This window comes from Schistocerca piceifrons, chromosome 2 (genome assembly GCF_021461385.2).
Source record: "Schistocerca piceifrons isolate TAMUIC-IGC-003096 chromosome 2, iqSchPice1.1, whole genome shotgun sequence".
Lineage (NCBI taxonomy): Eukaryota > Metazoa > Arthropoda > Insecta > Orthoptera > Acrididae > Schistocerca > Schistocerca piceifrons.
The window spans coordinates 219996828-220141006 of NC_060139.1; the positions used below are offsets into that span (position 1 = coordinate 219996828).

The 144179-nt window shown below is 42.1% G+C and overlaps 1 protein-coding gene, 2 non-coding genes and 1 pseudogene across 3 annotated transcripts; 1 reads left to right on the forward strand and 3 right to left on the reverse strand.

Moving 5' to 3' along the window:
• Window positions 1-14426: 14426 nt before the first annotated feature.
• Window positions 14427-115968, reverse strand: LOC124776438. The gene is made up of 4 exons (XM_047251437.1): window positions 115862-115968; window positions 32015-32067; window positions 24660-24818; window positions 14427-15944 (listed from the first exon to the last, which is right to left on the reverse strand). The coding sequence occupies exons 2-4, from the start codon at window positions 32057-32059 to the stop codon at window positions 15762-15764; spliced, it is 387 nt and encodes a 128-aa protein (XP_047107393.1). The 5' UTR covers window positions 32060-32067; window positions 115862-115968; the 3' UTR covers window positions 14427-15761.
• Window positions 115969-116531: 563 nt separating this feature from the next.
• On the reverse strand, window positions 116532-116649 carry LOC124778825 (annotated as a pseudogene).
• A 23451-nt stretch (window positions 116650-140100) lies between these two features.
• Trnai-uau lies at window positions 140101-140174 on the reverse strand. The gene has a single exon. It is a non-coding gene; the product is annotated as a tRNA-Ile (tRNA).
• A 151-nt stretch (window positions 140175-140325) lies between these two features.
• On the forward strand, window positions 140326-140399 carry Trnat-ugu. The gene has a single exon. It is a non-coding gene; the product is annotated as a tRNA-Thr (tRNA).
• The last annotated feature ends 3780 nt before the right edge of the window (window positions 140400-144179 follow it).

Genomic DNA, 144179 nt, shown 5'->3' on the forward strand with positions numbered 1-144179 from the left:
TTAGAAAATGTAGACTCAGCTATGAAAGCAAACAATAAATTGTTAAAGTTAGAACTGCCAGGTGACATGGACTCGTCTATAAAAGCCAACAGTGACCTTTTAAGAGGTGAAATGAAAAACATCAACAAACTTTTACAATTGACTATAAAATACAATAATGATCTTTTGAAAACAGAAACCTTACAATTAAAAAATCATTTAGTAGAAGGTATAAAACATGTGAATCCCAGAATAGATGTAATCGAGAATAACTTCATACTTTTGGAAAATGTGTTCACCAAAGAAGTTCATAGTAAGGAAAGGACATTGAAGAATTAAAATGTATATGAAAAGCAGTGGAGGAGAAAGTCAATAACTTAAGTTCTGAAACAGAGGGAAAAATCGTTAAGTTATATTCAATAGTAAATGGGGTACATGAAACTGTAACAAACAGAGCAAATGTATTAGACAAAAATATTAATGAAATTCAGTTAAATTTAACATAAAAAAACCTATGTATGAGTAGTGGCACTGTATAGTCTAGTGTACCTGTGAAAAACTTTCCTCATAACATTTTACACCCTGCAACACTGTAAAGATAACTTTGTGTCTGGTATGTAAGATCATTTAAGGATTGAATTTGTCAAAATGTTTCTTAGAGGAGAGGCATTGTCTTGAGCTAATCAACATTTTAATCAGTGGCAAACCATTAAAAATTTTAAGGAAGGTTTCTTGAATAAGTTTTGGTCTGAGTTTGAGAAAGCTAGAATCACGAATGATTATTTAAGTTGACCTTTTTTCAGAGGTTAGAATAGAATGCTGAAAGATTTTCATAGGGACCATTTAAAAAAATTAGTACTTTTAGACAAACCCGTTGATGAAATGACTCAGATAGATGCACTCAAAAGAAGGTTCCCAGCAAGATTACAGTGAGGTTTAGTTCGTGGGCCAGACAATTCAACTGATCAGTTTCTCAAATATGTAGACAAATTAGATAAGACTATGGAGAGGAAACTTTCATATAACTTTGCTATTGAGAACTATCACAATGGGGGTTGCAATCCATATAACAACGGGCAGAGTTTTAGAAGACGGGATAATGGGAACTTTAGGTATGAAAACCAGAATAATAAGGCAAGAGAGTATAATGCTAATGTAAGAGGTGGAGGCTGGAAACAAAATGGTGATAACAGAAATGGAAAATGGGATGGGGGAAACATAATGCAAAAAAATTAGAGTTGGGATCACTGCAAAAACCGTTCAGAAAGCACAGGAACATCTCAGTGAGAGTCTGCAGTTTTGGGGCAAACAGGTCAGATTATAATAGGACCTATAACTTTTGCTGGAATTCAAATAAGCAGAATAATTGTGTCAAACAAAGTCAGATTGAGCATAGGGAGCATCAGAGGAATCATATAAGTTTTGATACAAAGATTTGGGATAGTATGAGGAACTGTGATCCACTACAAAGCAAGTTGTGACATTCGCCTGCTTTATTTCTTCGTTGATGATCCTCGGTTTGTTTTTTTTTTTTTTTTTTTTTGCTTTGGGTGATGGTCTCAATGTACTGCGTTGTTATACTGGCTGAAAAATGTGGGGTGGAAGTTCAGCACTGACTACTATAAATGAAGTAGCCAACAGGTGCACAGTTGTGTTTCACAGTTCTTTACTTTAATTGTTCACAACCCCCCAATATACACAGTTGATATGGCCGGTTAACTATTGGAAAATTTTGATAAGCCTTATGAATAGGCTGCAGGCAAACTTCAGCATACTACTACGGCAGTTTACTGTTGAATATCTATGAGCAGTAAAAACTTAACCGCACAGTTCTTGCAGCATAATACAGTACGTATTGTTTTAAAACAGCCTATATATTTCACAGTTAAGTTGATAGCATTGTTGTTGATGTAACCAATACGCATTCCTTGTCTGAAAATCGGCCGTGGACTGACTGTCGGTCCTTAAATATCATCACAGTAATAGGTACTGAAACTACACATTGTTTGATGTTTAATTTACAGAAATTATAATTAAAACTTGACTCATTAAATCAACTGAATGCATCGAAAACTTCCATCTTTTATATGTTTCTCCTAGTACAAGGGTTTAGCCGAATTATTTGTTTAAATCATGAAATTAAAATATATAGTTATGCAAACAATACTTTTGACAAAACTTTAATACTTTGGAATTAATTTAGGGCTGGCTTTGCTAACGTGTTTTCGAATAGAGCCAAATAGATCCTTTAAGAATACTATTAGTTATTCCTTAAAATTTTTGTAATTAGTGCAGAATTTATATTTGTTTGTAAGTCAACAATATAATTTAAGTTACGAAAAAATTACTGATTTCACTCTATAACAAAAGATATTAACTAGGGATAATCAAAATAAATTAGAAAATCAAGTACCTACATAAAACTAAGCATGAAATTAGATCTGGTATTATATTCTTTAAAACTGAGGGCCAACCTTTTTCTTTTAAGAAAATGCAGATTATATTCATGTATGTTAATGGTAATTAGTCAAAATGAAAAAACGAATTTTAAGGAGGCAGATAGCAAAACAAGATGGGAAGTAAAAATATCCGAGCTCACTTCATCACAAAGTGTGTTAAAAACAACAAGTAGAAAATCCAGATTTGGGTGTGGAGGCTCAAACTGATTTTTGCAACTGAGCGGAAAGTGAGGTTCAAAATAACAATGAGGAGAGTGGTAATTGTTTGTTTCAAAATTGGGGTGGGGGGTTGGGAAGAGAGCATGATGATGACTTTGTGAATGTTGCTACTGGACCACAAGAAGCTGTAAAGGTGATGCAGGGGAGGGGGGAGACGAGGTGAAAGCAACAATGTTGAAAGTAACTTTTGTGAAGGTAATAATGTTGTAAATACCATTGTAGAGGAGATAGGTGTTGAGGATTCTGAAGGTGAGTGCAAAATATATACTGAAATATATGATGATGAAATGTTGAAGATAAGTGATGATAGTGTTGTTAGTGAAATCAGGGAAACTGTAGTGCTTGATGAAGCTGCTTCTGAATACAGTTTTTGATTATCCATGCTAATCAGTCAACAGTCACTGGAGAATGTTGTGATAAAGATAAAAATAATATGTGTCATTTGAATTTGTCTGTTAGTTTTGAATGTAAAGTGGAGAAGATTTTAAGATTTTTATCAGATCAGTTTGGAAATAATGTTGACAGAGAATTATTTTGGAACCAATTAGCAAAGAGCAGTAGACCTATATACTCAAACTGGTGGAAGGAAATTAAAAAGGGACTGAGTTAAAAATATATAACTAAGTGTGATTTAAATGATAATTAAATGAAGACCCTAAGCTGTCAACAGGTATTGATATACATCAACGAGGACAGTTGAAAATGTGTGCCCTGACTAGGACTCGAACCTGGGATCTCCTGCTTATATGGAAGACACTCTATCCATCTGAGCCACCGAGGGCACAGAGGATAGTGCGACTGCAGGGATTTATCCCTTGCATGCTCCCCATGAGACCCACAGTCCCAACTTAATGTCCATATACTACATTCATAGTACCCCTGTCCATTACGCTCATTACTCGCGACAAGACAATCTTACTGAGTCCTGTAAGAGTTCGGGCAATGCATGTGCATCTAGCACAGAAGAAGAAGGTCAATGGCCGGTTAGCCTTATGTCCCAAAGAACGAATACCATCTTCATATAATTAAGGCTAACCGGCCATTGACCTTCTTGTTCTGTGCTGGATGCACACGCATTGCCCGAACTCTTATGGGACTCGGTAAGATTGTTTGCTGCAAGTAAAGAGCGTAATGGACAGGGGCACTATAAATGTAGTGTGTGGACATTAAGTTTGGGATGTGGGTCTCACGGGGAGCGTGCAAGGGATAAATCCCTGCAGTGACACTATTCTCTGTGCTCTTGGTGGCTCAGATGGACAGAACGTCTGCCATGTAAGCAGGAGATCCCGGGTTCGAGTCCCAGTCAGGGCGCACATTTTCAACTGTCCCCGTTGATGTATATCAATGCCTGTTGACAGCTGAGTGTCTTGATTTAATTATCATTTCATTACAAGAGAGCTGCAAGGCCACCAATGGTATCTGTTCTTTCGGACATGTCTGAAAGAACAGATACCATCTTCATATAAGTGTGATTTGTTTTCTGTTCAGCCAATGCTCAAAATTACTGTATATTCTGATCCCTCTATGGGTGCAGGTGGCTTTCTTAGCGAAGTAACATCCTGAACACCACTTTAAATGAATAATGCTTCATTGCAAGTAACACCTTTACATAAGTCAACCCCACAGTTCAATAGTCAACTGGAGACTGCCTGACTCCTTGGCAGGCACCAGAGACCTGTGTACAGATATTTCATATTCCTCAATGTATTGATCTGCCACGCCTTTATTAATTTTGTGGAAACTGAAAGGGATGAAATTGAGGGAAATTTTAAAAATGTTGAAAATGATTTTTTGTATGAAGTTTGTGAAGGGAAGGGAGTTGATAAAGAGCTAGGTTGTCCTTACATTAAAGCTGAAGTAGATCAATGGGAAAATAAATGCTTAATTGACACAAGAAATCTTATTTGTAGAATTTCAGTGAAATTTATGGATAAAATAAGAAATAGGAAAGACTTTGCAGCAATGCCAATAATTAACTGGAGTGAAAAATTCGAGGATCGACTGGGAAATAAAGCAAGTTGGCATAGAATCAAGTGTTGTTAACTTTCAGAATTGAAAATTTAATTCTTGTACAAGGATGTCTGGTGATACCAAATTTGTATGAAAATTTTATTCTTGCAATGGATTGGGTGCTAAAAGTTGGTGCAAGCTTTAGTTGTGATGAAAATCAAATGTTAATTACACAACCTAAGACTAATGTGGCTTTGAAAACTGATCTCTATATTCTGAATTGTGGCAATAATTGAAGCCATATCAGAGGTATAGAGAGCTATGGTGCAAATCAATTTCTTTGTAAGGACAGTAGTCATATCAGTAGTATAGTGAGCTATGATGAAAATCAATTGCTTTGTAAGGACATGTCTTTAGATTACACAAGTGAACAAGATTTTGTATAACTGGTAAACTGCAAGGTAAGTGAAGCCATAAATATAAAGGTTAAATCAGAAAAACCAGCAAAGGGATATGTTATGCAATTTCAAGGCGTGTTTAATGAAAAACCTGGCAAAGTTAAGAACTATCAGTATAAACTTTATCTCAAAAAGCATCAACCATTCTGTTTGAAACTGTATGGTATTCCTTTGCCGAAGAAAAAAAGATGTGGTGATGGAAATACAGAAAATGGAAATATTTGCACTAATAGAAAGAAGTAGAAGTGAATAGCAACCTGCTAGTTGTTGTTTCAAAAAAGAATGGAGGCATTAGACTTGTACTTGATTCCAGATATCTTAATAAATTTTCACTAAGAGACAATGATTGACCTGAAAGCATGGATGAGCTTCTGCATAAATTTAATTGTGCAAAGGTTATGAGTAGTCTGGATTTAACTTCCAGCTATCATCAATTTCCTCTTGAATCTGATCCTAGAACATATACTGTATTTTCCTATGGGTTGAAGTTATCATTACTGTGTTGTTCCTTTTGGGCTGAATGTGTCAGTACCACAATTTGTTGGAGCATTGGACTTTGTATTGGCAGATGAAGATTCTTCTAATTTAATTGTATATGTAGATGACATTTAGGTTACTGGTAGAACATGGGAGGAACATTTTGATCTATTAAGGGAAGTTTCTTTAGGATCAAGGGAAGGGGCATGACTGCAAAATTAGAAAAGTGTAATTTTGAGGTTAATGAACTGAATTTCTGGGACACGTTATTTATGAAAAGGGGATAATATTTATTACTGTCTGTGTCCAGGAACCTTTGGAGAATAAATCATATTTACTGTGTTTTGAAGATTTTTGTTATGAATGAAGTTAGTGGAAGAATTTTTATTTTTTTCTTAAACATAATATATTTTTGATATGCTTTACTTACTCAAAATTATGCTATGTTGTATTTTTGCTAACTTGAAATAATAGAAGATGAACACCTACGAAATACTGGTATTTTGAGAGTGGGAAGTCAGATTGTCGTATTGCAGTTATTGTCATATTGTAGTTATAGTCAGTAGCTATTTTTGATTATATTAAAGTATAGGCCTACAAACTTCCAGTGGGTTGAAAATGATGATATGAAATGAAAATATTGGATCTAGTGTCACAAACTATGTCAAATGTGTATTTATACTTGTTGTTGAGAGAAAAATCTCACTAGAGGAAGATGGTTGTCAAATCAAAATGAATATGAATACAGTGGGATCTTTGAAAAAAATCAGTTGCACTGTAATGTGTTTCTTAGTTCAAAGTAGGGCCTATATGCTGTGTGGTCATGAGTGAGATATATGACTTATATCCAGAGCATTATTCTACTGGAAGAAATGTAATGATGTTTACGGCACTACGGAAATATTATGGTGTAATGAAGAGTATTTGTTGCGGTATATATGACGTTAGGGGATGAGATTTATAAGGGTTATAGGAGATGCTGAGATTAAGTTAGTGATGTATTCTGCAATGATAATAGCAAGTACTATAATGCTAGGTTGAGAATGTGTTAAGGACTTGTTAATGGTCTGTTTTGTAATTTACATATTGTTGTTTATGTTAGTATGCTGTACATGGTTTTGAGAAGTGAGTAAGGTGAGTTTATGGCATTTTTTAAAGTAAAGTTTTGGTCTATGAATGTGTTGATGAGTTATTGAAATGCTAGCTTGTGGGGTCTGACATATTTGTGGTGTGTAATTTTGATTGGAAATATTGTAGTGATGGCACAGTAATGAAATGAATGAAACAACTGGGATGATACAGATGAAATGATGATTATAGTGATGTATCTGATTATAATTAATTATCACCAAAGTATACACCTTAGGAACTGTGTGACTCATCAATTACACAAAATAAATGAAAATAAGGAATTGTTACTGTAGGAAAAATACTAATAATAATTGATCGTTACAAAATAATTAATAAGAACACTATGAACCTGGTACTTACATACTGTAGAACATGGTGAGACTATTCAAGATTTTAGTTTAGTATAAGCACATTTTATGGTTTGTCAGCTGGTCCATTTGGTATAGGTTAAAACCTGAAGCTAGCTACTTTGACTTTCAGATTTGTGGGAGTAACTAATATACTGAAAATCAGTTATATTCATGAGAAACTTGAGTATTTTTTGTTACTCTCTTATTAAAACTCCAGGTATCATAAGTGTAACTGATGCATAAATGTATTTTGAAAGAAATTGGAGAGAAAGAAGATTGTTCTCATTCCATATTTTTTACTTTGTTTCAAACAACTTTCTGCCTCATTGGTCAGAAGTCAGAAAGTCAAAGGTTGGTAAAGAGGTACACTGGAATGAGAAGCAGAAGGTTATATATAATCGAATTTTCTTATGTTTTTCATATGTACTCGTTTAGCTTGTAACATGTGTTTTTGAAGTAGAAAATGAAATCAGTACTGAGCAACCGTGGTGGGGATAGGCACAATATATGTTTCGTACAGATTTTGGAAACATGTGACATTCTGTTTATGGAGATGGTGATTGACTTATTGTAAGGTATTTTTATTTATTTATTATTTTTGACACAACAAGAACGATCACTGTGTCAAAAATTTACAAATAACAATCACTGAATGCTGGTCCTTATTTTGACTGGACCAGAGACAGGATTCTTCCTACATGCCCATCAAGAAGTCTGAAGATGGTGTAATGTAGTGCCGAAACTGGCTACACAAATACAATAAGTTGAAATTTAGAAAGCTGAAGGTGTTCTGATTCAACATTTTACATTAAACAGCTGAGGTCCCATAGCCATCTATATAAAGATGGACTTACAGAGAAGCTATCTCTGCTGCAGTAGAGCTGTTGAACATATGACTGCAATTTGTACATAGTGCACACTTACATCAAGAAATTCCATCACCTGCTTGAAGGTCAACAGTTTCCATCAGAGACCAGACAAAGCATTGCCCCATCAACTGTGTCACTTGGGCTACAGTAGACAATTCAAGAGTCACATAGACCACATCAATGGAGAAGTGAATATACGAGCAGATGCCCTCTCTCATGTAGATGCTATTACAGGCACAGTTGACTAAGAAACACTTGCCTCAGCACAGCACTTTGACAATGAGCTGCGAAATTTTCTGGTACAGCCATCTGGTCTACAGTTCTGTCATGACCAGGTTACACCACCAAATGTATTGTTGTATTGTGATGTTTCTACATCTAGGGCGTGACCGTTTGTGACAACTAACTTTTTACAGCAGTCAATTGCATCATTGCATGACTTATCTTATCCTGGGATTTGTAGTGTGATGAGCCTGGTTAAGTGATTTTTTATGTGGCTGAATACAGACTAAGACTACAAAGTATTTGTGCACCAGCATGTGGGCTGTCAACAAAATAAGGTCACTTGTCATGTCAGTGCGCCTCTTGGCACATCTGTCCCACTAAACCAACAATTCTACCATGTACACTTTGACATTGTTGGATGTTTAAACTGCCTTTGCTTCACTTGTTGATCTGAAGTTTTTCCCACGGTTGACATCACCGTCACAATAGTTGCAACCACATTCTTTGATGGATGGACTGTTCATTTCAGAGTACCACTCTGTACTATCACTGATCAAGGCAAGCAATTTGAATCTTACCTGTTTAAAGCACTCGGCATCTTGTTAGGCATGAAGTACATCTGAACTACAATGCATCACCCGGCAGCAAACAGATTAGTGGAACAGCTGCACAATTCAGAGTATCTCTTCGGTTCCATGAATTACAATGTTGGACAAAAAAGCTGCCAGATGTCATCTACAGTCAACTGATTCAACTGCACAGTGAATTCAGCAACATACTGAGTGATCTCATCGAGGTATCACACTTTGTCCCCAAATTGCACTTGCAAATCCAGCAGCTACATCCTGATGCACAAAGAATCAACAGACTTGCCACCCTTTTACCTTCACTCACCTTTGGAAATGTGACCAAGTCTTTGTTCGGCAAGCCTCTGCAGCCACCGTGCAATGGACTGTATCCAGTCTGCAGCAGGGATGAGAAAATGTTTAAGGTTGATGCTATGGGACTCCAATGACAATCTCCGTTGATTACCTTGGACCCACCTTCTGCATTTCCTATGCTGGTATACACAAATCACCTGATCGAGTTACCATGGTTACGACAGAATCGCCCGACACTCCACCACCAACAGACATCGGACATCAAGTCTGATGACAACAGCAGACTTGGCAAAAGCTGTTGTCGCACAATGTGGACATCACATCCACTTCAGTAGAAGATATTATTAGCACTCAGTGGAGGAATGATGAAGTAATTGTGTAGTGCAAAGTCAAATGTGCTTAAGACACAAAGTTTTTATGCTCCACAACATGGGCACTGACATAAGTTTATCCTTTGTTTTATGTAGTTATTCTTTGGTGTTGTCTTCCATTGTTTCTTGGGCTGCCGTGTGTGTCCTTGTACTTTATATTATTAAATGTTGCCAATAAAGTAAACATATTTAAACCACAAAGAAGAAAGTCTTTCATCCATGTCTGACATTTCCTTTCTCTTACACTTCTGCAGATGTCAGTAGATTTCATACCTTTGGCATCATTATCACTTGATATGGAGTCATTTCAGTAGTCATTCATATTTTCTTCATGAATGACAACCTCACTGTTTGTGTCTTCTTTGGAAAGAGAACCAATCTTCATTATTAAAATTAAAATGACTTTCAACAAACTTGATGTCTCCTCCTTGAAACACTTCTGTATTCCAGAAGAGAACTCTCTGGAAATCACTTCTCCAGGAAGTCTAATATACAGGGTGTTTCAGAAATGACCGGTATATTTGAAACGGCAATAAAAACTAAACGAGCAGCGATAGAAATACACCGTTTGTTGCAATATGCTTGGGACAACAGTACATTTTCAGGCAGACAAACTTTCGAAATTACAGTAGTTACAATTTTCAACAACAGATGGCGCTGCGGTCTGGGAAACTCTATAGTACAATATTTTCCACATATCCACCATGCGTAGCAATAATATGGCGTAGTCTCTGAATGAAATTACCCGAAACCTTTGACAACGTGTCTGGCGGAATGGCTTCACATGCAGATGAGATGTACTGCTTCAGCTGTTCAATTGTTTCTGGATTCTGGCGGTACACCTGGTCTTTCAAGTGTCCCCACAGAAAGAAGTCACAGGGGTTCATGTCTGGCGAATAGGGAGGCCAATCCATGCCGCCTCCTGTATGTTTCGGATAGCCCAAAGCAATCACACGATCATCGGAATATTCATTGAGGAAATTAAAGACGTCGGCCGTGCGATGTGGCCGGGCACCATCTTGCATAAACCAAGAGGTGTTCGCAATGTCGTCTAAGGCAGTTTGTACCGCCACAAATTCATGAAGAATGTCCAGATAGCGTGATGCAGTAATCGTTTCGGATCTGAAAAATGGGCCAATGATTCCTTTGGAAGAAATGGCGGCCCAGACCAGTACTTTTTGAGGATGCAGGGACGATGGGACTGCAACATGGGGCTTTTCGGTTCCCCATATGCGCCAGTTCTGTTTATTGACGAAGCCATCCAGGTAAAAATAAGCTTCATCAGTAAACCAAATGCTGCCCACATGCATATTGCCGTCATCAATCCTGTGCACTATATCGTTAGCGAATGTCTCTCTTGCAGCAATGGTAGCGGCGCTGAGGGGTTGCCGTGTTTGAATTTTGTATGGATAGAGGTGTAAACTCTGGCACATGAGACGATACGTGGACGTTGGCGTCATTTGGACCGCAGATGCAACACGGCGAACGGAAACACGAGGCCGCTGTTGGATCACCTGCTGCACTAGCTGCGCGTTGCCCTCTGTGGTTGCCGTACGCGGTCGCCCTACCTTTCCAGCACGTTCATCCGTCACGTTCCCAGTCCGTTGAAATTTTTCAAACAGATCCTTTATTGTATCGCTTTTCGGTCCTTTGGTTACATTAAACCTCCGTTGAAAACTTCGTATTGTTGCAACAACACTGTGTTCTAGGCGGTGGAATTCCAACACCAGAAAAATCCTCTGTTCTAAGGAATAAACCATGTTGTCTACAGCACACTTGCACGTTGTGAACAGCACATGCTTACAGCAGAAAGACGACGTACAGAATGGCACACCCACAGACGGCGTTGTCTTCTATATCTTTCACATCACTTGCAGCGCCATCTGTTGTTGAAAATTGTAACTACTGTAATTTCGAAAGTTTGTCCGCCTGAAAATGTACTGTTGTCCCAAGCATATTGCAACAAACGGTGTATTTCTATTGCTGCTCGTTTAGTTTTTATTGCCGTTTCAAATATACCGGTCATTTTTGAAACACCCTGTACTATTCAAGGAATAGCATATAGGGGGGAATAAAAACATAACAGGGGGAAAAGATCCACATGCTTTGTTACACAACCAGTGACTTGACTGAAATGTCAACAACTCACCACCCTCAGTACATTCATACAGTTGGGGGAGGGGGTAATGTGATAAAACTGGTTTTGGTTGCTTCTTAGGCACCCAGCTCTGTTGTGCATGCACACACCAATACAAATGGTGGTGTCTTGTGTGGGCCATGTAAGCTGCAGCTGCAGCACTGCATTCACATCTACCAGTCATTCCTCCATAAATTGATTGGCCTGTTACAGCTGTTTCCATTTTTATCTCATTTTCTACTTCTGAAATAATGGTTGTTTGTCAACACGGTCTTATCCACAGTTATGTCTCATCTTGATCTTGAATATGTAAATGATTAGTACCTATCCTGACATTTCACTTTCTGGTTCAGTTACTTTAGTCAAAGAATAGTAATACTCTTGGACAAGGAAGCATCCTTGATCCACTGTACATTATTATTATTATTATTGTTGGCGAATTTTCCCTAAAAGGAAATCATTAAGCTTATGACTTTGAAGGCTTGTTCTTCTTGTCCTTCCAGTACTCCTTCATTCTCTTGGAGAGGGCCTCTTTTCTCTCCTCAGACCATTCTTGTTTGGTCCGCTGTTTTAGCACTTCTGACTTTACTTCCCAATTGTCTATGTGTTTTCGGAAGGTGCTTCTGTCTGTGGTGTTTGTGGTGCCAATTGCTTGTAGGTCTTTTCGGACTCCTTCCATCCAGGGTGTCGAGACTTTAAGTGTCTTGATGTGTTCTAGAATTTTCTTGGTGAGTCTTGTTTCAGGGAGTCTATCTAAATGTCCGTAGAATTTAAGGCGCCTTTTTCTCATATCGTTCTCGATGTTCGAATATGCTTCTACTGTTGAGTTCTTCTGTAGTCTGTAGCCATCTGGTGTGGGTCTTCCTCCTAAAATTTTCCTCATGATTTTGCGTTCTTCTTTTTTGATTTCTTCAATTTTGATTTTCCTGTTGAGTGCTAGTGTTTCGCTGGCATACAGTATGGCGGGTTTGATCACTGTGTTATAGTGTCTGATCTTGGTGTTTCTGGAAATGCATTGTTTGTTGTAGACGTTTCGTACCATGCCTAGTGATTTCCGTGTCTTCTGTTGTCTGTCTTCGTAAGCCAGTTTCTCTGTTCCGGTCGGTTCGATGATTTCGCCTAGGTATCTGAAGTGTGTGACCCCTTTAATTTTGCCGTACTTGGTTGTGATGTCGTCGCCTTCTCTTGTTAGGACTTGCGTTTTTTCAAAAGAGATTTGTAGGCCGACTTTCTCGGCGCATTCTTTCAGGATTTCGATCTGTGTTTTTGCTGATGTTGGGTCATAGGTCAGTATCGCTAGGTCGTCTGCGAATGCTAGGTCAGGGATTTCCGGTCTTTTCCTTCCTAATGTGACTGGTCTCCAGGTGTTTTGTCTCCTGACTTCAGCTTCCCATTCGCTCATTACTTTGTCCAGGACGATGTTGAACAATAGCGGGGATAGTCCATCTCCTTGTCTTAGGCCAGTGTGGATTTCAAAGGGGTCCGAGATTTCGCCCATGAATTTGACTTTGGATTTTGTATTGGTTAGTGTCTGTTCGATTAGTCTTTGGGTCTTTTGGTCTAGGCCTTTTTCTCTGAGGATTTGGATGAGGGACTTTCTGTCGATCGAGTCGTAAGCCTTTTTGAAGTCGACGAAAGTGCAGATGATTTTTTTGGGGCTTGTCATGTGGGATTTTATGATTGATTTCAGGTTGAAGATTTGTTCGGGGCAGGCTCTGGTGGGTCTGAAACCCGCTTGGTATTCTGAGATGGCGGGTTCCAGTTGACCTTGCGTTCTGGTGAGAAGGCAGGTTGATAGAATTTTGTAGATGACCGGTGGCAGGGAAATTCCTCTATAATTGTTTGTGTCTGTCCTGTCACCTTTCTTGTGTAGCAGGTGAATGAGTGCGGTCTTCCAGTCGTCAGATATGATTTCGGTTGTCCAGGTGTTCTGTATGATTTGTGTGATTTCGTTTAGCTAGTTTGGTCCTAGGTTCTCCAGCAGTTCTGCCGTTATTCCGTCTTCACCGGCTGCCTTGTTGTTTTTCAGTTTCTTTATGCAGTGGAGGATTTCTTCTTTTGTTGGTGATGGTGAGTCTTCCGGTGCGTTGGCCGGTTCTCGGGGTTCGAAGGTTGAGTTAGGTTCCGGGCAATTTAGTAATTTTGAAAAGTACTTCGCGAGCTCTTCACAGTTTTCTTTGTTGGTGAGTGCCAGTTTTCCGTCTTCTTTTCTGAAGCAGAGGTTCTGTGGTGAGTATCCTTTGACTTGGTTGGCAAACGTCCTGTAGAAATCCCGTGTGTTGAAATTTCTGAAGTCCTCTTCGATGGAGTTTAGCTGATCGTTTATGTATTTGCGTTTCTCTTGTCTTATTGTTTTCGATGTTTGTCTTCGAATTTCATAGAAGTTGTCCTGTGTTTCTTGTGTTTTGTTGCTGTTGTAGTTTGTGAAAGCTGTTCGATTTTGTAGGGCGATTTCGCAGGTAGTGTTCCACCAAGGGTGCCTGGGTTTTCTAGTCAGCGGGATCAGTTCTTTGGCTGTGTTCACAATTTTTTGTTTAAAGCTGGTCCAATCTTTCGCCTCTTGTTTTTCCCAGTGTTCTGTGATGTTCGATTATTATTTAACATATTCTGCTTTTGTAGGTTATATTAAATTTTTGACAAAACACCTGAATTTGTGTTGCAACAATCATTTCAAATATTTTTAGAAAACACTGGAAGAAGGAAAATATGACAGTAATTCGCCACATCTTTTGAGGCATTTTTTAAATAGCAATTTCACTTCTGCATGTTTCAGTAGATAAATGGTGAGTGTTGAGAAGTAGGAGAATGCCATATGGGAGAATGCCAAATGAGGACAGAGATATGGAGGGGAAGAGGTAGAAAAATGTTTATTTTTTTAGGTGGTTAATCCTTTGAATAGCAACATGATTATCACAAAATCTTCTCTTTTAGACATTTAAAGCATTTATTTCATGAAATACAAAACAGTACAAATCGGCTGTCACATTAATATATAGTTACGGTTTCTGAAGTAGTATACAAGTTTCTAAAGCATGTCAAAAAATAAGTTTTGTGAAGAAAAAGAAATAGAAAATACTCTTTCTGAAGCTTTGTGCCCACATTTCTTTTTCATTTACATCAAAATAGTTTGCACTTATACTGGAAACTGTTACCAGTGAAGGAAGTGACATGTTGGTGTAGCAATCCTGGCAAAGATGAATTTTACTGTGGCTATTTTATAACACTATTGCTTTCTTATTCTGCCATTCAATTATACAAGTCATACAAATAGTTTACTATAATATCAGTACAAGAAATTTTTGATATAATGTGTGTCAGTAATTGAGACAGGCTAGTTAAATATGGTACATGTTATAATGCCCCAGGGCATACTAAACACCATTCAACTAATGTTTGTAATGTATGGTGGTATCCACAGGAATGTCAATAAATTCTTGCTTGTTACAAATCCATTTATCTCTTACAGTAATCATACCATGCAGCCATTTTGTTTTTTCAAACACAAGTTGAACACCTATATTTTCTTGGTTCCTTGATTTATTCAAGCACATGATGATATAAAAAATAGATTTCTTGGTCATGGTTATTGTGTTTTTCATTGATATCACTCATGTTCCTATGATAAATTATAAAAATTATTATACAGCTAACTAAAATAAAATAAATGGCCAAACAGAAGTATAAAAACTAAAAAAAAAAAAAAATAAAATAAAATAAAATGATTTGCACATGCCTTGACAAGAGCATTAATGCACTTTCAGATCTTACCAACATTAATGGATGTAATGATGTGTTATATGAAATAAGAAGAATGAATATCAGTGATAACAATGTGAGCCAGTAACTATACAAATATACACATGGTTAATAGTGTAAATGAAGTTTCATTTTGTACATGATATATACAATAGTAACAATTCATATATCTGTCGTAATAATGCAGTAAGCTAGCACTGATAAATGAGATTGTTGTGTGCCATTGTCTCAATTTAAGAAATATATTATAATGTAATGTATAATAATACATATAAAAATGTTTTTCTGGTGGGTAATTAAAGCCTATGTGCACTTACATTCTCAAGCTCAGAAGCTTTTGTTTTCATCAATGTCACTGCTCTGTGTAATGACATACAAAATTCATCCAATTTTGTTTACAGATCATTACATTTTAACATTAAAAGAATAGGTGCATTCAAAATTACACTTCAAAATAATTTCATTATATTCTGATTTTCATTCTTATGAGGTTCTTCGTTTATTCCCCACGGAAGCTAAACACCGCATCCAGAAGGAAACAAACACCATTAATGATCGCCAGTGCTCCCTTTGAGAGACCCTTGTCCCTCAGGTCCCCCTTATACATGTTTTCGTAATACTGAATGCTGAGGGCACCTGCTGCCACAAAGAGAGCACAACCAGCCAGGCTGTAGAAGATATCCTGAAAATAAATTTATAAATTAGGCTTGCTGGCTTTAGAGCATAAGTGTGAAGAAGAACCCCTGAATGATAGTACAGAGAAAAAAGACTTCTTTACCAATTCTCAAAATGTAAACAAGACAGAAATAAATGAGAGGATGATGAAAACAAAAGATTTGGTGTGTGTTTGTTTATTATTGGCCACAGTAATGGATGTGGGTTGCAAATGTTCTGGAGAAATGAAGAGGCTTGCACAGTATAAACTAGCAGCAGTTGCTGCAAGAGCCTAGTCTTTTGACTCAAGATTACAACACAACTTCTGATTTTTGCACGTTGTGATGGAATGCGCTGGGCCCACAGCAGCGGTCTTTTTCATTCAGGGGTGAAACATTTTCACCATGCATCTAATTTTATTTATTTACTGACCAGTTTCAGAGCATTATAGTTCAATTTCCAGAGTAAATACTTCAAATGCATAGAATGAACTGTTTACATTGAACATATAATTATAATGTTCTGAAACGAGTCTGCAAATAAATAAAATTTCATAATCATGTAGTGATATTTTTTCTTCATATACACCAACAACAACAAATGATAACAAGCAAACTGCCAGAGTAAATATATTACACAATGCTGGCTTTCATAGCTAGTATTTGCACCCTTGATGAATTTTGTTTTTCCAGTACCGTGTTTCTTTCAAGATAGAATCATTATTATGCTAATATGTACAGAGGGGCCATAGCAATTTTTAAGGGATCCACTGTTCCTTGCTCAAATATAATTGTACTCTGCTCACACAGGTCGAAGGTAGGTAAAGAATTGATAGTCGAGCACTGAGAGCGCTGAGCGACTGATATTGTTGTCAGTGTAAATGAGTACAGCTCCATGCAGTATATCAAATCCGACTTTCAAAGCAGTGCGTTCAATTAACAATATAATATTGCAAACTTTAGGGAAAGCCTACAGCAGCTAGACTGGGATGAAGTGTATAAGGAACCCGATGCAAACTTGAAATATAACTTATTTCACGATACATTTTTAAGGGTATTTGAAAATTGTTTTCCCAAGAAAATAGTTAAACATAATTCCAAGAAAACATATAAAAAACCTTGGCTAACTAAAGGCATAAGAATATCTTGCAACTGTGAAAGAGAACTGTATCTAACAGCAAGAGGGAGTACTGACCCCGAAATTGTTCAATATTATAAAAACTATTGTGCGCTACTAAGAAAAGTTATTAAAAGGTCCAGAAGCCTGTGTATCGTGTCTGAGATCAGTAACTATGATAATAAAATTAAAGCAATTTGGAATATTATTGAAAGGGAAACAGGGCAACCAAGAGCACAGGAAGACTTTAGTGCCATAAAACTGAATGACAAGTGTACTAACAAACACTCAGAAATTGAAAATATTTTCAATAATCATTTTTTAAATGTTGTGGAGAAAATAGGATCTAGATCTTCACTAGAAGAGGCAAGGCTACTAATAGAAGAGGCCATAACTGTGCAATTTGAAACAACTGTAATTCCACCAACCTCTCCCTCAGAAATCAGTAAAATAATAAACTCACTGAAAAGTAAAAGCTCTTACAGAATTGATGGCATTTCCAGCAAGGTACTTAAAGCTTGTTCCCCACAGATAAGTAGGATTCTCAGCCACGTACGTAATAGCTCTTTGGAGCAGGGTGTTTTCCCCGATAGACTGAAATATGCCATTGTAAAACCATTGCATAAAAAGGGGGATACGTCGGATGTCAAAAACTACCGCCCAGTCTCTCTTCTGACAGCTCTATCAAAATTTTTTGAGAAAGTAATGTATTCAAGAGTAGCCTGCCATATTTGTAAAAATAAAGTGCTAACAAAATGTCAGTTTGGTTTTCAGAAAGGTTTTTCAACAGAAAACGCTATATACGCTTTCACTGATCAAATATTAAATGCTCTGAATAACTGGACATCACCCATTGGTATTTTTTGTGATCTCTCAAAGGCCTTTGATTGTGTAAATCATGGATTTCTTTTAGATAAGCTAAATCATTATGGTTTGAGTGGGGCAGTGCACAAATGGTTTAATTCATAATTAACTGGAAGAATGCAGAAAGCTGAAATAAATGGTTCATGTAATGTTAAAACAACAGCTGATTCCTCAAACTGGGGGGCTATCAAGTACGGGGTCCCACAGGGTTCGGTGTTAGGTCCTTTAATGTTCTTGATATACATTAATGACTTATCATTCCACATTGATGAAGATGCAAAGTTAATTCTTTTTGCTGATGATACAAATATAGTAATAACATCCAAAAACCAAGAACTAAGTGATGTAATTGTAAATGATGTATTTTTTCACAAAATTATTAAGTGGTTCTCAGCAAACGGACTCGTTTAAATTTTGATAAAACACAGTATATGCAGTTCCGTACAGTAAATGGCACAACTCCAGTAATAAATATAGACTTTGAACAGAAGTCTGTAGCTAAGGTAGAATTTTCAAAACTTTTAGATGTGCCCATTGCTGAGAGGTTAAACTGGAAGCAACACATTGATGGTCTGCTGAAACGTCTGAGTTCAGCTTCGTATGCTATTAGGGTTATTTCAAATTTTGGTGATAAGAATCTTAGTAAATTAGCTTACTGTGCCTACTTTCATTAATTGCTTTCGTATGGCATCATATTCTGGGGTAATTCATCGTTGAGTAGAAAAGTATTCATTGCTCAAAAACGTGTAATCAGAATAATTGCTGGAGCCCACCCACGGTCATCCTGCAGACATCTATTTAAGGACCTAGGGATCCTCACAGTAACCTCACAGTATATATATTCACTTATGAAATTTGTTGTTAATAATCCAACCAGGTTCAAAAGTAATAGCAGTGTGCATAGCTATAACACCAGGAGAAAGGGTGATCTTCACTATGCAGGTTTAAATTATGCTGCCACAAAAGTCTTTGGTCACCTACCAAACAGCATCAAAAGCCTGACAGATAGCCAACTAACATTTAAAAATAAATTAAAAGAATTTCTAGATGGCAACTCCTCCTACTCATTGGCTGAATTTTTAAATATAAACTAAAGGGGGGGGGGGGGGGGGGGCACACAACAACAACAACTTAAACATTAGTGTCATGCAATATTTTGTGTAATGTAATATCTTGTACAGACATCTTTTATTAACCTGACACGTTCCATACCATTACGAAGTGTCGTATTCATGATCTATGGAACAAGTATTAATCTAATATAATCTCTAATCTAATCTAGTTAGTGGTTGTTGTAATGGCATATTGGGAGGAGACTTTTCGTACAGGCTGAGTGTTTCCCCATAGCCACGGGCTGACCCTCAGCAAACCTTAAGATGATACTGGAGGTGACAAAGTATTTGTTTTGGCCAAAAGTGATCATAAAAAAGTTACAGAGTGTCAATATTATGCATTTGCATCTACTGCACCAGCCAATGGACTGCAGTGTGGATCACGTGTGCAGATTACTATCCCAGCATGTGACAAAATTTCAATGTATCTGACTCATGTTGAGCTTATATGTGAATAGATGTGTACAACAAAGGTACTTACCAGGGGCAGTGGCAAGGGGAGGGGAGGTGCTATGGGAGCTATAGTAACCCCCACCCCCAGTGGAGTATCAAATTACCTTGGGATAAAATGACTTCAGAAATCAGCAAATATATTACTCCAACAGATTCAATCTTTTTTTAAAAAATAATTATGTAACAATATAGGTTACAATGTATTTCAAACACATCTTAACAAAAGAATAAGAGCAGCAAAAAGCTTACTATCCAAACCAATAAATATCATTTAATTTAAAATGGGCATCTTATTATTTATTAATACACATTTTTTACCATGAACTTCAAAACAGTTACCAAAAACTACTTTAAGCAAAACCAAATATTACCAATTTGTTGGTGTAGGACCCCAACTCTCCTTTTGTTAAGCGATATTACATTCCCCAGAACCTCGTCCCCCCTCCCCCCCCCCCCCCCCATTAGCCCCCCACCCTTGACCAACTTCAAGTATCACCCCTGGTAGTGATTGTCTCTTATTTCATCTGACACTAATATATTACCTTACTCATTGCAAACGTATGTGATCTTTGATTACTACAGAACCTCTGTTCCTCAAATACAGTGTTACTGAATAGCTAAAATCTGACAAACATCTCTCATATCAGTTAAAACCGATCAGCTCTTATCCATCAAGGAGTGGTCAGTAAAGTAAAATATCAAGCTGCTAGATTATTAAATCTCCAAGATAGCAACTTTAATAGGGGGTGTTTCATTTTGGTTACCATGCCTAGGACCTGTTCTTATGACTGATCAATAATGAATATTAAATCCTGCAGAGTGTGATGCAATGTAACTTAAAGTAAAATATTGTGCAAAGGAGAACTGTCATTTGGACTGTATAGTGCAATAATACCTTGCAATAATACCTTGTATATCACGAACAAACTTGTTTTCACTATATCAGGCAATAGAAGCTGTGCTAATCAAGTGCAGACATTAAAATTCGCATGTATAACTGTGAAATTAAGACATTAAAGGAAGACACACGTGGATATAGTTGCAATGGAATAGGTCAAATATTCATCAGAAAGTTAGTGGAGAAGCATTTTCCATTGCTTTTATGACTGAAATTGCTGTTTGAAGAGTTAAAATCAATTGCTTTCATATGGACCCATAAACTTTAATGCATATGTTAGATTCAACACATGATAATTGTTGAGTGATGTTACAGAGAGAAGCGAAGCTAAAAAGTAGGGTTTGCAAAGTGATGCTACATGCCACTGCAGCAAATACACACAAGGAGTCTCAATACAGCAGAGAAACCACATTGAACTGTGACTACAGCAACTTAAGTGTCAAAATAGGGAATATCAGGCACCAAGCTCGACATGGTGAAACCCCAAGCTATTTATCAGCTGCACCATCTGGCAGCTGAACTTGTGACTTCAAGCAACTACAGCCATACCGTGTGGTGAGTTATTCGACTGCAACAATGCCAGCACAAGAAGTGAGTACAAGCAGAACGAATGCATGACATGACCAGCCCTACACAAATAAAGGTACGCCAGCATCAGATATCAAACATCACAACTTGCTAGCTGCAGTGGGCGAGTGAAGACAATCTGCTAGTGCTATACTAAACCATATGACACAATCTTCAGAGGAATTACATCTATTTATCTTCACCCCAAATTCAGTGCTAAAACACATGTGATTTCAGTAAATAAAATTTAAGTCTTCATCAAGCCTGCTGTGAATGACTATGTCCACTGCATTTATTAACATTTCCAACAGTTTTATCACAATTTTATTTCTGTCCTGTAATTGTCTTTCATTTTGATCATTGTTTCTTTGAAGTACACAACAGTGCCAGAAACTGACCTCCACTCTATGCCCATCTTAACTTTTGAGTTTCTCTTACTTGGTTTGACACCAGTATTACAGGGTGTACATAAAGTTTGGTAACAGTTTCAATTATTTGCACAATAATTAAACATTGTACAGATGTCATACATATTACATTTTGAAGAGAAACTCTGAAAGATTTTTTTACAAACATTCGATATGCGAACCATGAGTGACCCGACAGATGTCAATACGGTAATCGAATTCTTGCCTTACCCATCCCAGAATGGCATCGTCAACTGTGGCAGTCGCTTCCCGTATTCTCTCCCTGAGCTCGGCTACATCATGTGGTAGAGGTGGTACGTACACCAGATCTTTAATGTGTCCCCACAGAAAAAAAAATCACACGGAGTGAGATCTGATGATCAGGGAGGCCATTTCATGAAACAGTGAAACCGCTGTCCCCTTGTGTAGCACAGCCAATCCATCGATGCCGCAGCTCCATGTTCAGGTACCCACGAACTTCATGATGAAATTGGGGTGGAGCTCCATTCTGCTGAAAGATGAACAGAGTGTCCAATTGCACTTGAAACATCAGCCATTGGTGCAACATGTCCAAGTAGGAATATCCAGTGACAGTGCTCACGGCGAAGAAGAATGGCTCGTACAGTTTTTGATGTGACAAGGCACAAAAAACATTTACCTTTTGGAAATCATGCTCAAATTCAATGCATTCGTGTGGATGCTTTGTACCCCAGATTAGACAATTATACCTGTTCACTTTCCCATTTGTGTGAAAAGTGGCTTCATCACTAAAAATTAAGTGATCAACAATGCCATCCCCATCCTCATTCAATTGGGCAACTGTGAACAAAACTCAAAATGCTCATCTTTGTCGTCATCGCTGAGCTTCAGCTCTAGCTCCAATTTGAATGGTTTCATAGACAGCTTCTGTCCACACTGTCATTGGAGCCATTTCGAGTTCACAGGATGCACAACGCACCGATTTCTTTGGACTCCTTATGACTGTCTCTAGTATGCGCACCACATTCACTTCACTCACACTGGGACATATGCTTCTCTTTGCCAGGCACAAGCGACCTGTCATAACAAATTTGTTGTGCCAGTGGTAAATGGCCTTTCTTGTTGGTGGCTTCTTACCATGCTTGGTTCTAAACATCCATTGAACAGCTGTAGCACACTTGTTTTTGTCAAACTCCAACACACAGAAAGCTCACTCAGCACCTGAACTCACCATGTTTGCAACTAGCGCTGACTATCGGCAAATTACCAAACTACACTGTGGCCATATACATGAAAAAAACTTTCAGGGCTTCTCTTCAAAATGACATATGTATGACATCTGTACAATGTTTGGTTCTTGTGCAATAAATAATTGATAGAATTCCTGGATTTCATGTACACCCTGTACTCCTACTTCTTTTCCTCTTTCATCTCTGGTCCTTATCTGCATTTCCATGATTTAAAACTTCTTATTTTATCTCAGATTTTTGAAGATTCTCTTCATCCGTAAATGTCATATTTTCTGATTCTTTTTTTATTCTGTCTTCCATTACTGACCTGAAAGTCATGATTTCTTCTCTAGCCCCCTCCTCTTCTATGCAGCCAGAACTGCTTATCACGCAGTGGCTCCCCAGTTTTTCCTTCTGTACATCTTCATGTATTATACACAGAATTTACAAGTATGAGGCATAAAACAGGCTTTGTATTACATCCCTTCCCATATAGGATTTCATTCTTTCATTGACTTCACAAGACACCCATTATCTTTACATTTTTGATGTGATAACCTCTCCAAACCTAAAAATTTATTCTTTTGTTAGTCTGCTGAATTCTCCTCAACACTTCCTATCACTAAGTTCAATGGCATCAGAGAATTTTCACTCTGTCTTGCTCTCTTTATTGATCAATATCAAGCTTCATTACACATTCCTTCTCCTTTATTGTTTTTCATTTCGTCCTACTACTCACCACTATCAAGTCATGATACAGATCCACAGCCACACAGTGGTATACTTTACAGTTCAGCATCTGATTCCACTATCTTTATCTAGTCATGATACAAACAATTCCTTTCTGATGGCGTTTTCGCAAGTCAATTGAAGTGTATCGCACACCTCTAGAAAGCTTTCTCCTTTCTCATTAGTTTCACCAAGCTCCTATTCTCTGCTAATTATACCTTCTTTCTGTCCCTAGGACAATGTTCCATTCTCCCATGACTATGCAGTTTTCTTTTCCCTGCACATACTTTTTCAATTACTTGATTTTCTTGCATATATGCTGTATTTTATCATTGTCTTTTTGACATATGGACAAGTAAAGTTGGAAAATTATTGTCACTGTTGGTTTCATTTCATTCTGGAGCATAATTTGACCATTAGAATGTAAACAATAACTTGTTGTGTTTCCTTCTTCTTGTCCATAACATAATATAAGAGGTAATGTAAGAGGAAGTCATTCAAGGTTCTTCGGTGTCATCTGAAACATTTTTTGCAATACCTGCTCTCAAAACAGGAATAATTATTAATGTAAACGAAGTACCCTAAATAAATTAATAGCGGAATGTTAGTATTTGGAAGAATGGACCCAGCAATAGGTAGATGTTAGACATTAATGATATGCATAAAGAGATATATAACATAAGTAGCAGCAACACAGATGGTGTCTAATGGAAATGAGATGGAAACAACTTTGAAGCCTCCAAAAATGTAGTTACAGGCAGACAAGTCAAGGAGCAGGGACAAACATAATATGAGACAGAACAGTGTTCTAAAGGGAAAATTACTGTCCACGAAGGAATACAGAAAATTTAAGATAGCCTCCAGTAAGTACCAGGTAAACATCAAGAATGATAACAGACGGTTATCTGGTAAGCTGCAGGGGTGAAAACAAATTACTTTGTTTTAATAAATTTAGTACAACAAACTATATGGATCCAGATAGGAGTGACATCATCAACAAATTGAAAGTAGACCAAGATAGACATTGGGGAGTCTTAAAAAACACACAGCAGACAAATACAACTGGAACTGTCCAAATATGGAGAAATTCCAAATTTCACAATTCATTTAATTTACACATGATCTTATTTTCTATTTCATATTTACTTTCTGCACCCATGCATGTATTTAAAATTTTGAAAACTATACTTGCTTCAAAAGAATTGATGCAGATAGTGTTGACCTCAATTTCTTAATTTATTTTTTTGAATTTTAATTGTAAAGAGACACCATAATTATTACTTGAACTCCAATGTTGAAATCTTTCCTTCAGAACATTAGACAATATAATCAAGAGTGAACTGAAAGACAAACGAAGTAACATGAAGATAAATATAAGGGAATTCTTACCACTCTTCTTCCAACAGGTTGTCCAGTAAACATTCCAACGAAAATACCAATCAGGATAACAAGGAAGCCACCAAATGTTCCACAGATGATAAGCTGTTCATTTGCATCTTTTGCAGCAAAGCTGTGTAGATGCAAACCTATACACGTGATTGTTAATGCCTGAAAGGTAAATATAATGTATTAACAATATGCAAATTTCAGTTTAAGTAACTATCTCCTTTAAGGGCACATTAGACTTCTCTCAGGTGCACTAGTACATTTTATATTACTACTTTTATGTTGAAACCCAAACATTATAAATCATTAACAAAAGTCAGTTTATCTCATGATACACAGTATTTGTATCTTCTGTGTATGTACTGGTAACATGTACTTATAAACTTTGACATACAAACTTAGATTGTTTCTACAGTCATCAGTCTTCTAACTGGTTCAGTACGGCCTGCCACGAAATCCTCCCTTGTGCCAACCTCATCATCTCAAAATAGCCTCACACTGAATGTCCTCAATTAGTTGTTAGATGAAATTATTTGCTTCATGTGAGGGTTGTACCAAAAGTAAGGTTCCCATATTTTTTACAAATAGAAGACATTGTTTATTGTTATTAATTTATGCATCGTTGAAAAGCTTACATTTTTGTCCATTTTTTTCGACACACTCTTGAAGACAGTGCTCCAGATTTTGTATCTCTAGGTCAAAGAAGTCTCCCATCAACCCATTGGGGAAGCGTGTGATATCTGATCGGACTTCATCATTGCTCTTCAAGCATTTGCCACCTAAGTGTTCCTTTACCTTGGGGAAGAGGTGATAATCGCCGGGGGCTAAGTCTGGTCTGTACAAGTAATGGGGCATAACAGTCGACGTGAAGAAGGACTACACCCTCCGTCAGTCGTCGTCTCCAGCGATTCTGGATTGATCACCAGATGGTCAATGTTTCACAATACCTGTCTGAGTTTATTGTCGTACCAGGTTGAATGAAATCGATGAGGAGTACCCCCTTCTGATCCCAAAACACAGTCACCATAAACTTTCCTACCGACTGTGTTTGTTTGAATTTCTTTGGTGGTGTTGAACTGGAGTGACACCACTGACGAGATTGTTGTTTTGTTTTGGGGGGTGTAACGAAACACCCACGTTTCATCTCCCGTGATGAACGAGTCCAACAACTTCTCCTTGTTGCCTCCCCCCTCAAACTGTTGAAGAAACTTGTGAGCACAGTCAAGGTGTTGCTCCTTGTGTCTATCAGTCAGCATCCAGGGCACCCAGCAAGCGCACACCTTGCGATAACCCAATGTTTCTTTTAAAGTTCTCCCAATTGTGCCGGGGGAAGCTTCAGGAATGCATTCAACAAGTTCATGGACAGTGACCCTCTGATCATTGAGCAGCTCACTGTTGATCTTCTGGACAGTCGCATTCAAAACCGGTGATCTTAAACTCTGTTCTTCATCATAAACTTCCATGCGACACTCAGCAAAAGCCCTGCACTATTTGTGGACTTGCTGAACAGACATGCACTCTTCACCATAAACCTGTCAGTTGCCAATGAATCTACACAGGCGGTAACTTCCTTATGTGGAGAAACCGGAGTAATGCTCAAATCTCACACTTCGCGGGAGCGGCGATCAACACTTCCATCTCTGATGGTTGCCAAGCCAACACTGAGCGACGTAGCAAATCACGGATGGGCAGGCTCGAGAGTGAGGGAACCATTGTGCACGGCACTGTTGTCGGATTTAGCCTACCACCTTCCCTCAAGGCTGTAGCTCATTGGGAACCTTACTTTTGGTACAACCCTTATACTACAGTCACACTTTCATTGTGACTACTGTCTATTGTTTCCAGTACCAAGTACCACCATCAGGCCACCTACTTGGGAAGCAAACTTGATGACTGTGCACAGGGGATGGCCTGATGATAATACATGGCACTTAAACCAGTAGACGGTAGGTTAAATAAAAGTGTGACTGTAGATAAAAGTAAATATGTTTCTCTCATATTGTTGTTCGCTGTTCAAACTTACAGTATGTTGGGAATACGTGTTTCTTAGATGTAATCCAATCTCTGCCTTCCCCTTCAGTTTTTACCTTCTACAGTTCCCTCTAGTACCATGGAAATTATTACCTGATGTCTTAACAGGTGTCCTATCATCCAGTCCCTTCTTCTAGAGAGTAATTTTCCGCAAGTTCATTTTTTTCTCCAATTTTATAGCAAAACATTTCACGTGCTTCATTTCTCCTCTTTTCTGGCTTTTCCACCATCTACGATTCACTATAATACAAGCTGTGAGCCAAATGCACAAGTTCAGAAATTTCTTTATCAAATAAATAAAGTCTATTGTCAGGTACTAGTGGACTCCTTGTGATTAAAGATGCTCCCTTTGCCTGTGGTAGTCTTCTTTTTATGTCCCACTTGATCTGACCATTATGCATTATTTTGCTTCCATGGTAGCAGAATTCCTTCACTTCATCTGCTTTGTAGACACTAATTTTGATGTTAAGTTCATCACTAATCTCATTTATGTCACTCCTCATTACATTTGTCTTTCTTCACTTTCCTCTCAATCTCTATTCTGTTCTCATTAGACTCTTAATTTCATTTGACAGGTCCTGTAATTCCTCTTAACTTTCATTGAGGATAACGTCTTTGAATCTTATCACTAACATCCATTTGCCCTGATTTTTAAACCCATTATTGAATCCTTCTTTCATTTTTGTCATTGCTTCTTTGATTTATAGATTGTACAGTTGGGGTAAGAAACTGCATATCTGTCTGACAGCCATCTGAGAACTTCATTCTTGCTTGATCTTTCATTCCTATCGTTCCCTCTTGTTCTTGTACATATTGCACATTAACCATCTTTCCCTGCAGCTAACACCTATTTTTCTGAGAATTTCAAATGTCTTACATCATTTTAAACTGTTGAATGCTTTTTATAGGCTGACAAATCCTCTGAAAGTAATCTTGATTTTTCTTTCATCTTGCTTCCTTTATCAAGCACATCAGAACAGCAGTTCTGGCCCCTTTACCTTTCCAGAAGCCAATCTGCTTGTCATCTGTCAGCTCTTTGTTTTCCATTCTTCTGTATATTATTCCTGTCAGGAACTTGTATGCATGAGCTGTTAAGCTGATTGTGTGATAATTCTCACACTTATCTGCCCTTGCTGTTTTTGTGGTTGTGAGGATGATATTTTTCCAAAAATCAGTTGGTATGTTTCCAGTCTCATAGATTCTACACACCAACTTAAATAGTCAATTGGTTGTCCACTCACCCAATTGGTTTTAGAATTTCTGAAGAAATGTTGTCCACCCCTTCTGCCTTATTGCATCACAAGTCTTCCAAAGCTCTGTTAAACATGAATTTCTAGACAAAGAGGCTCTAACTGTACTCAAGATGCAGCTCCCTTAACCCTTCCTCCTGTGTGGAGAATTTAATGCATAAAATATAATTTGGGGCTTCACAACCACATATCCCATGGGCAGAGCAATTCAGAGCCTTCTAATGTCATCACATACATGTCTGCTAAACAGGGGGGGGGGGGGGGGGGGGGGGCAGAGCATGCACTTCACCACTCCAACAGAATCATTCACTGCTATCTATTGCTCAGTCAGGCAATGTGGATGCTGCATCTTCATGTTTTCATGGCACAAAGACTGTTCCATAAAATTTCAGGCATGCAGCCACATAAATTCAGCTTCTTCTTCTAATATTTCAGCTGAATACTGTCCAGCCATCTTCAGAATAAGCCGATGTGACTAACGCTCCAGCACCTGCTCCGTCCTTTTAAACCCGAGAACCAAGCATGCAGTGGTTCGGTCCTTGGTTTAAAAGGACCATACAGTGGTTTGGTCATCGGGTTTAAAAGGATGGAGCAAGTGCTGGAGCATTAGTCACCTCGGCTCACTCTGAAGATGGCTGGATGGTATTCAGCTGAAATATTAGAAGAAGAACCTGAATATATGCGGCTGCACTCCTGAAATTTTATGGAACAATGTGGATGCTGCACAGCCAGCTTTCTGCATCTGAACAATGTGAAGCATCCAGAATTGGGTGCATCTTACTACCAAAATCATCCACCCCCATTGCTGCAACCATTGCACAGTCCTCAGGACAGCTACAAGGACAACCTGTCCATCAGCTTAACAACAAAATAATGCCTCTATGCAGCCAGAGACAAGTGGATGGCTCTGTCCAACTGCATTAGTGTAGGTGCCAGCAAACTGCTGCGAATCTAGCACCCTTTCACATAATGAGAGTAAAATGTTGCCAAGTTATTGGAGAGTGTAAGAAGAGATCATGGCTATAATTCATGAACATCATAAACCAAACCATTAAGGTTGTCTGGGAGACCATGCACAATGCTACAACAAAATTTTTTTGTTGCTTACCCAGTGATATAAAATGTTTGACAGACAACAAAGTAAAATTTGAAAACAAACTGAAAAAGTTTCTCCTTGACCACTCCTTCTATTCCATTGAAGAATTTCTATTATTGTAATGTGTAACAGATAGTGGGTAGGAATTAAAGTAACTCACATTGTATACACTGTCAGGAAAAAGTAGTACATCTGGAAAGACAGCATCGCTTTTGTCCTCGTGATGACATATGCCTCCTGGGGGATAGTAAATGTACTGATAATGGTTCCTTTCACAAAATTTCCATGCAAGTTGGTATCAGGGGTCACATAAACATTCTCACACTTGTAGAACAGGTTCCGGATGTCCGCACAGCACAGACATCTGTTGGGATTGTCAAACTGTTGAAAGGGCAGCAGTGGCAGATCATACAGCTACCAAAGCATTGATAAGAGGGCTTGTGAGCCCAGACGTGTCAACACGAATTGGTGTGGACAAGTTATTAACAGTGGGACTATGGGCATGCATTCCTCTATCCCATCTTCCACTCATGCCACAGCATCAATATGTACAGCATGTCTGGTGCCATCAGATGATCATTTGCAAGATGGAATAGCTCACCGTGGTCTTCAGCAATGAAAGCAGGTCCTGCCTGCATGCAAGTGATGGTCATTTGCATGAACGACACAGACCCGCTGAGCACTGTCTCATAGATTGCATTCATCCAAAACACACTTTATGGTCTGGGGTGTGATAAGCTACAACTCTCGTTCATCTTTGGTGTATGTGGAGGGGATGATACCAGCACTCATTAGACTCATTCTTTTGCCCTCCTTGCAACAGGGAGGTGATATGTTGTTCCAACAGGATAATGCTTGCCCACCCACTGCCTGTGAAACTCAATGTGCTTTGCAAGATGTGCAGCAAATTCCCTGGCCAGCATGATTTCTGGACTTGTCTCCAATTGAGCATATGTGAAATATGATGGGAGGAAAAATGGTTCACCAACCAACAACTCCTATAGAACTACACTCATGCTCATAAATTAAGGATAATGCTGATACATGGTGAAAGAACGCTCTGGTGGTCAGTTTGCGGGTTTAAATCACCTCAGGGCATGACCATGCAGTGCATTTGACCTGCGGTCGTCGCACATGGGCTCTGGCAGCAGTCCACATACGCAGAGGTGTGTTGGTGCATGTCAGAGTATGGTGCAGCGAGTAAGTGTGCAGATGTTTTCAGATGTGTTAATGGTGACTGTGTGTTGAAAATGGCTCAAAGAACACATATTGATGACATCGTAAGGGGTAGAATACAAGGGTGACTGGAGGCTGGTCAAACACAGCAGGTCGTAGCATGGGCCCTCCATGTGCCACAAAGTGTGATCTCAAGATTATGGCAACGATTCCAGCAGACAGGAAAGGTGTCCAGATGCTAAAGTACAGGATGTCCACAGTGTACAACACCACAAGAAGACCAATATCTCACCATCAGTGCCCGCAGACGGCCATTGGAGTACTGCAGGTAGCCTTACTCGGGACCTTACTGCAGCCACTGGAACAGTTGTCTCCAGACTCACAGTCTAAAGACGACTGAACAGACATGGTTTATTTGCCCGGAGACCTGCAAGGTGGATTCCACTGACCCCTGGTCACAGGAGAGCCTGTAAAGCCCAGTGTCAAAAACACAGCACATGGTCATTGGAACAGTCATCCCAGGTTATGTTCACAGACGAGTCCAGGTATAGTCTGAACAGTGAGTCTTTCCAGGTTTTCATATGGCATGAACCAGGAACCAGATACCAACCACTTAATGCCCTTGAAAGGGACCTGTATGGAGGTCGTGGTTTGATGGTGTTGGGTTGGATTATGATTGGTGCACGTACACCCCTGCATGTCTTTGACAGAGGAACTGTAGCAGGTCAGGTATATCAGGACATTATTTTGGACCAGTATGTCCACCTTCTCAGGGGTGCAGTGGGTCCCACCTTCCTCCTGATGGATGATAATGCATGGCCCCACCGAGCTGCCATCGTGGAGGAGTACTTTCAAACAGAAGATATCAGGCAAATGGAGTGCCCTGCCTTAGGCAAATGGAGTGGCCTGCCTGTTCTCTAGACCTAAACCCCATCGAACATGTCTGGGATGCTCTCGGTCGACATATCGCTGCATGTCTTCAAACCCCTATGACACTTCAGGAGCTCCAACAGGCACTGGTGCAAGAATGGGAGGCTATACCCCAGCAGCTGCTCGACCACCTGATCCAGAGTATGCCAACCCGTTGTGCGGCCTGTGTACATGTGCATGGTGATCATATCCCATATTGATGTCAGGGTACATGCACAGGAAAGAGTGGCGTTTTGTAGCACATGTGTTTCTGGACGGTTTTCTCAACTTATCACCAATACCGTGGACTTACATATCTGTGTCGTGGGTGTTATCTATGTGCCAGTTTTGTGTAGTGTCACATTGTGTGGCACCACATTCTGCAATTATCCTTAATTTATGAGCATGAGTGCACATAAGCATGTCAAGCAGGTGCGGAATAATGTATCCCAGGACAAAATCTGCAATCTGTACGATCAACTGGATGCCATATTCAGAGCCTTCATTGCCACCCTTGGAGGCTACAACACATTGGGTGTTTCAGCATGGGCAATACCTGGTACTTAAGAACTGCTTGTGCTATTGAGCTGCAAACGTAATCGGTTCATGTACTCAGTATGCACTGTTGCAACAATAAATCTTTAGTGATCTGGAAACCTCTAAAAGGGTGTACTAATTTTTTCTGGCAGTGTATTTAAAATAAGGAAATAAACAAATAAAAATAAAACAATCTATTAAATGTTAAGCATGTAGCCCATCTTTACAAATTAATTTGTGATGTGACTGTAAGATGACTCATTCCACATCATTATGACTTATCAGGCAAAATGATCCATGGAATGTGAAACTAAGTAATTAACTATGATAAATAAAGAACAGTGAAGTATTGTACTCACAATTTCCAGAAACTTCAGGATTGATACTTTGCTGACGTTAGCCATTGTTTATTCTGTAAGAATAAAATAAAGGAGTCATTTTAGTTTGAATGAACACTCAAAAAGCTTTAGATAGAAAATCTTATAACAGCACAGACATATTCACTTTGTACATCAAGTTTGTAAATAACATACATGTATATAAATGTTAACAATGAGGTAGCACAATACTGAAAAATTTAAGCATTCATCTCAGGACACTTGACAGAAGATGAATGTGGCATCACAGCTGTGACGTTTTACAAAAGATCACAGCACCCATACTATAGTTGGGAACCAGCCATTTTTATGTCTTCCCATTAGAAAGTGGAGATACATGTATTGACAAACTCTTAACAAGCAATCTGCTTTCACTCATTCATTCGTTGTGTTCCGTGGTTCCCATTACAAAGGAGAACCTTCAGGGACATGGAATGAGTCAAGGAATACCTTAACGAAAGACAAAGAAACCACAGAAACTTTATTTGTGTCAACAATATACTACCATCATAGTGCTTCATGTTATTTGTACTTATAGTAGCTAAATTCAGTCAAGCGAATTTGCATGATAAGCTTGCAGCTCATTTCTCTTGACATACTAAAATATAACATTCATTTATTTACTCATTCTTCACATTCCATAATCCATATAATGAATGATAACTTCCAGGGATCTGGTATGACTAACGTTGTATATTAACAGGCAGAATCAACCACTGCAGACTACTTCTATAACATATACTAACAACCAATACAACTAGCGATCTTAATTCACATAGTTAAAAAACTGAAATTGTGTGTGTGTTGTGGTGGGAACAGTGGATTTTAGTAAAAAAGCAGAAAAGTCTAGTCTTCATACACCACATGCTTATTTGCTGTTTCTATCTAACATTTGAAACTAATGTATTTATATATATGTAACTTTACACAGAATGCTGTCAGCTGACTATATGGTGGAAAGTTAAGAACCTGTCTAATGTGACCTTTACTGTAGACCAGAATTTACATACTCAAGTCCAAATATTCTCATAAATTACAGAATAAATTAACTAATAATGTACTGTTTTACTTTGTTTTAAAATATTTGGGGATCTTCAATTTCCAGAGTGATTTCTGCCAACAACCATTTAAAGACTTCTGCAACAGGATATAAATTCCAATACAAACTCTAGAAAGGGACACTATTCTGCATCAAAGTTATTTTTCCTTATAGTTTTGTGGCTGTGAATTTCAGTTTGTCTTAAATTCATTCTTATTATTAGCTTCAAATACCACTACAGAATAAATGTGTTGGGATGTCAGTGTAAGAAACCCAAGGTCTTGTTTCATTGTTGACTTCATGCAATAAATTTACTGCACACTACTGTAAGATAAATCCTTTTTTTTACCTAGCTGAATTGCCTCACAAAATAGTAATAAAAATGATAATGTATATCAGACCAAATAAAAACTTTTTATATGTTTTTTTTATAAAGGTGAAGGAATGGAAATGTGGGAAAAAGACTGAACAAGATAACAAGGAGTGAAGGAAATGTGAGAGAATGGAGTGAAGTGTGTGCTGTTATGAAACTTCCCAGCTGAGTAAAACTGTGTGCTGGACCAGGACTCGAATATGGAACTTCGCTTGCAAAAGACAAGATTTTAGGTTCGGGACTCAGAGGCAAAAGATTTAGTTGGAAACAAGAGAAAAGATTTGCATACAGTCAGTGCCAGTCTATACAGTTTTACAACTGTTGGTCTGTTCTATAAGGTGGCCTGCAAAACCTATATCAATGTGAACCAGTATTGTAAGAAATAAAGAAATTCTGTGATATAGGTCTATAAACAATGCTCTTGTTAAATTATGATAAGTTTGAAGTTATGTGACAAGTATCTCTGCAGGATCGCTGAGATACGTTTATTGTAAAAGTAAACATTAACGTAATTGCTTCTCTGGTCGACTACAGTTTGATTCGAGCGGTGGTGCTGTAATGCAAGACTATAAGACAAGCAGCGAACTGGAAAGAATTCTGGTATTCGTGACTGAAACGAGAAAGTGGGACTTGCGCTGAGGACAAGGTGCGGCGCTCTCTGAACCTCGAAAGTTCTTGGGCGACTCTGGCATCTGCCAGGAGCTGATTACGTCAGAGCCAAAGGGGGCCAAGGCCATCCCTTGCTCCCCCTCCACCCACCTTTCTCCTTCTTCACGATGCCGTACACTGCGTGCCCCTTCCTGTGGCAAGAGCGGACCGACGCAACGGCGCTGACCGCACCGCGGAAATGACGGTCTTAATGGTGACGTCATCGTTCTTCCCTGCAGGTAGCTGTCCCCACGCTGTTCTATATGGCACACTCCAGTTGTGATCGACTATGAGAGTATGTGTGGCGCGAAGCTTTACGAACAGCAGCAGTCGTGTCGCAATTCGCGGAGAACAACTTAAATTCCTGTGCACCTACAAGGAGATTTTTGGCCCATGACGCAATCAACGGTTTGCCTCTCCAGAGTTCCTCCAACAACTCCAAAAGCTGGTTAGACGTGCTTCGTGAGCGCCTTTTTGTTAACAGGCGCCATAGCCGAACTGAATCGGAAAAAAAAACCTGTTGAGTTGTTGATGATAATCGCAATATTTCACTCTACTATGAGTTAAGTGCATTCATCCATGACTCGCCAGTGCTCTCGGGCTGCGGTCACAGTGGCACCGATATCAGTGGATTTCGATTCCGACGACGACCGACATCGGCCGAAGACGATCGATCATTTCAAATCAGTATTACACTATTTTTTTGTTTTGTTTTCTTAGCGCGGTCGCACTGTAGCCGATTTCGTCGCTTGGACGTAGACACATCGGACGACAATCTGTTAAATTCGGATAAGTTTGTTTTCTTCGATCAAATCGACCGACGTACTCACACACTTCATTTGGACTGTGAGAATCTGACAAGTCTAACCCAAGAAAGAGAGATTCTGTGGCGTCCGGAGGATGAACAATATCATAACCGGTATATTGTTCGGAATCTATGTATTGAAATCTCAGGTTTATTGGAAACCACAAGCAGGCAAATTCTTATCAAAAATTTTGGGCGTGAATTACAAAGTAAAAAAATAATACTTTCGAGTGAGAAGGTTGGCGTCTTAAGCTTCTAATTACCGTGGTGGGTCTTCTTTGAGTTGTGATAGGTGAGCATTAGCTAGTCTACAAATTATTATTACTGCTTATTGGCGTTTTTATACCTGTAGAGTAATGATTCTGCTATATGAAGTGGTTTGCAATTGTGGTGTATGTGTTTTTATTTTTCAGTGCTTTGGGTGTTGAGAGTACCTTTTCTAAACTTAATGCTTAAGATCTTTCACACGTATGCTGAAGGTCAGTCACTGAGGTTAATTCACGTAAGGCTGCAAAATTTCAAACAATCTTGCTTTTCACTGTCACCAAGAATCGCTGCACAATTTCAAACAAATACAGCAAAACATCCTGTTTGTTATCTTTCTTTTCACTGTTACCAAGAATCATCTCGATTATGTTACAGAACGTCTCCCTTCATCTCATACATCCTTAAAATTTGTCTCTTTATTCTGGTAACTGACGACAGAGTGAAAACTAGTCATGTTGTATTCGAGACAGATTAGCTCACTTACATGCACTTGGCATCTTTTTAAGAACAAAAAACGGCAATTCAGCGCTCGTCTCCAAGCACAGAGGCTTCGTGGTATCCATCCTACATTTGGAGGTTAATGTCTAACGTACTTCATAGAGAGAATAGATTCAACCTAACCTAATCTCCTTAAAATCAGCCGGAGATAGTACACAGTGTTACCAACTACCGGCCGATGTTATCGGGCGACCTCTAGCGATGGAGTCCGACGAGCGTTTTCGGTGCCAGTGTGAACGCAGCCTTGAGAGTATCAATCCTGTAGATGCGCTCTGCGTATCGTGGGTGCGTCGTAAAGTTTACGCGAGCCGGCATCGTAAACAGAGCCCGTTGCGGAACCGGCTGTGAGTCATCAGCGACGACACACTTTCGTCTACCTCCAGGGCAGACGGCGCTCCGCCCATACTAACACAGCTGCAGCACCTGCTGGCGTAAGCCTTGAGCCTGCTAAGATCAAGTTGCCGTAACCAAGCAGTTACAGGATCTTCTGAAACGGACACTAAGGCGGCTATTTATGCTACTAAACGGGTAAACAAGGGCACGTTGCGGTCTCTAACGCCTTCCAGGTGCAACAAAAATTTTATTTTCATTATTTCATACAGTTACTGGCCAAATTTAAAACGTTGTCATAATCCACTCATTTAGAACTACAGTCGTTTGTTAACGGTTTGACACAGTATGTCAATTATTATAATTTTATTTTTGCGGAGGTCCACAGTCTCAACGTGCTTTGAGAATGAAAGCATGGTCAGCTGTACCTATGCTGTGGTACGGCAGATTTCTGTTTGTGTCGGCTAATGGTCGTAATCGTGTACACTACTGCACTGTTTCTGTGCCACTTATGCACAGAAATACGATCCATACCTGTCCATATGTACCAGCGGTGTGTTCAAACGCGAAAGGATGCGTCAAGCTTAAATATATGCTTGAAAATGATCCACGGTTGAAAGTGCCCAACTACACGATAATAAATCGAATACAGCCTTCTTAGACCATGTTTACAATCTCAAATCAACTATTATAGTTGGAATCTATGTACATTTCTTTAGGCAGCATAACCCACTGCACTCCAATCACCCAGGTTACATTCGTCCAATGTTTGAGAATGAGCGTACTTTGGCGACTTCCAACAAACTTCATACATAACTTCGAACCTTTACTAAACTTTTTGCCGCTCGCACCACCCACAAAATGATGAAAGGAAAAAAGTTTATCGCTTACTGCATTTTCGCTGCCCACGCAGTAAAACTGCAGCATCAGGCCTAACGTTTTATTACTTCTGTACTACAAACTCTATTCATTTCACATTTTGCAGACAGTATCCACATATACCAATGAATGTAGCTGCAAAATTATATCATTGTACGAAAAATAATTCGGTCGATATGGCGTTTCAGACAGTGGGAGTTATATTTTTAAAAAGAATCGGAGGTAGAGGTTTACTCGTTAACGCTAATTAATCATTCTTTACTATCATTTATACACGGTGTACCAGAAATATTTCTACAAACATTGGGTACGAAATCCTCGCGTCAAAAAAAGAAAACGACTTACGAACATATTTTTCAAAATCCCTCGGTTTGGGATAATTAACGAAAGAACATTTTTACAAAATTCTCAAGTCAGGAAAACGCCAGAAATGTTCTAAAAGTGTGCCGCTTGCTTCTAAGGACGCATGCACTCGCAAAGTAAATGATGTCGTAACCTTTCAGCTATCTCCGGGCAGTTGTGAATGTTTAAGTATGCTTTGATTACATGTTCACAAAGCGTCTTCGTGTAAAAAATGTCTTCTGGATAAGCTAATTGTTTCGGGTGCCCCCATGGAGAATCCAAAAGATTAAAATCGAAGGAACATACAGGCCATGAACATACAGGTCATGACTGAAATCACCCACTGTACCTCGAGCAATTGAATTGAAATGTCTAGTTGCCCAATACGCGTAAACGGCGAGGTCTTTCTTTGCATGAGTAGATCCTGCAAAAGTGTGGAACAGAGTACTGAACAAAATCGTTGTAGTTAGCACTAGTACAACGTCCTGTGGGAATAGAATCTACGAAGATCATTATAAAAGTAAAGCACGTTTCGACCTGACGAGCCGCCCTATCCATACCACATACCCCCCCCCCCCCCCCCCAACGCCCTGCACTCACACAAATACGCGTCGTCGCGTTGTAGAATTTCCTAGTCGTTGGCGTCAGTAAGATGCCAACAGTGGGCAGGAATAATCGATTACTGTTTATCTGTGCGATTTTAAAATGTCTGACAAAATTAATAAATAATCCAGCCAAGCGTGGTTCGTAGTGTGATAAGGTTTTAGAATGCAAGTTTCAGTTCAAAAATGGTGCATCATGTTTACTGACGGACGAACGGATACCCATGACGAACGATCAGGTCGACCTTTAGTTGTGACTGACATAGTCAAATCAAATACTTGAATAATGAAAACTGAAACTATCTGCAGTACTGTAATTCAAACGTCGTTTATTCAAAACATGCCACCAGTTTCGACGCGAATATGCGTTGTCTTCAGGCCCCATGAGTAATCCCATCCATGTACAACTACAATGACAAGGACCAGTGGGGTCTTTAAATGGGAACATTACAACTTATTAAGCATGTTACGCCAGCATGTGCAACCAACAAAGTCGATTGCAGCGGAGCAAAACAACTGGATTCGGTAACTTCCAGAACAAGCCCACCGATGGTCAGACGACAACTGAAACTCAAAACCATTGGTGGGGTTGTTACTGGAGGTTACGGAATATTATGAATTCGCGTTTTCTAAGTAGAGAACTTTGTTCTAGATCTGAGTGCGAAACGACCAGTGGTGTAGGAATGAAAGAAATCATACGACAGGATAAAAAGGATAAAAAATGATCTTCAAAATAAATTCAGTGTGATATGCAGTATCTGCAAGGATGACTCATATTATGAAACCATAATAGTTAAAGGAATTCCAAGAAAATTCACGACTGGAGACACATTTCTTGCAAAGCAAGGTACTTTTGACAAGTGACAATGTATGCTTAAAAAGCAAGTGATTAAGTCACCTAATAATTGAAAAATTATATGTTCTATGCTTCCGTTCACATTACTTCTGTCTGTATTGATCTAAACAGAAATATTGGTGATGGGTGCAAACCATCAGGATGAGAGAGAGAGAGAGAGAGAGAGAGAGAGAGAGAGAGAGAGAGAGAGTTCAATAAATTTAAATATAAATGTATTTGTTCATCTATTTAAGCATAAACTTATTATGTGGCACTAGTTATTAACCTTTAAAAATAAACAAAAATCCTTATTTAATACCAGAAGTACTAAAATTTTATGTTTAAGTAAATAAATATATAAATACTAAAAAATGTTTCATTTTTGGCAACATGCGTTTTATTCAACTCTCTTTGAAATAAGATTTGTTAGTTATCTCTAAAAAGTTGGCAGTCCCGGTCATGGTTCACAGCAGTGACTCCTGCAGAATTTTACGAATGTACTACAATATGGTGGCCTACAGCCTTTTGACTTAAAGGGTAGTGATTGCAATTAAAAACTGTGTATATTAATTTCACGTTTATAAATTGAACGATTGAAATACATTTAAATTTCATAATTAATCATTTAATATGGCGAGGAATAAAGTAAAATGAAAAGAAAAAAAGCAGAAGCAGTAAGAATCCAACCCAAAGCGACGAACTGTCATTTAGAGCACCTGACCGAGTGGCTACCACACGTATATGTTAACTGCTGTTCAAAAATCCTTCATAATCTACGTGGAACTCTTTAGAGAGCGTTTTACTTTTTCCTACGGCGCGCTCTGGCGAAATGTTTTAGGAACTTTAAAGAGGCAAAATACCTGCTTCTACGCACATAGTCTGAACCAAATCGGTGAGCCTCATCCCACCCACGATGTACGTTAGATTTACATTTGGAGCAGACCTAACTGTTTAAATCTCACTTTCTCCTCCGATGATCTACTGGAAAAGGGCCTCTTCAGCAGATCATCTACAGAAAACACTTTCATACTATATTTCCTTGTACATTCCCTTTTTTGCCGCCATCTATATAGTTTTTTGACTTACAAAGATAGTAATCGTAACTGAATTGAATATATTGATTTTATGTACATAAAATGGACTGTTTAAATGTATTTAAATTTGATAACTAATAGTTTAACATTGCGAAGAATAAAAATAAATGAAAACAAATGATAGCAGTAACGGGAATCGAACGCAAGCCGACGAATTGCCCATCAGTGGGCTTGACTACTCAGCCACAGCGCAGTTATGTCAACTGTTTATACAAAAAAAAAAAAATAATCCTCGTACTATACGCCTGCACAATACGTTACACATGCCTTCAAAGAAAAATACTAACCTGGTGCTGTGAGCAACGTAACAGTGCCAAGAGTGATGACGTCACATCTGAGCATGCGCAGTCAAAAAGAGACAACTGCATCCTTACTCAGTTGATGATAGAGCATCTGACTATCATTTCATCACTCGACACTAGTTTGTAGTTATCGCGGAGATAGAAAAAAAATGGTTCAAATGTCTCTGAGCACTATGCGACTTAACTTCTAAGGTCATCAGTCGCCTAGAACTTAGAACTAATTAAACCTAACTAACCTAATGACACCACACACATCCATGCCCGAGGCAGGATTCGAACCTGCGACCGTAGCGGTCGCTCGGTTCCAGACTGTAGCGCCCAGAACCGCACGGCCACTCCGGCCAGCGCGGAGATAGAGTGAGCAACAAAACACGATTTTGTCCGTGTAATTTTCATAAAAGTTCAAATTCGAAGAGAAACTGGTTATGTTTAGTACGACTTCCCGCTTGCATTCGTAAAGTAATTGCGTAATTTTAGTGTGATTTCTGGCCCGCGTTCGAAGAGCAATGACACAATTTCAGTGGGGTATTTACAGTGTGCTTTAACTCATCAGTACATGGTAACCGGCCATCTCTGGTGGTTCATGTACAACCAAAAGGACACCGTAAGAATGTAAATGAAATCACTCAAACTCTGAGACTGTGACAACATTCGTATACCTGGCATGGCCGCAGAGACTAGTCTCATTCGGTTGTTCCTTCGACTGGAAAAAAAAACGAGTGAACGGAAAAAAGTCGACTGGCCATTCGGTTGTTGAGACCTGAAGCATGTCTCATCACTATGTGACGGTGGAAAAAGCAAGCAAAAAAGGGGCAGAGGGGATGTACCCCTCCGGCCAGTGCTTTTGCTGCTCCCAAGTTTCGGTTGGTGCAGCCTGCTGTGGAAATATAGAGAATTCTAGAATAACTTTTCTGTGGCTGATTAACAATACTCCGGAAATTGTTAGTCGTCATGTACTTACGTACAGTGTCCCAGGTGGAATTACCAATAATGGTTCAAATGGCTCTGAGCACTATGGGACTCAACTGCTGAGGTCATTAGTCCCCTAGAACTTAGAACTAGTTAAACCTAACTAACCTAAGGACATCACAAACATCCATGCCCGAGGCAGGATTCGAACCTGCGACCGTAGCGGTCTTGCGGTTCCAGACTGGAGCGCCTTTAACCGCACGGCCACTTCGGCCGGCAATTACCAACATTCACGGATATGACACGAACGAGCATTCGAAGCAAAAGAGCCTAGTAAACATAGGCTGTCAAATGCGTACCTTAAGAGGTATGAACACTTGTTCAGTAGAATAGATGTGTTTCAGAGTAGCGAAGATGAACAACTGCTCATAGCTCTTAGGGTACGTACTTTAGAATCCATGTGTACTGAACATTTTTTCTTGTTTTGGTCCATTCTGTCAACTCTCGAAATATGGAAAGCAAAGAGCTTGCTGCAGAATAGTTCTGTTTCACAGTATCGAAGATCAAAGAAGTACCCGCAGCTCTTAAGATATGCATTTCAGAGACCATGTTTACTAGACTCTTTTTTGCTTCGAATGATCATTCCTGTCATATCCCTGAATATTGTCCATCCCCCCTGGAACAGTCTGAATAACATATATTTGTTATTCTAACGCGAATGAAACTCAGTCACACGCAACGAAAGTTAAGTTTCTTTGTTAATAACTAAGTTGAAGGTTTGACCCTTCTACTTCTTGTAACAAATCCCCCCCACAGCTGGTTTCGTAATGTCTGCTAGTCGTGCCAGTATCGCTGTATGGTACGTGTGCGCTTATATGAGCGTAAAAGCAGTTGCAGTGTAATGCTTTTACTTGAGATCGGTGGGGTCACAGCTTTGGCAGTTTTGCCAGCGGCGTAGGATCACCTCGGTACGGCTGTAACTGTAAGCCCTCACTAGGGGTAGGTTAGTGAATCGTCTTCTAAGGTAATCCGTGAATAGGTTCTCACTGGAAGAAACAATCATCTGGAAAAATTTGTGAACGCAGACGGCGTCTAAAACATGGTATGTAAATTATTGTTGAGTAGGTTGGTTGTAACAGGTACGAAATTATAAACAATGTGGATTTAATCAGTCTTATTGATCGGAGAGATGCTGGTTAGTCAGCTGAGTCTGACCTGTTTTACCGCAGTGTTCGTCTCCATTGAACGGCGTCGGCGCTGCGTAGAATACTGTGACGCGCTGATAATGGACGTGCGTGGCAACAAGTCACTGTTGACCTCTGCACGAAGGACTGCCGGTTTTTTTCATTGTCACGCGCTTATGAGTAAGTTCCTCGCGGGGTGGTGTGACTCACGAACTGAGCAGTGTGACTTGTCAGATTCCCCAGGAACCTGCTATTCACGCCAGAAGGCTGCCTCCTCTTACGGGCCAAGGGCGCTAAAGAGCACGAACGCCACATCCGTTTCGGCCAACATGCAAAATCAGCAGCAGCGGAGCTCCGAGAAGAATGTGACCATGTTATGGATTTTAAAACTTACGATTCCTGCCCAGAGAATGCAATATCTGTAGAAGGAAAGTCCGGGATGCAGTTGAAATATCGAAGACGACGGCGACTGTAGGCTTCCGGCTTCGTGGCTACCCGCTATCAAGCAAGTAAACAACAACCACAGCGAGCGAGGAATATGAAGAACTATCGGGAAGCCGCAGATGTAGCACAACGAGCGAAGGTGATACTGCTTTTAGACAATGTTCAGCCACCCACGGACACCATTGGAATCCTGTAGAAGATCGAAACGTCGAACACTGAAGAAGTTCGACGACGAATATGAAGCGGCCTAAAAACTCAGAAGATTTTACCATCGAAGTTCGCTACGGTTTTTGCGCTTAATTTCAAACCGACTCCTTCCGTGTGTAAGTACGTTTGAAATATCGAAATATTTTCCGAGCGATATAAAATGCAGATTGGCAGTAGTAAAAAAACGTTTCTGAAAACGAGAGGTATGTTAACACCGAATGTCAATTTAAACGTTAGGAAATGTTTTCTGAAAGTATTTGGTCTGGAATGCTGCCTAGTAAGGAAGTGAAACTTGGACGATCAGCATTGCTGGCAAGAAGAGAACAGAAGCTTTTGAAATGTGGAGCAACAGAAGAATGCTGAAGATTAGTTGGGTAGATCACGTAAGAAATGAAGAAGTACTGAAACAAGGAGAAAATAAATTTACCAAACGAAACTATACGGTTTCAGAGATCTTTTAAGTCCCAAACGTCTATGATGTGTATATGCAGACTGAAGCGATGAATGAAAATTTGGACCAAGGCCAGGATTCGAACCCGGGTCACCTCTTCCTAGGCAGATGCACTAACCACTGGCACAGGGGTTTTGCACAACTGCACGGACTATCCTAGCTTGACTCCCTGCTGAATCTAAATTCCCATTGGTGCCTTTGCTCACTTGGTATTCCCCCTAAACTCGAAGAGCATTGCACAGGCTCTTCAACAGTACTTGAATACCACTTCAGGATCGAACGAAACGGGGGATTCTGTCTGAAACCCAACCCAGGCGTAGGTGCTTTAGTCAAAGCCACGCTTCAAAGTAGCGTAGTGGTGAGCGCATCTGCCTGGTGAGCAGGAGACCCGGATTCGAATCCTGACCTAGGTACAAACTTTTATTCGTCGCTTCAGTCTGCATATAAAGATCATAAATAAATTTGCCCCACAACCTGACGAAAAGATCAGGTTGGTTGACAAGACATAATTATATGATGAGGCACCAGTGGGAAGTCAATTTGTAATGGAGGAAAGTGTGTGTGTGTGTGTGTGTGTGTGTGTGTGTGTGTGTGTTGGGGTGGGGGGCAAAAATTACAGAGGCACACCAAGGTGTGACTACATTAAGCAGGTTGTAGTGTATGTAGGCTGTAGTAGTTATGCAGAAGAGAACCGGTTTACACAGAATAGACTGACGAGACCTACAGCAAATGAGATCACCAACATACGAATAAATATAACTGTGTTACACGGTGGTGACTGAAGAATTTTCGCACAGTCTTCCTAGAACAGCGATTCTCTAAAATTAACGAACAGGGTTTCGCGCGAAAATGAAGTTGCCTTTCTTCCAAAGATTGACAATTAAGTTTCCTGATCATCTGCATCACATTTTCGTAATGAGATTACCGACCTGTTACCATCCTAGTAACACCTCTCCGAGTTTGTCCGAAGTATGCCTGCTGTCGTGACTCGTGACTCGCCAAGCGTGAACTTGCATCGTTTCTCTTTTAATTCTTGCTCTGAGGGGGATAGGCAGGCTGTTAGCTTGTTGATGTACAGAGTATCTAATAATAAATCAATGCCTAAATATACAGCTCTACAGCCAGCAGTATATTTACAATGTGCGGCCGATATTTTTATAGGCCTTAACGTCGATATTTCTTTTATTTATTGACGCTTCTTTTCGATATATCAAAGGCCAATAATATTTTTTTTTAATATCGATGTACCGGATTCCCAATTTTTTTTAAAAATATCAGGAATTCTCGTAAGGACATCTGCTCAGAACAAAACGGTAATGATTAACTTAAGTTCAGGTAGGACCACTGGCCGCATGCGACCGGAATGAAGTACTCATGCTGCCTGTGGTTCTCGGACTATTTAATGATAATACTAGCGACCCGTCCCGGTTTAGCGCCTGTAGCTCCAAGTGCCTACTGCCAGACGAAATGTCAGCCGTAGCCGTAATTTTGTTTGCAGAGGACTACGTAGAGTTATGATTAAAATTCAGAGAAGAATGCTAGGAGAGTGTTATCACTTCATATCATAAATTAAACGATTTAAGCACCAAACGCCACTTGCAGGTGTACTGCAGCCCCTACAGGCGTGAGCGGACTGCCCAAAGACAACCCATTAACAGCGCGAGTCGTGCATCAAAGGCACCGCTAGGCGGATGTGGTCGCGCCCACAGAGCATACAAGAAAGATCGCGCCAGTCCGCCGTATCAACAAACCTACAGCAGTTACTAAGATTAAACCGTACATACAGACAGAAGCGGACTGGCAATTTTAATTTGTATAATCAAACAAACACAAACAGGCAGGAAAACGGAGTAGCGGACTTTTAATTTGTATTATGAATATGGAAAACGTATGTATATTTTTATAGGTTTTGGTAATAACAATAATTTCGTGTGGCCCAATGTAATGGTTCAAGTGGGTTAATTGGACGTCACTTCTGCGACTTGCGTCTCCGTGCCCAGTTACCCAACTGGGAAAAGGCGACCTACAGCTGAACGTGGGATCCGAAACACGTTTCGTTTCTGGCGAATTTTCCCCATGATTGAGAGGTGTCTGCTAGGTTAAAATACAGAGACAGAAGTCAGTGCCCCGAATAGGATTCGAGCTCATGATCTTTCGGTTGTCAGGCACGCGCTATACCACCAGGTCCGACTCGGATTCTGCTCAAGCTTCGCTGCTTTCAGTAGTTTGGCGGCTCTACATCTACATCTACATCTACATTTATACTCCGCAAGCCACCCAACGGTGTGTGGCGGAGGGCACTTTAAGTGCCACTGTCATTACCTCCCTTTCCTGTTCCAGTCGCGTATGGTTCGCGGGAACAACGACTGTCTGAAAGCCTCCGTGCGCGCTCTAATCTCTCTAATTTTACATTCGTGATCTCTTCGGGAGGTATAAGTAGGGGGAAGCAATATATTCGATACCTCATCCAGAAACGCACCCTCTCGAAACCTGGCGAGCAAGCTACACCGCGATGCAGAGCGTCTCTCTTGCAGAGTCTGCCACTTGAGTTTGTTAAACATCTCCGTAACGCTATCACGGTTACCATATAACCCTGTGACGAAACGCGCCGCTCTTCTTTGGATCTTCTCTATCTCCTCCGTCAACCCGATCTGGTACGGATCCCACACTGATGAGCAATACTCAAGCATAGGTCGAACGAGTGTTTTGTAAGCCACCTCCTTTGTTGATGGGCTACATTTTCTAAGGACTCTCCCAATGAATCTCAACCTGGCACCCGCCTTACCAACAATTAATTTTATATGATCATTCCACCTCAAATCGTTCCGCACACATACTGCCAGATATTTTACAGAAGTAACTGCTACCAGTGTTTGTTCCGCTATCATATAATCATACAATAAAGGATCCTTCTTTCTATGTATTCGCAATACATTACATTTGTCATGTTAAGGGTCAGTTGCCACTCCCTGCACCAAGTGCCTATCCTCTGCAGATCTTCCTGCATTTGCTACAATTTTCTAACGCTGCAACTCCTCTGTATACTACAGCATCATCCGCGAAAAGCCGCATGGGACTTCCGACACTATCTACTAGGTCATTTATATATATCTACTCGTAGATCGCAATCCTATAGTTTCTACAGCGCCGTCGGAGGTATGCCAGTTTCCATGAAATACAGAGTGGTTCAAAATGAACACACCGGTTTTAAGGGGTTGTAGCATTTATTACGTTCAACTTACAATTGTAAATAATACACCAAATGAAAGAGCAACTCAAACAGTTTTGTTTGTATATCTGTGCGCAATGGGAAGAATACGGAATTACAAAGAGTGACTGAAAAACGTGTTGAACGAGAGCGAGTCTTTAACGCTGAGTCCCACGAAATATCCCCGCGGAAAGTTTATGGGCCTGTCATTTGGCGGTCATTTTCGGTGAATCAACTATAACAGATGTTTCTTATCTTGATGTGCTACAGCTATGGCCCCGTGTCTCAATGGGAAGAAGCTAAACAACACGTCTTTATTTGGGAGCAAGATGGTGCGCTGCCTCACTGGCGTAACTCAGTACACGACTGGTTAAAGGACGTTGTATCCAACCGGTGGATTGGGTTCAAGGGGCCGGTTGGCATAGCATTTTATGCATGACCTCCATGTTCACACATGATCTGATTCGATCATGTGTATGTGCCTCCGATACCAGCTGATCTATCCGACTCAAGAAACAGGGTTATTGCAACAGTTACTCCTGACACATTGATCAAGGTTTCGGAACAACTCACCTATGTGTGATCGGTGTTAACACAGAATAATTGTAAGAAAAACTTTGTGTGTTTCTCTTTCATCTGGTGTATTATTTATAATTGTAAGGTGTATGTAACATGTGCTACAAAGCCTTAAAACCCGTATATTCATTTTGAAACACTCTGTACTTATAAATTATACACACGAACCTTCAAAAAAATGTTCAAATGTGTGTGAAATCTTGTGGGACTTAACTGCTAAGGCCATCAGTCCCTAAACTTACACACTACTTAACCCAAATTATCCCAAGGACAAACACATACACCCATGCCCGAGGGAGGACTCGAACCTCCGCCGGGACCAGCCGCACAGTCCATGACTGCAGCGCCCTAGACCGCTCGGCTAGTCCCGTGCGGCCCTGTCGCTCCGTTACTATAACTTCTGTACTGGGCGCTCATGATACGGTAATTTATGTATGTTAACCAGCCCCGGATCTACGAAATTTCTGAACCAGGGCAAAAACTTGATACTGGCCTCCCCTCCCCCTCGAGCGTCTGAGATACGCCAAAAATTTAAAAAAATCCATTTTTCGAAAATATATTCATTTTTAGCGAACATCTTTTTGAAGAGTTTAATGTATAAAACACATATGTTTGAGGAAATGTAAGAAATTTATTTTGTCTTAAGCGTGCCAAAGTGCAGTGCCACGCCTCTTCACACAGTATTCTTCCATCGCACGTCACTGTATTTCGCTATGTGGGAATCAAACGTGTATATTTTGTAATGGAAGCCATCAAATCTTTATTCAGGGAGGTAGAAATTACAATGTTCTGTGGTGTCTCTCCTGCTCCCAGTCAGCCCGTGTGACATCCTATAGTTGTTGTGGTCTTCAGTCCTGAGACTGGTTTGATGCAGCTCTCCATGCTACTCTATCCTGTGCAAGCTTCTTCATCTCCCAGTACCTACTGCAGCCTACAGCCTTCTGAATCTGCTTAGTGGTTCCATCTCTTGGTCTCCCTCTACGATTTTTACCCTCCACGCTGCCCTCCAATGCTAAATTTGTGATCCCTTGATGCCTCAGAACATGTCCTACCAACCGATCCCTTCTTCTAGTCAAGTTGTGCCACAAACTTCTCTTCTCCCGATTAGTTACGCGATCTACCCACCTAATCTTCAACATTCTTCTGTAGCACCACATTTCGAAAGCTTCTATTCTCTTCTTGTCCAAACTATTTATCGCCCATGTATCACTTCCATATATGGCTACACTCCATACAAATACTTTCAGAAACGGCTTCCTGACACTTAAATCTATATTCGATGTTAACAAATTTCTCTTCTTCAGAAACGCTTTCCTTGCCATTGCCAGTCTACATTTTATATCCTCTCTACTTCGACCATCATCAGTTATTTTGCTCCCCAAATAGCAAAACTCCTTTACTATTTAAGTGTCTCATTTCCTAATCTAATTCCCTCAGCATCACCCGATTTAATTCGACTACATTCCAATATCCTCGTTTTGCTTTTGTTAATGTTCATCTTATACCCTCCTTTCAAATCACTGTCCATTCCGTTCAACTGCTCTTGCAAGTCCTTTGCCGTCTCTGACAGAATTACAATGTCATCGGCGAACCTCAAAGTTTTTACTTCTTCTCCCTGGATTTTAATACCAACTCCAAATTTTTCTTTTGTTTCCTTTACTGCTTGCTCAATATACAGATTGAACAACATTGGGGAGAGGCTACAACCCTGTCTCACTCCCTTCCCAACCACTGCTTCCCTTTCATGCCCCTCGACTCTTATAACTGCCATCTGGTTTCTGTACAAATTGTAAATAGCCTTTCGCTCCCTGTATTTTACCCCTGCCACCTTTAAAATTTGAAAGAGTGTATTCCAGTCAACATTGTCAAAAGCTTTCTCTAACTCTACAAATACTAGAAACGTAGGTTTGCCTTTCCTTAATCTTTCTTCTAAGATAAGTCGTAGGGTCAGTATTGCCTCACGTGTTCCAACATTTCTACGGAATCCAAACTGATCTTCCCCGAGGTCGGCTTCTACAAGTTTTTCCATTCGTCTGTAAAGAATTTGCGTCAGTATTTTGCAGCTGTGACTTATTAAACTTATAGTTCGGTAATTTTCACATCTGTCAACACCTGCTTTCTTTGGGATTGGAATTATTATATTCTTCTTGAAGTCTGAGGGTATTTTGCCTGTCTCATACATCTTGCTCACCAGATGGTAGAGTTTTGTGTGACATCCTACCCCCTTACAAAAAACAATTAAAACTGGGTGGGCTTATTTGCGACCGGGAGAATAAGAACTCTTCAGTAAATTTGCACTCTTTCTTGCTTATTAGCTAATAACTTTCTCTTGTGCGACACAAAATTTAATACAGGAAACACAAAAGCAGTAAAGATAAGAGACAAGCAAGGCAGTTACATTTCTTCAGTCCTTAGGTCCCAGCATTTTTTGCTCTCTAATCTTGCTACAGCTTTATACGGCGTGTTTTCCTTTCTGCGAAAGAATCCACCTTATCAAAGTTTTTCAAACGTTTTACTACGTGACAAAACAAAATGTCGCTGTCTAATACTGAAAAAGCTGTTATTACGAATAGTACCCAAGACTGGTGTGGTTTCTCGATTTGATTACGTCTATTTTGTCACTGTCTGCTAGATAAAACGAAATAGGCCTTTCTAATATTTCAGCAAGTGTAACACCCGCCAAATAAGGGAGACTGTTTTGGCACAAATGGTAATTTCATCTACTTCATTTACATAAATAATATGACAGAATATAATTCACGAAGTACCAATGTCAAACGCCTATTAGTCCTACTACAAGCAAAAAGTTTTGTGTTAGGAAATGTTTAACATTTCATTGATATGCTCCAGTTTCTCAAGCATGAGATGGAAAAGTACTAGTACTACGAAATTTTTATATAAATTTGGAATCGTCATGTTCTACCATATAATTTCCGTGATGTTCCCATTTCCTCTCCTTCCTCGTTCTAGCTGACAAGATTTTCATCACTAATTCTGTAACTATTCCTGCCATTGTCAAAACTTATTCTCTGGTTAACTTCACTAATCCTGCCAGAATCCCCAGTTTAGTAATCCCGCGTTTATTCTCCTGTTACGCGTTATTACGTGTTTGTACAATGCGTTTTCCACGCTATTCCAAGAATAGCATTAAGCAGCTGCTAACCGGGAACTGTACAACTGGCACTTAGTGTTGCAACAATCTGGCAAAAATTTTCTGTCAAAATTTCATTTTCTTGGATACACCGAGAAGACAATATGTAATCTTTCTTACCTGTTACTCCTGTTAGTCGGCCGGCCGGTGTGGCCGTGCGGTTCTAAGCGCGTCAGTTTGGAACCGCGTGACAGCTACGGTCGCAGGTTCGAATCCTGCCTCGGGCATGGATGTGTGTGATGTCCTTAGGTTAGTTAGGTTTAAGTAGTTCTATGTTCTAGGGGACTGATGACCTCAGTAGTTAAGTCCCATAGTGCTCAGAGCCATTTGAACCTGTTATTCGTTTATTTCCCCTCTGGTAGTCGGAATCTATGGATTTCGCTAATAATTATAACAACGCTTATCATTCACACTCCAAATCAACCACATAAACAAACATCGATTGGCATTCACCCTTTCGGATTGATTCGGCTCAGCTCATATGACCGCGTCCCCTTTTGCCTGCGAGAAAGTTCTTTTATTTCCATGTGCGACGGGGATTCCAATGGCAGAGAATCACTTGCACTATTCAAAAATCAGCTTATGATTGGTTCAGAAATCAACTTAGAATTGTTCAAAAATGTTCGAAAACCAACAGGGATGCGTTTCAAAATCGTATGACCAACCTGAGGTGGATGCTAAGTGCTTTGTGAAAAAAAGTTTTTTTTCTCTAAGAATATGAATTTGGCGCCCTCTGAAATTGCCTCCCGGGGCAGATACCCGGTTTGCCTCTCCCCCCCCCCCCCCCCTTTCTTAGATCTGGGCCTGATGTTGCCAATTAAAAATAAGAACGGTACATATGCGGCCCGAGATGCCAACCCACGATGTCATTATTGGCTCTTGAGCAGAAACGTTTGACGACCACTGATGAAAGCTGTTCACTGTGCCCGTAGTTGGCACTAGCCACAGAAAATGAATGGCAGCACACAGACCGACTCCATGTGACTCAGTTCATTAGGAGACGATAATTTTTCCGCGTTTGGTCCACTTTAGGAGGCCAGGATTAAAGACCAGGGCTGACTTCCTGGCGAGTAGGCAGAATTCTCTTTGAAGATAAAATCTTGCGCCAGCCAAGATCCAAAAGGAGCCGCACTTGACAGAAAGCAGAACCCCCTTCCCCGCCCTCCCCCCCCCCTTCTCTCTCTCTCTCTCTCTCTCTTTCTTTCTCTGCGCTGAAGCGCACTCCCATGCCTTATTGCGCTGTCTTATTTCTTTTGTACTACGAAAGCCGCTTTACAGTGAGCTGTGGAACCAATCTCTACCTATTCCCATCACGTTTCCTATTCCGTTCATGAATACAACGAGAGCGAATATATCAGCACACCCCGGTAAAGCTGAAATTCTTTGATCTTTCTGTCTTGGTCATTGCGCAGGATCTATGTAGATGATCAATAGCTCTTGACACGTCTTGGAAAAACTGCTGTTGAAATTTTAAGTGTTTGTTGAGCATTTCTATGGCGCTCTTGCGATTACTAAGCAAACGCGTATACAATCCCATGTATTTACCGTGAATCTCTCTCTCTCTCTCTCTCTCTCTCTCTCTCTCTCTCTCTCTCTCTCACCCTTTCATTAAATAAATATGATAACGATCTCAGAGTGACATCCAGTGACAAGAATCCACTGGACGAGTGTTTTCTATGCATCTTCCACAGATAACGAATCCTGTTTCGTTGGCTTTCGTCTAACAATCGCAGTCTCCCATCTGCCTTCCTCACAACTACAGCCCTTTAGTCAATTCCCTTGAAATCATTCGGACTGATATTTTTAAACAGTTACAGCTGTGTGTTTATTGGTGTCGATTTTACGATTATTCCCCTATCACCTACAAAAAGTACAAATTCTCCTTCATGTGTATCAAATGGATGGTAATTTCAGTACATGAGAGACAATAATGGACCTAACAATGAACCTTTAGGAACTCTATTAATAATTTACACTTTGCTCCATTGCCTAAATTTACATTTCCCAACTTCCTGGATTCTTTCCGCTATGTGTAGGGTGACGCATCCGTTACCTCATCATTTTAAACCCTACAGAAACTTCATTTATCAAACAGAATTTAGCGTGACTATAACGGTTTTTGCGGCTTGTCCATGGAATAAAATCTTCAAAGGTTTCTTTCCTCCATTGTGAGTGCGACGTTTCGAAGACGCTACTGTATCTTCCTATTATCTGGCCAAGTGCCGGTGTATCACAGTCCGCCTGCTTATGCAGGTGTAGGCAACAGGCATTTAGTCTCGCAACGGCCGATCCACGACAGTTTAACAAGCAGCGGCCCCACTGATTGCTGTTTGCTTTTAATGACTAAATAAGTAAGAAGCCCTTGGTTGCGCACAGGAGCAACTACATGAGCAAAGAAGGAGAAAAACAATGGAAGAAAACAGAAGATTGGTATCCTGTCATAAATGTTGGCATAGCTGCCGCCAAAACTGGCTGAGCTGTCTAAGAAAGGTACGAAGCTCATATTTCAACCACTTGCATAAATAAACGACCTTCTGGGCAGCGTGAGAGATAACCTAGGTCTTCGCACACCTGCGAATCTACCATATTCCTTGCGAATGTGGAAAACGTTACATCGGACAAAAGCAGCGCTGTGCATCCCTGCGTTGCACTGAACATATAGTCAACGTAAGACTTGGACAAAGAAAGAAATGTACAATGGCAAAACACAGCTTAACGCAAAAGTAAACGTTCGATTTCTAGAATCCGTGTGTCATGTGCTCACCCCTTCACTTACTGTGGCCAACTAATTTAACATTATTGGTATGGTGAGGTTTGTGTAACCCCATATTAAATTATTTGGGAATTAAATTGTGTAGACATTATTAATGAACGTTGACAACGTAAATCATTTCAAGAAAGTTTTGATTTTTTTCTATTACAGCGTATTTTCTTAAAGATCTGAAAAGTTTTGTAGTATTTAGTCATAAAGACCACACTGCCAAAGTAAGAAAAATAATAACTATTCTTACATTGTCCTTATCATAATTGCAACGTATTCTTTCCTTCGTGTAATATTGGAGGAAATAATATTCATTCAATGTTCTTCATTTAAGAACAAAAGTAAAACACACTTACTACAGACTGTTTTGTTAGGATGAAATTTTCTCTGAGCACAAGCGTGTCCACTAATCAGGCATTTTGCTTTGTTAATTATGTTGTCAAAGTTATGTATTCTTGAACTTTTCGTATTTTTTTACAATATATTTAATACACATTGAAATATTTATCAGACTCTTCTCTATTATGTTATACAGGCTTTCAGAATTTACCGTGGAGTTTTAATTTTTATGGTGAGAAGTGCTCTAAATCTAGCAAATAAATCAGAGTACCGACAGCAAAATTCACAGTTTGTGACTAAATCTCGGATAAATCACAACATGACATTACGTAATAAAATATATTATCAGTACCCATACAAAATTCAGGATCCAGTTTATGCTTATACATACGCCAATGAATTAATGTACCCGAGGGAAGTCCACGCGTGCAATAGAATATTTTCCGCACGAGATGTACTTCGGTAGTTGTTCGTCGTTAAGTATAGTGTACGTTATTCTTAACCCTGTGGGTACTTACTGATGGTGGACGTTACTAATGCTGGCAACATTCTTTTGTGTCTAGTACATTTCCTTGAAACTGTTTCGTTGTTACTTTGGAGATATTGCATATTTATGGCCTTTTACTTACACAAGTTACACATTTGCTATGCTAGTGTGTTCATGGAGCTTGGGATATGACTGGGTTGATGCATGGTAATATGAATGCAGCATGTGTTTGAGGTTTTTTGTGACTTCATCGCCTTTTGTATACTAGGTTTCAGACCGTGATTTACATTGTTTATGTATTGCGAGATCTTAGCGCATATGTGATATTATTTCGGTGGGTATGCGTTATTCAGTGAACGTTTACTCATTAGATTTTTGTTGCATTTGTTTATTCCATCCGTTTGGTTTTGTGTTATTACGAGGGTTCCCCAGAATTGATGCACCGCATTTTTTTTTTCCTTCATCAATTCTTTATTGAACAGAATGATCATTACAAACACGAAAGAATGGTGTTTCATCTACATGCCCTATTTTTACACATAATCTCCGACCTGTTTTGTGGCCTTCCTCCAGCGCGAAACAAGGGCGGTATGCCCTGTCGGTACCAATCCTTGTCCTGGTGGCGGAGCCAGTGCTTCACTGTCTGAATCACCTCCTAATCGTCGTCCTCCAAATGTCTTCCACGAATGGCATCCTTTATTGCCTTTATTGGCCCAAACAAGTGGAAGTCCGAGGGGCTACGTAGGGCTGTAGGGTGGATGGGGTAACACTGTCTAACCCTGTTTTGCGGTGTTGTTATTTTTGGGCTCAAAATGGTGAACTCAGTTTTCATCAGCTGTCAGAATCCGGGACAAGAAGGCCTCCCCCTCAGCTTAAAACGTTGCGCGTTTTGTGATTCACAGCTAGATAACGCGCGACCCATATTGCACACAAAAAAAATGGTTCAAATGGCTCTGAGCACTATGGGACTCAACTGCTGAGGTCATTAGTCCCCTAGAACTTAGAACTAGTTAAACCTAACTAACCTAAGGACATCACAAACATCCACGCCCGAGGCAGGATTCGAACCTGCGACCGTAGCGGTCCTGCGGTTCCAGACTGCAGCGCCTTTAACCGCACGGCCACTTCGGCCGGCCATATGGCACACACTTTTGAATATCCAAGAGTGCGGATAATTGCATCCACACTTCATTTTCAGACTGACAGCTGCCGAGCCGTAATGCCTCTGTCCTCGCGAATGCCATCAGCTCGCTGCAACATGTCAGGTGTGACAGCCGTGGATCATCTCCCCCACGACTGAAAATCGTGGAGCTCCGCCAAACGGGCTTCTGATGACCTCACCCTCTGTGCCCAGCGACTACAGTACTTCTGTCGACAGCAGATGCTACATAGACTTTGCACAAGCGTTTGTTAATTTTCCCCACAATTTCTTTCTCTGCAGTGGGAAATTCAATGACGGCACTTCGCTTGTAACGTACATCACCAACAGACCCCATTTTGAAACTGCCTGCAGCTACGCTATCTGTCGGAAGTGACGGGAACTTGGCGCACTCACTCAGGAGACTACAAATAATACACACGTAATGAACGTTTCGCATTCGTAGTATTGTTTTCGGCTGAAAAAAAAAGTGCGGTACAATAATCTCTGGGCAACCCTCGTAGTTCGTTTCGTTTTGTTGTAAGTATACCCCGTATTCGCAGACGTTCCGGTTAGGGATATACATGATTTTGGTTACTTTGCTGGTGTAATTCGTTGTACGATGGACTCTTCTCAGGTGCATTAAGTCACTGGAGTACGTAATTAATGTGTATATAAAATAATTAAGCAATATAAATTAGATGTTTAATTTTTTGTATAGGTACTGATGGTATATTTTTATTATGTAATTTTATGGTGTGATTTATCCCCGTTTTAGTCACAAACTGTGATTTTTGTTGACATTACTCTCACTACACTTTCCTATCATGCAATGTAAATTTCCATATACAGGAGCTTGAAGTTGACGCTTTTTCGCGTCGAAACAGGTAACATGTTTTGAATACATTACGTTTGAATTACAGTATAGCCGTTGGTTCCAATTTTCGTTATTCAAGTTGATTGTTGGGCTGTATTGGTGGCTACAGTCAGGTTGGTATCGCATCACTGTCTGGGGTGTCTACAAACACATCTTCAGCTGGTGTCTCACTGACTGGAATAGAATTGTCTTCAGTGATGACTGTGATGGTCTGGGGCGCTATTCTTTTCAAAGCAGGGCCCCTTTGGTTGTCATCCGCGGCATTCTTACAGCACATTGGTACGTCGACGACATTCTACGCCCTGTTTTGTTGCCCTTGACGGTAAGTCATTCCGGATTTACATTTCGGAACGATAATGCCTACCTGCACACGGCGAGAGTTTCTACTGCTCGTCTTCGTGCTTGCCAAACCCTGCCTTGGCCAGCAAGGTCGCCGGATGTCTCGCCAAATTAAAAATTAAATGGCTCTGGGCACTATGGGACTTAACTTCTGAGGTCATCAGTCCCCTAGAACTTAGAACTACTTAAACCTATCTAACCTAAGGACATCACACACATCCATGCCCGAGGCAAGATTCGAACCTGTGACAGCAGCGGTCGCGCGGTTCCAGACTGTAGCGCCTAGAATCGCTCGGCCACTCCGGCCGGCTCTCGCCAAACGAGAACGTCTGAAGCGTTAGGGGCACGATCCACCAAGAACCTCGGGATTTTTGACGATCTATCGCGCCAGTTGGGCAGTATTTGGTACGATATCGCTCAGGAGGACATCCAGCACCTCTATCAATCGGGATAAGGACCAGCGGTGGACTAATGCGTTACTGACTTGCTCAATTTGTGGAGCTCTTTCTCTTGAATAAATCATTCAATTTTTCTGAAATTGGAATCATTTTGTACGTCTGTGTATACATCCCATCTATCGATTTCCGTCTCAATCGGTTAGTTTTATTGTGGTGTGGTGGTGCGTTATGTCTTTTTTCTGTCGTCTTACAGTGTACTATAACCCCCTAGACATCGCTCTCGTAGGGATCGTGAGGATGAGATTAATTAAAGCACGCACGGGGGCATTTAAAAGAATGATTCTTCCCGTGCTCCATACGAGAATGGAATGGGAAAACACCCTCATAACTGGTACAGTGAGGCCCCTGCCTTGCACTTCACAGCTGTTTGCACAGCCGGAATCGGTGAGCTTGTGCACAAACATGGGCGTTAACAGTTGGTCTGGACGTGGAATGAAGTGATCACGTAAGCTCAGTCGTGGGAAAAGCTGTACACTACTGGCCATTAAAATTGCTACACCAAGAAGAAACGCAAATGATAGACAGGTATTCATTGGACAAATACATTATACTAGAACTGACATGTGATTACATTTTCACGCAATTTGGGTGCATACATCCTGAGAAATCAGTACCTAGAACAATCACCTCTGGCCGTAATAACGGTCTTGATACGCCTGGGCATTGAGTCAAACAGAGCTTGGATGCCGTGTACAGGTACAGCTGCCCATGCAGCTTCAGCACGATACTACAGTTCATTAAGAGTAGTGACTGGCGTATTGTGACGAGCCCGTTGCTAGGCCACCATTGACCAGACGTTTTCAATTGGTGAGAGATCTGGAGAATGTGCTGGCCAGGGCAGCAGTCGAATATTTTCTGTGTCCAGAAAGGCCCGTACAGGACCTGCAACATGCGGTCGTGCATTATCCTGCTCAAATGTAGGGTTTCGCAGGGATAGAATGAAGGGTAGAACCTCGGGTCGTAACACATCTGAAATGTAACATCCACTGTTCAAAGTGCCGTCAATGCGAGCAGGAGGTGACCGAGAGGTGTAACCAATGGTACCCCTTACCATCACGTCGGGTGATACGCCAGTATGGCGATGACGAATAAACGCTTCCAATGTGCGTTCACCGCGATGTCGCCAAACACTGATGCGACCATCATGATGCTGTAAACAGAACCGGGATTCATTCGAAAAAATGACGTTTTGCTATTCGTGCACCCAGGTTCGTTGTTGAGTACACCATCACAGGCGCTCCTGTCTGTGATGCAGCGTCAAGGGTAACCGCAGCCACGGTCTCCGAGCTGATAGCCCATGCTACTGCAAACGTCGTCGAACTGTTCGTGCAGATGGTTGTTGCTTGCAAACGTCCCCATCTGTTGAATCAGCGATCGAGACGTGGCTGCACGATCCGTTACATCCATGGGGATAAGATGCCTGTCATCTCGACTGCTAGTGATACGAGGCCGTTGGGATCCTGCGCGGCGTTCCGTATTACCCACCTGAACCCACCGATTCCATATTCTGCTGACAGTCATTGGATTACGACCAACGCGAGCAGCAATGTCGCGATACGATAAACCGCAATCGCGATAGGCTACAATCCGATCTTTAGCACAGTCGGAAACGTGATGGTACGCTTTTCTCCTCCTTACACGAGACATCACAACAACGTTTCTCCAGGCAACGCCGGTCAATTGATGTTTCTGTATTAGAAATCCGTTGGAAACTTTCCTCATGTCAGCACGTTGTAGGTGTCGCCACCGGTGCCAACCTTGTGTGAATGCTCTGGAAAGCTAATCATTTGCATATCACAGCATCTTCTTCCTGTCGGTTAAATTTCGCGTCTGTAGCACGTCATCTTCGTGGTGTAGCAATTTTAATGGTCAGTAGTGTAGATGAAGTTACTAAAAGCAATGGTGCGGGCAGCGCCCCGAGGCGCTGCTGCATGTGGAGCGGAAGCTGAGAGCAACGCGTGCCCCGGCCAGCCAGCCAGTCCAGCAGTCCAGCCACGTGGGCGACCGGACGCGGGTGTTGGGCAGGGCGCCTACTTTCCTCGCCTCGCCTCAGCTCGCGCCGGCCGGCAGGAAATGCGGTCATCGCGCCCGCCACTTCACTACAGGGCTGCCAGCTAGACAGGCCCTTCCGGTCGCGAGACGCTCCTTGTATGGTGACTGCCTGCACCTGCCGACGGCTAAGCCTTCTGCGCTACGCCCTGTTAAACACTCAGAGCCCTGCGAATACACCTCTGTGTTTGTGAGCTTTCCTAACGCGTGACACCAACTTGCAGACTTGCGGTACTAGAGTTGCTCTGGGAGGCGTGGTTCGACTGAAATAGCGTGGCAGACTAGGGTGACCAGATGCAATTGTTTAAAAAGGAGGACAAACAGCTTCAAAAAGGAGGGCAAAGGAAGAAAAAAGAGGACACATCAAACGGGTCAACTGCAGATGAGGATACCACCCGTCAGCTTTGGACAAGTCACGTGACTGCTGGGAATTACCGATAAAACTAGTAGGCTAGATAATTGTTACTGGTGCTCAGGTGGTGATTCCCAGAGCAATATTTTTTTAATTTTAAATTAAAAACATTGATTGTGGTGACAGTGTGGCATCAATTGTTTTTATATTCACGCGTAGTTTTAATATTTAACAAAGACGGCTGCCTAAAAGCCACTCTTGATTGGCTACTTTCATGTGACAGCCAATAAGATTGCGTGTTTCTGCCGGGAATTAAAACTAGTTGTCAATTGTTACTGATGGTCAGGTGCTGGTTAACTGATCAATATAAAAACAATTAAAAACATTGATTGTGGTGGCAGTGTGGCGTCAATTGTTTTGTTATGTCAACAACACGGAATTGTTTACAAAGCGAAAAACATAAGACCATTCACCTCCCTTCATTCGACGCACCGCTAAATATCTACAATTCAAGCAACAGCTGACGACATGTAAACTGCACTTTAACCTTTCGAATACAAATAAACTGATGAAACAATGAAATAAAACCATGACAGTTAATCTGTCGAGTTATTTCTTACCTTTATTGGCCACTGAGACGTATGTTCCAGCTCCACATATCTTACATTCCGCTTCAAATCCATTTCTCCCTTTCTTGAAAGCCGGATATTTGCAGGAAAGGGCATCATAAAATGTACACTTTCGTTTAGGCATAGCCAAATATTTTACGTAACTCACTCGGTTAAAAATTACACTCATTAGTCACACGTGCACTACAGGAAGCCAAGCCAATACAAAGCGAAGATACGAAACGAAAATTTTAAGTAATCGATATTTGCATTCGCTTATAAGTCGATTAACGATAACATCGACGATCCTGGTGCCACCTACTAACACCGCTTCGTGCGTGTTTATCACGAAGGCTGTGCCAATAGTTAAAGTATTTAAGAAAAAAGCAATAGAATGGGACGAATTGTAAATTTAACTCTATTACGCTCAACTTTGCGAAAAAGCCGGACACTGTAAAAATCCGCCCGGATGCCGGACAAAGAGCTAAAAAGGAGGACATGTCCGGATTAATCCAGACGTCTGGTCACCCTACGTGGCACAGAACAACAGCGAAAATTTCAAACGCATATTCGTGTTTTGCGTCTTCCTCGATTCTAATTCCGTACAGACACAGTTAAAGATTGTCTCATATCGCTGAGTAACTTGGACCAAAAACGCTCTCGGTAATACGGCACGATAGAGTACGTGCTGAAAGTAGGCTGTTTAGGTTTTTATGTTGGTAACGCTACTTAGCGCTCTGTATGAAAATCACTGACTGTGTTGTGTGCAGTCTGTGGATGGTTGGCATTGTTGGAATATTCGCTTGTGTAGTGTTGGGCATTTGGATGTGAACAGCGCGTAGCGTTGTGCAGTTGCAGGTGAGCCGCCAGCAGTGGTGGATGTGGAGAGAGAGATGCCAGAGTTTTGAGAGGTTACTATAAGCGGACGATCTGGACGTGTGTCCGTCAGAAAAAGGAAATTTGTAAAGATGGTTGTCATGAATATATATCAGTGTAAGTAAGGAGAAAACTGAGTACGTTGAGTTTTACTCAGCTGTTTCTGTATCAAGTAACGTAAGAGTTTTTCCAGCACTGTCATTCATAATTTTTTCTAAGGGGACGTTTGAGTGTATCCATGTAATGAGCATAGTCTACTGCGCATGTTCTGGACACCAAACCGAGCTTGTCATGTGATTTTGGGACGACGCTGTTCGTCTACAGTTACGGTAATAGCGAAACTTGAATTCTACACGTATACGCCTTGTTCTATACAAGTTTTCAGCACGTTTGAGTTTTAGTAATAGCTATGGTGCAGTATTGTCGTTGGTGCAGATGTAAAGAGGTTCAATTACTTTTCATAGGCATCTACAACAAATTGATGAGAGGGCTTTATATGTTGAGAAATATCGAGACACGGTACTGTAAAGTCTTGCAGAGAAAATTTCTGCGATTTTATAGCCCTGTGTTTACGAGACAAGTGCTAGATAAAGTTGCAAGTGCGTTTGAGTAAACTGTCAGTAAGTGTTTACATACTGGTGCTACGTTAATACGTAGATAAAATTTATACTTGACTGTGATTAATTTCCTCCATTATATGCAGGTTCTCAAGGCCTTGTATGTATCTATTTCTGTGTGAGACAGTTTCCTGTACAGTGCCACTGTAATGTAATTAATTAGAACAGATTCAGCAAAATATGAATCTGCCAGAGTCTCTTTTTGTCGTTCGTGCGGGTCGCTTTTGCCTTGCCCTCCACACTGAGTTTCCCTGCCGTCACACTGATGCAGGCAAATTTTAATGAATGGGGCACATATTCTTTACCTTTCGCTCGCCATAACATTGACGACATTCACTGAATAGTAACTTTTGATTAGGAGCGTTGGGTATGCCTATGATCTCTTAACACTGTTCACCTGACGATGCGGCTTAAAGCCGCGAAACCGGTCATGTTTTAATAAACAACAATTTTAGCTGCTGTGAGCGGGATTCTTCCTAACATCATGCGTTTCAACAGCTGCTTTTTCCCGGAATATGAAACAGTTTGATCTAGATGATTGTATGACACGGCTGCACGCACGAAAAGAATGTTGTTGTTGCCGTGGGCCGGCAGCAGTTTGGGGTCTACGGCAGGAGGAATACGACCAAAACTTAATAACCGCATTCGTTCGCTTGCAAATTCCTCATTTGCACTACCAAGTTATCCATATTTATTGCCGGACGTTGTGGCCGAGCGGTTCTAGGCGCTACAGTCTGGAACCGCGCGACCGCTACGGTCGCAGGTTCGAATCCTGCCTCGGGCATGGATGTCTGTGATGTCTTTAGGTTAGTTAGGTTTAAGTAGTTCTAAGTTCTAGGGGACTGATGACCTCAGAAGTTAAGTCCCATAGTGCTCAGAGACTTTTTTTTTTGCGGTCTTCAGTCCAGAGACTGGTTTGATGCAGCTCTCCATGCTACTCTATCCTGTGCAAGCTTCTTCATCTCCCAGTACCTACTGCAACCTACATCCTTCTGAATCTGTTTAGTGTATTCATCTCTTTGTCTCCCTCTACGATTTTTACCCTCCACGCTGCCCTCCAATACTAAATTGATGATCCTTTGATGTCTCAGAACATGTCCTACCAACCGATCTCTTCTTCTAGTCAAGTTGTGCCACAAATTTCTCTTCTCCCCAATTCTATTCAATACCTCCTCATTAGTTATGTGATCTACCCATCTAATCTTCAGCATCCTTCAGTAGCAGCACATTTCGAAAGCTTCTATTCTCTTTTTGTCTAAACTATTTATTGTCCACGTTTCACTCCCATACATGGCTACGCTCCATACAAGTACCTTCAGAAAAGACTTCCTGACACCTACATCTATATTCGATGTTAACAAATTTCTCTTCTTCAGAAACGCTTTCCTTGCCATTGCCAGTCTACATTTTATATCCTTTCTACTTCGACCAGCAACAGTTATTTTGCTCCCCAAATAGCAAAACTCATTTACTACTTTAAGCGTCTCATTTCCTAATCTAATACCCTCAGCACCACCCGATTTCATTCGACTACATTCCATTATCCTCGTTTTGCTTTTTTTGATGTTCATCTTATATCCTCCTTTCAAGACACTGTCCATTCCGTTCCGCTACTCTTCCAGGTCCTTTGCTGTCTCTGACAGAATTACAATGTCATCGGCGAACCTCACAAAGTTTTAATTTCTTCTCCATGGATTTTAATTCCTACTCCAAATTTTTCTTTTGTTTCCTTTACTGCTTGCTCAATATACAGACTGAATAACATCGGGGAGAGGCTACAACCCTGTTTCACTCCCTTCCCAACCACTGCTTCCCTTTCATGCCCCTCGACTCATAACTGTCATCTGGTTTCTGTACAAATTGTAAATAGCCTTTCGCTCCCTGTATTTTACCCCTGCCACCTTCAGAATTTGAAAGAGGGTATTCCTGTCAACATTGTCAAAAGCGTTCTCTAAGTGTACACATGCTATAAACGTAGATTTGCCTTTCCTTGATCTCCCTTCTAAGATAAGCCGTAGAGTCAGTATTGGCTCACGTGTTCCAATATTTCTACGGAATCCAAACTTATCTTTCCCGAGGTCGGTTTCTACCAGTTTTTCCATTCGTCTGTAAAGAATTCGTATTAGTATTTTCCAGCCGTGGCTTATTAAACTGATAGTTCGGAAATTTTCACATCTGTCAACTCCTGCTTTCTTTGGGATTGGAATTATTATATCCTTCTTGAAGTCTGAGGGTATTTCACCCGTCTCATACATCTTGCTCACCAGATGGTAGAGTTTTGTCAGGACTGGCTCTCCCAAGGCGGTCAGTAGTTCTGATGGAATGTTGTCTACTCCCGGGGCCTTGTTTCGACTCAGATCTTTCAGTGCTCTATCAAACTCTTCACGCAGTATCGTATCTCCCATTTCATCTTCATCTACAACCTCTTCCATTTCCATAATATTGTCCTCAAGTACATCGCCCTTGTATACATCCTCTAAGTAAGTGTTTTACATATTGGTGCTACGTAAATATGCAGATAACATTTGTACTTGACTGTCTGATGAATTTCCTCTATATATGCAGTTTCTGAAGCCCTTTGCGTATCTAACTATTTCTGCGTGAGTCAGTTTCCTGGACAGTGCCACTTTAACGTAATTAGAACAGATTCAACAAAATATGAATCTGCAAAGAGTCTCTCTTTGTCGTTCGTGCGGATCCCTTTTGCCTTCCCCTGCACTGAGCTGCCCTGCCGTCATACTGATGCATGCAAATTTTAATGAATGGGGCACATCGTCTTTACTTTTAGTTCGCCATAACACTGACGACATTCTCTGAATAGTACCTTTTGCTTTGGAGCGTTGGGTATGCGTCTGATCTTTTAACATTGTTCACCTGACGATGCGAAACAGGTCGTGTTTTAATAAACAACAATTTTACCAGCTGTGAGCAGGATTCTTCCTAACATCATGCCTTTCAACAGCTGCGGTTTCCCGGAATATGAAACAGTTTGATCTAGATGATAGTATGATGCGGCTGCACACACGAAAAGAATATCACTGCTTTAACACCTGTTGTTACGCGACGGTCACTTGCAGCCATAGTTATCGCGTACGACGCGTCACGCGCCACCCGCAGTCCGGCAGACAATCGATCCGTGAAGGGCCGGTGCGACGTGACAGTGACAGCTGTCCACTTGTGGGTTGGCGAAGCGAGCCGGGACGCGGCGCGCGCCCACGCACCGGCTGGCCGGCGGCTTGCGACATCGCCGGCGGCTATTGTCGGCTTCATTGCGTCCGTGGACGCAGCTCCGGAGGATAAAGGCGCCATTAACGCTGGCGATTGGCGCTGGAGGGGGCGCGTGCCGGCCGCGGCACGTGGAGGGCGCTACAGGCGGCGCGGCCTCGCTCCCCGTCTTTCTCGTCGGCGGCTGGGAAGGCGGCGCTCTCATTCCCACGGTTACCACGTGACTCTTCTTAGGGCCGCATTGTGTAAACCACGGGGCCACTTTACGAGCTGTAGGTGCCACCGACCAGTGAGTTAACCGAACGAAGCTAAAAGCTCGCTGATGGTTTGGAGCTTTCTTATGTCACGGAATCGTCTGGAGTCCTTATCAAATATGAATCTTCTTTCTTTTGCTTGTGCCTTTTTCCCGCAATGATGCAGGGTCGGCATGGTTAATCGGATTTGGCAAGGTTAATTTAAGGGGTGGCCGGATGCCCTTCATGCCGCCACCCCGTACCTCCCGGGACGGAATTAGTGTACCCCAACTGTCTGTGTCTACTGTAAGCCATGGAATAGTGCGAATGTGTTCAGATGACAATAGACATTTAACGAATTCATAGACGCTCTGCTATGATCGCAACAAGTCCGTACAACCATATACCAAAGAAGACAGAGGACACAACACACAAAAAGATCAGAACACAAGAAACATGCACGGATAAATTTAGCAGATCAGGAATATATGAACTCACATGCAACAACAGACATGCAGATACTTCAAAACCAGATATTCAGAACATCTCACAGCTTTAAAAAGCAACAGCTCCCATAGCACATTTGCTGACCACCTAATACCCCACAATCACCGCCCAACTACAATAGATAAGAATACTAAAACCCAGCCACAGCCTATACAGCAAACTGACAATTGAGGAAAACTTCCACATACAGAAGGTAATAGCAGAGGGAAAACAGGTCACAAATGACTACACTACACTCTGCAAGGGCACGCTATTTAACACATTACAGGAACTTTACAAAAAAGACAACACAAACAGCTATAAAGTCCACACACACACACACACACACAGGCACATAGACACAGACAAACAAAATGAAAACAAAATTCAAGTTTGGTGCCAAACTCACTGGTGAACAGATGAACACTGACTGGGCTGGGACACACAACAACCACAATTACAGTGTGTTTTGGTGAAGTGCAAACTGCTTTTACGGCCATATATGCGAAAATACGTGTCATATTTACGTATGTTTCACAACACCTCATCATGATGCTGAGAATAAAAGGGCTTGCCACACGAAAACGTAAGTAAAAACGAATATGGGCGCGAAATATCGCGACAAACTAAATTACGTGTAGAGCATAAAATGATAGGTTAACTCCCAACAAAATTTCTTATCAACATCGTTTGGTTGCAGATGACAAGCTACCTGCAATAGATAATACACAAACAATGCAAACCGAGTGTAAAGGTACTAACAAAAAGGAAACGAATTATTGTTTGAACTAAATATCCACATAATTTTGTTATCATTTGGTAAAAATGTTCACATTACAGATTAAATAAAACAGAAACCCACTGATGATGGCACAGAGGTGCTGAAACATGTTTGGGAACTTGGAGAAAACGGTGTTTTGCATAACTGGTGGACCTTTTATCCAACAATATACCAAAGTACAACAGAAGTGCTTAGCGAATTTAAAAGGTAATTTATGGGGGGAAAGGCGACGTTTTTCCTTTAACTTTAAAGAAGACGTAATGTATCATTTCCTGGCCGCAGCTGTATTCACCTCAGTTCTCAATTGTGTTTGCTACACGGTCATTTTGCAGTAGTTGATGGATGGCGGTTTTGGTCAGTCTGGAGTTTATTGAGCGGTCTTTCCTTAATCCTCCTAAATGGGTAGTGCTCTGGACATAAGAGGTCGGCTCAGGACCGAGTAGTTTCCCCCTGACGTCCGGTGTTTTCCAACAATCGTTGCAAGGAACCTCCCAGAAGTCCTGACAGGAAGCCTGGAGACTAATATTTTATCCGGTGAGCTTACATTCCTTCACGTATTTTGAAATCATACGAGGAACTGCTAACTGTTTGTGGTGTGCATCTTTTATTTATTTAACCGAGACTGAAGAATGTGTATTCCATCTGCTACTTTTGTTTGGACCTGTAGCGTTGCTTTACAGCCTAGATAACATGCTTTATGGACACCGTTTATTTGCCGTCTTGCCGCTCATAAATTATTTTCGAAGCCTTTTGATGGTCTATGCACTGTTTTGCCGGCAGTTTTCATCTGCACGTTTAGTACTGCGGCTGTGGAGTGATAATATGATTTGTGTGTGTGTGTGTGTGTGTGTGTGTGTGTGTGTGTGTGTGTGAATGTGCGCACGCGCGCGTCGTTGGTTGATGCCCGCAGTAGAAAAGGGAATTTCTGAGAAGATCCTCGCTAAACTGTACCGCATGAAGCTGTAGTTTAGCGACGAATTTTCTTCTGCCGTCAACTACAGCAGGAGCCTCACATGACATTTAGCATGAAGGTGTTACATACGAACAAATACTCTGAGAATTCCGCATCTCAAGAACAAGAAGCGGTTTGCAGCGTCACGGGAGCATTTCTCACTCGGTGAACAGGTTTGCTGGAACTCTCTGGTTGCCTTGAGTAAAGTGTTTTTCTTTAGCTCTCTACATTGGCATTTACTTTACTGCTGTATCAACAAAATGGGGAAGCATGTGTGGAATGCAGTGGTTATGCCAATGAATTATACAAGGCTCTTCGTATCCTAATCAGCACGGTAAAACCTTCAAGCGGTAGTTAACTCACCTACAGGTTTCGAGATAATTGCAGTGGCAACCAGCGTGCCTCGGGGACTCATAACATTTTTCCTACCACATCTTATTAAATGGGTAATTCATATCTGATGGTTTATATAATTGCGCTAGGACATACAAGGCACATAAGAGATGATGAGGACTGTGTTGAGAACACGCCATATTCCAGTATCTACCCACATTAATGTGATTTTTCCTCTCCTGACTTTTATGTGATCATAGGAAGAATTTGCTTGCAGAACACTGTCCCTGTTCTTTGATACATGTTTCAGGAAACTGGCTTCTTAACTTTGGAGAAGATCAAGCTATTCCTGGAGGAGATCGCATTATGTCTCGAGAAAACTCTTAAGTGACGCAATAACGATAGCACGAAGCAGCTGTGGATAGTGTTTTTTTTTTTTTTTTTGTAAGCTACGCGTCCATTTGACAGTTCGTTCGCTGACCAAAATCCAGGCAAGTCGTTTTGTTTCAATCACGCTCGAAAAATTCAATGAAGGTCACTGAAGGCACTATACGTAAATGATTAGTGACGAGGTAAAGTTACTACGAAACCTACACCAAACAACAATTTGCTCTTTCGTGTTTTTCTTATACAGGTGAAAAGGAATCGAAGCTGTTAGTAGGAAATATATGTAACCAGTATTCTCGAAGGTTATTTGCAAGCTGACGTTGCAATCTGGATGTAAAACGCGTTAAACATAACTGTAATGATACAGAAAATAGTTATAATAACGGATATAGTTATTACAATAATGTCAGTCGCATAAGCACTGCGATAAGTGTTTTACTCAACACTAATTTTATTCTTATAAAATGAGAGTAACGATGTACTTCGTAGAAAGTCGTGGCAACAGTACCAAAATAATCAAATACGTACAGAAAGTTAACTAGTCTGGGAAAAAGAGAGATATGGAAAAGAGTCGGCATAAGAGACCATGAAGGAAGAAGCTATGGAGACAGAAAACTAGAAAGGAGCAGTGAAGACGACAGCTGGGCGTCTTTTGACAAAAGGGAGACATTCTGCTTCATTGTTGGATTGGAGAAGGTCAGCTGCAAAAAGGAGCGAAGATTGAGGATTAGTGTCCCGCTGATGACAGACAATCAGTGACGGAGCACAATTTCGGACTGAGGAAGGACAGAAAAGGGCATCAGCTCCGTCCTTTTCAAAGGACTCATCCCAGAGACAGATGGGATCTACCGAGATGGTTACACGAGAGGTGTTCAATAAATAATGCAACACTTTTTTGTTCAAATGGTTCTGAGCACTATGGTACTTAACTTCTAAGGTAATCAGTCCCCTAGAACTTAGAACTACTTAAACCTAACTAACCTAAAGACATCACACACATCCATCCCCGAGGCAGGATTCGAACCTGCGACCGCAGCGTCGCGCAGTTACAGACTGTAGCGACTAGAACCGCTCGGCCACTCCGGCCGGCAACACTTTTTTCTGACAGCAGACTGGTTTTATTCAAGATTCCAATACAACATGTTATTCTCATTCTCTTGGCTACAAAAGGCTATTTTTCAACATAATCTCCTTTCAGTGCGACGGCCTTACACCACCTTACTGGAGGGGGGGGGGGGGGGGGAGGGGCTGATGCCCGAATGGTACCACTCTACTGATTGACGTAGGAGCCATTGTTTTGCTGCATCAGTAACCGGGCCAAATGAATGAGAGTCTGAAAGCGCGAGATTCGGTCTGTAGGGTGGTTGAGGAAGAACAGTCCGCACCTTTGACGACCCCATATGGTGGACGAGTGTATCTGTTCTACCAATAGAGATGTCCAGTTTTGCAGCGAAGTGTTTGCTCGTGATCCGTCAATCACCTCGAACGAGAGTGTCCGCACGTTACAGCAGTAGTGGAGTCACAGCTGTGTGCGGCCGGACAGCACGGGGAACAGGTTTGCGCGACCTTGCGATAATGACAGACGCCCTGCCCAACGTCTCCGTACTTTTGTTCACTGCCAGGTCTCCGTCAACATTCTACAAGCGGCTATGAATATCTGCGATGCTCTGGTCTTCCGCAACAAGAAACTTAATGACAGCTCTATGCTTGGAAAGCACCTCCGTTACAGACTTCGTTTTGAAGGCTCGCCATCTATCGGCATTTCATGAAACTATACGGGCTGAAGCAGGATTATTCCAAGATGTACCACAACAAATTTTGCATTTTTTAAACGAAATTGGCAGGGAAAACTATATGTGTTGTATTACAAGTTGAACATCACTCGTACGGCGAAGGTAACAAAGCTGTAATGTCTTCCTGGATGCCGCTTGCTTTTGGATCAATAGCAGCTTGCTGAGTAGTTAGCAATGTGGGAGTATTGTTGAAAAAGAGGAGGAGCTGAAGAAATATTTAGAGATATGCAAAGCGTCAACCAAGGTTCTGGACGTGTCAGATATTGTATAACAGATACAGATTGACGATAGGTATACTGAATGTGAGAAGTGGTTGTGGGTAATTCAGTGACCGTGAAGCTGAAGAAGAAGGCAGAACGTATGAAGAGTACATCGTTCATCCAGCCGCATCCAACCTAGCTGCGGGTAAAAAAGATAAAGCTGCCATCAACCCGACGGTTGGTTTTCACAACACAGTGTTTTACTAGGCATGGTCCTATTGTAACTGGCAGGTCGTTGCCTTTCTCTGATCTTTGAACTGACTAAAACAGTTATAGGGGGCCGTACAGTTTCACGTGGACTCCGAACGACGGTGCGACTCAGCATTTCTCAAATTACGAAAAATTGCCAAAGGAGAAAGAAGTGAAAAATGACAAGATACATATCCTAGAACTGAGCAGGAACTCAACCCCAGACCTTCCGAACTGTAAACAGAGCACATGACCATGTGGCGAAAGACGAAATTCGCAGGCGATACAGAGTGGCACCGTCGTTGAGAAGATGAGGGAAAGCTGCTTATAGCGGTACGGACGCGTACTTCGAGCAGATCAAGAAACAAAAACAAAACATGAGTTTTCGTTGAAAGTTGATAGTAAAAAACCTATTGGGACACCGTGGCAACGTTCACTGGATACCCTCCATGTAGACCTCAACGTAACAGGTCCTTCACTCTGACCAAGCACAAGACCACACCAAATGAAAGGGGACCAAACGGAGAGACCCCGCTACTTAGCGAGGCAAACGCTATGGAGGAGGAAGAAGAAAAAGAAGGAAAAGACGGGCATATGAAAGGAAGATCAGAAGTTAATGTCCCATAGATGACACAGTCATTAAATATGGGGCACAAAATTGGTTTATATGAGGATGGGAAAGGAAATCCTTAGTGTCCCTTTCCAAAGGACCCAATCTGGCATCTGCCTTACGCTACTTAGGTAAAAACCTAAAGCTAAATGACAGGAAGAAGATCTGAACCACTATTCTCCCCACTGCAAATCCAATGGAACGCAAGGAGACCTAAAATTATCGAACTTCAGAATCGTGCACATACATTCATGACTGGATCGAGTCGTCTGAACTTCCATTCTCACATGGACCAGAAACCTGTCCACTGTTACTAGATACCCAACGCGAAGTGATTGGGAATAGTATAGTGGTGGGCGGATAAAGTAACTCAAGCGCGTAGTTCTGGCAGTGAGAATCCAAAGGACACTATATTTCGGCGATAGATCCTGTCGGTATCAAGTTAGGTAATGAAATGACTATAAGCTGTACAGCCGGCTGTTGGTGTCCAAAGGGCCGTTCATCAACGTACCCGATGATGGGGACAGGTTCGAATGCCGAAGTACTGTGCGGTTTGGATACCAACGGCCGGCAGAATACCCTTGGGTTATTTTGTTATAAAATACGCCAGTAGAAACTGAAGAGACACGTGATATAGGTTGAGATCTTTACGGCAAAGTTCTCAAAGACATATTACGCAACAGTCAAGCATAAAAAAGGTCTTACGTAACCGTAACTAGCATCATACTCGATTACGGCGTTATCCTTCCCTTCTCCACAAAACGAAAGGTCTGGCACGCAAATGAGCCCTCTAGCCTCAGTCATTTGATACTCAGGTCCTCCCAGTGTGAAGTGCAGAAGAACGGAATTTACAGTATGTTGATAAAAGCAATAACTTATCAACATGTTTCTCAACTCTGTTAATGGCAGTTTGGCACGGCCTATTACGTCTGTGTCATTCAGGGTTTGGAAAAAAAAACGATATTCATTCGTCGGGCAGACGAATGCGAAGCCGTTGGAATACGCTAGAGAGCTCGCCACACTGAAATATTTGCCCTCTCCAGTTCTATTAGAGAACGAATACGTAAGAACTGAGACCAGAATAACGATGCTTAGCCGAACTCTTAAAAAAGAAAAGTATTGGGTAAATGGTCATAAGGCAAATTAATCAAATAAACGAGGTCACGTGGTGCAGTTGTCCAAATCGCTGGGACAGAGCGTCAAACGAAGAGACGGATGCTTAAGTCCAGTTTTTCCCCAGCGGTCGTCAAGCAGTGACGTTCTTTAAACTCGCAGCACGACACCAACACTTCTTCGTCGCGTCAACGCACTGGAAAGTAAACAGGAAGCGCCTTAACTCGCCGCGCAACGCTCTCCTCATTAACGCGTGTCAACAAAGCCCAAAATGCAGCTGGAGGAAACGGCTAGAATGAGGCTGTTTTTATTGTCGAGGCACAGAATGGAGCCAATCTCATCTTCATTCAGACCCTCTTTCATTTCCTGTACGCGACAGCGTGCAAGACCGTCGCTGAAAATCATCTGTAAAGTGCTTCCTTTTGGGACAGAAGAGTCTGAAACGTCGACACATAAAAATAAAAATTTAAAAAAAAACCTTGTGGTGACTGGTGCTCTTTCGCTCGATAAATCCTAATACTTTCAACTGACTAGCACACCTTCGTTCTGCCACCTCTGCGTTTCTTGTGTAGTTCGATACCCCACGGTCTCAGAAAAGAACAGCTGTCGATCGCGAAATCCGTAGCTTTACAACAGCAGATCTAAATTTGAACTAGTACACAGTCACCTTCAGTCCAAATAACAACAGGCGACATTGTCTACATTCAACGATCGCTGCGCACAATGGGATCGTATGGATTACTATCTAAATAGCTGTTGGAGGATCTACAGAGAAAGCTCTGATATTACTGTGTTAGAGCCACACAAATGGAAACACTTCATCAGGAACCGAGTCTAGGTTGTGTTTACGTTATAGTATAACCTAGTCCTTCATGTAGCGCCAGTAAGAGGGCCTCCACAGAGTTTGAAACTTCACGGAACGAGTGATATATCGAAACGGTCGGCACTTGAAACGTATTCTTGAGGCTTGATGTGAACAACTTGCAGCCCACAAAAGTCAGATAACTAACTGAGCCATGGTCGCAGAGCGAGTGAGATGGCGCTTTGGTCAAGATATTGGATTCTCATTCCGGAGAAGCGAGGTCCAAATACCCGTCTGACGATTCACATTTAGATTCTCCGTAGTTTCTCTGAATCGTTTAAGGCAAATGCTTGGCTGATTCTGCCGAAAAATGTACTGTCGATTTTTCTCGCCCATCCTTCTTCGTAAAGGGTTCTCTAATAATGGCCTCTTTCTCAACGAGAAATTAATCTTATCTTCCCTCTTTTTTCCGGTCCAAAAAGTTACAATCTTCCACTAAAACGTTTCAGCGTGCTTTATGGTTACAAAGAGAAGATTCTGCACACTTAGAATGCAGAGCTCTGCGGCGGTAAGGTTGAATAACAAGTTCTCTGGCTTCTAGCCGCGTCGATTGGTTATAAGTGCCACGAGCTTTCGAACAAGTACACCTTGGTCGTTGTCAAGTGGAATGACCGTTAATGGGCTGCTATTACGCCCTTATATAGTCTAGCTGCCATCTGTGACGTCACTGGTGAACGCGGCATCGCCATTTATGGACATACGTTGACTCCGCATTTGATGCGCCTGCTTCACACTCACGATCGCTGGATCCCAAGCATCGCTCAGGCATCTCTTGCGAAGTTCTTTCCCTGCTCCTCGTCGGTGGTACTATTGCAGATTTTATTTATATCACTTCATCAATTTTGTGATCATTGTAGCCGTTGTTTCTGAAAACCTTGCATAGGTAGCTCATCTCATCTGCGTTTCAACTGGTTGACGGTTGGAAGCCTGCGAACATTTTAGCCGAGACCTATAAAGATTTTTGCTCTCGTGCGATCATGACTGATATCGCACTGGAGAATGCTGTGATGGACAATACTTGAGCGGATGTCTTTATAGCCCAGAAAAGTTTATGCAACTGAAGCCCCGATAGCGTTTCGAGAGACGATCTTTTTTTTTCTTATTTCTAGTTGTTCTGCAGCGTACCACGCAAAACATCGATGCATCGATTTCATGGACGCGCCCACCACGCTTAAAATGACAATTGTTATTTGACTAGCATTGTGGTACAGCAACAAACTTTGTTCGCAATACCACGTTGCTAGAATACAAAGTCGAACTCATATATTGGGGGGATAACTGAATCGCGGGTAGGAAGAACGATAGATTACGCTTTAATGCCCCGTCGACGATGTGGTCATTACAGACGGAGCACAAGCTCGGATCGATAAAAGAAACTGCCCGTGTCTTTTCGAAAGGAACTTCCCTTATGTGAACCGTCGTTCTTCCGAAAGTGAGTTCAGTGTCTTACTTCCGCGGCACAGGGCGAAAAAGTTACTTTCTTATCCAAACGTGCATTTGTTTTTCAATAAAATGCTGTCCAGAGTTGCAAACCTGCGACGTAAACCAGGAATTATCTGCAGCCGGCCTGTGACATCACCGCAATGCTGGCCTCAGCTTACCGCGAGTGGTATCAGACGAATGGTAATTTACCTTGGAAATCAAGTTCCCAATTTTGATTATGAACGCCCCGCTTTCACGCGCTCGGCCCAGGAACCGTTAAGAGTATAACCACTACATCTGGTAAATTTATTGGCGCATATCCGAGTTTCCGCTGCTTTTTTTATTACACACTCCCAGTAACACGGAATATGATACATGAGTTTCGTATTTTCGAAAAACTTATATAAACTTATATCCCTTCGTAAAACTACCGTAATATCGCTGAATTTTCTACGTTTCTGGCCTGGGGGACAACGGAGGCGGAGGGGGGGGGGGGCACCAAAATAATATTGATTCTTTTTGGTAGGCTTTCATTCCGATACCAGTTAATATTCGACACTTTTCAACTGATACCTTTATTCAAATCGGTGCTTTAACGCAGGTATCATATCAAATGAGCCCAGCAATGATTTATTACGTTTTTTATCTTTTACCCAAAATTTTGTCCGCAGGACTCAGTTTCAACATTTTAACTACTTCACACGGGAGAAAAAATTATTCAACGAGCATTGTGCGGACGATAAGACAGTGAGTGTACGAAAACCATCTGCGACGCTTCGCCAACGTTGGCTACGTTTGGTTCGCATGTCGTTCATTTGGAATCCCCCATTTTCCACGATTCGACTTACTGGGTCGTTTTCGCACTGTTGTTTAAAACAGTTTAAGTGCAAGAACTACTGAATCAGCATACGCAATGGCGCTTACCGAAAGTGAAACTTGGTAGCATTTTGATAAACTGGATAATACTGAAATAAGGTGCAATACCTGTTTCAAAAATTTGAAGACGTCGGGAAACACTCCAACATAAAAATCAATTTATGGAAACACACAACCACAACAGCAAGTTAAAAATCTTTACTTAACAAGATAGTAAGAGAATGGATAGTGTGTTACATATTTGTTAATAAAAGATACATTTCGACATGAATGGGAGAAGGGATAAATCAAAAAATGTCGTCTGAGATAATCTTACTGAAGATCAGTATCGATATCACAAAGTTCGATACCTTTCTGTCTATATTTTTCTTGCGATTCTACTTATGAATGAAGTTCGATACCCTTATTTCGGATACCGTCTCGCTGGAGGAATGGAAGGGTGAACGTATTCTGTATTGTTTTTACTGTCCATTTCGATATGCACCCCTACCAATCGCCAGTCCTATGTGACTTCGCTTTACCAATAATAAGCCAGACCACCGGTTGGGTTACATCTCGCCTACTCATCAGTTCCACCAACAAGTGAAACATAATGAAGGTGAAGCCCTAATACGTGACACTGGATGCATCTGCCTAGATCCTAGCTGCAGGTGTGAATCAAGCAGTCAGTTTGAACATAGATTAGTCGCAAGGGGATGTAGGTGAATAGGAAGGGCGGTACCACAATCATGACAATGGGAAGAGCCCGAAGTAGACTCCTTAATTACGATATAATCTGCATTCAAAGTTTACAGAGCGACAGAATACTGAAGTTAAGGACTGAGATTTCGAGGAAAGATTGAACTATTGTTCAACGTCAAGTTCACGTGTTAATAACCATCAGTTTTAACAGCTACAAAAATGTTATCAATGAAATCCTGGTAAGGCTGAGACGGGTGAGAGAGAGAAGTTACCTAGTTCATAGGCCAAGGATGCACAGACCGCGGGCCGCAAGCTGCCCGCGATTGTTCTGATAGTTATCCGTCCCTCGCGATTCGTTCTTCTTTTTTCATTCCCTCCCGTGAAGGGCAGGCATATCCCAACAGGATAATATTTGTGGAACTATATATATTGGCGGTCCATACTTAAGCACAGTGAGGGGTTAGCGGCCCCCGGTCCTAGCAAATCTGCACAACCCTGCTGTAGACCGTACCATATCGCCCTGTTGTGCCGATGGCGGCTGGCAGTTGTCTACGAGGCGTTCTGTGATGGACACGGACGCTATGTGTTGACTGCTCGAAGTCTGCGACAAAAAGTGAATGCAAGAGAACATGCTGGGTTCTGTTTAAAAGCTCGGTCCTAGCAAGACAATAGCAGACTGTTGCAGGGTAGGCACTATTTTCTATGGTCACTCCAAACGGCTGTTCCTACAAAAAGCTATGCCTGCCTTTCCAGCGAGTTCCGTGCACACACTCCTGCCCTACTGCCAGCACCTGACAAGTCCTAAACGCGATCTACCTCCCAGGAATGTGTCCCTGTCTTCCTGGAGTCCTCCTTCAAACCAAGGAGATTTTCTAAGCTGGTGATCACCAATATTTACAGTTTCAAACGCGCCATCTTAGAATTACCCCGACCCAAGTAGCTGAGAACTCAGCTCAGCTGAGTGCTATGTAGAGGACAGAGTTCGATTCCCGGTACTCCAGTGACTTTTTTTTCGTGGGAGGACTGGAACCGAGTGCACTCAGCCTCCTGATGCCAACTGAGGGATACTTGACCAAGAAGTAGTGGCTCCAAGCCACGGAAACTGACAACGGCCTGTGGAGGGTATGGTGACATCACGGCGTTCCATACTGCATCCAATGAGGCCACTGGAAAGGATGACACGGCAGTCGGTCGGTACCGATGAGCCCATCAGGGGCTGGGGACGAAATTTACACAGAGGAATTAATGTTCAGTAATTTTCGTCTCACTCTAGTCTCGGGTACACACAGAAAATTCATTATAATTTACACTGAGATGACGAAAGTCATGGGATAGCGATATGCACAAATACAGATGACAGTAGTATCGCGTACACAAGATATAAAAGGGCAATGCATTGGCGGAACTGTCATTTGTACTCAGGTGACACAAGTGAAAAGATTTCCGACGTGGTTATGGCCGCACGACGGAAATTAAGAAACTCTGGACACGAAATGTTAGTGAAAGTTGGACGCATGGGACTTTCCAATCCGGAAACTGTTAGGGAATTCAGTATTCAGAGATCCACATTGCCAAGAGTGTGCCGAGAATACCAAATTTCAAGCATTACCTCTCGCCACAGAGAATGCAGTGGCCAATGGGCTTCACTTAACAACCGAGAGCAGCTAACAGACGCCGGCCGGAGTGGCCGTGCGGTTCTAGGCGCTACAGTCTGGAACCGAGCGACCGCTATGGTCGCAGGTTCGAATCCTGCCTCGGGCATGGATGTGTGTGATGTCCTTAGGTTTAATTAGTTCTGAGTTCTAGGCGACTGATGACCTCAGAAGTCGCAAAGTGCTCAGAGCCAGAGCTAACAGACAAGCAGCACTGCGAAAAATGAGCGCAGAAATCGACGTGGGACGTACGATGAACGTATCCGTTAGGACATTGCGGCGACATGTGACGTTAATGGGCTATGCAGCAGACGACCGATGCGAGTGCCTTTGTTAATAGCACGATGTGGCCTGCAGTGTCTCTCCTGAGCTCGTGACCATATCAGTTGGACCCTAGATGACTGGAGAACCGTGACCTGGTCAGGTGATTCCCGATTTCAGTTTGCAAGAGCTGGTGGTAGGATTAGTGTGTGGTACAGACCCCACGAAGCCATGGGCCCAACTTGTCAACAAGGCACAGTGCTGGCTGGTGGTGGCTCCATAATGTTGTGAGCTTTGTTTACTTGGAATTGACTCGGTTCTTTGTCCAACTGAACTGGTCATTGACTGGAAATGGCTATGTATGGCTATTTAGATACCATTTGAACCCATTCATGGATGACAATGCACCATGTCATAAGGCCACAACTGTTCACGACTAGTTTGGTGACAATGCACCATGTCATAAGGCCACAACTGTTCACGACTAGTTTGGTGAACATTCTGAACAATTTGAGCGAATCATTTGGCCACCAAGATCGCCTGGCATGAATCCCATATAACATTTATGGGACACAATCGAGAGTCACTTTGTGCACAAAATACCGCGCCGGCAACACTTCCGGAATAATTGACGGAATGGAATAGAAGAAGCATGGCTAAATATTTCTGTAGGGGACTTCCAACGACTTGTTGTGTCCATGCCACACTGAGTTGTTGCAGTACGTCGGGCTGAAGGAGATCCGACACGATATTAAGAGGTACCTCATAACTTTTGTCACCTCAGTGTTTATCTTAATTCCCTAATAAAATAAATGCAGTATCGCATACTTCTGTCTAGGAGACACACAGGTTCCAGCAGTCAGCTTCCTGACGATGACTTTTAAGTCAAACATGACGCGGCTTGAATACTGGGTTAATTTTATACATGGATGCCAGAATGTAATGCTCCGAAGCCGTAGTCATGCTTGTTGGTGCAGCTTATGAATCCTCGCTCTTGCCTGCAGTGTCCTCGCTGTTGACTGGGCGAACTAACGAGAACAGGAAGGCAACCAAAATGGTCCAGTAAGACCGTTGCTCGGGCACGAGACCATCAAGACGATGACCGCACGACCCGGCGGCCGTGCCGGAGACGCCCCTTCCTCCAGCCGAGCCGACGCGCTGACGTCAGCCGACCAGCCGCCCACGGGATTTGCAAGCAAATTGCTGGCAACCGCGCCGAACGCCCAAACTGTAAAAACACGTCGCGCCAGTGAACGGTGGAAGTCCGTCGTCCGGCATGGTAGGGGCCGCACCAGTCCGCTTAAGTAACTGCTGTTTGTGACACGTGACAGCCCGGCTATCAAGAGAGGAAGGGTGACGCTGGACTGCCAGCGAGATGAGATACGCCAACGTGGTTTATGTGCCGGCTGTCTGTTGCGCTAAGAGGACGCCAGACTCATTAGCCGTATGGGGTTTGCTGTCCGCTGTTTCGTGACAGGCGTAAATACGAGGACGTTCAAAAACTTGCCGTTGTCGCAGCGGTGACACGAAAGGGCACTGGGATCGTTTGTTATGATGTGTTTCGCGGTTTATGGTCGCAGTAAAATTCGTTCAGTATGCAAGAAAGCTTATAGCTCCTTGCTTAGGGGAAATAGCAGACATAAGAAGCTCCTTATTTAGGGAAAATTGTAGACCTAAGTTTGGAATTCGTAGATTGTCTCTTTCAGGATTTAAAAAATGCAGTTTCCCCTATTACTACACTTCTGTGAAGCTCGCCCGGCTAGCCGCGCGATCGAAAGCGCTGCTTCCCGAGCGGGAAGGCGTGCCGATCCCCGGCGAATCCGCCCGGCGGATTAGTGTCGAGGTCCGGTGAGCCGGCCAGCCTGTGGATCGTTTTCAAGGTGGTTTTCCATCTGCATCGGCGAAAGCGGCTGGTTCCTCTCATTCTGCCTCAGTTACACTATGTCGGCTATTGCTGCGCAAAACGCCGTCTCCACGTACGCTTACACCATAATTAGTCTACCACGCAAACATTTGGGGTTACAGGCGGCGGTGGGGTGGGTGAACTGCTGTGGCCTGTTGTGGGGTTATGAACCACTGAGGGCTACGGCGGGACGAAGCCTCTCCGTCGTTTCTAGGTACCCGGTTCAATACACAGTTCTGTGAACAACAAGACCACTTCACATTTAACTGGTAGGGTCATGTTAGGTAGCTCACACAACGTTCGACAGAATCGTGAAGTCATCTTCAGATTGGCATTACACTTTGCGTATATGTTCACACACATGTGTTGTTGACATCTTCAGAACTTAGCCCACGTGAGGTCGTCGACACGACGTGTAGTTTTCACTGCAGTGGATGTTGTACTCTTACCTTTTATTCGTTTGACAACCCATCTGGGAGCACTCTGCTTTATACATGACAAACCATGTGGAGTTTTTTAATGTATATCACTTTGTTCTCAAAATGGCGACGACATATACGCAAACAAAGTGTAATGCCAGTCTGAAGATGACAGCACGATGCTGTCGAAACTAGTAAACAAAGACGCTTTCTGCTGCAGCAGGACCTTGTCATGAAACTGCAATCGCCAACTTTCCCCTCATAGTGTGAAAATATTTTGCTGGCAACCACCTACATATTGAGAAATGCAGTTTTAAACAAGGCTGTTTCTCAGCAACCTTATAAACGTTTCAAACATAGTATTATACAGCCAACCGGTTGCAAATAACTGTTTGGTTCACTGACCAACGTTTCTACACCTCTAATGATGTCTTCTTCAAAATGAAATTTTGAGAAACCGTAAAATTACATTGCGAGCAGGCAGTGCTCAGAGTTAAGAACGGATATGATGAGGTCAAAAAGTAAAATACAAGTTCCAGCCTTTGGCAGGTAAGCCTAGCTATGAACAACGTCAGACTCAGGCATATCTTCAACACCATCAATCTTGAGCATATCTGCTCTTAACTCTGACCATTGCTTTCTCGCAATGTAAATTTAAGATTTGTCAAAATTTCATTCTGATGAAGACATCCTTAGAGGTGTCGAAACCTAGGTCAATGTACCAAACAGTTATTTACAACCGGTTGGCCGTGTGATTCCTATGTTGCAGTGAGAAATGCTCATCTTAATACAGTAAGAGAAATCGTAAAGATTTAAGTGTTCATTTTTCCCCCGCTCAGTTCGAGAGTGGAATGGTAGAGAAGTAGCTTAAAAGTTCCAGAATCAGATTTTCACTCTGCAGCGGAGTGTGCACTGATATGGAAACTTCCTGGCAGATTAAAACTGTGTGCCGGACCGAGACTCGCGAAATGATAAAGTCCCGAGTTCGAGTCTCGGTTCGGCACACAGTTTTAATCCCCCCAAGAAGTTTCGGCTTAAAGGTTGTTCGACGAACTTTCTACCTGGCACTTAATTGTGAACTGCTGATTTATCATGTAGATGTAGACATAGATGTAGATGTAGTGACTAAATGGAGAGAGGGAGATGAATATTGGGAGGGGGGTGACATGGACAGAGAGAGGGGGAGGAGGAGATGTAGTAATAGAAGTAATAAATACATACTGGCCAACCCCGGTGACTCAGCTATTATATAATACACACATCAAAAAAAGTTTTGCATCACACCGGTTCCCAGTACTCCTGAAGACAGACGTTGACTGTGGATATTGTATCACAGACACAGTTCCTTTGACTGTTCAGAGATGTCACTAAATCCGCCCAAAGATGTAAACAACCATGCATGAGCAGCGCCTATTAGATGGAGAGGGTCCGACAACTGATCAGTTCCCGTCATTCCACCAGGAAGGAGGTACACGGCTCGAATTGTCTGTAGTTCAACCATGTCTAGAAGGTCAATACCGCTGTTCGATGGCGTCAGCATTGTTACTTTGTGCCAGGAAGAGCTCTAAACAAGGGAAGTGTCCAGGAGTCTCGGAGTGAACCAAAGCGATGTTGTTCGGACATGGAGGAGGTACACAGAGACAGGAACTGTCGATGACATGCCTCGCTCAGGCCGCTCAAGAGTTACTACCGCAGTGGACGACCGCTGCCTACGGATTGTGGCTCGAAGGAACCCTGGGAGAAACGCCATCATGTTGAATAATGCTTTTCGTGCAGCCACAGGACATTGTGTCTCGACTCAAACTGTGCGCAATAGACTGAATGATGCGCAACTTCACTCTCGACGTCCATGGCGAGGTCCATATTTACAACCACGGACGCCTTAGATACACTGTCCAACAAGTGCAGCAAGGTGGAGGTTCCCTGCTGTTTTGAGGTGGTATTATGTGGGGCCGACGTACGCCGCTGGTGGTCATGGAAGGCGCCCTAACAGCTGTACGATACGTGAATGTCATCCTCCGACCGACAGTGCAACCATATCGGCAGCATATTGGCGAGCCATTCGACTTCATGGACGACAATTCGCGTCCCCGTCGTGCACATCTTGTGAATGACTTCCTTCAGTATAACGACATCGCTCGACTAGAGTGGCCAGCATGTTCTCCAGCCATGAACCCTAGCGAACAGGCCTGGGATATACTGGAAACAGCTGTTTATGGACGACGTGAGCCACCAACCACTCTGAGGGATCTACGCCGAATGGCTGTTGAAGAGTGGGACAATCTGGACCAACAGTGTCTTGATGAACTTGTGGAGAGTATGCCACGAAGAATACAGGCATGCATCAATGCAAGAGGACGTGCTACTGGGTATTAGAGGTACCGGTGTGTACAGCTATCTGGACCACGACTTCTGAAGGTCTCGCTGTATGGTGGTACAACATGCAATGTGTGGTTTTCATAAGCAATAAAAAAGGGCGGAAACGATGTTTATGTTGATCTCTATTACAATTTTCTGTACAGGTTCCGGAACTCACGGAACCGAGGTGATGCAAAACTTTTTTTGATGTATGTATATGAATGGTGGCCGCGAGGATGTAACTGGATTTATAACAGCTTGCCAACTGACATGTACTGAAGACATACAAAATGCCACGAAATGTGATCTGAACTGACATATAATGATTCTTCGAGTCATCTCTGTAGCCACGCATGTGCGATGGCACTTAAATAGGGAGTAGTTGCATCGAATCCTGGTGGTGGAAAATTTTTTCATCACTAACATTTCGCCAGGGGAGGACACTAGGTGCCGTAGAGTTACTCGAATCCTCGGATCCGCGGTGATATCTCCTGCCTCGCACAGAATTGAATGAACTGAATTTTTTTCCAAAGTTAAGGGACAAACCATTTCCCGAGGACCGATCAATAACTATTTTTATGAATATTTCATTTGTTGTTACGTCTGTAGTTGCACCTATTGATTGCGATGCTTGTGTCATGAACTCTCCCAGACAGGATGGAAAATGGTAGGGAATTTCATCATCACATGTAACTCGTTGTCTTTTGTAAATTCCTTTCCGAGACACTGGATTTCTTTCTTGCAGCCGGAGCAGCTGTATCGTGCGTGAATTACACTTCATCGAATGGATGTCACTCACAAAAGCCGAGTATGAACGATTTTTGAGTATTGTTCGACGGTTTGGGACCGTTACTAATATGGATAATATCGACGTACGCAAAAATACAGCGTGGACGAACTCATCAACTTTCATGTTGCCACATAGAGAAGGACGTACTTACGTGTGGAGAACACCACTGAAAGTGAACATTTCAGATTGAGTTCTTCCGTGTGTGAAACATAATGCTTGAATCATAGCTGCCAAGATCGTGGCGTGCATTCGTAGTTACTCTGATACAAACACGTGCGCTTCACGTCAGTGCTACGAACGTTTTATCACTATTCAGATATATTGGCCCCAGTACAAACACACGCGTGTGGCGCTTTCGGAGATAAGGCTCGTTTCTCATCCGTTCAGTCTGGACAGATTACAGGATGTTAGTGTTGTAGGCGTGGGCTTAAATGTCAGTTTCGAGGAATAGGTTCCGAAGTTCTGGCTCCAATCAGATTACAGGTTCCAGAACTTTACTAATTTTAAAATAGATTCCACGTTCGCCGTGAAGTACGCTTGAAAACACTGGACGGTGAGTCGACATTAAAATTCTACCGACTTAACGCCCTGAAATATAACGCTTCTGCGGTTACGTTTATAACTGCCGTAACGTTATCACCTCCACAGTCTCTGTCGTACAAATAATTAATAGCAAAGTATTAGAAATTAAATAACAGAAAAATCTCTTCAAAACACTGAAAAACTCCGAGTAGAAGAATAATGCCAAGAGGTTTTACCTCAAAAGATCAAGTAAAGGAGAAATTAAAGAAATACTGGCCCAGTACTCGGCTAGAATGCATGAGGTAAAATTTTACCAAAGATGTGATGTAGCATCGATTCAAAAGAGTAAGGTAAAAAAGTATACAGCAATAAAATCTGAGAAGCATGACTATTACTGTTAACAAAATTTGTAGTTATGAGAACGCTTTCCCTGTCTTTGGGCATTAGGCCGCCTTAAAATAACACCGTTAAAGCGGACGTTCCGGCCGTCTTTGGAGCAGTCCTCTTCAGAGCCACTGCAAAAACGGTTGAAACATCAGTTTTAATTGTGGTTTTAGATTCAAAATAGTGCAGCCTAATACAAGAAAGCATTTGATTCAAACGTTATTGTTCATAGCGAGCTACGATATTAATGTGGCACAGAGTTATTTTGTTCTCGTTATATTTGTGAATGTCAAGCGCATCCAAATCATCCGCATGACATTAGATGATTTCTAAGAGCTTTATGTGGTTCAAGAAGTCAGTTTGAATCTTGGTTTATTTCAAATTCTGATCAATATACGCACGCTTCCTTCAACAAATAAAGAGTTCACATTAAGATATAGAACCTTTTGGGCAAGTCTCTTACCTCAGCGAGATCTACGAAAATTGTGAACTGATAAATTTACTGTTCGATGCGTTCGCTCCTGATGTTTCCAGAGGTTACTCGCGACCATTCTGAACCTTATCGACCGCAAATAACACACTGTGCGATATTTGTGGTACTGGAGAATGAAAAGTGGAAAATAAAAGCTTTTGTTGCAGATCACAACACCTACATTGGCACACACACACAACCAAATACACAACATGTAGCCGGCCGAAGTGGCCGTGAGGTTAAAGGCGCTGCAGTCTGGAACCGCAAGACCGCTACGGTCGCAGGTTCGAATCCTGCCTCGGGCATGGATGTTTGTGATGTCCTTAGGTTAGTTAGGTTTAACTAGTTCTAAGTTCTAGGGGACTGATGACCTCGGCAGTTGAGTCCCATAGTGCTCAGAGCCATTTGAACCATTTTGAACACAACATGTATTCACAATACAAATAGTTTTAATTATTGTAGACTTAAATTAAAACCGTCCCAATCCCCCAGTACCGACCAAGGTCTTCGGATCGATTTCTTTAGTTGGCAGGTAAATACCGGGAGTGGTAATCTTCTGCCATTCATTTATTTATTCCAAATTGGAGCCCCCTCTGTCCTACCACCACCCTAGCAATCGGCTGAAAAGAACCATGATTGTGCATGGTGTGTCAAAAGTATGTTAGGAGGCGTGATAATTGGTAGATAGGTAGCATGTGAGCACATTTCGCTAGTAAACTTGCGTTCGAAAACGCTTCGTTTGCTTGCTATCATCTCTGAAAGAGGAGTAGAAAGCCGGCAGTTTGGAACAAGCAAGCTAGACAAGGAGTAAAGTAGACACATTACTGTGAGTAAACATCAGTTTCATTCGCTCGCAGAAGGTACCCAATAAGACTGTCACCCACTTCATACGTTTTCTGTATCGCCAGATGATGTGTTGCCGAACCCTTGGAAAGATTTCCGGCATGTCACCACTGATATGTGTTGCCGAACCCTTGGAAAGATTTCCGGCATGTCACCACTGATGACTCCCGCTGCTTTCGTGTTTGTGCCATAAGATGATGCGGTGACTGCACGGGTGTGTCGTATATCAGGGATTTCATATACATCCAGCAGTGTCATGTGTCACGTCATGTGAGAGGGGGCGGGGGAAGAAGAGTGGGGCGGGGGGGGGGGGGGGAGGGGAGACTAAAAAGCACCGAAGTTTGTGTCGATCGTACTAAGTACCTCCTTTAAGCGAATGAAACTGATGTTTGCTGACAACAGCGTGCATTGTCTCCTTTACTCCTTGCCAAGCTTGCATGAACCAAACTGCGTACGTCTTCCTCTATATTTCAGAGACGCTAGCACGCAAACAAAGCGTTTTCAAACATACGCTTACTAGCAAAATATGCTCACATGGTACCCATTCACCAACAGCTACGTCTTGTAAATACTTTTTAATACACGCTAGATCGAAAACACGCCGCTCTTCGCATAGAGGTGGAGAACAAAAAAGGGCAAAACGAAAAAAAAAATATGGAATCCGTTCGCCCCACTACAAGTTCGCCATTTATTTCGTTGCAAAGTCCCTGGGTCATTACTCGGAAAAGCTGGCTCTAACTTCACGGTAAGGAACGAAAAAAAATTCTTATTTTGACACATCCCGTGGCTTATAAAACCTAATACCCAAAGAAACTTGTTATCTACAGGCACAAAAGTTGTACAAGAAACAAAACCATACGACAAGTTATCGTTTTGGGGACAAGAAATAACACCAAAAATCAAACTAAATGTCTCAGTACTGCTGTGGATACTATACTAATGCAACAGACGAGGTCATACCAAAAGCAAGACAACTCGGACTTTCGAAACTGCGCTTCAAACGAAACATACGAGGGTTGGAACTTAAATAGTGGCAACTATTTATTCAAAACCGATACAAAAGAGTTACATGTTTGCTCCAGTTACTGTCCTTCAGAGGAGTCACCAGCGTTGTGTAGAACCCGCTGTCATGTGGAAGCCGTAGTGTACCGTTAGCACATCCTGTTCTGTTGATGGTGCGAATGGAGCGGTCTACTGCCCGTCGAATCTCTGGAACAGTTCTGAAGCGAGTGCCACCAAGCGGTTCCTTCATCTTCGGAATCAAATCAAAGTCACAAGGACTTAGTCCGTGGAGTATGGTGGACGGTACAGTACTTCCCAGTCCCATCGACCGAACAGAGCAGCCACAGCTGCGCTGTATGCGCCCGCGCATTGTCGTGCAAAATAATGGGTGAATTGCGCAGAAAGTGTCGCAGCTTCTTTCGCAAAGCTGGTCGCAGGTGATGCTCCAAAAACCAGCAGTAATACTGTGCATTTACGGTCTGCCGTGGAGGAACGTAACGCGTTAGGATAACACCATTACAGTCGAACATGAGAATCACCATAACTTTAGACCGCTCAATTTGCGCCATCAACAGAACAGGCTCTGCTAACGGTATACTACGGCTTCCACATCGCTGGCAACGGGTTCTACACAACGCTGGTGACTACTTTGAAGGACAGCTACTGGTGAAAACACGTAACTCTTTTGTATCGGTTGTGTATAAATAGTTGCCACTATTGAAGTTCCAACCCTCGTAATTTCATACATACCAGTTCTCGAATATGAAGTGCCTGTCTGGAGGCTAAGCAGTAAGATTACTCATAAAGGTTATTCAGCACAGAAAGAAGAATCCTAAAATAGTTGTAGGTCTAGTACACACACGCTGACCAACGCCATACACGAAATAGTCAATATGAACTTGAGCACATTAAGCACCAATACGTACCACAAAATAAAATCGTAACTTTGATTTTTCCAAGATGTCAGTTCAGTTACCCACAAAATACAATAACAAGATGAGTAAATGAAACAGACGAAGACTACAACGAAACCCAACTGGAAACAGGACGCACCAGCACGCATATCTTTCAGGAAAGCCAAGAGAAAAAACCCGGACAAGCGTGAGTACACGTCGCACTCTGCGGTTTTCGTACAAAATGCAATTATGTATATAGAATAATAATAATTTCGTGTAGCTCTGTGGCCTGCTGCAAGTCTTACCATTGAACGCCACTTCGACGACTTGCGTGTCCCTAAACTACCCCAGTTATACAACCAGGGAGAAGGAACCTGAAGTTTAACGTGGCATCCGATCCATGTGTTGTTTCGGACGAGTCGTCATACCACGGACAGGTGAAGGCTAGGTTAAAACGAAGACTGAAAAATCCGTAGTCCAACCGAGATTCGATCACGCGACATCTCGAGTTTCCGGCATACACTTCACCACTAGCCAGCCAGGTCAGACACGTACGCAGATAGTTCATGTAAAGGCTTTGATGAGTGAGTTTACGTGTATCAAGACAGATGACATATATGGCCGTATCTTTTGATTGCATTGACTTAGAACCTTAAATTTTCATTGACTTAGAACCTTCAGTTTTTTTACACTGCAAAGAGCCTGTAAACGTTAGTATCTGACATAAATTTGAGCTTGATACCCCTGCCCATTCCTGAGAGAAATGAGTCTTAAAAGACAGACAAATAATGACAAAAACGTACATTTATGTGATACGATTTCAAACTAACAATTTTCATATATTTTGTCCATCTTTGTAATGTGAAACCTTGCTTCTTGTCAAATTTCATGATTCTAGGTCAACAGGAAGTACGCTATTAAGGGTTGACGATTGAGTTGAGTGTAACGAAAAATTGTTGCGTTGGCTTAGAAGCTTAACTTTTTCACACCGCCACCTTAGCACTTTATATCTCTTTGCATTCCAGAGAAAATGGGGTCTCATCAGTCGGACAGAAAGACAAGAAAGTGATCCTAAGGGTTCCTGTTTTACCGACCGAGTTAGGGAACCCTAGAAACTAAGACAATAACAATCAAGCTTACTATCCACTGTATAATCCCAGGTGGGTTTTAGAGGGGTTTTCCTCACATGTGAGGAGGATGCCGGGGTAATGCTATACCCGCTAAAAATCAAAACCGGAAAGGAGTAGACAGTAAGCTACAAAATGAAAATTCCTCTTTGTTCCCATTTACAAATAACTGGCGTCCCAACTGAAAACTCAAACCTACGGCTGAAAAGAGCGTAAACTCTCTCATCAGTCCACTCCCTGCCATCAGGGGAGATAATGAAAGACTTTTTTAAAAAAATCTGTCTTTTACTAAAAACAATCTCCAAAAATAACAAGATTTCTGCCAGTTATTCGCCAGACACAAGCTGTGTGCTGCTGGTTGGCTAACGTTCGTGATGTCATAAGAGAGGCAGCCGGTCTGCAACAACGCCACATGGGTCTGTAAGCAGCTTTAGTAATACAGTGACGTCACTCACCTGTTGGCCGAGGCCTACGAGGAAGACAGGCCGCGGCGTAGGGTAGGACTGAGCTAGTTCGATCGCTCAGCTCAGCAGACGAAATGCGTTTCTAATCGTATTAACTCGTAACTATGCGTTCACGTACTAACGAGAATTGCATATTCAACTGAAATCTGCTTTTATAGTCTTACTGATTACTAGTACTACAACAAAATACACAACTGTGCAGTAGCTGTAATTTTAGATCTATGCTCTGCATAAATGGTACAACAGCTCGTTTATAGCATTTAGTCTCCACTGCTTAACAGATCTCGTTTCATACAAGCTGTAGTGCCTCATCCAACCGATAAAATTTCATTGTACCCAATACAGCCGTAACAAATTATTAGTAGGCATATGGACTTTCGATCGTTGTAGGACCAACAACCAATAAGACTCCACAATAGTGGATTCCTGTACAAGATACTACTCTCATTTGTACGTAAACATGAGGTTACTATGAGAAAAAGATTGAATAATCAACGAAAGGATAACGTTCTACGAGTCGGGGCGTGGAATATCAGAAGCTTGAACGTGGCAGGGAAACTAGAAAATCTGAAAAGGGAAATGCAAAGGATCAATCTAGATATAGTAGGGGTCAGTGAAGTGAAGTGGAAGGAAGACAAGGATTTCTGGTCAGATGAGTATCGGGTCATATCAGCAGCAGCAGAAAATGGTACAACAGGTGTAGGTTCGTTATGAATAGGAAGGTAGGGCAGAGGCTGTGTTACTGTGAACAGTTCAGTGACCGGGTTGTTCTAATCAGAATCGACAGCAGACCAACACCAACAACGATAGTTCAGGTATACATGCCGACGTCGCAAGCTGAAGATGAACAGATAGAGAAAGTGTATGAGGATATTGAAAGGGTAATGCAGTATGTAAAGGGGGACGAAAATCTAATAGTCATGGACGACTGGAATGCAGTTGTAGTGGAAGGAGTAGAAGAAAAGGTTACAGGAGAATATGGGCTTGGGACAACGAATGAAAGAGGAGAAAGACTAATTGAGTTCTGTAACAAGTTTCAGCTAGTAATAGCGAATACCCTGTTCAAGAATCACAAGAGGAGGAGGTATACTTGGAAAAGGCCGGGAGATACGGGAAGATTTCAATTAGATTACATCATGATCAGACAGAGGTTCCGAAATCAGATACTGGATTGTAAGGCGTACCCAGGAGCAGATATAGACTCAGATCACAATATAGTAGTGATGAAGAGTAGGCTGAAGTTCAAGACATTAGTCAGCAAGAATCAATACGCAAAGAAGTGGGATACGGAAGTACTAAGGAATGACGAGATACGTCTGAAGTTCTCTAACGCTATAGATACAGCAATAAGGAATAGCGCAGTAGGCAGTACAGTTGAAGAGGAATGGACATCTCTAAAAAGGGCTATCACAGAAGTTGAGAAGGAAAACATAGGTACAAAGAAGGTAGCTGCGAAGAAACCATGGGTAACAGAAGAAATACTTCAGCTGATTGATGAAAGGAGGAAGTACAAACATGTTCCGGGAAAATCAGGAATACAGAAATACAAGTCGCTGAGGAATGAAATAAATAGGAAGTGCTGGGAAGCTAAGACGAAATGGCTGCAGGAAAAATGTGAAATCGAAAAAGATATGATTGTCGGAAGGACAGACTCAGCATACAAGAAAGTCAAAACAACATTTGGTGACATTAAAAGCAACGGTGGTAACATTAAGAGTGCAACGGGAATTTCACTGTTAAATGCAGAGGAGAGAGCAGATAGGTGGAAAGAATACATTGATACCCTCTATGAGGGTGAAGATTTGTCTGATGTGATAGAAAAATAAACAGGAGTCGATTTAGAAGAGATAGGGGATCCAGTATTAGAATCGGAATTTAAAAGAGCTTTGGAGGACTTACGGTCAAATAAGGCAGAAGGGATAGATAACATTCCATCAGAATTTCTAAATTCATTGGGGGAAGTGGCAACAAAACGACTATTAACGTTGGTGTGTAGAATATATGAGTCTGGCTACATACCATCTGACTTTCGGAAAAGCATCATCCACACAATTCCGAAGGCGGCAAGAGCTGACAAGTGCGAGCATTATCGCACAATCAGCTTAACAGCTCATGCATCGAAGCTGCTTACAAGAATAATATACAGAAGAATGGAAAAGAAAATTGAGAATGCGCCAGGTGACGATCAGTTTGGCTTTAGGAAAAGTAAACGGACGAGAGAGGCAATTCTGACGTTACGGCTAATAATGGAAGCAAGGCTAAAGAAAAATCAAGACACTTTCATAGGATCTGTCGACCTGGAAAAAGCGTTCGACAATATAAAATGGTGCAAGCTGTTCGAGATTCTGAAAAAAGTAGGGGTAAGCTATAGGGAGAGACGGGTCATATACAATATGTACTACAACCAAGAGGGAATAATAGGAGTGGACGATCAAGAACGAAGTGCTCGTATTAAGAAAGGTGTAAGACAAGGCTGCAGCCTTTCGCCCCTACTCTTCAATCTGTACATCGAGGAAGCAATGATGGAAATAAAAGAAAGGTTCAGGAGTGGAATTAAAATACAAGGTGAAAGGATATCAATGATACGATTCGCTGATGACATTGCTATCCTGAGAGAAAGTGAAGAAGAATTAAATGATCTGCTGAACCGAATGAACAGTCTCATGAGTACACAGTATGGTTTGAGAGTAAATCGGAGAAAGACGAAGGTAATGAGAAGTAGTAGAAATGAGAACAGCGAGAAACTTAACATCAGGATTGATGGTCACGAAGTCAATGAAGTTAAGGAATTCTGCTACCTAGGCAGTAAAATAACCAATGACGGACGGAGCAAGGAGGGCATCAAAAGCAGACTCACTATGGCAAAAAAAGCATTTCTGGCCAAGAGAAGTCTACTAATATCAAATACCGGCCTTAATTTGAGGAAGAAATTTCTGAGGATGTACGTCTGGAGTACAACATTGTATGGTAGTGAAACATGGACTATGGGAAAACCGGGACAGAAGAGAATCGAAGCGTTTGAGATGTGGTGCTATAGACGAATGTTGAAAATTAGGTGGACTGATAAGGTAAGGAATGAGGAGGTTCTACGCAGAATCGGAGAGGAAAGGAATATGTGGAAAACACTGATAAGGAGAAGTGACAGGATGATAGGACATCTGCTAAGACATGAGGGAATGACTTCCATGGTACTAGAGGGAGCTGTAGAGGGCAAAAACTGTAGAGGAAGGCAGAGATTGGAATACGTCAAGCAAATAATTGAGGACGTAGATGGCAAGTGCTACTCTGAGATGAAGAGGTTAGCAAGCCTATTTTCGTGGCGTAAGCGCCGGGGCCTGTCTTTCTCGTGGGCCTCGTCTGTTGGCCAAAACCTTGTAAATAATGACCTGACCACAGCTGCTATTCTGCAGCACTAAATCATTAACAAACTGCTGCGCGGAGTTCGGTTATGTAAAACGGAATGTGTTAGAAGCCGGGTTCGAGTGTGATAAATCTCGACTGTGGTGACAGATCGATCCGTAGCGTAGATTAGATTCGAAGGAGATAGTCTGAAGCTAATAAATGTGACTCTTGAGTTATTAGTTGAACAACTGATTTATAGCATTGGCCGTTGTCATTCCGTTGTTGGTTTTATCAGAAAACTGAAACGTATTTTCGACGGTTGGAATAGTGACCAAATACACTTTTGAAATAATAAATGTTTTAGTCAATAGCCGCATTTTTTCCCCTACTGACTTCTGGTCATGGTACAGGTACTTAGCTACAACAACAACAGTGCAAGAGAAATTTACAAAATATTTGTCTATGCGGCAACAAACATATGGGTAAACAGTTATTTCCTCCATTTCCACACAGCTGAGATTCACTTACGGTTATTTTACTTTAGGAAAATGCGTACTTTGGATGACGATAGTTGTTTGAGCGCACGTAATTGAGAGTAAGATAAGTTAGTGGTATACACATGGTCTAATAATCACAAAATTTAGCCCCATGGTATTATGCTTTCGTTAAAATGTGTGTCGACGTTTTTCGATTTACATAACGTTTCATACTAATATAACTATAATGATACCTTTGTAGTGCTTTCCTAAGAAACGTAACTGTTTGTCCTTTCACGAACGTGTCTTTGCATCCTTAAAAGTAACAGCAAACCTGTAAGAATGAGATAAGTACGTGTAAGTCGTTGGGTACGGTGTAAACAAACAGCGAAGTATGTATCAAAATCTTGTGACAAGCCAGCTTGATTTTAGCAACAATTTGTCATGGAATAAATTATAGTATCTTCCTGTATTTAGTTTCTCAAAATCCATTTTATTTGTTTGTAGCATTTTGATAAACAGAGCTGAATTGTGAATAATTACTGGATACATACAGTATTCACCAGTATTCACATCTCCAAGTTTAAAATCGGTTTCTCTGGGACATCAGGTAAAGCTTAATGTGGAACAAGACTTCCGATTTAAATCATGAAACTATACACTCACTGACTTTTTAACAAATATGTTTTAATGTAGGTGGCAATGTTAGAATACTTGCATCAGGAGAACTGCGGCCAAGGTATAGATTTCAACAAAGTACGAGTGACTGCAACAGAAATACAACTTTTTTTTTTTTTTTTTTTTAAGAGAGGTCTGAGAAGTGTTGAGGTTCCTAAAAAGAAAAGTAATTTTACTAGAGATGATGGCTATAGTCTTTCATCGTCGTGGTTTCCCGCCATCTAGGATGTAAGTACCCAGGCACGGTGTGCGAGGATACTAACACCTACCAGCAAACTATCTCTTCGACACGACAATAATATTTTGGTAAGAATCTTTCCTCTCCAAGAGGATTTATCATGCTGTAGAGGAATGTGCGCTGATCTGAAACTTCCTGGCAGACTGAAACTGTGTGCCTAACCGAGAATCGAACCTCAAATCTTTGCCTTTCGCGAATAAGGGCTCTATCAATTGAGCTATCAAAACATGAATCACGACCCGCTTCATCTCTAACGGTCCGGCACTAGATTTTTATCTGCCAGGAAGTTTTTCATCTTACCTCTTTTTCTCTGTCTGTTTCGCTACCTACCGAACGACAACGGTCGACCAATAGTGACCGGAAAAATTTCCCCTATAACACCACTTCTTCAAAACAAACGCGGGAAAATTCCCTTTTGTAAATGAACGCCCACACTGATCTTACGGTACCGGGATTTCAGACGATTCTGGAGAAAATCCCAGCAGCGGGTTGATGGTGTTAAGAAGTTGAAGAGCAGCACTACCCAGCCTAGCAATCTATAAGCTTTTACCTTCAAAAACTGAATAGTTCCTTCATGAGTGTCAAACCCAACGTGAATGGCCAAATCACGCTTTACTTCTGGTGAAACGCACCCTATTAAACAATAAAATGACATAGAGTGGAAGGTACTCGCTTAATAGGAGTACGCCTCAGTAACAGTACTTTTAATGGTTACATTATATGTCTCAAGGCTAGAAAAGTGTAACGAAATGCAGGATCGATGCTTGGTGCAGGCATTGGTAGTTGACCCTCAACATAAACAAATTTTTTTGCACATAGGTAGGCAGAAATACTCATTAACGTATGATTTCAAGACTGCAGAACAATCACTGGACGCAGTTACATCCAATTAAAATGTCTAGAGGATGCGTACGGAGCAATTTAAAGAGCAACAACCATATAGAAATAATCGCAAGTAAAACTGATACAAGACAGATTCACTGGTAGAATACTCAGGAAATGCCGGCAATCAACAAAGGAGGTAGGTTACAAAACCCTCTTTTGACTAATACTCTAATATTGCTAGTCAGTGTGGAATCCGTATCATATAGGATAGATAGCGGAGACAGAGACGATCAAAAGAAGATCAGTGTGTTTCGTTATTGGTTCGATTAGTAAGCGCGGAAGCGTCACGGAGGTGGTCAGCCAACTTGCAGACGCTGCAAGGTTAGCATTCTGCAGCACGATGTGCTTTGGCGTAGTTTCGAGGGCGTCCTAACCTAGAAAGGAGAACCAATATATTGCTTCCTCGTACGTACACTGGTAGAAGCCGACCTCGGGGAAGATCAGTTTGGATTCCGTGGAAATGTTGGAACACGTGAGGCAATACTGACGCTACGACTTATCTTAGAAGGGAGATTAAGGAAAGGCAAACCTACGTTTCTAGCATTTGTAGACTTACAGAAAGCTTTTGACAATGTTGACTGGAATACTCTTTCACATTCTGAAGGTGGCAGGGGTAAAATTCAGGGAGCGAAAGGCTATTTACAATTTGTACAGAAACCAGATGGCAGTTATAAGAGTCGAGGGACAAGAAAGGGAAGCAGTGGTTGGGAAGGGAGTGAGACAGGGTTGTAACCTAACCCCGATGTTATTCAATCTGTATATTGAGCAAGTAATAAAGGAAACAAAAGAAAAGTTCGGAGTAGGTATTAAAATCCATGGAGAAGAAATAAAAACTTTGAGGTTTGCCGATGACATTGTAATTCTGTCAGAGACACCAAAGGACTTGGAAGAGCAGTTGAACGAAATGGATAGTGTCTTGAAAGGAGGGTATAAGATGAACATCAACAAAAGCAAAACGAGGATAATGGAACGTAGTCGAATTAAATCGGGTGATGCTGAGGGTATTAGATTAGGAAATGAGGCGCTTAAAGTAGTAAATGAGTTTTCCTATTTCGGGAGCAAAATAACTGATGATGGTCGAAGTAGAAAGGATAGAAAATGTAGACTGGCAATGGCAAGGAAAGCGCTTCGGAAGAAGAGAAATTTGTTAACATCGAGTATAGATTTAAGTGTCAGGAAGTCGTTTCTGAAAGTATTTCTATGGAGTGTAGCCATGTATGGAAGTGAAACGTGGACGATAAATAGCTTAGACAAGAAGAGAATAGAAGCTTTCGAAACGTGGTGCTACAGAAGAATGCTGAAGAGTAGATGGGTAGATCAGATAACTAATGAGGAGGTATTGAATAGAATTGGGGAGAAGAGAAATTTGTGGCACAACTTGACTAGAAGAAGGGATCGGTTAAAAGGGCATATTCTGAGGCATCAAGGGATCACCAATTTAGTATTGGAGGGCGGCGTGGAGGGTAAATATCGTAGAGGAAGACCAAGAAATGAATGCACTAAACAGATTCAGAAGGATGTAGGGTGCAGTAGGTACTGTAAGATGATGAAGCTTGCACGGGATAGAGTAGCACGGAGAGCTGCACCAAACCAGTCTCTGGACTGAAGACCACAACAACATCACATAGACTGAGCTGACGAAAGTCATGGGATAGCGATATGCACATATACAGATAGCGGTAGTACCGCGCACATGTGGTATTAAAGGCGGTGCATTGGCGGAGCTGTGTTTGTATCCAGGTAATTTATGGGAGAAGGCTTCCGACGCGATTATGGCCGCACGACGGGGAATTAACAGGCTTTGAACGCGGAACGGCAGCTGGAGATAGACGAATGGATCATTCCATTTCGGAAACCGTTAGCGAATTCAATATTCCGATATCCACAGTGTAAAGAGTGTCCCGAAAACACCACATTTCTGGCATTGCCTCTCACTACGGACAACGCAGTGGCCGACAGCCTTCACTTAACGACCGAGAGTAGTGGCGTCTGCGTAGATTTGTCAGTGCTAACAGACAAGCAACACTGCGCGAAATAACCGCAGAAATCGATGTGGGACGTACGACGAACGTATCCGTTAGGACAGTGCGGCGAAATTTGGCGTTAAAGGGCTATGCCAGCAGACGACCGATGTAAGCGCTGTTGCCAAAAGCACGACATCGACTGCAGCGCCTCTCCTGGGTTCGTGGCCGTATCTGTTGGACCCTAGACGACTGGAAAACCGTGGCTTGGTCAGATGAGTCCCGATCTCAGCTGGTACCAGCTGTGTTGTGTCCTCGCCAATGGACGCAACCGGAGCTGGCGCGTTGAGGCAGTTTCCGACCGGCTTTGAAGTTCTCCGCGAGCCACAGGCGCGGCCCAATCACCAATCTTCGCGCAGCCGCCAATGAGATGGTCTTCCGCGTTATGATAAGCGGCGGCCACAGGCAGCAATGTGGTTCATGTTCGGCGTTGGCGTACAACAGTTCTAGTACGGAGTTACAGGGTTGGAGTTCGTAGTTGCAGTTCATAGAGGAGACAGTCTACAAACGCAGTCGCCTATAGCCTTAGCATAAGAACAAGTGTTTACTGCAAAGATTGACAGTGTGATGCTCAGGACGGACCTAGTCTTGTGGATACTGTATTCAGTAACGCGCGCCTTGACAGGCCACTGCTTGTTGTACCAGTGCACAAACACATCCAACGATATGCTGTACGCGCCCGGGTTCCCGGGTTCGATTCCCGGCGGGGTCAGGGATTTTCTCTGCCTCGTGATGACTGGGTGTTGTGTGATGTCCTTAGGTTAGTCAGGTTTAAGTAGTTCTAAGTTCTAGGGGGCTGATGACCATAGATGTTAAGTCCCATAGTGCTCAGAGCCATTTGAACCATTTTTGATATGCTGTACATCCTTAGACAAGTATCGCAGTGCAATAAAGTATATATTTGTGTGTCACTAATTTGTTTGCACTGTCATAGTTCCTCCATCCACCTCGAAGCACCTAAAAAAAAAATACGACATGTGCGAGCCGTTCTACCCAGATGTCCCATACGCATCAAGCTGATGATAGGATCCGAGTCCCATCCCACCATGCCTTGGATCAAATTGTGAACAAGACACTGTGCAAACTGGTGGAGGCTGCTTGATGGTGTGGGCTGTTTTTTCATGGAATATACGGGGTCCTCTGGTCCAGTTGAACAGATCATTGACTGGAAATGGTCATGTTAAATGGTCATGTTCGGCTACTTGGAGAACATTTGCAGCCATTCATTGAATTCATGTGCCCAAACAGCAATGGAATTTTTATGGATGACAATGTGCCATGGCCGTTCGGTGTGGCCGAGCGGTTCTAGGCGCTTCAGTCCGGAACCGCGCTGCGGCTCCTGTCGCAGGTTCGAATCCTGCCTCGGGCATGGATGTGTGTGATGTCCTTAGGTTAGTTAGGTTTAGGTAGTTCTAAGTCTAGGGGATTGATGACCTCCGATGTTAAGTCTCATAGTGCTTCGAGCCATTTGAACCATTTTGAACAATGTGACATGTCACCAGGCCACAATTATTCACGACTGGTTTGAAGAACATTCTGGACAGTTCAAGCGATTGATCTGGCAGATCGCCCAACCTGTATCCATCGAACATTCATGGGACATAATCGAGAGATTATTTCGTGTGCAAAATCCTACACCGGCAATACTTTCGCAATTATGGACGGGTATAGGACTCAGTATTTCTATAGGGGGCTTGCACCGACTTGTTCACTCCATATCACGTCGAGCTGCTGCACTACGCCGGGCAAATTGAGGTCAGACACGATATTAAGAGGTACCTGATTAATATTGTCACCTCAGTGGATATATCGCAAAATGACCATGAAGTTAAATTAGAGACATTCGAGGTCACACTGAAGCTTACCAGCAATTGTTCTTCCCGCAAACCATTTTTGACTGAAACAGGAAAAGAGGGAAGTGGTAGCGATAGACAAAACACCCTCCGCCACTCAGAGTACGGTGGCTTGCTGAATACGGGTGCCTAAATATCGCCCGTGGCTACCGTGTTGATGCTGTAGGGGTTCCCCTGCCTATACATCAGGGCTCCCCACGTCTCAGCCAGCCTTTTCCCGGAACGGCGCGACGCAGTTCGGCGCGTCTGAGACGCGCCACACCCACCCGCCGCCACTCCCCGCGCAGAGCGCCTGCTGCCAGTCGATACCGCTGCCGCAGCTCCGTTGCCCACGCCGCCGGGAGACAGTTTGCGCGCCGAGCCCAGGCGGTGACGTAACAGCGACTCGTGGGCGCGTATCCGCTGCTCCCACGACCGGCCTACTACGTGCTTGCTTGCGACCTTGTACAACGAGCTGCTCGCAGATACTAGTTAGCAGCAACGATCGCCACGGATAAACGGGGGCACTGACCTGTCGCGCTTCCGCAGCTATCACAATCGTTACGATTCGTCACACGCAAATACTCCGCAGGCCACTGTAGGGTGCGTGGCGAAGGGTGCATCGGACCAATATTAACAATTTTCTTTCCTGTACCATTCGCTCGTTAAGAGAGGGAAAAGTGACTGTCTAAATGCCTCTGTACGTGCCCTGATCTCTCTTATTCTCGTGACTCCTGCACGCGATGGACACTGAAGAGCCATTGAAACTGCCTAATATCGTGTAGGGGCCCCGCGAGCACGCAGAAGTGCCGCAAAACGACGTGCATGGACTCGACTAATATCTGAAGTAGTGCTGGGGATGGAACTGACAATATGAATCCTGCACGGCTGTCCATAAATCCGTAAGAATAGGAGGGTGTGGAGATCTCTTCTGAACAGCACCTTGCAAAGTATTCCAGATATGCTCAATAATGTTCATGTCTGGGGAGTTGGATGGTCAGCGGGAGTGTTCCTGGAGCCACTCTGCCGCAATTCTGGACGTGTGGCGTGTCGCATTGTACTGCTGGAATTGCCCAAGTCTGTCGGAATGCACAAGGGACAGGAATGGATGCTGGTGATAAGACAGGATGCTTACGTACGTGTCACCTGTCAGAGTGGTATCTAGACGTATCAGGGGTCCCATAATCACTAAATCTGCACACGCCCCACAGCACTACAGAGCATTCACTTGCTTGAACGGTCCCTTGCTGAGATGCAGGTTCCAACGATTCATGAGGTTGTCTCCATACCTGTACACGTCCAGCCGCTCGACACAATTTGAAACGAGACTCGTCCGACCAGGCAACATGTTTCCAGTCGTCAACAGTCCAGCGTCGGTGTTGACGGGCCCAGGGGAGGCGTAAAGTTTTGTGTCGTGCAGTCATCAACGGTACACGAGTGGGCCTTCGGCTTCGAAAGCTCACATCGATGAAGTTTCTTTGAATGGTTCGCACGCTGACACTTGTTGGTGGCCCAGCACTGAAATCTGCAGCAATTTGCGGAAGGGTTGGACTTCTGTCACGTTGAACGATTCTCTTCAGTCGTCGTTGGTCCCTGCAGGATGCTTTTCCGGTGGCGGCGATGTCGGAGATTTGATGTTTTACCGGATTCCTGATATTCACGGTACACTCGAAAATGATCGTACGGGAAAATCCCCACGTCATGGCTACCTCGAAGATCCTATGTCGCACCACTCGTGCGCCGACTATAACACCACGTTCAAACTCACATGTTGATAACCTGCCATTGTAGTAGCAGTAACCGATCTAACAACTGCGCCAGACACTTGTCTTATAAAGGCGTTGCCGACCGCAACGCCGTATTCTGCCTGTTTATACGTCGTTCCTTTGGCGCTTCAGTGTACAGTGACGACAGCAAAAAGATCTTACAATCATCTTAGAACACAGGTTCCTTAAACGTACCCTACAGGTATTCGCGAGAACTGCGTCGTCTTTCTTCCAAGGATTCAAATTTAAGTTCTCCGAGCATTTTCGTTGTACTTGATAAGGACACCATATACTGGAAAAGTACTCTAGAATTGGTTGCACTAGCGTGTTGAATGTGATTTCCTTTACAGATACACTGCGCTTTCCCAGAATCCTTCCAACTAATCTTAGTCTTACATTGGCCTTCCCTAATACCGGTTTTGCTTGATCATCCCGTTTCATATCGCTTCTGAGACTTCCCTCTAACTACTTAGACGATGTGAAGAGCTCAAGATGTTTACCACTGCTCTTGCAATCAGATGCTCTACTTTTCTTGCGTATTGTCACAGACATTATCTGCATTCATCCACATTTAATTGTTAAAGTCTTTCTGCAGTTCCTTACGACCGTCCAACTGCAATAATTTCCTGTACACAACTGCATCGTCAGCGAATAGTCTTAGGCTGCTCGCCCTCCTGATAAATGAAAGAACAGATACCATCTTCATATAGTTAAGGCTAACCGGCCATTAACCTTCTTCTTCTGTGCGGATGCACACGTATTGCCCGAACTCTTACGGGACTCGCCGCCGAGTACTGAGTGTAATGGGCAGGGGCACTATGAATGCAGTGTGTGGACATTAAGTTGGGAATGTGGGTCTCACGGGGAGCATGCAAGGGATAAGTCCCTGCAGTCGCACTATCCTCTGTGCCCACGGTGGTTCAGATGAACAGAGCGTCTGCCATGTAAACAGGAGATCCCGGGTTCGAGTCCCGGTCGGGGCACACGTTTTCAACTGTCCCCGTTGATATATATCAACGGCTATTGGCAGTGTACGGTCTTGATTTAATTATCACTTCACTCCTGATAAATCGTTTATAGGGGTGTCTGTTATTAAAGTTCCTATTTCAAGACGCTGTAGAAAGAGAACCACAGAATGATGTCAAATTGAACAGCACATTACTGACGCAGGGGAAACATCGCCGAAAAAAACCGCAAATTTGACCAACAGAGGGCGCTGTAAGCGTCTTAACTTGAAGGGGGTCGCCTACAAATGGCGAATGAATGGCAACACGATACTATGATCTGAGTTTTATATTACAACATCCGAAAAGCCCATCCACCACACAAGGACATTCCACAAAGGATATAAAAATAGGCTTTTAACTGTCTTGATGTCAAAAACTACATAAAATACAAAATGGCATTGTTTCTAATTGCCGTGAGACTGGCGCAAGACATGTTCAATAGGCTGTCCACCGTTTTCCGTCTAAAATTGAAATCGAGAAACAGCATGTTCCACAACAGATCTTGGTTTTTCCGTGGTCACGTTCGGAATGCGTGCCTTAACACGTCCACGTTGTGAAAAGGTTGGAAAGAAGTTGTTGCGCAAAAAACTCTCATAGCGTTTGCCAGTTGACGGTACAGATAATAGGACTCATCTTCTCGAAAGAATACGGCCCTACGATCAACGATGCCGTCAATACACAGCACAATGTCACCCGTACAGAATGAAGTGGTACTGGCTGATGTGCGTGAGGATTTTCCGCTGCCCATATTCTGCAGTTGTACTTATTGACATGGCCTTGGAGATGGAAATGAGCTACGTTTGTCCGCAAAATGTTACATGCTCATTCATTGTCCACTTCCATGTGAGCAAGAAATTCCAGTCCGAACGTTTGTCTGGCTGTCGGGTCAGCAGGAAGCAACTCGCCAACACAGGTGATTTTGTGTGGCTATCAATGCAGGATGTTTCGTAGGATTTTATGCACCGTATTCGCAGGGATGTCCAGCGTTCGGGCAATTCCCCGTGCACTGCATCTTTCCACACTACAGTGCTGTGGCCACATCTTCAACAGTCGTCAGATCGATTGCTTTCCTTCCTTTGCTACATTGAACTTGTCTTTTCGAATTTTGTAATCATTTCCTCCAGACCTTTAGCAGACATCGAATCACTGCCTTTTTTCATATCCTGGAGTGTTCGGAACTGTTGCAGGACTACTGGCGCACAGTCCCCGTTCTTGTAGAGTAGCTCTACCGGAAGTGGGCGATTCTTCATGGAAACAGTCATGTTGGGCGTCTCGGACGCAAACTGAGGAACAGCCGAATGCCACGGATCTGTTGGTGAGCAAATTCTGACAGTTACAGCACCATCCGTGACGTTCCTTACTGCCTCAGTAATATGCTGTTCAAATTTGACGTCATTCTGAGCAGTGGTTCTTTTCTATAGCGATTTGAAAGTGGAACTTGAATTATGTGGTGCTGCCCTGCGGTAGCAGGGCGGTACACGAGTCGCTGTGTTGGAGTACCAGTTACTCTTCGTGTTCTTCAAATGGCTCCAAGCACTATGGGACTTAACATCTGAGGTCATCAGTCCCCTAGAACTTAGAACTACATAAACCTAACTAACCTAAGAACATAACACACATGCATGGCCGAGGCAGGATTCGAACCTGCGACCGTAGCAGTAGCGGGGTTCCGGACTGAAGCGCCTAGAACAGCTCGGCCACAGCCGCCGGCCTTCGTGCTCTAGTGTCCCTGTTAATACATATGGATAAAACGAATATCCCACTAGGCTGATCTGGGTCCGCTCTATCCAATCGGGAAGAGAATTTCGCTTTAAATATCATTTTGTTTGTAGCGGGAAACAAACCGACGCTTTCCGTCGACTGAGCGTCGCATGAAAGACGTGAGGCGGAATATTTGTTTGGGCTGATTCCAGCTGCACATTGCGAAACGAAATTGCCAATATCTGCCGCGACTATAGAGAAAAAGCTCCTGACAACTCTTAAGAGGAACACACTCTATATTAAAATACGCTGTTTTCGGGGACACCCGATGTTACTTTCATTTCTGTAGAACATTCGCCTTTCAGTACAACGCACTGGGCTCTATTAGAGAAATATTCCTCGAGTCAGTGATATGTTTGCGAAGGGACACCGTATTACCGTCAGCAGCTTGTGGCCTTGTGGTTAGCGTTTCTGACACTCTGTTACGGTGTCCCGAGATCGATTTCCGGTCGCGTCGGAGATTTTTCCCTCTGAGGACTTTGTGTATGTGTATCTCTCTCTCTCTCTCTCTCTCTCTCTCTCTCTCTCTCTGTGTGTGTGTGTGTGTGTGTGTGTGTGTGTGTGTGTGTGTGTGTGTGTGTCAGCGGAGCACAAATTCTCCTTCCAGCTTGCCTGCCCCTATCGCCGCCACGGAGACACAAGAGTACACATGTACTAAAGCACACTCGTTAAAGTAGGCCAACTTGGGTTTCCACAAGCTTGGCAAGCTTCATGGGATCCGTCCAACCTGCTGAATCTGAAACAGGTTGTGCTATCAATCCAACATGACTGCAGAATAGCCAGGCGTATGTTTGCGCGGTTAGTTTCACTGCACATCATTTTTCATAACGGTGGAAGTAGCAAAGTGAAGGAACCAGACTTAAAAAGAGAATGAGGAGAAGTTAAGAATTGGGGAATATACACCAGTCACGAGCCCAACAGCCCAAGTCCAGCAGCGAAAACGTTGTCGTGTATTTATGAGGCGGCTTCAGATGAGACGGTAGGTGTCTCGCAATGCAAGTTGTGTAGGAAGTTACTAAACACTCATTCGGGAACCTCGAATATGACAAGACACGTTTGTAAATTTGCTTGTAGTTTCGTCAGGCAGACAAGTTTGTGTGGGGGCCATTTCGCAGTATATAGGCTTTCTAAATTTAGAGCAAACATTTATTAACATACGAAAAAAATATGGAATATCAAAACCCAGTTTCTCCTCGTATGGCCGGCCGCGGTGGTCTCGCGGTTCTAGGCGCGCAGTCCGGAACCGCGCGACTGCTACGGTCGCGGGTTCGAATCCTGCCTCGGGCATGGATGTGTGTGATGTTCTTAGGTTAGTTAGGTTTAAGTACTTCTAAGTTCTAGGGGACTGATGACCACAGATGTTAAGTCCCATAGTGCTCAGAGCCATTTTTTTCTCCTCGTATGCTGCACAGTGCGAAGAAAGCGTACTATGAAAGAAAAGCTGCTTGTTTCAGACATGTAGTTTTTAGATTAACTTAATATGAAAAACGAAATTCGTATTTGCTAAAGTTTATTTAGGGTATTTGGAACGAACTATTTTGGCCACTTACAACGAATTCAGCGAAACCGCAATACATATCCTGGAAAAAAGTAATTAAATTTGGAATAACTGGGGTCACAACTGGGTGGAAAACACTTCAGAAACTAGACTTCCAAGAAGCGTATTTCAGTTGGTGCTGTAGTATAGTAGAAGTGTCTAAGTTTTAATTGCAAAGGATCTCGACTTTCACAGATGGTTCTTCTTACTACAGAAAACATACATTAGATGTGACCCGATGACGATTCGAATTGAGGACGTTCAGTGACAGTCGCAAGAAGCTGCACATAGAACCGTTCATATCGAAATAAATAAACGAGCTGCAAAATATCAAGGACTAATCAAGTCTGGATGGAATCCCGATTCGGTTTCGCAAAGAGTACGCTACAGCATTGGCCCCTTACCTAGGCTGCTTTTATCGTGAATCTCTCGCCCAGCACAAAGTCCCAAGTAACTCGAAAGAAGCGCAGGTGATCCCAGTATTATAAGAAGGGTAAGAGTATGGACCGGCAAAATTTCAGACCAATATCCCTAACTTCGGTTTGCTGCAGAATCCGTGAACATATTCTCTGTTCGAATACATTAAACATTCTTGAGACTTGGAAGCTTATGCCCACGAATCAGCTTGATTTTAGAAAGCATTGCTCATGTGAAACTCGGCTTCCCCTTTCCTCACATGATATACTGCGAACTAAGGATAAAGGGCAACAGGCAGATTCCATATTTCTAGATTTCCAGAAAGCATTTGACATGGTGCCCCACTGCAGGCTGTTAAGTAATGCACGATCGAATGGAATAAGTTCACAGTTATGTGAGTGGCTCGAAGACCTTTTAAGTAACACAACACAGTATGTTGTCCTCGAAGGCGCGTGTTCATAAGAATGGTTCAAATGGATCTGAGCACTATGGGACTTAACATCGGAGGTCATCAGTATCCTAGAACTTAGAACTACTTAAACCTAACTAACCTAAGGACATCACACACATCCAAGACCGAGGCAGGATTCGAACCTGCGGCCGTAGCAGTCGCGCGGTCCGGACTGAAGCGCCTAGAACCGCTCGGCCACCGCGGCCGGCCGTGTTCATAAGAGACAAGGTTATTGTCAGGAGTGCCCCAGGGAAGCGTGATAGGACAGCTATTGTTCTCCGTGTACATAAATGATTTGGCGGACGCGGCGGGCAGCAATCTGAGGTTGTTTGCTGAGATGCTGTGGTCTACGGTACGGTGTCTACGTTGAGTGACTGTACGAAGATACAAGACGACTTAGACATAATTTCTAGTCGGTGTGACGAATGGCAGCTAGCTCTAAATGTGGAAAAAAAGTAAGTTAATGCGGATGAGTGGGAAGAACAAACCTGTAATGTTCAGTTACAGTATTACCAGTGTCCTGCTTGACACAGACGAGTCGTTTAAATATGTGGGCGTAACGTTGCAAACCGATATGAAATGGAACGAGCATGTGAGAACTTTGGCAGGGAAGGCGAATGGAAGATTTCGGTTCATTGGGAGAATTTTAGAAAAATCTGGTTCACCTGCAAAGGAGACCGCATATAGGACGCTGCTGCGACCTAGTCTTGAGTACTCCTCGAGTCTTTGGAATCCGTACCAGATCGGATTGAAGGAAGACATCGAACCCTTTCAGAGGCGGGAAGCTTGAAAATTTGATAAATTAGAGATAATGCGGAGATTTAAGGACAGTATTTCTTCCCACGCACTATTCGTGATTGGAACGGGGAAGGCAGGATTAGTTAGTGGTACCAGAAGTACTCTCCGCCACATACCGACGATGATGATGATGATGTTTGGTTTGTGGGGCGCGGTCATCAGCGCCCGTACAAATTCCCAACCTTTGCTCAGTCCACACTCGCCACATTCATGAATGATGATGACAACACAAACACCCAGTCCTTTCGAGGCAGGTGAAAATACCTGACCCTGCCGGGAATCGAACCCGGAACCCGGCGCTCGGGAAGCGAGACCACGAGCTGCGGAATCGCCACATACCATCAGGTAGATTGTGAAGTTTTGATGTAAATGTTGTGTCTGCCAAGATATAGGTTACTTTGCTTTACGTGAATTTTGAAAAGCGTACCATTATTTTCACGTCGGAGGCAGTCATCCTCTAGTCGTTTGAGAGTTGAGCAAGTGAGGTGTCTCCACGTAAGTTGTATGTCGTATTGCGCAACGGCTGCGACCTTTACGTGGAACAGTCTTATGTCTGTTCTGACGGATAGTAGATTCAGTTTTTTTTATCTCAGAAGTTGCCTTCATCGCTCGGAAAAGGTGTGCATGATCTGTCACCTGCAGTGTCATTCCTAGGTATTTTCAGCTTTCGTAGGTTAGGGACACTGAAGTCGCCGAAGCGCCATTCACCCGCCCATTACACCACTGAGTTTTGACTAGTCACAGTTCATTAAAATCCTCCTGGGCAGCCTGTAAGATCAATAGAGACGACGGCTGCAAGGTCCCGACGTCCATGTTGCCAACGGTCCTGATACGACGGGACAAGTGTGATCGCATGGCAGAGACCCCACGGCACACTACAGCGAACGGCTTTGTAAACAAACAGTACATGCAGAGTCGGCGTGATTTTTCAGCGACTAAAAGCAGCTAAGCACGGTCCTCGAAAGCTTGTCGCCGATTCGCAGTGGACTAGATAATTGCCAGGAAGCCATGTAACCCACGAATAGTCTGCCATATATCTCCTGCCTCTCCCCTAGCACCGGTTCGTAGTATTTTACGGCTAATAAAAATCTAAAAAAATTGACGTCGTTGGTTTTATGACACAGTTGGAAACGTAGTATATTGCAGCTGCGGACTCCCCCTCTACCCCCCCCCCCTCCCCTCCTAATCCCAGCTAAATTAATCTACGCCTTTGAGGAAGGTCGCTGCACAGTTATTTCAGTATTTTAACATTTATAAGATGACTCGACAGTACACCCAGAAGGATTTTAACGAGACTGACCCTGACCGCGAAAGCCTACGTATTTATAGTCACAGCTGTTTCGTCATATCATGCGCCAGTATACCTAGTCTTGCAATACAAGTTTTCCCCATACTTCTTTCTCCTCTATTCTATCTACATTTGATATTTGAACTGTCAATTAACTATGTGAAAAATGCGAATAAAACAATATTCTCTGTATGTCCATTTTTTAACAGCGATTCTAGGGGCTTCAGTCTGGAACCGCGCGACCGCTACGGTCGCAGGTTCGAATCCTGCCTCGGGCATGGATGTGTGTGATGTCCTTAGGTTAGTTAGGTTTAAGTAGTTCTAAGTTCTAGAGCACTGATGACCTCAGATGTTAAGTCCCATAGTGCTCAGAGGCATTTTTTTTTTTTAACGGCGAGTGATACTTGAAGTGGTCGCTACTGCAAGCAGATATCTACTAATATCAGTATTGCTGGCCCCTGCTTCGACCACAAGCGAGGTAGATCATTCCTAAACATCGGTCAGGGGCCCGAAGATGGCGTTATAAAGCGCCGAAACTGGTTGCCTAATAAAACAACGTTGAAAATTGACGGCTCAAAAGAGCTTAATTTGACATCCTCAAAACAATATTCCGTCACTTCCTAATTTTTTATATTTAATTATCATTCCATAACAACATAACTCATCTTTTAGAATGATTACAAAATATATCTAAGGATAACTTTAATATTCGGCACTCCTGAGGCATAGATGTTTTTACAATGTTTTCGACATGCCTATGAATGAAACAAAACAATACATAATTTTAAGATATTTCCGATTTATGTCTACAAATGACATTCACTAACATAACAAGGGCAAAATAATTCTGTGCCACATTAATACTTGAGTTACCTTGCTATGAACAACAAAGTTTGCGTACAGAAGGGACATGATTCTCACTTTTTTCTGCTTGTTGACTTTGAACATAACTACGTCTTTGGCATAATTTTTTTCTCATGCGTTCGAGCTGAATGTTGAACCAATTTTTTCTTCAAACTCCTCTTTAGACCATGTCTGGAGGTAAGCAATTTTCGCCTTATGAATCACTATAATGTGGGACTCTTTCCATTGCTTTCCTGTTCATCCTTGACAGGACTAAGATTACAGAGATTGTGGACGTATTAACGTAACGGCAATTGTAAATCTACCCATATCAGCCTTACGTTTCTGCGTGTGATGTTGGTAGATTTTAAATACAAATACGAGTTCCAGTATATGACAAAAAGTACCATCACAGCTGTATTTCGAGAATGTCTTTATTCTCTCAGACGAGTTGTTTCGGCAGCACATTACCGCCATCCTCGGGCCCTGGCGAAAGAGTTTTTGATTTCCTTGGCGCATTTACTGTGGGATACTTGTTACTAGCACAAGCGGGCTAGCTTTCATCAGGAGTCTATATTCGACACCGTGTTGTCTCCATTGGTCAACGGCCTTGGGGCGCTGGTAACACAGGTTCCAGTCAGATCACGGAAGTTAAGCACTGTCGGGCTGGGATAGCACTTGGATGGGTGACCATCCGGTATGCCGTGCGTTATTGGCAAGCGGGTTCCACTCAGCAGGCAAACTGAGGAGCTACTTGACTGAGAATTGGCGGCTCCGGTTTTGTAAACTGACATACGGTCGGGAGAGCGGTGTGCTGACCACACGCCCCTCCATATCCGCATCCAGTGAAGCCTGTGTGTGAGGATGACACGGCGGCCGGTCGGTACCGTTGGGTCTTCCAAGGCCTGATCGAACGGAGTTAAGTTTAGTTTTAGTTGTCTCCAATGCTGACTCTGCCACTTCTATTTCTGTCACTGCAGTTTGATGGCCATCTGCGTACCGCTTTCGCGTTGCTGTAAACCATGACAAGGTACCTGACTGCACTTCAGGATAAGAACTAAAGTGTTAACGTGACATTTCATGATATTTCTAGGTGGGAGAAGACTCTCGCACCGTCGTTGGCCGAATATTGGAGTGACGTAACTTGGCGCTACCAAAACTACAAGAACAAAAATAACATCTGTAATTACTATATCGAAGTTTCTGCAGACTAAATTCAGAAAAAAAAGCGCGGCATACAAAGTAAATACTGACACGAAGAAAGTATGAATTTACTGTTTTAAAATTCTTTGGAACTGTAGTGGCACATTTAGAGTGAAAATGGAAAATGTTCCTACGCTTTTTTAGCAAAAAATGCATTTTCACTGTTGTTATATTGTCGATACTCTGTCGCATGTCCCTAGAATTGATCCAGGTGCAAAACCATGGAGAAAGTGTTTGAAACGTGCGTTAGTAGACGGTACATGGTCCTCGTGCCAAGCTGTACTTCAAAGATATGTGAAGTGGTTTTTGTGGTGTCACCGCCAGACACCACACTTGCTAGATGGTAGCTTTAAATCGGCCGCGGTCCATTAGTACATGTCGGACCCGCGTGTCGCCACTTTCAGTGATAGCAGACCGAGCGCCACCACACGGCAGGTCTAGAGAGACGTACTAGCACTCGCCCCAGTTGTACGGACGACGTAGCTAGCGATGCACACTGACGAAGCCTCGCTCATTTGCAGAGCAGATAGTCAGAATAGCCTTCAGCTAAGTCAATGGCTACGACCTAGCAAGGCGCCATAGCAATTGATAGTTATCGTATGAAGCATGACTCATCAAGAACGATGTATACAAATGATGGATTAAAGTTAAGTATTCCAGAAGCTACGTACTTTTCTTTATAGCATTCATCACGTATCCTGTTTCAGACCTCACGCCCATCTGCGTGAGCTTAGCGCGTGCCTTTCGGCTACTTCAGAGTGGCGTGGCTGTCTTGTTACGCCACAACAGTTTTTATTGAGTACAGTCCTACTAGGTAAAAACCTAATGATGTGTTTCTCCACTTTTATCACATAAAAAAATAATGCCTCAGTCTTAGTGGCACTTTGAACAGAAACTTTCTTCCTGCTATTTTGTCGAAAGTTTACGTATTTGAGATCGTGGATGTGTACAAAATACAATCTGATCCTTGCAAAGAAGAAAACAACAACCAAACATCGTTTATAATGCCATTTATTTACACTAATAGCGTCATTACCGGTTTCGAACTGACAGGTATATCTTCAGACGGCTGATCGTTTACAGTAGATTTGTTCTTGTTTATACTAGTTTTGTCTAGTAGTTTTCAACAACTAACGCAAACAACAATATATGACGCGAAAAGCCGGCTAAGGTGAACGTAACGGTTCGAAACCTGTAATGACGCTATTAGTGTAAATAAATAGCATTATTAACGGTGTTTGGTTGCTGATTTTTTTCTTTGCAAGAATCAGCTCGTAGAAACTTCCTTACTGACACCTAGAGCATGACAGTTTACTGGTAAGGTAATTTGAACGTTCTTAATTAAAGTATTTATTTTCTAATTTCACGCACCATTCTCTGCGGTGATGCGGTGCGCAGCTTAATTTTGCGGCATCAGAATAACTTACTAATTTATTTTATTTATTTATTTATTTATTTTTTATACAAATTAGTCATGTGGAAACACAGGTATATTACTTTTCCATTCTCTGATAAATGTCAGATTTGGCACTTACGTTCTCCATTTTCACTCTTCTTATGAGAAACGGCCAAAACATATGTGTCAACTAAGCTTTGTCCTCCACTACGTCCTACTTCTTACTATTCTTGGTAAGACATTCCTCCCTCAAATTGTCAGCAAGTTTGATCGTCTTCATCCTCTGTTTCTATGTTTCCGTACAACCATCGGTAAAAACGGAACCCTTCTAGCATCACTTTGCTGTCAATCTGCCAGTGTTTGTATGCGTGTCTGTCCGACAGTTCAAAAACCTTTCTCAGGACGGGTAAACACATCAAGTTGATATTTATGCCACATATTAAGTCTATTGTGCCTTGAGATTCTAAGCCAATTATGTCACACATTTGGATACTCGTAAACCCACTCATCGAAACCTATAGGGTACTTCCCGTTGACGTACAGTTTTAAAGCTTTCACACTACAACAAAAGAAAAAAAAATCAGGAAAATTTTAATCTGTAATTATAAAACACGAAAAAATATTTCTTTGGTCATTTTTCATCCGAGTTCAAACTTGAAATTAAAACATTTTCGCAAGTCTTGGAGTCCCTGGGATCGATATCTTGCCAGTATCAACGACGATAACAGGCAAAAATCTTCGAGATACTCGATTCGCGGGATGAATAAACTTGATCAGAAAGTAACTGGAATTTTTGTTTTTCTTAAAGAATCATTATTCATCATCATCAACTTTTCCCCTTCAAAGTAATCCCCTTGAGACCCTTCAGATGTAACACGCTTTGTGCCAGCTGTTTTTCCAATCCTGTAAGCACCTCTGGAACTCACTTTTCGTTATGGTGTTCAGCTCCTTCAGCGATTCCGTTTTTATCTCATCAATGGTGGCAAAATATCGTCCTTTCATGGTTCTCTTCAGCCTCAGGAATGGAAAGAAGTCGCTGGGGGCCATGTCTGTCGAATAAGGTGGCTGAGGCAGCACAACGGTTTTGTTTTTCGCCAAAAAATCACGAACTACCATTGAGGTGTGAGCGGTAGCATTATCGTGATGCAATTTCCACGAGTGGTTTCGCCATAATTCTGGTCGTTTTCTTCGGACTGGTTCAAGCAAACGGCGCACAACTTCCAGGTAGTATTTCTTACTGACCGTACGATCACAAGGCAGGAACTCACAATGCCTGTCCCACTGTAGTCGAAGAAAGCAGAAGAACCTCAACACATGATCTATCTTGTCGAACTTTTTTTCGGTCTTGGCTCTTCAGGCAGTTTCTGTTGTGATGATTAGGTCTTGGTTTCCATGTCATATCCATATACTCATGTTTCGCCCTCTGTTATAACAGTGTTTAGAAGTTATGGATCGTTGTCGACTTAATTCAGCAATTTCCGACATGTCTATGTGACGTCGTTTTTGCTCTAAATTCAACAATTTCGAAAAAATCTTTGCTGCTACAAGTTTTATGCCCAAAACATCCGAAGAAATTGCTTGGCCTGAGCCAAAGGATATGCCGACATCACCAACCTCTGTGATGGTGATTCGGCGATTTTTCAGAACCTTTTTCTTTACTCCCTCCACACTGTCGTCAGTAATACTAAATGATGTTACAGGACGTCCAGGACGTTGGTCATCTTCAACGTCTTCTCCATCCTTTTTGAAACTTTTATACCAACCGTAAACTCTTGTTTTACTCATAGTACATCCGCAAAAATCAGTCAACATTTCGAATGCGATGCTGTACTTTATTCCACTTTTCAACCAAAATTTAATGCAAATTCTTTGATCTATCTTTTTCGAAAGTAAAAGTTTGCCGAGCGCTTAAAACAATGTATAACTTTTACGACCGCCAACAATAGCTAAATATTCAAAACAGCTGGAAATGCAAGCATACATCAATAACATGTGTACCAACAAGATAAAAAATTCGAAAATCGAACGTATAAAGCCTACGAAATTAAAAAATCCATTTACTTATTGACTACAATTCGTAAATAATTAAGGGTGTGCGGAACACTCAGTGCATAAGCCCTATTCACAACTGGCCAACATTTTTTCTATTCCTCCTCCTTACTAAAACACATCAGGTACATAACAAAAAAAAATTGTTTTCGAGAACGTACTTGCTGCGTGTCATATGCTTTATAACTTGAGTGGTTATTTCTTTAACTATTCTAAAGAAAGCATAACATAATAAGGAAGCCGAATACTGTAAGAATAAGATACCGGACGAACTTTCCTTCTTAAGAGTCATGTTTTCGATTTTGTACGTCATAGCTGAAAAGCGGCTTTCACAGTTTGCAGCCGCCTCATTCCGTGAAGTTAAAATACCAATGGCAAAAAATTATTAGCAGTCTATTTCTGGCATTCACTCCTCTGTGATGATGTCACACGAGCGCCTACGAGTCAGATCAAATATTTGTGCGCTTCGGAGAACCTGACGCGATGTGACTCAACAGGTGGCTTGACTTTCGGAGCACGTCTCACCGCTTGATGGTGGTCTTGTGAGTCTGAGATAGGATGTTTATATTGCGTCTCATACGACCAGTGATGCAACAGCGTGCATTCCGCAGCCTAGGACAAACATGAAATCATGACGACTTGCGCGTGTCTCGCAAGCAAAGTGTATGGGGAAAACTCTACGCGAGCTGCCTGCACAAGTCACAATTAACAGTGCGGACGTAACCGTTACAGAGGAAAATGCATTACAACAAGACATGGTGAGCTTAAGCGGCTGGTAAAGTTCGTTATCTGGGGGAAAAGATGCAGATCAATACGCTGGAAAAAAGGGATAACAAAGACAGAGCCATAAAATTTGAGAGTTACCCTGCAGAGTAATCCAGAATAGATATATAACCAAGCGGTATATTATAAAGCAAAATGAGGGATTACAATGCACCACTGAGGCCGAGTGTCTTCAACTGAACAACAAATAAGATATGCGAAGATATGAGAAAAAGAAAGAAGGATCTTGAGGTAAAGTTAAGACATAAAAGTGTATATGGAACATGTAGGGGCAGTAGAAATACAGACTTACACTAACGAAGTGAAAGGAGTACAGACAATACTCAAAAGGAAGCTGAAATTGTAATGATATCTTCTGAGAATAAAGACAAGTTGTCCAAAACGATTTTCCAGTACGTGACGAAATTAACAGATTAGATCAGGAAGGGCATATGTGAGATTGGTATCATGCCAGAAATAATCTATGACGGGAATGAGGGCAACAGCGGCACCGAATACATTAAGACAATCCATGACAAACTGCGTGGAAGCAGATTTAAAATTTTATTTACCAAGAATCACAGGTAGATAATATGTGACAAGATGCACACGAACTGGGAGGAGAATAAGATTCTCAAGTATGCACTGGAAACCAAGAGGTCCACAGACGGCCAAAATATACAAAACAAGAAACAGACCGAAATACGAACACGAAGAATTTGTAATTGAGACAACAGTATCGACTGACACCAAAAATACAATAAACAAATACAATTATGTCTTAAGGATGTATCGATTTTCGAGGAAAACTACATTTCTGCGCCTCGACATTCTATTAAATACACACAACAATGGTTGTCAACATTCAGCTTCCTATTATAAATGCCGGCATTGTCTTTAATAACCTCAATATATCAGATTTCTTGCAAATGTATTGCAATTCAACAATTCCAAGTTTCAGATGAATGTTCTGGTTTTTCAAAAAAAAGCGTTGTTTCATAGGATATCGTTGAGGCTCTTGTAGCCGATCTTTATCTGCCGCCTGTTGACGTCCCTCCCGAAATTCCTCAGATGTCGATTGTTTGTTTTTCTGACTCTTCGGCAGGACTAGACGGTGCCATTGTCAAACAAACACTTTCACTATAAGTGGTTTACTTAGCAAGTAACGGAGGAAGAATCAGACAATTACGCAAGTGAAACGCAGAAAAGGAGTGTGACAACAAAAAACCCAAAGAAAAACGCTAATTATTATTTCCTTAATTATTACGAATAACGTTAAATCTCATTGTCAAACAATATTAAAGTGGATACAGTACTACGGTATGTCCTTTTTACAGTTTTGTTTATTTGTGTATATGCTCCTAGTGAATTACTGGTCAAAGAGCCGCGAACTTAACACAGATTGGTACTCGACGGATTTATAGTTCTCGTTGATTGAATTGTAACATCAAAACATATTAGAAAAATTTACGTGTGCTTAAGAGTTTACCAAACCATTCTAATAGTTAAGTCGCAGCTAGAATACCTCATTCCTTCCCTGTAAGAGCTAGGTTACGTTCAGCTGTTCATTTAGTTAAAAATGTATTCAGTATCACATCGATTTCTACAATAAGACTCACAATATAACCAAACGACTACCCGTAGATGTAAATCCACTAACTAACGGTCACCGCAGAGCAGGGGTTCCCAAAATTTTCCCAGGACGGAACGTTTTGGGAATCCTGGTACTTTTATGAAAGGCCTTGTTTATTTTGAAGGTAAATAAAATTTTTAAAAATGTCGAAAACTTGTTTTGTTCAGTGATTACTTCAATTTTAAATCATAACTAATAACACAGAAATAAAATCATATTTAAAAAAAAATAGTAGCATCAAAATCTAGATATAACGTCAAATTATTACTAGTTTTTCGCGGAAGATTTATTCACATCTCCTGGAACATCAGAACACAGTCTGGGAAAACCTGCGCATAGAGGGAGGAAAAAAAGAGGTAAGCAACACAACTTTTGTTAAAGATTCGCATATAATTTTCGATACTCACGTATCTCTTTGGGCTTCATTGCACGCAGTTTCTCACCCACAGCTGTTTGCAGTATCTGACAGTTGTGCACAAGGCGCACAGCGAGAATACACTGAACGCATATTAACAATTAACTCGTGTCTAAGAAGCAACTGTTGAAGAAACTAGCATTGACGTTCGAATATTAAAGTTAACAGGCTTGATCTAAGGAAAGCTGTCACGAATCAAAGCTTGTGTTGAGCTTTATGGTGCCGAAACAGACTGTGCCTAATGCGGATGCGTTCCGAACCTTTTAATCTCCGCCTATGTGGCAAACAAATTAATATGAAAGCCAAGATAAAATGCAACGTTAGCTCTTTAACTTGCGTATTCAAACTTTTTCTGGAAATGTAAGTCGCTGTGAATTCCAGGAAAAAAGTCTTGCATCAGTCGACAAAACGGGTCAAACAGTCACGTACAACGAAAAACACACACACATACACACACACACACACACACACACACACACACACACAAGTCGTGAATGAATAAGGAGCATTATTCCGCTATCTTTACCCTCCCACTTTTCTCAATGCAAAAGACCAGATATGTTTTTTGTGTACTAGAGCCCGCCAATTACGTTACGTATAGTAGTCAGTTCGAAAATACTGAGCTTGAGAAAATTAACTACAGGCAGTTGCGCAGAGTCCAGAGATTGTAATTGGTTGTGTGTAACTTACCAGTGGGTAGACTCGAGTCTTCGCGGCTGCCTCTGCTGTGCTTCTGAGTCGCCTTCTGCGCAGCGAATGACAGCTGCGCGTTCTCCAGCACGAGTTCCCGCTTCAAATCCACGCGCATGCGCGATGCCCCCGCCACCCTCCGACTGCCAGGAGCCGAGTTCATTATGGGCCCTGCTGCCGTATGCATTCCGTTACGGTATAATCATTCGTTACGTCACACATCCTGACAACCAAATTGCAACTTTCTCCTCTGGAGTCGTGCGAAGAGATGACGTTACAACAGACTGCCCACTGTATGGGTTTATTTTAACAAAAAAATCGTGTTTCAGTGCGAAAGATCGATCTTGAGGGTTATACAATTTGGAAGAGCTCCATCATTGCCCAGCGAAGCCTCCAGATGTTATATTGATGAACAAACAGCCCTTAGACCTAAATTCTAATAAAAAAAATAACTAAAGCGTTTTTAAGTACACTGCGTCTTCAGGCCACGAGTGGCCTACCGGGAACATCCGACCGCCGCGTCATCCTCAGTGGAGGATGCGGATAGGAGGGGCGTGGGGTCAGCTCACCGCTCTCCCGGTCGTTATGATGGTATTCTTGACCGAAGCTGCTACTATTCGGTCCAGTAGCTCCTCAATTGGCATCACGAGGCTGAGTGCACCCAGAAAAATGGCAACAGCGCATGGCGGCCTGGATGGGCACCCATCCAAGTGCCGACCACGCCCGACAGCGCTTAACTTCGGTGATCTTACGGGAACCGGTGTTGCCACTGCGGCAAGGCCGTTGCCAAAGCGTTTTAAAGCATAGGCTATATTTTTGGAAAGTTCGCAATGAATTTCGCTGAGTGCTTCCGTTCGTACTTCGTGAACGATAAAGTCGTAGCCACAATCGTGGCCGACGCATAGAGGAACCTGAGAATCAGAGTGACTGATAACCGGTTTTCTGCCTCCAAATGTCTCATTATATCCCTATTTACTGTGAAATTTAAGAAAATATGATGTATTAAGTTAGATACTACTGTTCGTGGAGAACGTATCGCAACATTCTTCAAATATAGTTCCATCAGTCTGTCTAGTAGACCTATACGAAAATGAGGAAAAAGAGTACAGAATTTCCTGTTTCCTGTGCACCACAGGACCCGCAAATACTTCGTAAATGTGACGTTTATTGCCTTGGAGCTTAATAATTTTTTATGGAACACTGCAACTAATGATCAGTTCTGTGGTTTTGTCACTGAAATAAGACACAGATACTAACTGTGCAATACATGAGATATGCGTACAATTACAGAGGACATACAGTACATAGTCCTAGAAGTGGAGAAGGGCTTCCTCATAATCATTTTCTTTTACATATTTTATAGCCTTGCATATATCATACGATGAAATACGGGAAAGGAAAGATGATGGAGTGTTTTTATATAAATTGTGATAGATTAGGACCAAAGCTACGGAAGAAAATTTTAGATATATGTAAAGTGATAATGATGCTGGATACGATTCCTTTAAATACGATCGGCCGGGGTGACCGAGCGGTTCTAGGCGCTACAGTCTGGAATCGCGCGACCGCTACGGTCGCAGGTTCTAATCCTGCCTCGGCCATGGATGTGTGAGAGACGTCCTTAGCTTAGTTAGGTTTAAGTAGTTCTACGTTCTAGGCGACTGATGACCTCAGAAGTTAAGTCGCATAGTGCTCAGAGCCATTTGAACCATTTGAACTTTAAATACCAAGATGTTTTAAAAGTTATTGAGAAGAGTGTAGTCTTTAAGGTTTTTAACATGGCTGTCAATCAGCGACTGTTGTATAATACAAAATTTTAAAAAACACAGCCCTCAGTCGCGAACACAATTAAGTAATTACTTTATTTTTTTGTGTTCGCGACTGAGGGCTGTGTTTTTCAAAATTTTGTTTTAGTGTAGTCTTTGTTTCAGATGTACTGTATCTGTTTGATTTCAATCATAGCCTTCCTGGAATATGCTGTTTTTTGCTTCGGGGTTGAATTTATACTCAGACCACCTTAAACAGCAACAAAGGCCGAACACAAAATACGAGATCATGAGTATCATGAAGGTTTTTCTTTCAGGAGAACTACTATATTCACGGAGAACAAATACACAATAAACACCTTTTTGGGCACAGGATAAACACTGGCCTCATTTCTCAATCCTCTTTTCTTCCTTCCCCATGTCTGTATTTCTCACACCAACAAAGAACATGGGCGTACAAAAGTCACAAATTTTAACAATATTTAAATGTATGGCACAACATCTCATAATTGTGTAGCTCTTCATGGTAAAACTGCTTGTGATACGTAAGTCGCGAACGACACACCCTGATATAAACGAAAAAGTGATGAACTCTGAAGAATGTTTACAGACAATCATTCTTTCCACGCATTATTCGTGAATGTAACTGGGAAGGAGGATAATATAGTGCCACAAGAACTGTTTTCCGCCACACACCGTCAGATGGCTTGCGGAATACAAATGTAATGGAAAACACAATAAGCAAAGGAATCTCACTTTAGTATTTTAATAAATGAAATAGTTTTGGATCTCATACAAAACAACGTAAACAGTGTGCTATTTTCAGGCCACTGACGATGGCTTTACCGAAAAGAAGAACGCATATTAGGGTGCAAAAAGCATGTTAGTATGTTTCAAACTTTCTTGAGAAAACTGACGCTCTCCCTGTTTACCCGTCTGCAGCCGACTTCGTCATTTCTACACATCACTACAGCTTTTTAATTGCCATCTACAGGAATACGCATGTGCTGAGCGCAATTCTACTCGCCACACCTGAAGACTATAGATAGGGGAAACTAACATTAACTCGGCCGCAAACCCGGAGAATAGGGAGATTAATGTCTTACTAGTTTCGTAATACTATACATAATAAATATGGATCTCTTGGTAGTGCAAGTGAGGAATTTGCAAGTGAACGAATGCGCGGTTACTAAGATTTGATGGTATTCCTCCTGCAGTAGACCCCGAGCTGCTGCTGCAGTCATAGACTCTATTTATCACCATACACAGGAGGACGTCATCATTTTAAAACGTTCACGACAGTGACCGAACGCCCTTGCCCTTGGCCCTCTGATATCGAGGAACCCAACTGACCTCCAAGTTGCTTGCTACTTTGCTTTGTAGTCTTCTAACGCTGAAGTCAGCTGTAATAATCAGTAGTGAAGAGACCGAAATACGTCTCACCTTGAACCGCTACAGTTCCTCGAAGCAACCTACGAACTTCCATTCAAGATAAGCGCTATGTTCATACAACAGACAACGCAAGCGCATTCTCCCGAATCCAGTATGAATCACGCCACCGTCTATCGGTCGTTCTTGACGAATGAAGAAGCCTTAGTCATTATCGTGGGTGATCCGAAGAGGAACGTGTAAATCAGGGAATGAGGACTAGTTATCTTCCACCAGATGTCTCATCGCGTTTCTATATACTACGGAACTCACAGCTCAATTTACACCACGTAAGAGAATATGCTGTTTTAGATTAGACATTACTGCCCGTGATAACACATAGCAATATTTTCCAAATAAACTGTCTAAATCTGTTTAGTTTTGAAAATAATGGTGGAATGAAAAAAAAAATCCTTTTCCTGTGCCCCATAGGACATCTGACTTAAATCCCAATATTCTCGTAGGTGTGGCATTATTGACTCCTAATAAAAGGTTATCAAAGAATAAATCAGCAAAATACATCAAAACTCAAAACCTTAAACGGCGTGTTTTAATTCAAATAAATTTCTTCTTCCAAGGAGCTGTTTTTTTTAGCATATATATAACAATGCCAAGTTGCTTAGTCTTATCTCTCTGGAGCTTAACCCTTATGAGTTCTACGTTTAGTTTTCATAATGCTTTGTCTTTCTGTTTCCTATCTCTTACGTATTGCAGCAGCTTAGTAAAAGATCCCATCCCTGCATTTTCAAATACAGTACTAAACTTCTTTGTTGTTCCCCAGTTAGACAGAAACAGCCATTGCCTTAAACCTTAGGCTTAAAGAATCTGATCTCATATTCTTTAGCGTTCTGTGTAAGGTGTCATGTATAGAATGAAATTTCGTTGCTGTGTTTCCCTGTTTCAGTCTTTCAAATAATTACACATTTTACAGTCTGGAAGATGTCAATAGTTTCTAAGCTAGTTTTGATTATTGAGCTTCACATGACGAACACCATTCTCATGGCCTGTCAAGCGCCTTTTGAATTTTTGTTTGATTTGCAAATTCCTATCGACTATAATTTTATGCACCTTTTGTGGACTTCTCCTCTGCTTCGACACTTTCATTACTTTACTATCATTATTCGTTTAAATTAATTTCAATTTACTTATTGGTTTGCTTTCTTTGCATATGTATTCTTTGACGTTTATGTGGTAATTAACACGCTGTCATGCTTTCTAACTAAGAAAGGAAATTGTTTGCTGAATGTTGCGTGACTGATGTAAATAGTGCAGGGAAGTTTGTAAGACATCGGCATTCTCCATTATTACTGAAACTCCTCCGATTTTTTCGTAAAAGATCCAAGATCTCATATTATTGATTAGAATATCAGTTTGTGGGTACACAGTAGACTTGGCCACTGTTTCTATGTTTCGATACAGTGTATCGATACCTGGAACTGTTTCAGTGTTTCGGAACGGCTATGGTTCACTGTTTCGAAACAGTGGTGTTCATTCCGCCCCTGTCTCGGATCTCGAGCCAGACACAGAAACTGTATCGTTGTTTCAAAGTAAGACTGTTTCAGTCCACCTGCGCCTGGAACGGACTAATTGTATCGAAACAGTGATGTTTCATTCCGCTCTGTGTCGGACGAGATTCGGGCTCGGCACAGGTACTGAAACACAACATACCACTTCATGAAACACTTTCAAGAGTGTCGAAATCATTTGATAAGCAATAGCATGAAGCTTCAGATATCCGAAAATAAAGCTTCGTTTCTAGCTGACTGTCCTATTCCGAAATGGCGTAACATCTGCTTTATAAACACTAACCAAACAATAAAACAACGCATACTATTCGCATTCAAAATAATAAATATGTGAAAATCATTCAGTTAAATTACACTTTTTTTATAACATACGCTTCTCTGTTCACGTACAGTAATCATATTAAGAAACGCAAGTAAGACTACAACATTTAAAATAAAAAAAGGCGTAGAGTGACAGTTATTAGACATGTACATAAATTTGATGTAGGTATAATTGCAAGCAATCTGTTTGACATATCACTGATAGAGTAATGGTGAACGGGAAGCATCGTAAATTTATGGTAACGGTTCCAAACACCTTGAAACACAAAATTTTTTTCTGTTATATTTTGTTATTTATTCGAATTATTTGGCGTTATTTGTGAGTCTATAGTCACTGTGTCTATTATCCACAATGATTCCCTTTGTGTGTATGGAAATTAGCAGGATGGGTATATTAGCCATACTAAAGGAATGTGGGAATCCCAGTAGCATATCTGTTGTTTCTGCAGTTTGCTCCCACCTCCAGTTCCGTTCGTGGCGGTTCTTCTGTCTTCAGCTAAGGCTTTCCTCAGCCAATTGAAAAGTATGAAAGTCACATGACACAAAAGCAGCGCATTTGCTGCAGGAAATGCGAAACTGCCAAGACGCCTAAGTGATAGTTTCATACTTTCTGCGTTATGATTAGCGCTCTCGCACCTCATTTGTGTTTATATGGACATACTTATACAGTAGACATTCAAGATGATAAAATGTGTAGGTTTATTAGATTACAAAACACAGACTGTTTCACTGTTTCGAAACACCGTATCGAAACATTACATTGTACTGTTTCATTTGTTTCGAAACATTTACGTGTTTCAGTTTGCCCATCTCTAGTACACAGAACTGGTAACATCTCTGGTCAGAGAACTCACATGGCAGAGTGGGAGAATGGGAAGTTCGGTATGGAATCTGTGAGAGTACAGATGTGCTGTATGAAGTGCTTTGCAAATAAAGTATTATTGCCAGACCGACACATCGTCTTTATTGTCAGTACATTCCCTGCACCGGGTAGGCGAACCTACCAAGTTGGTGACCCATGACATCCACGCAACACGGACGTTTCTTCCATAACATGATAATACGCAGTAACAATGTAGCCATTTTGCATCGGTTACACCACGTCACCAGCCCTTCGAGATCACGCGTCATGGATTAACGCTAGTGATCTGCATCACCAGTGTCATCAGTGTATTAACTGTCATCTAGTGCTCAAATACGAAATAAATGTGACTATCGGTGTCGCTTCTCAGAGCAATACGTGATCCTGCACGCTACGACGATGGCCGCCATCGAATGATCTGCTGTTGGGCTTTGAACATGATTCAACACTAAAGGCACCAGTTTACGATTCAGCAGGGCAAGTCGGACTAAATATGAACAATAACGTGACTCCTGCGCCAACCTTAACAAGTGCGCCATCGCGAGCACTATTCGTAAATAAGATCACCGTGTGTGACTGCTTTCCTCAGTGAAAGTGAGGAAGAATTACAAGATCTTCTGAAAGGAATGGTCTAATGAGTACATAACCTGGAGCGAGAGTAAATCGAACAAAAACGAAAGTAATGAGAAGTAGCAGAAATGAGGACAGTGCGAAACTTAACATCAGTATTGGTGATCACGAAGTAGATGAAGTTAAGGAATTCTGCTACCTAGGCAGCAAAATAACCTATGACGGATGGAGCAAGGAGGACATCAAAAGCAGACTAGCAGTGGCAAAAAGGGCATACCTGGCCAAGAGAAGTCTACTGGTTATGGGACTTAACTGCTAAGGTCATCAGTCCCGTAGAACTTAGAACTTTTTTTTTTGGTCATCAGTCTACTGACTGGTTTGATGCGGCCCGCCACGAATTCCTTTCTTGTGCTAACCTCTTCATCTCAGAGTAGCACTTGCAACCTACGTCCTCAATTATTTGCTTGACGTATTCCAATCTCTGTCTTCCTCTACAGTTTTTGCCCTCTACAGCTCCCTCTAGTACCATGGAAGTCATTCCCTCATGTCTTAGCAGATGTCCTATCATCCTGTCCCTTCTCCTTATCAGTGTTTTCCACATATTCCTTTCCTCTCCGATTCTGCGTAGAACCTCCTCATTCCTTACCTTATCAGTCCACCTAATTTTCAACATTCGTCTATAGCACATCTCAAATGCTTCGATTCTCTTCTGTTTCGGTTTCCCACAGTCCATGTTTTACTACCATACAATGCTGTACTCCAGACGTACATCCTCAGAAATTTCTTCCTCAAATTAAGGCCGGTATTAGATATTAGTAGACTTCTCTTGGCCAGAAATGCCTTTTTTGCCATAGCGACTCTGCTTTTGATGTCCTCCTTGCTCCGTCCGTCATTGGTTATTTTACTGCCTAGGTAGCAGAATTCCTTAACTTCATTGACTTCGTGACCATCAATCCTGATGTTAAGTTTCTCGCTGTTCTCATTTCTACTACTTCTCATTACCTTCGTCTTTCTCCGATTTACTCTCAAACCATACTGTGTACTCATGAGACTGTTCATTCCGTTCAGCAGATCATTTAATTCTTCTTCACTTTCACTCAGGATAGCAATGTCATCAGCGAATCGTATCATTGATATCCTTTCACCTTGTATTTTAATTCCACTCCTGAACCTTTCTTTTATTTCCATCATTGCTTCCTCGATGTACAGATTGAAGAGTAGGGGCGAAAGGCTGCAGCCTTGTCTTACACCCTTCTTAATACAAGCACTTCGTTCTTGATCGTCCACTCCTATTATTCCCTCTTGGTTGTTGTACATATTGTATATGACCCGTCTCTCCCTATAGCTTACCCCTACTTTTTTCAGAATCTCGAACAGCTTGCACCATTTTATATTGTCGAACGCTTTTTCCAGGTCGACAAATCCTATGAAAGTGTCTTGATTTTTCTTTAGCCTTGCTTCCATTATTAGCCGTAACGTCAGAATTGCCTCTCTCGTCCCTTTAGTTTTCCTAAAGCCAAACTGATCGTCACCTAGCGCATTCTCAATTTTCTTTTCCATTCTTCTGTATATTATTCTTGTAAGCAGCTTCGATGCATGAGCTGTTAAGCTGATTGTGCGATAATTCTCGCACTTGTCGCCTTCGGAATTGTGTGGATGATGCTTTTCCGAAAGTCAGATGGTATATCGCCTGACTCATATATTCTACACACCAACGTGAATAGTCGTTTTGTTGCCACTTCCCCCAATGATTTTAGAAATTCTGATGGAATGTTATCTATCCCCTCTGCCTTATTTGACCGTAAGTCCTCCAAAGCTCTTTTAAATTCCGATTCTAATACTGGATCCCCTATCTCTTCTAAATCGACTCCTGTTTCTTCTTCTATCACATCAGACAAATCTTCACCCTCATAGAGGCTTTCAATGTATTCTTTCCACCTACCTGCTCTCTCCTCTGCATTTAACAGTGGAATTCCCGTTGCACTCTTAATGTTACCACCGTTGCTTTTAATGTCACCAAAGGTTGTTTTGACTTTCCTGTATGCTGAGTCTGTCCTTCCGACAATCATATCTTTTTCGATTTCACATTTTTCCTGCAGCCATTTCGTCTTAGCTTCCCTGCACTTCCTATTTATTTCATTCCTCAGCGACTTGTACTTCTGTATTCCTGATTTACCCGGAACATGTTTGTACTTCCTCCTTTCATCAATCAACTGAAGTATTTCTTCTGTTACCCATGGTTTCTTCGCAGCTACCTTCTTTGTACCTATGTTTTCCTTCTCAACTTCTGTGATGGCCCTTGTTAGAGATGTCCATTCCTCTTCAACTGTACTGCCTACTGCGCTATTCCTTATTGCTGTATCTATAGCGTTAGAGAACTTCAAACGTATCTCGTCATTCCTTAGTACTTCCGTATCCCACTTCTTTGCGTATTGATTCTTCCTGACTAATGTCCTGAACTTCAGCCTACTCTTCATCACTACTATATTGTGATCTGAGTCTGTATCTGCTCCTGGGCACGTCTTACAATCCAGTATCTGATTTCGGAATCTCTGTCTGACCATGATGTAATCTAATTGAAATCTTCCCGTATCTCCCGGCCTTTTCCAAGTATACCTCCTCCTCTTGGGATTCTTGAACAGGGTATTCGCTATTACTAGCTAAAACTTGTTACAGAACTCAATTAGTCTTTCTCCTCTTTCATTCATTGTCCCAAGCCCATATTCTCCTGTAACCTTTTCTTCTACTCCTTCCCCTACAACTGCATTCCAGTCGCCCATGACTATTAGATTTTTGTCCCTCTTTACATACTGCGTTACCCTTTCAACTACTTAAACCTAACTAACCTAAGGACATCACACACATCCATGCCCGAGGCAGGATTCGAACTTGCGACCGTAGCGATGGCGCGGTTCCAGACTGTAGCGCCTAGAACCGCTCGGCCACTTCGGCCGGCAATTTCAAGAAGAAATTTCTGAGATTGTACATTTGGAACACAGCATTGTATGGTAGTGAAACGTGTACTGTGGGAAAACCAGGTGAGAAGAGAATAGAAGCATATGAGATGTGGTGCTACAGAAGGATGTTGAAAACTATGTGGACTGATAATGTAAGGAACGAGGAGGTTCTCTGGAGAATCGGCGAGGAAGAAAATGAAATATATGGAAAATGCGTACAAGAAGAAGGGACAGAATGGTAGAACATCTGTTAAGACATCACGGAATAACTTGCATGGTTCTAGAGGGAGCTGTAGAGGGCAAAAACTGTAGAGGAAGACAGACAGTGGAATGTATTGAATAAATAATTGAGGACGTAGATTGCAAGTGCTACTCTGAGATGAAGAGGTTGACACAGAAGAGGAATTCGTGGCCAGTCAGAAGACTGATGACTAAAAAAAAAATTGTGTGACAGAGCCCTCAGATTATCGATGCAATCACCGGATTCGCAACCACACCAGGAATGCTCCATGACACTTCATTGGTTACATCGTTTTATACGACTGCATCAGTGTAAACGTAACTAGATCATACTTCAGCTCAAAATATCGACACATATACCAAACCGCCTCCGTTCTGCCTAGAACAACCAGTACTTTGGTATCTGACAGTGGAATGTGTGTTTGCTTCATTGGGTAGTTTATACTATATCTCTCGATATATGACATTAATTTGCAACTTAGCAGATAATGCTGACATTATCAGTGATGTCATCGTCGCGCCAGCCGAACGAAACAAATATGAAGTGGCCAAATCCACCGTGCTCCAGTGCTTGTCGCGTACGCCAGTGTAACAACTGAAACAAATCATTTATGAGGAACAACTAGCCAACAAGACACCTTCCAGCTGTGGCGCTGACTACGGACACTAGACCACGTGAGGCTCGCGCCTGATGTGGCTTTATGAACTTAATAAATTATCAAGCTTCCACTGCAGAGAAATTCGCCATGACTGCTCATGAGACGGAGCCGCTAGACAAGAAGGTATGCCTGGATGACAGGATGGTCACTGCGCTACTGTATAGACAATGCATCAGTGCTGTGGGCAGAAGCACGCCACACAGTGCTAGATCTCAGTTGAACGACGCCCAGCGGGGACACTGACCCCCGCGACTCAACTCACACGACACCACTATCCCTCAAGGTCACCGAATTGATAGTAACATTCACAGTTTGGCGACACCGCAACTCGGGCGACTTTTCACACGCAGGCTGCAGTAGGCGCATCGGCCCGCGATAACATGTAAAGCTGCAAACGGCCTCAGCGCATTGGTCGAACATTTATATATTTAATCAAAACGAAAGTAAATGCTTCCTCATTAATACAGGGGAATACGTCAGCACAACTTCCTTACAACACTGGTTCACAAACGTTCCGCAAGTCACCTTGTATGGAATCACTAACTGTTGCCAGGGACCTTCTTCGTTACATTATGACACCTGTCTCATCTCGGGGCTCTTCATCCAGATGCCTCCTCATCCACTGGAAACTACCCGATGTCCCACTGGCAATCAGCTTGACAATTAAGTGTTGTCTAACTCACTAATCAAAATGTACTATGACGATGGAGAACCAGTAATGATGCACCTCCAAAGCATTGGACACTGTATGCACTGACAGCGCAGCACTTCAGCAACGCATATACAACGCATCCACTGCACTCGTACATGCAAGAGAACCTTTCTCTTGCACACAACACAACTGCTCTCTGCACTACCTCTACCACGTCCACTTTGATCGACCACGGCTCATCGCCAGTACAAGTCACAGATATGAGGTCAATGACGCCGAACAAACTGTGCCGAACACAGGTCACTCCAGTTGCGCTCCGCCTCGCCTTTCGCTGCATTTAACGAGTATCCCATATCCCTACCCAACCAGTCACAAGTGAAAGCCAAGCAATGTGCCATTCGCAATGGTGCAGCGCACTGAATCTTCACAACCTCCAGCTCGCTGGTCCGACACAAAGCACTCTGGCTGGCACCCAAATACTTACGGGATGCAAAAGCGGCGGTCGACGAACCACACAGTCAGGGACAGTGCACCCTTTAGACAGCCAGTGGGCCTTACCAGTAAAACTTGTACTAAAAAAGAATGGTTCTCTGCTGTGACTGCAGAGCTCTCAGTGCTTGCACAACACGCAACAGTTACCCCCTGGTAGCTACAGTTAAAAAGTTTCGCAGCTGAAAGCTCGTGGCAACTTTGGTTTGCTGTTACCATCGCGAGTAATCGGCATCAGAATTTAATCGATGCTAATGTTACTTAGATAATTAGTTAGTTAGTAACATGTTCCATGGATCATTTTGCACGATAGATCGCAATGATGTGGAACGAGTCGTTATACTGTATATTCACATCGCAAATTAATTTTTACGTACGGTTACATACGGTTGAAATTTCCACCCTCTTTATTATTTCCTCAGCATATGCTACACTTATCATTGGTGTAGTACCTCTAGATGTGCAGAACTGAATATGTTGGGTCTCTTTAAAATTGTGGGTGAGACTATTCGCAGAAAACGAATCAATGATACTTTTAAGAACTTTGTTTATCATTTCTTCTGTTTCAGTATGTATGATTGGATTGACTACAATACTAGTATCATCAGCGAAAAGAACTAGTCCTGCTTGTTGTATACTAGGCAGAAGACGGTTTACATATATGGGGAACAATAGTGGGCCTAAGATTAAACCTTGGGGAGCTCTGTATGTGATTTCTCCCCAGTCAGAATTATGTACCTAGACTACATTGTTTGAATTACTAACGACAAATTTCCGCATTCTTTTGGTCAGGTATGACATTATATGTAGTAAGCTGTCTTGCTGACCCTTTCTATGTGTTCATCTTACCTGACTCATAACATCTTTCTTTTGTGATTTCTCTCAGTTATACCGATTATCACTCTCTCTAGGGACCGGACGAGTTATTGTTTTTTCTCGTTTGTTTGTGTTATGTTTTTCCATGAATACTTCTTGTCCTATAGCAAGAAGGCAAATCGCCACATAACACAAAGTTGTGGATTGGTTAAGTTCCAATCTACGTGACTCCCTCGCGTTTATCGTGTCTTTATCGTCATTATATTTCAATTATTTACAGCTCAGTGTATGTTACTAGTCTGTACTTCCCCCGTCTCCCTTAATAACTAAGTTATTAACCCAGACAATAGAAGCACCTGAGGTAAGAGGAGGCTGATGTCTCCACAATCCAGGAAACAGAAGATTCACAGGAGAGAGTACTTTTGTCTGGCGACCTGGAATCAGTTACAGGGAATGCATATAATTTCCATCCATTCAAGACTTAATATGTACGCCTCTATATCTGAGTGATCATCGCGACAGGATAGCAGGCAAGGGTCCCGGGTTCGATTCCCGGCTGGGTCGTAGATTTTATTCGCCCAGGGACTGGGTGTTGTGTTGTTTTCATTATCATACATCCTCATCGACACGCAAGTCACCGAAGTGGCGTCAACTAAGAAGACTTGCACCAGACGACCGGTTTACCTTACAGGAGACCCTAGCCACACGACATTTCAAGAAGTAATATAAAAATGCCAGCAGCTACAGACTCGGTGACCATGACGGGACAGGACAGGACAAGGTTTATTCAGACGCCGAATTTGCAAGGCAGTTCAGACTGCCAGTCATTGACAATACTTGTGGAATGATCCGCACAGCTCGATTTTAGCCCCACTTGGCTTTGCCTTTAGCAATGACAGGAGTGTAAACTGTCTCCCAATAGACACGTCCTATGGGTGGTGACTGTATTAGTTTCTTCTTTCCTTTAGCCAGAATGTAACACTTACGTGAAACGGATTCCGTAAAGTGACGCAGTACTGCCAAAGACCGTCTATTCTGTACAGAAGGGGAGATGGCGTTTTGATGATGTCGAGCTTCTAGTTTGGCAATTTGCTGGTACGGAGTCACCCGCCTGGGAGAAAAGTCCTCGCCAGTTATTGGCTGATAGCACCCAAACTATGTATGAGCATAAAAAAATCCAGATCCCGGACTGACCGAAGGAGTTGCGCCCAGGGACGCCGTTGTCACTGCTTGCGGAGACTCGCGGCGTCAGCCTAAGAAAACGGTCACGTGACGGTCATGGGTCGCAAAATCTATGACGTAATCTCTTAATTACGAGTATTGTCAGTTAAAGTCAGTGTCATAGTTAAAAGGCCTCGCTAACGGTCACGAGAGTGTTGACGATTGTAATTGTTAAATCAGACGTGACTGTGATTATCGAGAATCACTGCATATTAAGAAGTGTGGTTAGGCACTATTGGATTAATGTGCTTTGAGACATTAGCGATTATAAAAATGTTTTGATACTGTGCTAAGGCATTAACCACAGACAGCTATTAAAGCTGGCATCAATAAAATTTACTTGAAGTTTAATATTTATGTAATATTCCGTCGGCTGGCTTTCGGCTTCGAGGAGCATCGTCAGATAACTTAAAGTTGAACAGATAGTCCACACAACTTCAGCGAGAATTCATAGGTGTGCAAAGAATGTTGTAGAAAGATATGTAACATTTTATGACTATATAAATTCAAAACACAATCATTACTCACCCTTATTAAAGTAGCAGTCAGATATTATTCCTCTCACCATTAGCTAACAATACTGTAATGTAAGATTTACTCGTTTTATCTGGCGATGGCCTAAGAAGCCGAAAGCCGGTTCATAACGAACTAGTTAATATTATAGTGGAACATCAATTTACTCTAAGTGTTCATTACTAAAGTCAGGATCCTAACTGTCCCATGATTTTCACTTAACAGTACTCTGACATCTCAACGAGTCCACGACCCGGTGCTATCAATTCCTGCGAAAGGAAGGCGCGAAATATGAAACCTTTATAGATAACTCTTGGAGGTTCGGTACATCTCCAAACACATCCCTTATGTGTACAGTCGGTTTACTACAACTAAATGCTGAGGCACTTACCGATATAAGGGGAGTACTGTAAGCGAGAATTCATTTTATGTTATTCTTACTGCAACAGAATATCCACGAGGGAACGTTTCTGAAGCATAATAGGTGGCTGAAGCAACACTGAGGGAGAGAGGCAGGACTTTCTACGTGAGCTGAGTCTGTAGGTGTGAGGCATGTACAGGCTCAAATCCAGGGTTTTAACTGACTGCCGCTCTGGTCACTGCAGAGGTCCTGAATGGGTGTATATTTAGCGCAGCACAGGATAGACTGCACTGTTGCTTATACTTTTAATACGGTATTTCAGACATTTTAAACGAACGCTACAACTGCGTAGTTGCATTCATGGATGGGTCGAAACAGTGTAAGGGGTTCATTACGGGTTCATTACTATTCGCTAGCGCACTTGAGCAGATGTAATTTCGATGGACTGCTCACGCGCTTACTGCGATATGGAATATCTACGCTACAACAGCATCGCAGGTCAGAGTAGTGTGGGCAATAAGTCGAGTTTAGTATACTACTGGCCATTAAAATTGCTACACCACGAAGATGACGTGCTACAGAAGCGAAATGTAACCGACAGGAAGAAAATGCTGTTATATGCAAATGATTAGCTAATCAGAGCATTCACACAAGGTTGGCACCGGTGTCGACACCTACAACGTGCTGACATGAGGAAAGTTTCCAACCAATTTCTCATACACAAACAGCAGTTAACCGGCGTTGCCTGGTGAAACGTTGTTGTGATGCCTCGTGTAAGGAGGAGAAATGCGTACCATCACGTTTCCGACTTTGATGGAGGTCGGATTGCAGCCTACCGCGATTGCCGTTTATCGTATCGCGACATTGCTGCTCTCGTTGCCCGAGATCCAATGACTGTTAGCGGAGTATGGACTCGGTGGGTTCAGGAGGGTAATACGTAACGCCGCGCTGGATCCCAACAGCCTCGTAAAACTAATTTGCTGGTATGTCATAAGATGTAATTTACTAAATATGTAGAGCTATTGATTATTTCCTTTCTTTTTTCTTTATCCAGTGTACTTTACTGATTCAAGACGCGTTTCGCCTTTTACTTTAAGGCATCTTCGGTGGAATCTAGAATGACTCAGTTTTGTTTTGATCTGTGATACTTGGAGATTATAAAACAGTTCACATCTTTTTTTACGTGAATGACTGATTACTTACAGTGAATTGAGTTTTTGGCGGACATATACGTTTCCCCTCACCTGCTCACATGCTGGAGGTTGAACTAAAACTTAGATTATGGAACATAAGCACATTTTCATGTTCTTTTTATTGTAAATGGTCTGAGTGTGACAGAATAAGAATTTGGTGGGGATCGCCTTCAGTCAATGAAAATCAGACATTGGCGGAACATTATTGAAGTCAGTGGAGATGGACACATTTTGAGTGGTACATTCAAGGGGACGACTAAGGACACTTCCACGTCTCAGCGTTACCTGCCTGCGGTAACGTGTTACTTGGTTGTGTTGATGACAGACGCTGGGCAGTGAACGGCTGCTACAATACCGTAACTTCTGGAGGAACACAAACTTTCGTGAGGTCTGAATGTGTTCCTTTGGAGAACTTTAACTTTACCTCTCCGCTTTAACACCTAATTGAGGCCAGATAGAATAGAGTTAACCGTCATACTGAACCCCGAATTTTTTTTGAAGTGGCGAATATTTTGTGTATTGTGATCGCGAACTGGACATAGTTTTTCGCGTGTCTTTGATAACTATTTAGCTTGGGGATTCTGCTACCATTCTCGTAACGCTCTTAATGCAACTTTATTGCATTTAATAACGTTATCATTCCGTCTGTAATAATCATAACACCACTTACCGTTTATTTGATATATACTTTCTTGCATAAACATTATCAACAGAATGCTCTAGTGTCGTCTACATCAATTACTGATGTTAGAATTTTTATTAATACTTTATCTGTCTTTTATTTAATATTTCTGTCTATTTTGTTAATTTACAATTGAAGTCAATGCACAGACTATTTGCAGGATCGTAACAACAGGTTATTATTTGAAGCGAGTTGGCTGCTGGGCGTGAAAGCAAGCGTGTGCGGCTCGAACCTACACCATTCTTTTTAAACTGAGCCGTTCAAATGGTTCAAATGGAGTGTAGCCACCTATGGAAGCGAAACGTGGACAATAGATAGTTTAGACAAAAAGAGAACAGAAGCTTTCGCAATGTGGTGCTACAGAAGGATGCTGAAGATTAGATGGGTAGATCACATAACTAATGAGGAGGTATTGAATAGAATTGGGAAGAAGAGAAATTTCTGGCAAAACGTGACTAGAAGAAGGGATCGGTTGGTAGGACATATTCTGAGGCATCAGGGGATCACCAATTTAGTATTGGAGGACAGCGTGGAGGGTAAAAATCGTAGAGAGAGACCAAGAGATGAATACACTAAACAGATTCAGAAGGATGTAGGTTGCAGTAGGTACTGGGAGATGAAGAAGCTTGCATAGGATAGAGTAGCATGGAGAGCTGAATCAAATCAGTCTCTGGACTGAAGACCACAACAACAACAAAAATGGCTCTGAGCACTATGGGACTTAACATCTGAGGTCATCAGTCCCCTAGACTTAGAACTACATAAACCAAACTAAGGACATTACACACATCCATGCCCGAGGCCGGATTCGAACCTGCGACCGTAGCAGCAGCGCCGTTCCGGACTGAAGCGCCTAGAACTGCTCGGCCACAGAGACTGGCAAACAGAGCCGTGCATAGCCAGTTACCTAAAGTGCAAGTTACATCAGGTAAGGTCGCAGTTGGTTTGTTCGTATAGGATGCTGGTTAGTAAAGCTACTACTCAGCAGCAGAAAATCCAGGGTAACACCTACAGTTGCAAACCCTATTTCGCGAGTTAGGTATAAAGTGCGAACAATTAGCGAGTGCAATAATCCACACACAGACAGGTATTCTCCAGAAGCTTTTGTTAATCCGTTACAGATTGTTAAACACCTAAGGCTAATTTAAGATGGATTGAGAGAAGTAAGATTTATGATACCTTCAATAGGAGAATTTGAGTAAATACTGCTGAAGGTCCTGGATGCAGGTATATTTGTAACATATGATTTGTTAGGCTACGTATTTAATTTACCTTTAGTTGAGAATACGGATTTTAATTTATATAATATTTAAGTGACTGCTGGAAAAGAACAGTACGTATATATACAGACAGAGAAATATTATTTATTGATAAAAAGCTCTGTGCGGCTGGTCCCGGCGGAGGTTCGAGTCCTCCCTCGGCCATGGATGTGTGTGTTTGTCCTTAGGATGATTTAGGTTAAGTAGTGTGTAAGCTTAGGGACTGGTGACCTTAGCAGTTAAGTCCCATAAGATTTCACACACATTTTTGAACATTTTTGATAAAAAGCTCCCAGAAGTTATATGATCCGTGCCAAAAAAATCCTCAATGCAGTCACAAATTTCGCTTTATGCACCATACAAACGTACTTGTGATAATAAGCACAGATGTGGAACTGAGTCAAATGCTTTTCGGAAACTGCATCTTCTGACTGCCTTAAAGCACGAATTTCAGGATGTCATTTGAGAAAAGTGCAAATTACGTTTTCTTGTGTCCGATGTATACGGAATCCATGGTTATTGGCGTGGAGGAGGCCATTCTGTTCAAGATGTCTCCTTGTATTTCAGCTCAGAATATGTTCTAAGATTCTACAACAAATAGTTGTCAAGGATACTGGACGGTAAATTTGTGGGCCACTTTCAGCTCTTGGTCTCGCGGTAGCGTTCTCGCTTCCCGAGCAAGGGGTCCCGTGTTCGATTCCCGGCGGGGTCAGGGATTTTCACCTGCCTCGAGATGAAAGAGTGTTGTTGTGTCGTCCTCATCATCATCATCATCATTCATCTCCATTACGGTCGGAGGAAGGCAATGGCAAACCACTTCCGCTAGGACCTTGCCTAGTACGGCCGTGCGGGTCTCTCGCATCCTCCCCTACGCTCTGCCAAGGATTATGGGACCTCAATTAAAAATTTCTTGTAAATGGGCGTAATGCGTGTTTTCTTGCAACTACTGGGCACAGTTTTTTGCTTGAGGGGCCTACGACAGATTATTGTTAGAAGTGGGACTAACTCAGCTGAAAATTCAGTACATAACCTGATAGGGACTCCATCGGCTCTGAAGCTTTCTTCAGTTTTAGCGATTTCAGCTGTTTCTCAACACCACTGTCACTAATATTTATCGACATGTATGACTGAAAGAACAGACGCTGTTGACGATCTACAACTGTGTGAAATATTTAGAAATTAATTTCCTGACTGCGAAGTCCTTGGCAGCTGTATTAGGTATAGATCAACTACCCAATAATGACGTGTGACAACATGAGCCCGGCCAGGACACAAACTCAAACTTCCCAGTTATTGCGAGCAGTCACCTTAACTACTTCTGCTTCCATGCTTGCTCCCTGGACTGACCAAAACGTCCATATGTCACTGTGTCTACATTCTTACATCGTAGTCCACTAAATTCCTCGCCTAATGCTCGCAACATTACTAGAATTCTCGCAGTAAGGAGAATGAGACAATGAGGAATCGACACCAATTCTGTTATCGTCGTATGCCTCCGATGTTTGCATCGGATGGTTATAGCTAAACTGACGATGTTCCGAGTTCATGAATCAGTGCACTCGCGGAGTATGCTGAAAAATAGTTCCACTGTTGTGGATTGGCAAGACAGCCAACCCACTATGAGAGGAAGCCGAGAGGCACGCGTTTTAGTTCACGCAGGCTGGCGTGAGGTCTGGAACAGGTCAAGGAAATGAGACTAGCAAAAAAAGGACGTAGCTGTGGAATACTTAACTTTAATCCATAAATGGTGAACATCGCTCTTGACGGTACATGTTTTACAGCATCAATAGTAACTGTTAATGGCGCCTTGCTAGGTCGTAGCAAATGACGTAGCTGAAGGCTATGCTAACTATCGTCTCGGTAAATCAGAGCGTAATTTGTCAGTGAACCATTGCTAGCAAAGTCGGCTGTACAACTGGGGGCGAGTGCTAGGAAATCTCTCTAGACCTGCCGTGTGGCGGCGCTCGGTCTGCAATCACTGATAGTGGCGACACGCGGGTCCGACGTATACTAACGGACCGCGGCCGATTTAAAGGCTACCACCTAGCAAGTGTGGTGTCTGGCGGTGACACCACATCCACTCTCTGCCAGAACGTGAAAATATGGCGGTGTCAGTACTGAGAATGTGCGTTGAGTTATTTTGTGAAGTGACTGTTGGTGTGAAGCGTTAAGAAGGTTGCAGTTTTCCATAAGAAACCCAGTGGCTATTGCGAAGAAAGATCGTGCACTGCTGGTAAGGTTGCTTATCAGAACGGCAGCAATAGCAGCGCCGACATAAACAGCTGCGAAGAAGCCCCTTGTCAATCAATGGGTTAAAGTATATGATCAATAAATTTGAAGAAACATGTGATTTAGGTGGTGCATTAGGGAGAAGGAAGCGGCACATTCCCATACCAGTTGTTGATGAAGTTCCTGTAGCTATAGCCGACCGTGCAGCACGTTCTTCATATTCTGCAGCCAGTGTTCGAGCTGTGTCACGGGAACTCTCTCCGCTGCTCAACAGTTCAAAAGATTTTGCGACGCATTTTACATTGATATCCCTACAAGGTCCAGAATGTGCGCAAAATGAAGCTCCAAGATAGGCTGAAACGCTGTGACATTGCTTTTCGTTTTTTGTCACTCTTGGAAACGGATGGAATGTAACTGGGGAATACTCTTTGGACGGACGAAGCACATTTTAATCTTCAGGGTGTCGTGAACGTACAGAACTGTTGCACATGGTGTTCTACTTCGCCATATGTTGGGCTGGAACGTCCATTGCAGTCAGATTACGTGACTGTGTGGTGTTACAGGCTGCATCATTCTCAGTCCGTTATTCTTCGAGGATATGGCGCCTTGAGGGCCTCTTAGGCGTACAGTGACATCTGCACATTATAAGAACCTCCTTGCGCAGCATGTGATTCCAGCTTTGCAAGAACTCAGCTGTGTCCATGTCTCTGTTTTCAAGCGAGATGGGGTGTAACCATATGTCGCTCGCCAGGTGAAAGATTTGCTTCGAGAAACATTCGGTAGCGACCACACCATTTCTAAGCAATTTCAAGATGTGTGACCTACCAGACTCCCGACCTAAATCAATGATACTTCTGGTCGCGGCGCTATCTGAAGGATTAGTTCTGTAAGGGATGTATCCGGCTTGTTCGTGATCTGAAGGATAGCATACGACATATCGCTCTGATTACACTGGATATGCTGCAAGCAAACTGTCGACCAGGCGGTGTTACGGATGCAGGACGTTGCTGAGTTGGAGACCATATTGAACACATGTAACTTGTGACCGTATCCTAATAAACATGCCAGAACCACCGATATCATGTCTTTGATTGTTCCTCCCCTTTCCTCCGCGCGTACCACATTCTGACTGCTTACAGTACCATATTTTCATCTGGTGGCAGAAAGTGGAACTATTATTAATTTAGCATACTCCACGAGCGCACCGGTTAATGAACATACATACAACGTTACAGCGTCCTGCGACTTATACAGCCCGCACTGCTCCAGCTGTTGTGCGGCTGCAATTTTCGAAAGTTTTGTAAATTCAAAGCTTAAATAAAATGCTAATTATACTTGACAGAAAAACGAAAATATTTCTTTAAATCCAATGGGTTACAATGCCTCTTTGACTTATTGGCTGCTCATAGAAACCAAGTGCTTTTTTAAATTTCTGGAGTCATATTGAATTTGCTCTCAGAGATTTTTCATCTGAGAAAATTACTTCTCAGCTTCTAGAGAGACAACTGAAGCAAATGTAAGACTTGAACTATCATAGGGTTCATTTCTACTGCAACAGAATTCTCACTTTTTAAAATTTTTTTCGGCAAAATCAGGATTTTTTTTAAGCCAGCATTTCACAAGATTTTTCTAACTACTGGAACCCATTTCCCTGGCATACTCTACGGTCTTTTCACTGACTTCGTCAAATGGTTTGAACCCTTTCTTGAACCTGCCAGATCACTTGTGATAGGAAACCGGACTCAGTCGCAATCAAAGGTGCGTGATATTTCACTTTTGGAGATAAGAGAATTTTCCTTGCTGCTACAAATGAAGATGCTTCGTCCTGCAGAGAGGTGTCCACCTTAGTTATACTCGGGATATTTCAAGCGCAGTAAACTGCTGCTGAAATCCATGTCCCCCATCTCGTTATGATAGGTCGAGGGAACAAAAGTGTTTCTGTTGTGGCGCCTTTAAATGTCTGAATCCAGATCTTTCACAAACATCTTTTTAATACGGAAATGAATTTTTCGATATCAGAAACATGCTGCGTATCCCTTCTGATACTCTGTGAAAACCATGTGCTGTGCAAGTTGTAACAGAACAGCAGCACATTTAGGCTACATTTCCGTAGTGTGTTGTCAATGTCTCATATAACTTATTAACGATTATTTCAATGTGAATATGAGGAGAGAGGTGTTATAAGATGATGATTGTAAGAAGAATATTTAGACTAGCAACTGCACAGTTCATTAAACTGTTATACACTTGTTTTTAAGAAAGTCATATCTGGGAAGCCTAGCCTCTTCCTGAGGAAGTAATAATTTATTATAATGAAAGAAGGAATATTCGATTAACGAAACTGAGAAGCCGTTAGGTCTGTGAATTGACAAGCTTTTCCCTGGTCGTCTCCGTTTCTGGAAAGCGTTTTCTGTGGGGAAAAAAGCGCACTAGACTGACCTACAGGACGGAATGCGTATGAGGTTAGCGGGTGGCCTTGCCGTTTCCGTTTTTGGAAAGTGAGGGAAGCAGCCAGCTAATAGTGGTTCAGTGTGTTCATATGATGGTGCGCGCTTCAAGATTTTAATATTTTGTGCTAACATTGATGCAATTTATGCAGCAAGGCAATAATTAGTACTTTTTCAGTAATAAGTCGTCTCATGTAAAGACGTAGCAGTGGAAGCAAGGTACTTCCACGCCCTATTTACGGTGCTGCAAGAATTGCACCATCTTAATTGAAGAATGGTTCCAAAAGCTAGACAGTAGGGCGTGTTTGGTCTATGTAAGTAATATGAGACACGAAGATACTGTGGACGCTATTTTGCACCAAATTCTCAACTGCACTGCTGCTGATAAGGTAAGCTACTGACAATTTATTTCGTAATTATTGATGTAACACGGAAGCCAGACTTTTGTCAACAGAAAATGTTGTGATTGTGTTTTTGAATTAATACAGCAATACAGTATTTAATTCTCAAGAGTGTTGCATTCTCATTTCAATTACCTTATAGTTACTTTGCTTAAATTCTATCTTGAAATTATTGTTTAATAAGTAGAAAAATAAAATCATTTAATGCTATGTATGTGGTTTATTTACGTAAAAAACGAATGGGTCACATCTTAACAGTAAATGATTAAATTCATTTGCTTTGTTTCTCAAGACTAAAGCCAGTTCAGTTTAGGAAGTACAATTAACTTCGTTTTTACTTAAAAAATAAATGTAGAATGATTGTGAAAAAAGGAAGTTATTAAAGGTCCTGTGAGTTTCATTCTGATACTAAAAGTACATTCATTCAAAGATAAATTCATTGATTGTTTCACTTTCAATGAACAGAATTATGTTTAAAATTCGGCCTGTTACGACTGGCGACCGGTATTAGAACGTAAAATTTTGAAGTTCTCAAGGTGACTTGCTGTTGGTTCGTGGCTCAGTAGTAAATACCGGTATTATGTTGTAACGTCGCAAGTCAATAGGCAATAGCATTTATTGCACTACTTTGCAGTACGGCTCGTAGCCTTGGAGCCATTGGCGGTGATAGAAACAGCCGCTTGCATCTTAGCGTGACTCATTCGCACCCGTCGCTAGCCTAGCCGTGGGAAGCGATAGCTGTGTCAATTCGAACGACTAAATATTCAAGCCCCTAAGAATCTAAATAAACTATATTAAATATCATTCAATTTAGTTAAAAGTCAATATACTGCCCTTCGTTATTAAAAAGAAGATGGAGTAAAAATCTTAGCTTTGTAGCTGGCATACTTTCAGAATTAAAGAAAATTTCCTAAAACACCCCAAACCGACATTTATAAGATTAAAGTCAGTTAGGATTCATAACAGTTTGTCATTTAGTATCATTTGGAATCGTTACTGAAATTCACAAAATGTTAGGTCAATTTGTTTGAATTTTTATGATTAAAAACGTTAACTATTTTTCATTTTTGTGACATAAAATTCAGAAAAGATTATTATTTAGTTAATATGCTGTTGTGTTAGTAAATGAGAATGAGTGACAGTGTGTATGTGGGACATACGTAAAGATTCAATATTATATGATGTACAGCATTACGTAACTGTGTTATGGGAAAGCTGTGTTTTCCCCACCTTGCTGATGACGTATGTCCAGGGGTACTTGCTTTTGTAAGAAAGCAGCCAGAATAGTCATTTGTAGAGTAATAGTTTTCTAAAGTTATTTCAAGATTAGTTTTCTTTTCGTTTGGTTTTGCTGAACATTTTATTAATATTTGCATGATGAAGTGACGTAAAAGCATCTGTGAATAATGATTGGCGTAGGACAGTTTTAGCACGAAAATGATCTCGAAGGATTGTTTTGATTGGCTGGTCATTTTGAACAACCAACCAGAGTTAAACATTATATACGAAGACAGTAACTTGTTCTCGAAAGAACAGTTACTGTTGATGACCGTGCAGCTTTTCCCTGGAATAAATGATGACTAACTGAAAACCTCAGCTGCCGACAGGTATTGTTGGTATACCTCGATGTGGACAGCTGAAAATGTGTGCCCCGACCGGGACTCGAACCCGGGATCTCCTGCTTATATGGCAGACGCTTTATCCATCTGAGCCACCGAGGACACAGATGAATAGCGCGACTGCAGGGACTTATCCCTTGCACGCTTCCCGTGCAAGGTACAATACATATATAGAATTGTGGACAGTTGGGAATGTGAGTCTCACGAGAAGCGTACAAGGGATAAGTCCCTGCAGTCGCGCTATTCATCTGTGTCCTCGGTGGCTCAGATGGATAGAGCGTCTGCCATGTAAGCAGGAGATCCCGGGTTCGAGTCCCGGTCGGGGCACACATTTTCAGCTGTCCACATCGAGGTATACCAACAATACCTGTCGGCAGCTGAGGTTTTCAGTTAGTCATCATTTATTCCAGAGTTAAACATTTCCCGCGCATTGGAAGTAGTTATAGGCTCTGGAAGGAACGGCATTAGGAGTTTGCTAGTCAGCTATCGAACGTACAGGTTGTGGTGTCACCGCCAGACACCACACTTGCTAGGTGGTAGCTTAAATCGGCCGCGGTCCATTTAGTACATGTCGGACCCGCGTGTCGCCACTGTGTGATCGCAGACCGAGCGCCACCACAAGGCAGGTCTCGAGATACGGACGAGCACTCGCCCCAGTTGTACGGACGACATTGCTAGCGACAATACGGACGAAGCCTTCCTCTCATTTGCCGAGAGACAGTTAGGCTGTGTTCACACTGCCGGCCGGGCCGAGCCGAGCCTGGCCGGGCCGCCGCCCGCTTCGATATCAAACACATGGTTTTGAATTGCGGTGTTCACACTGGCGGCCGGGCCGCGCCGACACGGCGTGAGCCTCCCGGAGCCGAGCCGACGACATTCCGAGTGTTTAATATTGCCGGCGCGAGCCGACCGCAGGCGCGAGCCTGTGGAGCAGCACTACAGCTTCTGCAGTACACGCATCACACGTCTCCCTTCTGCTTTCATCACAAGTGTGACTGCACACGTCTTTTATTTTAAGATGTTACCTCACATTTCACAATCAGTGAGGAAATATTACGTTTATTATGATGATACATGCGAAATTACTTTTATTTAATTTATTTACGCTACCGTATTTACACGCATTTACAACAATAGCTTGCCAGCGATCGCGGCATTGCCGCCACTGAATAGTTCGCAGTTACTTGTAAACGGAGACAGATATGAGTGTCACTGAGGGACGGAAATGTGTCCCTACCAGATGATAATGCATTGTAAAGTCATGCTGTGGCAGTTCCTTATCAGTGGAAATAGAACCACTGAGTCAAAGGGCATTATCTCAAAACTCTTCGCCTATCAATCTGTCTATCTTACAAGGTAATGAAAAGAATTCTGTGAGGTCATCAGTGGCTCCACATGATGAACCATCACCACTGCCAAGCGCTGCATCATGAAGAAAAAAGAAGAAACATGTTGGAAAATTCTGAAGGAGTATTTCTGCGATTCTTCGTTGAAGGCACAGCAAGACATTACCCAAAATGACGAAGCTAATTACATCCTAATGATTCTCAGGAGTCCCATACACTCTCTTCCCCTCAGAGGTTAGCGTTTGTGAAATTTAAAATACAAAAGCATGACTACAATTAACTGGAGGTAGCGAATGCTGTACAAAGTTCTACTGCAAACCAAAAATTTTGTACTAACGAATCTTACCTTATCGTTATACACAATTTTTCTTCTGCTGTTATACTTCTGCGAAAATTTGTGTTCTGTTTAGAAATTTTGTCTTGAATGATCTGCAGCACATACTGAAATGTATTATGATTCATTCTGTAATTAGAATAAAATTTTTCAGGATAGTTTTTAAGTTCTTCATATAAAGGAAAAAACTCTCCTAAATGTCTGTCGCTATTTATGGGATGAATCCATAACCTCCTAGTTCTTCTGTACTTCAAAACTCGACGAGTTACAGCAGATTCAAAACAATACGAATAAAAGAGTGAAGACATTGTTCTACACGACAGCACAGACTAGCTAAAGGCGAGCAGCTGTTGGCTGCAGCTGCGTTTTCTACTGACTTGCTTGTCAGCTGTCGAAGGGTGGGGATTTTTTAAAATTTATTTATTTGGCCTCCGGCAGCTGACATCCATTTAGCCAAAGAGTGGGGATTACCATGACAGTGCAGCGCAGCCCGCCAAGGAAGAAAAAAAAAAACAATGAAGAACAATGAAACGCACATCTGTGTCGATGTACAGTAGTTTCATTAACTCTCCATTATTTTTTCTGTTAAAGTAGACAACGAGACTACAGAATTGCGCTTCAGTTTCTGCAGTAAACGTATCACAAATCTCCAGTTTGTTTTTGTGATTAGTTTTACACCACTGATCACTAGTAATTAATTTTTTTCTGTCCTGCATAATATGACTACATTAAACCAAGCTGTAACCGCTCGAACTCCGTGGCTTGCGGACGCGGCACTGACGCCACTGAATATCTCGCATTACTTGTGACCAGAGACAGATATCAGTGTCATTATCATTTCAAAAACTTTTTGGTACTTTTAGCTACATTTCATTCGCAACAATGTATGGTCTAAAACGGATCTAACAGTAAGCTACCCGCTACATAACTTTTTCACTACAAGATTTGTAAATCAAGTGCACAACGTTGACAAATAGCATCATTTCACAATGACTGTTAAGAAATATGAAAAGATAAATGATTCAATACAAAGCTAAGATGTTACACTAGCACGTGTACAAAAATAAGATTTTTTAGCCGCATACTTTCTTCAAAATCGGTTGGGAAGCGTTACGAAACTAAGAAATCACGCGAAACGAAAATTAGACTTTTTCTTTTTTCACGACGTAAGTAACGCTTTTAAGGAAAAAATGAGTTCATAAAACGATGTGGCGCAGTCTTATATACCGCTAAGAATTTTTAGAACATGAAAATCGGAGAAGTGGATTTTCCCCCATTTCGCCGACCCGGCTCGGCGCGGCGCGCAGTGTGAATGCACTACACGTCGGCCTGAGCTGGCTGGGCACGAGCCGAGCCAGTACGCGTCAGCCCGGCCCGGCCCGGCCGGCAGTGTGAACGCAGCCTTAGAATAGCCTTCTGCTAAGTCCATGGCTACGACCTAGCAAGGCGCCAATTGTAACAGTGCATGTATCTTACGAGTCTCATTTGTATAGTCAAGAGAGATGTATCACAAGGAGTGATTAAAAGTTAAGTATATTCCAAAGCTACGTATTTTCTTGATAGCAGTCATAACGTATCCTGTTCCAGACTTGACGCCAGTCGGCGTGTGTGTACGCGTGCCTTTCGGCTCCCTTCTCAGTGTGGCGTAACTAGCTTGTTACGCCACAAAACAGGTCATGTTGAATGCTTCCGTCTTTATTATGTTTATACTGAAGAAATAATTGGCTTCTCGCGCCCAGATTGTGTGGCCGTAATAGCATTCAGTCGGCTCGCAGCCGTGCTAGCGTGCGGAGCTGCTCCGCGCGCCGTCCGACGCTCCGCTCTCGGCGGTGTTTACTTCCGCGTCGCGGTGTTTGTGTCTATCGAGTCCAGTACTAACGTACACCATGGCGCACTCGTACCGCCGTGCAACGATCAAAGTAACGTTTCAGGCCGAACATCCACGACCCAGAGCTTTCGAAGTCGAACAGTTCATACGTGAGGATCTACGTTTGAACCCCCAGGACGTAATCGGCATACATTTTTCCATCACTGGAAGTGTTGTCTACATCAAGATGTCGACGGAGGAAATTTGCAATGACATAATTCACCGTCATGCCACCGGACTCAAATTTAAACACTTTGATGGACATATGGGTGCTGTTACAGTAGCCCATGCTGGATTCGGTCTCCGGACATTGCGGGTGTTTGAGCTCCCGTTCGAGGTGCCTCAGGATGTGGTCATTGCCGCTTTCCAACCGTATGGCACCGTCTTGGGTCACGTCGCGGAGAAGTGGCAAACATTTACGACCTACCCCGTATTAAATGGCGTCCGGCAAATAAAAATTGAGCTGACGAAACATGTCCCATCGTACCTGCTGATTGGCGGTGTGAGGGCCATCGTCATGTACGATGGACAGCCACGAACGTGCGCAGGATGTGGCCAGG

What these genes read in the sequence shown, in the direction of transcription:
- LOC124776438 (XM_047251437.1), bottom strand. Translation starts at nt 32,059, where the DNA reads ATGGCTAACGTCAGCAAAGTATCAATCCTGAAGTTTCTGGAAATT. An exon ending in TCCTGAAGTTTCTGGAAATT is followed by an intron (nt 24,819 to 32,014) that starts GTGAGTACAATA and finishes TTTACCTTTCAG; the next exon opens with GCATTAACAATCACGTGTAT. An exon ending in AACCTGTTGGAAGAAGAGTG is followed by an intron (nt 15,945 to 24,659) that starts GTAAGAATTCCC and finishes ATTTATTTTCAG; the next exon opens with GATATCTTCTACAGCCTGGC.